Genomic DNA, 144,179 nt, shown 5'->3' on the forward strand with positions numbered 1-144,179 from the left:
TGTCTGAGAACACTTTCGGAATCATAACTTGGCTTATGTTTAACTGTTTTTGGCATACTTAGAAAATCATTATTGTTGGAACTAAAAACTTCCAAAAAGATCGAATTGGCCATAGTTTATTTACATAATTTTCTACGAAAAAATGAGTCTAAACAGTTTATAATCTCAATGGAGCATTTGATGTGGATTGCTCAGTCACATATCGAACTGATTCAGGAGGAAGGCTCAACAATATTACTAGGGTTCCAAGAAACAGTGCAACCAATGCCCAATCAATTAGAAATTAATTGGCTGAGTATTTTATTTTAGAAAAGGGAATGATATCTTTTCAATGTGACTAAAGATTTAAACTAGTGTTTTTGGAAGTTGTTTTTTTAACATAGTATTTTGATTTAATGATTTTAGAAACTATTACATTATATAATTATAAAATAATATTTTAATATTAACATTCAAAGTCATACTGATATTATAACGGGTATATATTACCTATTTTATTAATTAGTATTATTATTATAACTGTACTGTAAGTAACAAATATATTATTATATATTATTCAAACTAAACGGAATACGCGTACTTATTGTGTTTTTATATAATATTATTTTAGTTAATATACTTATATATATTTGTATAACTATATAGCTGTAGACGCTATATTATTGGATTACTGGATGATTATCTGTCGAGGAGACCGATAGTAATTATAAACAGAAATAATATTAATAATAATAATATATAATATTTTTCATTTTTCATACAGAAACACAGAGTATACACAGAGTGTATTTCACCGTAGTATATTCGACGTGATAAATAATAATCCTAATTTATATAAATACTTTATTACCTGTGCATCTGTGATTTCTCTAGGTCGATTTCTGTCTTTCAGAAAAAGTATACTTTCATAAATAAACCATTTGCTCTTGTAAACTTCTTCGGTTCCATCACCAGATTTTACACTTTTTCTTTTTTTATTTCTGTGAAAGATGACATAACAAATTCTTCAATTTTCTTTCAATTTCGTTTTTTTTTACCACAAAACTAACAGAAATTTCAATAAAAGCATTGTGTCTTTTATTGTGATCGTTATAATCTTTTAATTTACAATCCCAAAGAATGGCACGACTGCAAAAAAGTTCTATCTATGTTAAAAGTTTTTCATTCGATCACTCCATATTTCACTACTCAATATTTAATAAATTACGAAAAGAAAAACAAAATAACATGCGCTTAAACAATCGTAGAGTATCAACTGATTATAGAAATTTAACGGCATTGCCAACATTGGCGTGTCCCTACTTAATTTTGCCAATTGGCTTTCTTTGATCCGGACCGACAATCGTTGGGTTAGTCTGGCAAGACAGTTGGCAAAACTTTGCCTAATGGCACGTGCCAACAAAAAGTCCACATCACTCTTGACAATGCCTTTTGGCAAAGCTAAATGGCATAGTGTGGACGCACCTTTAGAATATTTACGATAAGGAATCAGCGTTCGATGAGCGATTGTTGTTTTTATACACACGATTGATATACGTATCATATACTATATATAGACATTTTGTAGTGTATTATTATGGATAAGATATTAATTTATAATACTCCGTTGGCTGTCACCCGTGAATTATACTTTTAACCAATAATATACAATCGAATAACCTAAAATAGTTATTTTGTACTTTTGCAGTTTTTCTAGACGTCGTTATATTTGTCCCACTTATAATTCAAAACATTGTTTTCATATTTAGTTAAATTATGTCCGAGTCTATGAATAAAAAATGTTATTTTACATTTTAATCATTTCACATAGATGGTTTACTTAATTTTAGCTTCACTTTCATATTATGTTTTTTTTTCATTTTTGAGGCACTTTAATAATAATTGTAGTTTGTACGTAATGTTTTATAACATACGTAATAAAAACATGTATTTAAATATATACTACCTTCATCATTAGCTTGTCGCTCAGCCTACAAAACTATTATGCTGATGATGTACTAAAATTTGAAAAATTATTATAAATCATGGATAAAATTCTGTTGTGAACCCAAAATCAAAAAAAATAAAATAAATACCGATTACTAAAACCTAAATTGAAAAAAATTAACATCGATATTTGAAATCAAAAACGTAATAGCAAAAAATAAATATCAATATTTAAAACCAAAATCGAAATTAATAAAAACTATTATCAATAATCAAAATTAAAATTAAAATCGAAATTTTTTATTTCGATTTAAAGCTCTGCTTTGGCACAATAAAAATATTCAAATTTGAATTTTATATGATAGCGAATGAGATTATAAAATAATTTTTTATAAAAAGCTAAGATGAGGGCTGTAGCCCTCCCTGCTCGACCCTGAGAGCCTGAGATCTGAGAATCCTGCTTGCTAACTTGGTTGCCTATCGTACAATTTTTGCTCATTTTTCTGTTTACTATACATGTCTGGTTCCTGCTTGCAGGACCGGCGAAAGCTATGGGCCACCTGGGCGATTGCCCAGGGTGCCAGCTAGAAAGAGGCGTCAAACTGAAAATCATTTTTATCTAATACATTTTTTAATAAGGATTAATAATCTACAGAGAGTAAGAATATAACAGTTGTGCCTTTTACTTCAATACTGCATCGATACCGCTGGTTTTGATGTAAAAATAATGTATGAAAACATACTGCATACCACTGCATTCGTGTGTATAAATAAAATATAATATAGTTGGTCGTAATTATTATTTTCATAAAATATTTAATCATTTATAAATAAATTCATATAATTGGACGATTACGTAAAAAACGCGGTGGTAAAATGTTTGGACTTTACGGCGAAAATTCCGTAGTGTGTGGCAAAAATCGAAAAGCTATAGTTGCCTGACACATACGCACAATTTATTGTTTTCAACGAGCTCTCGCTATGTACGATCTACTGTGTAATGTCAAATGTGTAAACTAACAAGTTACAGTCAACAGACAATCAATAATCATATTTTTTTCTTTAGTTAATTTGTACATAATATTTTAGTTTCTTATTAGTTATTTACAATGATCGTTCTCGGGTTGTCTTAATAAATAAGTAGTTGGTGAAACATAGTATTCCTACATTTTAGGCAGTGATGGCGTGAAATAATATATTACCCAAAAAAACTTTCAAAAAATAAATTTCAAAATTAGAACTATTAAAAAAAAAAATCTGCCCAAAAAATGCACATTTATAATATTAAACATATACTAATTTTTCTAAAACTCACTAAAAAACTTAATTTTACTACTACTTAAACTAAATGGTGGGGGGGGGGGGGGGTTGAGGGCACCAAAACCTAGTTTCGCCCAAGGCGTCAATACTTCTAGCGCAGGCCCTGTCTAGTCGTAATTGTCAGTGGCAACGGAAAATTTTTACTCAAATTATCAATTTAATAGAATCACTCACCCATCCACCAAAATTATTCATACGAAATCACAGGGTGTAAAAATATTTGTCTTTATAACTTATAAGTTATATTTCATTATTTCACATTTCATAATTTTATTAAAACGTATTTAGTGTAAGGGTATTTTACCATAATAATTATTTTCTTGGCTTTATTTTTACAAAGACTACCAACCCCCATTTTTCATGAATCATGAGATTTAAATATAACCCTTTTGTGTCTCCACTGATAATCGTAATGGATATTTTCCAGGTATTTCATCTCACAAGATTACTTTTTGAAAGTGCACCTATGGCTTTGATCGTATCATATTTTTATAAGTCCATTCTTAAATCTCTCTATTAAAAATATTAAATATGCGTGAAAATTGGAACAGTGGCGTAGCCAGAAAATTATTTTAGAGGGGTTTTAAATTTTCGATTCTTTCTCCTAATTCATTACTAACTTTTTAATTTTAATAAGTCTATTAAACATAAGTTAAAATTTGAAATTTGTTGTCTTTTAGTTTGTTGAAATTGTAAAAATTGTTTGACGATGACATGATATAACATTATACCTATCTTAAAATGATTGTATATCTTACAAAATAAGAGAGACATTTCGGAAGGGGAGGGTTACAACCCTTTAACTATCCTTCTGGCTATACCACTGTAGGTAGGTACTTGTTATTTTGTTGGAAGTCATTATGTTTTGTTAGTAGGGTGATTTTAGCTCGTGTTACATTTATAATACTTAATGAGTACCATTCATATTGTTGTAATACACACAAATCGAATTTGAAAATTACCAAAACAATCATTGTTTCTGTTTGTGGTTGTACGGCTTGAATAGATATACCGTCATGTCCAACATTGATTACTAAAAGCATTGATTTAATAACTAGTACATAGATAGACCACATCTATAGAAGTAATGTAATAGCCGTAATTAATAGCGCGACCTCTGAATAGATGGTATTAAACTCTTTTCTATGGTCTTAGTGTAAATATCTAAGTGGTATTATCTCTGTAAGCGGCTGGTAAAACGTATGAAAACCTAATTCGGATCGAATCCCCTTATGGGGATTGCAGGACACGTATTTCTTAAAAGTTTTGGACCAACAAACGGTAGTGTATTACACATTTCATTTCGATTGATTTTTAAATATATTATTGTTGATTTTATTTATGATAAATTGTCAATTTAGTCGGCAATAATATAAAACGGTAAGGTCGTATTTCTGGAAAAACTTGCACTACTACCGCATACCCATGTGTTGGTGATTAGCAGCACGGAAATTAGTGCATAGAAAAAAAGATAAGTTGGACGGATTGGTTAATCAAAGCGGGTTAATTGCACACAATAGTGATAAGTTAATTCGTACACATTAGCGTTAACGCACATGTGTGACGAATTGCCTGTGTTCAACTCCTTAAAACCGACCAGGATCGAATCGAACAACTTTTTCACAATTTAAACAGGGAAAGGTCGGTATAGTTTTCATTGCTAGGGTAATTAGTAAAATATAGAGAAAATCACCGCTTCTTGTTCTATTTGAATGCTGTCCATAGACACAGGGACGATGCCAGGGTTTGCGAGGCTCAGGACAATACACTATATTACTAGGTCACTAAATTAAAACTATTTTAATCTTTATCATAGGAGTGATTGTAAAAAAAAAAAAATGAATACGAAGTTTTTAAATATTATTTTATTTATTTAATAATAATAATAAGAATAAGAATACTTGAGTATTATTTGTATACTGTAGTCTAGGCCTATCGGATATAATTAAAACATTTTTTTCTTGATTTTTTTAAAGCGAAACTTTCCAAGAGATTTTGATAGTCAATGTTATTAGATATTTCTTGTTCCATAGATAAAAGTGCAAGAATGTTTTTTTTTAGATTAATTTATCCAACAGGTACGTTTTGAGGAAAGTTTAGAGAAACTTCTTTCGGCACAAGCTGATGTTACTTGTATTTATTTAGTTATACATCGTTCATCAACTTATCGCTGTCGTAAATATTTAAGGACAGAACACACAAAAAAACTAAGTGAAAATTTCCGAAAAAAAGACGTCGTTACATTTGTATTTCATTTCGATGGAAAATTATTCCCATTTCTATTTGGGAAAGGAAACGTCGATAAACTTTCTATAGAAATCAGTTTTGATGAAAATGAACAGTTGTTAAATCTCCTTTTCATAAAATCAGAAACAGGTAAAGACCAACCTTTAGCAGTTTATAATATATTAGAAAAGAAGAATTTTATAAAAAATGTTTATGGTATTTGTTGGGATGCGATATCTTCAAATATGGGAAGATTACAAGGAGTGTGTGATCTTTTAAAATAAAAGCTTGAAAAAGATCTTCTCTATTTATCTTGTAGAAACCATATATTTGAAATCATTCTTAGAAATATATTTGATAAAAATATTGCTTAATCTACTGGTCCTAATATACCTTTACTTAAAAAATGTCAGCAAAATTGGTTTCAGATTAAGTCTAAGAATATAAAACCAAAAATTGAGAATAAATATGTGATATTGAAATTAAATTATGTAAATGAAGTTATTATTAAATATAATATATAGTAATGCAAGAATAGTCGAAAATCAATCAAGAGAAGATTTCAACGAATTATTAAATTACTAGATTTAGAATGCTTAAAAAGTCTTTACCATTATTTTATTACTTTCATAATATTATTAAGTAGATTTTAAAATTATACATTATATTAGATATATTATATTTTATCTACATAAATCAAAAATTAGGGGTTATATTTATTAAGATTGAATTAGATTTTTTCTCCTATAGTTTTTTACTTATATTTCTAAATGTTTATTTAAAAGTTGAGACTGAATTTGTTGCTTTGTACATAATATTCAAAAATTAAATAAGAAAAATTTTAATAATGGTATTTAGTTATAAATTGTTTGCCAAATCTATATTATAAAAAAACTATTTCGATTTTTCTTTATTTTTTGCTCCAGACATTCTCTCCTTGGCCAGAATAAAGGTAATTAATATGCGTATTTATAGTTATAACCACAGAGTATGTACATTATACATATTAATAGGTATATACATATAATATATATTATATATACGTCCATGATTCATTTTTACAAATTAAGTCAAAAATAACATGTATCAAAACTTAAATTTATATAAATATTTTAAAAATCGGGGGAAGGGGCATGCACAAGCGTAGCCAAGTGTTATAATTTTATATCTTCTTTCGTTGAGTATAATAGTATGTTAAAACAAATTTCAATTAGACCCAAGCACCATATAAAAAATCTAAAGAAAAAACCGTAGTAAACAATTTTGAATTAAGTAACAATTTGAAATTAAAACATTTTTACTGCATGTGGTTTATAATATCGTTGTTCATTATTATTATTATTATGAGATAACTATCATAATTCGTTGATATAATACATAACTATATAGATGTACCTTTACAAATAAAGTAATACGAGAAATAATTACCAAAAAATATGCTTGACATGCATTTATGCATCAATGTTTGTTTCGTGCAAAATACAAATTGCGATACAAAAACATACCATGTTATATTTCTATATATGTTTAAAAACATTTAAAATGTACTAATTATAATGGATGATGCACATGTCACAAGGCCAAACTGGGAGCCAAAACCTTACCGGAGTGAAGAACTTTATCGTTAAGTAGCAATACTCGTACAATGAATGTACCTACATGCGGAAATACCAAAAACGAAAAAATGTTATTTGACACTAAAATAAATAGCATGTTTACAAATGTTCATAAAAAACAATAATTTTATATTCATATAACATATGCGATAGTATAAAAACTAAGTTATAGTAAAAATGAAAGAAAAAATAAACATTTAAGAATATTTTAATTGTTAGTGACAACTTATAAGAAAAAATGTAAATAATTAAAATTATTAATAAACTTCATTATAGATGAAATATACTATTTATTATTTTTAATACTAATCAAAACATTTATTCAGGTTTTCCTGCTGTAAAATTAATATACATTTATAATTTACCATTGGAATATAATATTGGCAGTGGTGGATTTATGGAAGGGTAAGGTTAATAGTGAACTGAAGCACCCATTGTTCGGTGAATTGAACTTTTTTGTAGTATTATAAATTATTTAGCTAATAGATATCACTATGTATACTGTATAGAGTATAGTGTAATAATAAATTAAATAATAAATAAACAAACAAAATTCTCTTACAAATATTTGTTACGCTTCCAGTTTCTACTGCGACCGCTAAAAGGTCATTTTCGACTTTAAGAAGGTTAAAAACGATGCATACTAGTTTCCTCTCAAAATATACAAATTGCCTCCAATTCTTATCGTAAATTAAAAGGTTTATACAAATACAACTATAATTTAACTACAATTTAAAGCTTCCGATGACCAGATAGTTCATAATTATATACGAGTTTCCACCCAAGATTTTTCATTATACTTGCCTCTCGTGTAGAATTAAGTAGTGGTTCATAAATTTAATAATTAAAAAACATATTTATACAATTATAGTTATTTAGAATTATACATTAATACAAATAATAGGTATAAAATTATATTAAAAACATATGAAAAAATATGATAATATAATGGTAAAAAAATGACTTATAATATTGCTTAGATTTATATTTTTTAGCTAATATTTGTTAGTACTCAAAATTTGATTTTTTTTTTTCATTCAGTATTTTTATATGAGTGTCAATGAAAATTATTTTATTTATAGTTTGTAATCGTGCTTGTAGTTACAGCTTATTAGAACTTTGGATTAAAATTACAGTCTAGGTCTGAATTAATGTTAAGATTTCAATAAATGTATATTAATTAGGGTGTGGAGACTCAAAATTGATATTAAATTTGTTGTGGGAAGATTCGCATGCATTGGTTGTGCGCTAAATGCTTGAACTTTTTTCTGCCTAAAAATGAGAAGGAAAAATTGACTCCTCTGCAGAGGATATATACTCGTATGTAATACTTACATATTATGTATCTACTAAATAGCCTGAAAATTGGGTTTCAAAATGATATTATTTAAAGGCTATATGACTGCTAGTTCCAATAAAAAAATACTTCCGACTTCCCCTGGGTTCAAAAATGATAGGCCAAATACTCGTATATACGTTAAATATTGTCTAATCGAATCGTCTTTAAAGTATTGCGAAGCTAATCCAAGTAATTGAATTTGACGCCTCTAAGCTTGGTCAAGGTGAAATCGACATATTTTTATAGAAATATTTGGCCATATGCATGTTATAGAATTGTAAATGGCTTTTTTAAAGTTAATATAAATTGTGTTTAGCTTAAAACTACTATATATTTTTAAACACAATGTATTTAATACATGATATGTACTAATCTATGTTTGTTCACTTTTATATTTTAACAAAAAAAAAAGCAAGAGGTATATAATAATTATTTATTAATCCATAAATAGCAAATAATTGATTAAAATATTTGGTACAATATTGAAATGTTACATCTACATATAAAGTATCGATTTTCACGAGGAATTTCAAATTATCTTTAGTAGAAAATAAAACAATTCCATTTTTTAAATCGTTGTATAATAAAAATTTTGGGAGGAAACTCGTATATAGTCGGGAGGCAATTTGTATACAAATTATTGACCTTTTTGACTTCGGGAGGCAACTCTTAAAAAATTATATGTACTCTGCAATAATTGAGTCTAGACTAAACGGCTTAGCAATATAAAATGTTCATAAAGATAGACTTGTAGATATTGGCGTAGTTGTCAATAAAGTTGCTATAAAAAAAAAAAAAAAATGAAGAAATGTAATTATAGGACTGATCAATCTAAATTCTAATTGTGTAAATTACAGTTCTATGACGTATCAAGAAATAATATTAAAAGTATCTATTATATTTAGAAACAATTATATATGTAAACTATAGATATATTTGTGTTGTTTATAATTTTAAAATTGTTTAATGAAATATGTGCATTTATGTACATATTATATTTTAATAAAAAACGAATCTATTAAAAAAGTAGCATTCATTTTTTTTTTGCTAAGGGCCTTGCCCCTTCTTCTCCCCATTGGTATAAGACTTCGCATAGCTATATCATAGTTACAATGTAAAAATGATAAATAACAAACCTTAATAAAATTATTTTGGAAACGAATTTATAAAGTTTTTAGATTATCTTATCGTCGGTATGATATAAATAATAAACCGACTGAATAATGTAATGACATCACTTATGTCAAACAATCTTATCTCTAATGTGTAATTATGACTTAAATTCGTATATTTTATCCATTTATGTGTTTTGTTTTTTAAAAATTTTTTTTAAAAAAATTTGTATTCCTAAAATCAAATCCTAGATACACCACTATCACGCAAATTTATTTAAAATGTAATTAATAAATGGATATTATTTGAACAAATGTCTACCGAATAATATAATAAAAATGACAGTATTTATCGAACACACAACAATGAAATGAGACCGCCAAAAGTGATATACACTATGAGACATAATAATTATTCTTGAAATAAATTTTACTACGAAAAAGTACAACCTCATTAAATTATTACCAATATACATTTAAATAGTGGTTTAGTCAGTCAATTTATATGTGCTGTAGGTATAATTTATTTTTGCAATGGCGTTTTTTTTATACACACATTTTTTCGATGACAGTAATATAAAATGGATCCTTTTGTTTTATTCTTTGTTTTCGAATAGAAATTGAAAACTTTATTTTAGATGACAATTGTTTAAATTAATATGAAAATCGAAAACAAAACTTCATTTACAAAAGTATTATAATATTGATACGATTCGTAGTAATGAATATTCAAGTATAACTGATTTGAATTCAAATAAAATAGTATATATATATATATATTTATATTTACTATTTATTTGCCATTTGTTTTTATTTTACAACAAACTATATATCGTTTTTCCGCTATAAAATCGATACTATATTATTAAAAAGTTGGTAAAAAGCAAACAATTTGATATGCGGTCTAATAATAGAAAAGTATAGACTATACAGCAACCAAAATGTAGTAATACCGTAGTGGCAATGAATTAATGTTTGTTTCATTTATAGGTATGACATTCAGTCCTTGAATTAATTTTTAATATTCTCAAGTCTTTGTGTATTATTATTAAATGATCCAAGAGACCATTGAGTTAAAATTAATAAAAATAATTATCATTACTAATTTGGGATGGAGTAAAAGTAATGTAAAATAAACATAATTTTAATGTTTTTATTTACTTCTAAACAACTTTATATCTATTGTTAAACAATTTTGTGGCATATCTAGGCACCTGTTAATTATTACTTCATCAATTTTAAACATGTTCGAATACGGTTGTTATTTACATATACACATATCTAGGTTAAATCTTAAAATCTTTCTATCTTAAAACTTATGGTATCCAAACGTATATTATTATATCGAGTTTCAAATGTAATAAGAAATGTTTGAAATGGAAAGGTCTGTTAACAATTCAATAGAAATACGAAATGAACAGAACAAACAACGCTGTACCTACCTGAGTAAAATAATGAATGTATGGGAAAACATTTTAACTTCAGCGCAAGAGCTCAAGGATAAAAGTAATTCATTTAATATGAATTTGTTGGTAAAATTAAATTGCATTACTTTTTTTATAAAGAAATACTAATATAAGTACTGAAAATACTGATACTAACAACGGATAATGATATTATTAAAGACAATTTGTGTTTTTAAAATAACATACGGCGTATACTTACACTGTATTCTCGTATTATACATAAATTGATTAATGTCGCCCGATTTCAGTTTACTGATATAATACGATATTTCTAATTTTATTTATTTGAATAAAATGGGTTTGATAACCCAATTAAATTTATATAGTGAATCGATAGTATTTCAAGTAGTATTTAATAACATATTGAATATAGGATAGAATAAAAAATAGAAGATTAACCTACTAAATGAAAAATTATTATTTACAAGAAAAGGTAACAATAAGTATTATAATGAGTATTATTAATTATTAAAATTTTTTTAATTAATTATTAATTATTATTAAAATGAAATGGTGATATATAATAGCCATATTTTACTATTAGCCAAATATATTAAATCTGACCATATAATTTACGTTTAGATTTCTCATAAATAGATTGGTAGGAAGGCAGTTCTACTTTGATTGGGAGTGGCTTGATTACAGATTTACTCAAACAAGACAGTATGCATTTAAATTAAAAACATTCAATAGGTCAATAACTACAATAGTATCGGAAGAGTCATAGGTATTTTCCTGCTCAGGAGGATCGAATAATAGTACCTACATTATTAGCACATTCGAGAATAAACTCTAGCGATAGAGTAGATATATTAGTTTTAAATAAGTCAAACCATGTATTCAATATATTTACATCGTCAATAAGAGAAGTAATTTTGGTAAAAAATCAGTCAGTCTTAATATTTAAATCGGAAAATTAAGTATTATAACTCTTCATCTTGATCTAGTTATTGTCTATTAAAGAATTACAATTTAGTTTGATTATTTATCATTGACTTGAGTTGATTAATTTGTTTTGAGTATATTTTTGATCATTGATTGATTTAAAATTTAAGGTAATGATATTATAATGAATAATAACCTGTGATAAACTACTAGCATTGAATCGCTACAATTCGCAATGTATCTACCGTGATAATAACTGGGTACACTATAGCAGAGACGGAAACGAATACTATACACTGAAATAAAGAGGAAATACTTTGTGCTTCTTAAGTTGATTAATTATTTAAAAAATGTATTTTAAATTAAAATTATAAATGAGTGTAATTTTTAACTACTATATTAAGTGTATTCGTATTGAACTCATACAAGTATATTATCATTATCTCAGTTTATGAATTTTTGTGGGTTAGGCCACTAAGCTCTTATATGATCATGCACGTATTAACTCGTATTTATTTAAATCATTTAATATTCTAATTTATTTTCAGTTATTTACGAAATACTTATCTAGAATTATTAAACGTAATAATCGTACTTCATGTAATTTATAACGATTTTTAACGTAAAATATGCGATTTTTATCTACAGAAGTTAGGTATTTAGAGAATGCAATCTAAACATTCAATTAATCCACTTACTGTATATGTGAATTAATATTTTTCGAAAACGAGTAATATCAAGTAATGGTGTTATTTTCTTTGGTGAAAATGTGATTTTCAATATTGTTGATATATTATATTTTCCTGTCGAACGATGTCGTCGATTAAATAAAAAAAAATAATAATTATATAAATATATTATACAACAATATAATTGTATATACCTAATTATATATACAATCAGAAATTCCTATTATAGGTACTCATCACGCTATTCTTTCATCTCCAATAGTAGCTTCTATTGTTACATATTTAAACTTAACTCTTATCGTATTTGAAAGACGTTCAATATAATTAGTCTAGGTTTTGATGAAAACATGAAATAGGCATTTTTTTTCGAAAATGACTGAAAGATTAAGAAAAAAAATGATTTTTAACAGCTTGAACTATTTCTTCCATAATGTGTAATATTTAAGTCCATAGAAAATATATTAGATTCATTTTTCTAGGTACATGATTTCAAGTGTAATATTATTTTTTTTTAGTTATGTGTAAGCAAGATATTACTAAACCATTTGCAAATTCATAACATTGACGTATACCATTATACATTAAATGTATGATTGTACACATCAATATTATGTTCAAATTTTGGACCGAGTTCAGTTTAAATGGGTCGTAATTTTACAATTACATATTGTGGGGTAGTCTTTATTTTTTGTATGGGACTTTTTTGGTTAATCCCTCCCACTATTAAGCGTTCAATTATTAAAAAAAATCATACAAAAAAAGTTTCAGGCAAATTCTTTAATTTTAACTCGTGTCATAAAACCTCAAAAGTTATAAAAACAGAACGCTTCTATATTATTATTATTTTTTTTTTTTTATATTTTTAAACATAGCTCTAGAAAAATATGCAGTGGATTCTCAGTGATCCGATCTTTTGATTATCCGGTACGTCCAGTAATCCGGCTGTATTAACCTATATTTATTCGGCGAGTAACCTTAAAATTACTATCGTAAACGATATTTAGAATTTCGAGAGAAAAAGTAGCTGTTAAAACAATAATTCACTACATCACAATAGATTCCTTTACCACGTTCATTACATGAACAGAAGAGAACGGAGTATATGCAAATGATATTTTGGTGTTTATATCGATTACAAGAAAAATCTTAAAAGCATAATTTCAAACAAAAACTGAGTGATAATTTTTTTTAAATCTCTCCTATAAAAAGATCAATTAAACAGAGTAGGTATGTATGTACTATTTATATACCATAATAAAACACAATAAGGCTATTCATTATTAATATAAGTAAAAAAATAAAATTCAATAAGTAGAAATGAGTTTTTATTTGGGCTCTCATTAATCTGCCGCTTTCGTTAATCCAACAGTAGCGTGGTGTAATATCTGTCGAATTGCCGATATTCTACTGTATGTACTATTAAAATAAGTATACTCAATTATTAAAATCATTATTTTTGTTTCAAAATAATAGATGTATCAATGATAGAATTATCTTTTGATTTCTTTAGTTAAAGTAAAAAAAAAAAATTCTCATTATAAATCAGATAAAAAATTATATTTTATAATTTAGTGTTGTAATTCCAAAATAATTTTCTAAGAAGATAATTAATAAAATACTCATCGTTTCAATCAAAACACATATTTTAAAGAATAATACATTTTTATCAACAGTAAAATTACTTATAAAAAGCAATATTTTTACTGATGAGTTTTTAACCACAATAGAGCGATATATTCTTGGTTGCATCCAAAAACCGAACACTTTATGGATTGCCAGGTAAGTATATCGTACAGCCAAATATAGCACACTTATAGTGCGTAAAAACTTCATTATATAATGTATTAATAATAATGTATTTTTTATAGACGAATGTTGTATATATAATTTTAAAGTTAATTGTTATATTCAAAAGATTATAAGATATATCTTGTTGCACGTTGATGTGCTCGAAAAATAACCAGTACATTTGTCGACCGAAACGCAATATATATATATATATATATATATGTTACGGGCAAATTATACAATTTGGGCATTTTATATATTGTCCGGACAGTATATAAAATGCACTTCGTATATTGGTCAATATAGATAACGGATGATATGATTTAATGAAATATGATAAATCGTAAAACATAGTTAAAATAATGTCTAATTATTATCTGTAACTAGTTTGTTTGTTCTTATCGTATTTTTACAATGGGGATGTCCACTTGTACACATATTATACGCGTGTACGTGACATAATATATTATTACTATATTTACTAATTTATAAATTATATGTAGTTGTAGTGCTTATCATGCAGTCGGTCTTTTACCTATTCTCAAAAATGAACTATTTAGTAACCGCGAATCGTTTGTATAGTGCAAGTTAATTAATTCAGTGCGTACCTATATAAAAATATCACCAGGGATATGATTATGCTATACTTAAATAGTTGCGAATCGTGTAAAAAAAAAAGGAAGCACAGCCAAGAAAGGATTGGTGGTGCAACCAATTATATCTACTTATATCTAATATAAATACATGTCATTATTCATTGATTTATCATATTTCATTAAATCATATCATCCGTTTTCTATATTGACCAATATACGAAGGGCATTTTATATACTGTCCGGACAATATATAAAATGGCCAAATTGTATAATTTGCCCGTAACATATATATATATATATATATATATATATATATATATATATATATATATATCTATATTATAAAAAAAAAATGTTTTTATAAATGGATTTTAAAACTATTGATAGGAATAAAGGTTGTGAGACGGGATGGTCTAAAAGTCTAAAAGGCCCAAATAATCCTAAGAAAAAGAAGAAGATAGTAATAATAAAGGGGGCAATTTTTATTTTTTTATTTATATTTTAATTTTTTGAAAAAAACGTAGGCAAAACATTTTAGCCACAAACATTTTTATACATTTTTTTAAATTTTATATTTTTAATTTTTCAATGCCTATATACATTGTACCTCAATAAATTGTTTTTGAATAAATATATAGTATAAATTATAAATAATAAATTATATATCATTATGAAATGTGCAGTTTTTGGTTACGATAATTTAAAAAAGTGTATGGTTTTTGGAGTCATCGATATTTTTATACTTGGATTTAAATTGTTTATTTATTTTTTTAAATGTAACTATACCATTTAAAAAGTTTTTATAGTACTGCTTCTGGTTTCATTATAAAAAATGGTTTTTTATATAATTTCTGAGTACTACGAAAAAAAGATATGAAAAAATAATATTAGAAACTAGTTACTTATACTTCAATAATATTCATAATTTCACGATAAAGATACAATAAATAAATTAGATGGTATCTGAATATAATGGAAAAAAAAATGATAGAGCAAACATTTCTATTAATTTAAGTGTTGAAAATTTATAAGATTTGGAATCAATAAAACTAGTTTACTAGGACATTAAAGTCATGCATAAAAGAAATTATATTTATTGAAACAGTTAATTTGAAATAAAAGTTGAACTTTTTTAATTTTTAGACTCTAGTAAAATAGATCACAGTACAACTAATATTCATTCTTTTTGTGATCTTGTAATAATGGCCGTTGACATAAAAAATATATATACTGAAAATTAATTTGATATTTAAGAATTATACATAAAATCTTTTTCATAGAATTCAATAAACTTTTTTTCTTTTTCTCGTTTTAATTGACTTCTCAAGCTACATGCATTTTGTACTAGTTTATGCATTTTTATTAGATATTAATTTGAAATATTTGCTAAATTATCTGCGAATTAAAAACTAATTAATAGGAAAGATAAAATTTAAAACTTTTTAATGTTTTGTAATATAACACAGTAAATAGATTATTTATATTTTTATGAATTTTTGTAGTTTTTTAAGCATACTTTTTAGAGTTTTTTTTTTTTTTTGGTTTACAAAAATATTAAATTTTTAGCATTATGTAAATTAAAATGGCGATTAATAGGTATAGGATATAAGTTATACAAATCAAAATATTCATTAATATTTATGTTATATTTATTTATAACAATATTAGTATTTTATTTTATATAGTATTTTTTTTTAATTTTATGTAAAGATAATTTGAATTTTTGTTATATATTCTAAATACTCTTGTAAAAATGTATTGTAAGTGGTGTAATTATAATCTTATATATTACTTGCTGATATTATGCTTTTCATGCATTCTAAGTATTCCAATGTTAATATTGGTTAACATTTATTATTTGGAATTAGTCCAGAAAGTACGATAGGTTGGAAAAATAATTATTATTTTTTGGCCGCAAAACTATCAAAGTAGACAGACGGTAACGATTGCTTTGGATATTTTTAACGAGAATTCTTTACCTCTTTAAAGACAACTAGAGTGATTTTTTTTTTACACAATACATGTTTCAATGATATACGTGTACCATGACGCCAAATACATTTAATTAAAAATGGCAAAGCTTTAAACTATTGCAGTGTTCATGTTCATATGAAGAACATATATCGTATAAACTTAAACTTTCTTAATAAGTTTAATTTGTGAATCCAATTATACATATAATTGATTAATCATACTTATTAGGAGAATTTCAAAGATAAATTTTACAATGCAAGCTAGTTCACACTTATAAATTTGTAAAAAATTAAAAACCAATGTTGATATATAAATTTTTTATAAACTGCCAAATATTTTTTCTCATTCTTTTAAATCTATTTAATTATAATTTTAATAATAAAAAAATATGGATTTAGATTATTGAACTCCTTTTATGTTTTATATTATTTAATATTTATTTTTACGAAGAAATATTTTCAAATATTTTAGGAATTACTGCATTAATATACGGAAAAGATTTTTTTTTTAACTTTTACAGTATTAAATGCATAATTACACACACAAAAAAAAAAAAAAAAAAATCATCCAAAATAAATTTAAAAACAGGCTATTATTATAAAAAAAATGCGCACATATTATATATCATAGATATATTTTTCGATTTTTGAATATAACTTTATGAAACTTTTTTTTATTGAAGTAGTATTCATAGTTCACAATACTATTTGAAACTTATAGGCAATGTTAGATCAAATCTTTTAAATGATATACTTATTTGTTACTTAATATATATATAGGTAAACTAATATGATATGGTGGTAATATCGACTCTTCATTATTCAAACCTTCGATAACTTGAAACTTTGGGTAAAATATAATATACATAAAATGTATACCATACATTAAATAAGTATTTCTTTTACATTATTTTATGTGTAATATGGAATGTATTTTTTATATGCACCTTACTTATCTACATTAATTTATGCATCAAATAGTGCACTTTTTAGTTATGACCTACTTAAGGAATTTAAAATAAATTGACATAGACTCCAATACCTTGTATAATATGATAAATATTTTACGAATGAAAAATGGTGTAGAAAATATTTTCCCGAGTGGTGAGTACAAAATTATAAAAACTATACAAAGTTGATCCAACAAATAAATAATAAAGGGTGTTTAGGTTTACAATTGTAGTAATATAGTCATAAGTTATTGTAATAATGAATAAAATAAATCACATGGCAATTTTGTGACTCAAAAATATATTTTAGTTAGAACTATAACAAGTACAAAAAGTCAAAAAAAATCAGTTAAAAATCGTAAATTTTACAAAATTATTTAATTTTTTGTGTTATAAAAGTATTACCTTTCAAATGTTTAAAAAATTTATATTATATGAATCAAATTTTATGAAAACAATAAATTAATCTAAAGCAATTGAAAATTCATAGAATATCTATAGAAAATTCAAAAGATTCTGGAAATAATGTAATTTCGTGTCTTAATCATATACGAAATTTAATAATATTTACTCAGATGGATAGCCAACATAACTTCGTAATAGATCAAATATCAATGAATTATTGTCATGTGATCATGTTTTTTTTATAATTATTTTTGTATTAATATTAATTATAAAAGACTGTAGCTGTAGGTATATACTTCGCACGAAGGATAAAAAATTCTAGGGACACTTAAGTTAAAGTATTATAAAATTGTCCACAAAAAATAATCATATACATCTAAGCATTAACTGCCAAATCCTATAGATTCTGTAAGTTCTATTATAGCTGTTCTACAGGCTATGTATTCAACTTATTATCAGCTATATGAGTCGATAAAAATCCGAACCCATATTATTGGTATAATTTTAGTCACCTGAAGTAATGCTTAACGGTGATTCCAGGTTCTGAGTTCATGTGTATTGAAATGTATAATGTCAGAATAAAAAAAAATATTGAATAAATTAAAATAATAAAGTATTATTATTTTATAAATAAATAGTTTGCATATATTCTATGAGTCGCGATTTTTTTGATTTTGATGATTAATATGGTTGAGGACTTTTAGTACTTAAAAATCTAAAAATATGCATGCATTTAAAATCAAGACATGTGCTCTTAAAATACACATATTTTCATCGTTTTATTGATTTTTTATTTTCTTTTTCCTTTTTCGTTTCTTTCATCTTGAAATAAAAAATAAAAAAAGGTATTTTGTAAAATTTATTTTTATTTACGAATTTGTTTTAAGTTAACTAAATTTTGACTACCTACCTACCTTTACAATTGTATTGAACGATAAGATATTTCCTTACATTTTCAATGAATTTCTGTTATCTGCTAACAATGTTATATATGTTAAGAAATATCGTTCTAAAACTTATACGGAAGTTAGCGATGCATATTTAAAAAATAACAGTTAATTTGCTTTTAAGTCTTCGGATAAGTCATCAATTGAAATAATTTTATTAAAAATTAAACTTAAATTTTAAACTTTAAAATTTTTAAACGAAAAGCCAATGGTTGTTTTTCTTTTGGCATATTTGGTAAAAATAAATAAATATTACTAAAAAAGTTTGAAAAATACGAAATAATTACGTGACGAAAATATTTCACGCATAATACGAGTGCGCAACAAATTACGACGAACAAATTGAAGTTTAATATATACACGCATTTCGATTTTATCGGTCAGATAGTAAATTACCTGACCGATTGTAAAAATATTATTTTAAAATAGAAATTTTTTTTTTTTGTCTATGCTCAATTAAGAACTTAAGAACTTATTTCGTAAATTGTCAATTTTATAATATATATAAATATGCGTTTAATCACAATACAATAAAAAAAATATTCATATTATATGATTTCTTTTATATATTTTAAATAGTTCACTTCTAAATTAAGAGGAATTTGGGAAGTTTTTCAAAGAGGAAAGGTTAGATCAAAGTAAATTTGCAATTCGACATTCGCCAACACTATTGGCCACTACAAAATGTCTATAGAAACGTATTTTATTTTGAGTGTCAAACTGTCAAAAAGCAAGTGAATAATGGTCACAAATATAAGAATTAAGAATAGAAAAAGGGGTCATTTTGTTAGAATGTGTTTTATACGTGGCCGTTTTGTTAAACAGATTTCGAGGGAAAATATATTTATATTTATTACATCAAATAATACGTTTTTTGTGATAATACATCCATTGTATTCTCTTGAAAGTACACGAGTCAATAATTATTTAACATAAAATAAAACATTGAACTCCATAATTTAATTTTTAGTACCATTAAAGCTCATGGTTATTATTAAAAACAATAAATAGGTAAAATAATGAAAATAAGAGAATAAAAAATTTCTCATAATACACATTTTTGCTATTTATAATCACTTCATACTGTTGATCCTATTCAAACTTTTAACATTTCAAATTTTAATTCAAGACTTTTCATAAATTGATTTTACTTCATTTTTGAAATATAGAAAATATATAAGCACACATTTTTATGCAAGTAGTTCAATATTATAATTTAAATAAAACTTAAGATATAATAAATATATACTTATAAATTATATATATATATGTAATATTATAAAATATACTTATAAATTTTGTCAACTTACATAAAACTTGACAAAATTTATTAAAGTGTATACAATTTTAGTGATTAAAATTGTTAAAATTTTCAATTTTAATATTTAAAAAACTTGAAAATTGATGAATACAAAGTTCCTCATAAGTTTTATTTTGTATTATAAGTTTTTCAACAAAAAAAAAAGAGTTTATCGGAATTTCGCAAAGACAAATGATAAAAATGTTAATGTTGATGAATCATTATTACAGACTATTTTAACAAAAACTATTAAATTATCGGCAAATTTAAATAGATTTCTATTAAAAGATGTCGGTTTTTTGTTATTTCAACATTAGTACTATTAAACTAATAATAAAAAATAATAATTTTTTTTATTCGTTCATGGTTTTATATATATGATCATATCAAACTTTAAATATCATAAGCGTGCATCCGGTTTGTACAGGGCAAGAGGGTATCCAAGGGGGGTTTCGGATGCAGACCCCCATTGAAATTTCTACATACTCAACGATTTAATAGTAAATAGTATAAAAAATAGTTTATAGTGTATTTTAATTTCCCATTATCAGATAAAATAAAAATTTTGAACCCTCCCTCCATAAAAAATCTCTGGGTACGCCCTGATACAGGGTATGCACATGCACGATCTACAGCTTCAAGTTTATTTCGGAAAATAGCGCAACTTTTGTCCCACATCAAAATGAATAGACCTTAAGTAAAAATGCAGATTGATAAATATATATTAATAGTAGTTGGTTTAAGAGTGTAGCTGGCACTCAGTAGATTTGAAATATAATACATATACACAGTCGAATAACTGAAACAAGTTTTGCAAGTGACAAGTGTAGAAGTGTGAAGACTGAATAAATCAATATAAAGTTAGGACTCTTAAATAAAAAAAATACCGAATTTTTTCTGTTTTCGAAAAAGTAAAAGATGAATATAAAAATAAGAAGTGCACCATCTGCCAACAATGCGTTCGCACGCCTATGCTGAATGTCAAAGTTTTTATCATTGTACAACATATATTTATAGAGCACCACTATACACGTGATCACCAACTGATTTATATAGGTACCCAAATATTTCGATGTTTTTATTCGCCAATAATCAAACTCTATTTACCATTATTTGATAATATTTAATTTAGAATCCATATTTGTTTAAAAAATCACAATATAAGAAATAATTACACTTCAAACTACAACTGCAATTACACCTTTGTAATTCGTGATTATGTTGAACTGATGAAACAGATAGTATATTATCATAGTTAATTTACAAACCTAACCTAAACCGATGTTCGACACTTCCTAAAAGTATGTTCTTTTCAATTAACATAAAAAAAAAATATGGTATTGAAGTTATCGGAGGTATGACTCTTGTTCATATTGGATTATTTTCTATAATCTATGTTTTTGTGGATAGCAAGTTGACTTATATACACCGAAGAACTTCGTATTGTCTTAATGGTTGAGATTCTGAGCGAAGTGAAGCGATGTACTGGTCTAATACGAGTTATATTAGTGTGTGTTTTTTGTATCTGTCAACAAGATTTTTTTTTTTTATTATTGTTTTGTTTTTTTTATCCACAGTACCCATGAAAATAAAATATTGTTTACGCAAACGTTTATAATCGCGCGCCCGCTTCAGGCCCATCGCGCATTCCACCATGTGAACAATATTTGGTTCATGCACGCGTTCGCCGCGCGAACTGCACACTGCACGCGCCGGCATTTAATAATAATAAATAAATAATAATCGAATAATGCGCCTCCTAGACACATAATAGCCGTACGACATCAACACCGCGCGCGACACGACGACACCGCCCGTGATGGCGATCGGCAAGGGCAGGCGGAGGAGCGTTTCATTTCGTTTTAATGCGGCGGCTAGTTGACGGAAAACGTGTACATGATGCGTATTACGATGAAAACGCGAACGCAGGTTTAGCTACCACCACCACCACCCACCGAGCACCACTACCGCGGAGGGTTTTCGCAGCTACACGGGACTCCGGAGGTTTATTGCGTTTTGCACACACTCGCATACGATCGGTGTGATGGCCTTCGTCCACATCGGTGTTGCATCCGGTGTATATATTCATAAAAATAATAGAAACGATTTATAGAACTCCGTTCTTGAAACGAGTAATGGATGATGTCGGAATAAGAACGTGCCGAGAGTCAAAGAGAAATATAAGCGACAGATAATAACGGGAAAAAGACATCAATAACCATTTAACCAGTCTTCGGATTGTTAAAAAAAGAAAAAATGATATATATATATTCGTATACATAGAGAGTTATCACGTGCGTACACAAATCGCCAACTTCTGCATTAGTGCGTAGTGGTATAGAAGTCTGTGACACAAACGCACTCTACGTGCCACATAGATTGACACGAGATACGTATACCGTACGCGTGTGCGTATACTCTTTGTGTACAATATGCATAAGCGTGCGCAGGGTATGCAACTGCATACCCTAAACATAGAGTCTTCTTTCTAAAATTACAAAAAATAAATAAAAATTATGGCATATTTGGTCTTATGTAGATTATGTGATTTTGTATTACATTATGATTTTTATTATATTTTTATATTCAGTGCCAGACAGTTTAATTTATTTTTGAAACAAAAATCATATGCTATAATAACGATTTAATGTGTTAATGAAATTAAGAAGTACAATAATTCAAGATTAAATAGCTGCCAACTACAGAACAAGAAATGGCTATAAATTAAAATCCCGAAAACATTATTGGTGATTTAATAACTCAACTGTACGCAGAACCGTTTTATGATTAATTTTGATTATTTATCAAATTTATTTTTTTTTTCATTTAAGTATATAATTACGGTTTTATTTATTTACTCTATTTAAACGTAATACTCAAACCATTTCAAGTGTTATGTATTTAATTTTTTTTTTTTCGTAATTTATTTTAAATTTTAATTGTGAAGACAGTTATAGCGATTAAGAAATGGCTATTCAGTCACTTTTTTCGGGGAAAAAAAATTAAAATTTTAAATTAAATAGTTATTAAGACCAGAATTTTGAACGCTCAAATTAACTTTCATTTTTAGGGAGGGGGGAGGTAGTTGCAGTCTTTTGCATACCCTGAAAAAAAGGTCTGTGCACGCCTATGACAATATGCATGGAGCAGTAGTATTAGTGTCATATTAGTAGTGGTAGTAGTATTGGTAAAAACAAATAAAAAAAATACGTAGTAAGTTATCGTAGTCGGTTGTTTTTGTTCAACACTATCTGATAAGTCCGTCAACGTGACCGTCACGCGCGCGCATTAGCCGTGTACTAATCTCTGCGATGTATGTGTCTTTTCTGCGTTCGTCAATCGCGATTTTTTTGGTAAAAAAATAAAATTAAAATAAAAACCCTCCGCGCCCTGTGCGCCGCGCCGTCTAACAATAATATATCAACTACGTTTCGCCAGTCGGTCGGCGATGTCAACGGCACCGTGTTCGAACGACACCACTTTTTAGTCGGCAACCGTGTTCATCGACATCATCGCACACGCTTAAATCACCAGGTAAGACCGTTAACTGTTTACAATCCATACCCGACGAAACCGTACAACGTCCGCACACTTATTGAGTTCACTGTTATTAGTTTTATTTTAATAATTATTATTATTTTTTTTTTAATACCTATTCTTCTCGTTGCCCGCAGGTGCGCACAGATGGTTTCGTAGTTATTTTTCCACCGAACCTTCCGAATATTCGCATTTTAATTTGTCTATTTATATTTAGTACAGTGGTCTTTGCTTGATTAATGTTTTCTTTAATCTGGATCATTATCCATTATATTACCAACGTTGAAATTTTAAATTCTCAATGTACTATTTTTCATCGTACACAACAATTTACATTTTATGATAATACTTAAAACGATTTTGTTTGAATTGTATGCATATTAATACGTAGGTATTTTTATAACTGCATAAACTATTTTGTTTGTTATTAATTATAAAATTAATTAATAAAAAAAAATATTAATAAAATAAACTAATTATATTTTTGATAATATTGAATCGAAAATTTGTGCCTACTATGGGTAGGTATATGTTTAATAATAGGGTGAATAGATTTACGATTTATTCGATTAAAATTCTTTAAATAACCAAGTATTTATACATTATACTATTATCTGTATATTATGTTTAAGCAATATGAATTATATACGACATACTTTCAAGTTATTTTTTTTTTTTTTTTATAAATATGAAATCTTATTTTAATTACGTATAATTTGTTCCTTAGAATAAGTTAAAATATGTATTGATAATAATAATAATAATAATACAATTCTTATAAATCCAAACATAAAATTTTTATTTTCGGTACTACTTTCATAAGTATAGAATAAAAAATTTACTATACATTCTAATTGAATAATAAACTAATACCTAATATTTTATTTATGTAAACATTTTAAGTTAAAAACTGGTTAAATGTTATATATTTATAAAATAAAAGTAACTTTGTAAGATCTAAATCAGGGTACTTTACCTTTAATGTAGCCTATAGGTAATGTATATTATGATGATTACTTATGATTGTATTTGTATATATAATAATTATTTAATTAAATGAATTGGCAATAAATATGTTAACATTAGGTTTAATTTTTCCCGAAAAAATTTGAATAAGGCTATCATGGTAAAAACGTGAGATGAACCGAGGAGATATAGGAAATTGTTGGAAAATTTGTTATTATGCAATCAGAGCTAAAATTATTACATAATTAATTCTTTTCTATGTACAATATTACATCGATTTTATTCTTTGATAAAGAATAGAAAAATGATTTGATAGTAAAAAAAAAAAAAAATCGCTCAAGAATGTTTAATGTTAGCATTGTAATAAAATACTTGTACCTATCCTGGTATTACTAAGTATTTTAAAATTTGGCAAGCTGATAAAGTAAATGAAAAATTCTGATTATTTTGCGTTATTTTTCACGATAACTTTTGCAACAATTATTAATACAACGTATTTTTATTCTTATGTTAGCTTGTTAAAGAATGAATAGATTTAGCTATATATGTTAGTAGGTCAAAATTAAATTAATAAAATTAAATAGGATAAGATTTTTTTTTTTTTTTATGATTAAACATTTCTAATCAAGTACAAAGTTCGTACTATATACAAAAGAATATTAACGCAAATTTTTAATTTCCTATATTTTGATTTTTATCGAATGTTTTGGTATCATAATTTCGGGAAAATATAAAATACATTTTTTCTACTTTTGCTTGTGTCAGTATAACCAAAACGTAGTAATTTATATTATATTATTACATTTTATGACATCTTTTAAACATTTTGTTACAAAACAAATTGCGTAACTAAAAGATTTTAACTTATTAATTCTAGGAAATAATTTCTAATGATATAGATTTTATGCATACAATTCAAAACAGTATACAATTGAACTACCAAACTAATAGAATGCAAAATCAGACAATAGAATACATTTGAACGAACAGTTTTTAGTGAATGTTTTTTTGAACATTTCGGAAATTTATATTTTTATTTCTTTGATTATTGCATTTCTAACCCTGATTTTAGGGTGATCAAGCTTTTGTTGAATTTTTATTGAGTTACATGTTTGTCGCTTAGTCCATAAAATTTTCAACAGTGTCGCTATACCCTTAAAAAAGCGCTTGTTCCCTACTTCTATAAAAATTATGTCGCTTGTACCAAAAAATCTAATTTCTTGTACTTACTATATCTCATTACTAAATGGTCACAGCAACCCTAGCGTTAATGCGATCGAAAGATCTAACTTTCGGTTATCCCGCAGTAATCACCATGTTGCTTAGCCTCTTTTGCCATTTACCAGCCGATATTATAATGTAAATATAAAATCATTTTTTTTTGTAATATATTTTTTTGACAATAAGTATTCTTTTCTACAGTTAAAAATAAATTAAATTAAATTTTTTTTTTAATTTTCTTTAAAGTTAGTCAATCTGGTCAACAAAATGAATATCTAAAATATTAATTCTATCGTTTCGTTTTTAATTTCAATAATTACTAATTTAAAACATTTTTAAATTAAAACTGAAAATGTTCAACTAAATTGTTTTTTTAAACAACACGCAAATAAATAAACAATTTACTATTTAAATTATATTGGAAAATATCCTTTAATTTTAAACAAGTTTTAGTAGTTTTAATATTTTTAATAGTTTAATACCCTAATTATTTAGTTGAATGAACATACTTTAATACCGTTTTAGTCCAAATTTCAGCAATGCTTCCATATTATTTATGTTCGATTTCATAATAATTACGTACCCTGGTCGAGTAATAGTAAACACTTTAAAATGGTAACATGTATGGCTTCTTTATAAGCTTATAAAAAGCTAAGAATAAAACAAATTGACCCATTTGTAGGGTAGAAGTATTCTTTGACACGAAACAATGGAGCAAAATTCTTTGTGGCTTTCTGTAGCGGTATTTTTTTCAAATAATAGTTCACTGAAACATACAAACATATACAAACATAAAATTTAAAATGTATCATTCAAATTATTACAATATGTGAAATTATCAATAAATTAATAAATTATTAAAGTCACATAGTAATTAAAATATCAAAATACTAAATATTAGCTGTTTATAACAGTTTAATATTTTATGAGATTTCATTTTTACATTTGGTTAATATTTATTATATTGAATTATTTATGTAATTACATACACATACACATATATAACAACAGAATGTAATGAAAATTAATGCATAAATACAAACACGCAGACTAATAGTATGTATGACACTCATAATTAACTATCCAATATTTCCGGTAAATAAATGTATCTTATAATTTGCTATTATATATTGTAATTTAAGAAAAATGAAGTATAAAAAGATGATAAAAATAATTTTTTTTATTTTTCAAAAGTCTTAAATAGTAAAATTTCTATATATTACTAAATTATAATTTTAATAAATGCAATATTTTTGCATTATAATTGAACAAACATTGCTAAAAAAATAACCTCACATATTAAGACTCCTATTTAACTTATAGTATTAACATTAACGTCTTATCACAAAAATTGTGTTGAACAAAAAAAAAAAAAAAACGATTTAAGGTGCTTCGAATACCATGCAACCCTCTTGAATACAATCTGTGTCTGATTAATTTGACCTGACCGACCAACACAATCTCATTAAAAATGTTCAGTCATCGACTAGCACAAATTTAATATTAGTTGTTGATATTTTTACTATGTAATTCCTCTTTTAAACCAACAAAATCTCGTTTTGAAATTTAAATATTATTCACAAAGCTGATTATCAAGTGTTAAATGTATTGTTGATTCCAATTACGCATGATCACCAATACACATTATATTTAACCTATGTATAAACCTCAAATCATCGAATGAATTAAACATTTATATCAGTGTTTTTGAAGAATTTTTAAAATTGCTTTTAACCCCCAGTTTTAAAAATAATGAGCTTAATTTTTAATTTAATATTTTTCCATAGACAAAAATGATATTTCTTGAATTTTAAATTTAACTTTATCATACGTGGATTTCTGATGAAAACGTATATTTAAATTAACAGAAATTGATTATAATATAGAAAAAAATTAATTTAGGTTTAATTTAAAGCATAGCTTATACAATTATTGAATTGAACGTGGAACATGAGTTGTAAGTGAACCGAATAAGCTCTTTTTATTTTATAAATAAAAATATGAAGCATACCTCAAATATGATTCTCGTGTCATTTTGGATTTTTTTAGTTTTCTAAATACTTTATGACTGATTAAGAAAATAAAATGAAATTTCTTATCCTTTTTAGAGAATGACTTGAAGTCATAGACACTCAGCTTATTATTAGCTAATATCTAGCCTATATTGAGTACCTACATATAAGTATACTTAATATTATGTGTAATTATCATAAATACGTTTAATTTAACCAAAGTAATGTAAAAATTTTTTATTTATTTTTTTGTTCACAATAATCATATTACTATTTTTAAGATTATAAAAATAATCACTTTAAATTAAATTAGTAAATATGGCTATAATATATTTTACTCTTACTTCGATTAGACATTATACACTAATTGAAAAATAGTGATTATCAAAAAGATTGAACTTAGGGCTCCCATATAATAATACTGACGTAGAACATATTATTTATTTAATAATTCATTTTGTAATATCTTCTTTAAGTAAGTTGTTTAAATATACTTTTCAAACTTCAGTATATAGTTTTCTTGTTTGCTTAACCAAAATTCTTTAATATATAATCTGTTGAACTTTGATTCAATATTTGTGTTCATATTTTCAAATGTCAATATTTAAATATTTTCTGGTTTCCTTTTTTTTATGAAACATTTGGTAACTAAATACCTACTTATTCTTATTTTTATGACATAACCCATATGAATTTTGTACGATTATTATCAATCATAATTGAATACCTCAGTTTTAAATTTCAGAAAATTATTTTAATTTTATGAATAGTATTTTTGAATTTAGTATACGTCTACATGTAGTTAATTAAAATTAAGAACATTTTTTATTTCACAAAATATAAGAATTATTTTTTTACATAATATATGTTCTATTGGATTACTCACTTATAATTCTATTGTTTGTACATTTAAATTCTCAAGTCTCATTTTTTAAAGTATAATTAGCAAAATTAATTTATATTTTTACTTCTATTTCTTCACTGTAATATTATGGTTAAAATTACTATCGTTTGATCAATATATAGGTAAAAATAATATTTGGGCAAACATTTATTGAAATCGGTAAAAAAGATAGCATAGTTATTAAGCATTGTTAGAGATGCCCATAATAAGCAATGGTCATCTGAATCACTATTTATAATTTAAAAATAACCACTAGAAAACCATTATCGTATACTTTTTATACATTAATATATTTATTTTTTATGATATCGTTATAAATGAATAAATTGCAGTTGAATACCGTGATTTTCCAAAACGACATGATAGAAGTCGGTAAAAATGTTCCGTGGTAACTATGATTGATTCAGTTGTTCATTTACTATGAAAAAAAAAATGAAAGAAAAAAAAGAGTGCGGTTATTTTATTAAATTAATGGATATCTGTAATATCCAAAATAAGAATTAGGAAAATTTTTAAAAATGTATTATTTTATGTAAATCAGTTTTTAAAAGTACGTCTAATGTTGTGTAACAGTACGTTTATAATTCATGATTATTTGTATTTTTTAAATTAAATTATTAATATTCTGAAAAAATAAATAATTATTTCTACCATAATTAAATTTCGTTCTAATTACAATGACTTATGATGGCTTATTTATTATCAATTAATATATAATTATTGATATCTTTTTAGTAGCCTGTAATTTACCAACAGTTAAAACAAGATATCAATCATTGGTAAATTAATTTTAAATATTTACCTTAGAAAAAGATATATTCGTGAGACTGTGGATAGCATACATTTAAAAACTAAAAAAAATAATGCACATTAAGGGAATACTTTAAGCAAATTAAATATAAATTCACAATAATTTATCATTTTTAAATAAATAGAATTTAAATAAAGACTTATGGTATTGCATGGTTGTTTTTTCTATGTTAAGCCACATGGAAAAGAGCTATCAACATACAATTTAAAATATGTCGTTTATTTTTTCTCAGATTGTTAATATTTCACCAACAAATATAATTAAATGATATAATATTTAAATATTTATGGGATGATACTTTTAATTATATTATTATTGTTGGTTTAAAAGTTAAAAATTAAAATTAATATATATCTAATGCAGTATTGCATGAGAAAACATATTTTTAGTTAGAACTTCAGATGTTTTGTTACATTATCCACAGCTTACCAATACAGCAATGCTAAGTTAAATTTATCTATAACGTGTACCTAATATGCCCATAATAAATGTATGTAAGAATCTAATTTTATGATAAAACCTCAGATTTTAAAAGCAGTTTGGGTTGCTTAACTATAAACTAAAGTTAGTCCCATCAAAGTTGTCATTAGTCTTATAACATTTAATCTAACAATTTTATTTTTTTTCAATCGTTTCAACTTATACATAATACAAGTATGTAGTATAATTTGTAAACTATTACGACTGAGTTTTAAAAAAGAATTCGCAGAAAAGATAAAAAGATTTTTGTTTTAAAATGTATATCTGATATTATCAATTTATTAATTCAAAATTAATTAATTAAAAAAAAAAAAAAATTCCTAACGATTATCAATTAGTTCTCACTGAAACTTATAAAACGTATAATTAATGTTATTAAAATAATTAAAAAAAAAAAAAAAATCATCGCTTCTAAATACTTTATTTTTTATGTAGTTAGGCTATATAAATATCACAAACCTTTACTTGCTTTAAGCTTTTTTTTAAATCAATTATTAAATCGCCTAATTAATATTGATTTGGATATAATTTATCATTTTATATGTCAAAAATATATCAATGCACTTAGGTATTACATATATTATAAAGTATTTATAATTTTCTCTAATTATTAACGGTATTGATTTTTACAAAACTATCATCATTTGGAAATTAGGTAGTTATTCATTCATTGTTATTGATTAGACCAGGATGTATTATTTTCTTTCTATACGTCTTAACTCTTGTACATTGTATTAAATAATTCAAATAATAATAAAAAATATACAAAAAATAATAATAAATAAACATAATATTGTGATCATTTTTTGTACTATTTAATTATGCAAGAAAAGACAAAAATGCATACAAAAATGGTAATTATATTTTTATAATAAATTATTTCATACATAATATGATATAACTACTTATTTAAAAAATTAATTAAAACTATAATTTAATAAAGGATATAGATCTGAAGTATTTAAATACTGTTTTTGATAATTTCGAATATGTAAGTTATATTACAGAAAAACTAATTTTAACTACCTATATTATATCATTTTTATCATCAATATTTATTTTTTAGAATTTAAAAAAATATTAAATATTTTGATTTTGGTTACGATTCTCATTTTTCATTATACTTAAAATAATGTACTTAATAAAATTAATATATTATGATTTTTGGTGTAATCTAACAAGATTATATGTATTTATTTAATTCTTCTATATTTTCTTACATACTATGGAATATTTCTATTAAAATAAGTGGTTATCAGCAATGGTGAAATCTTGTGCTCGTATTCCAAAAAAAAGGCAATTCGTTCAATAATGGCCTCTGTTGAGGAAGGTTTCCTAAAAATTCAATTGAAAATCAATTTTCAAAAAAACATTCTGTCTTAGTTTTCTAGAAAGTCTTAAAATGCAGGAACCGGCCACCGTAGTCATAAAGAAAGGTCTTCACTCACTATAACGCTTAATTTAACAAAATAATTTGATTATATTAATACAGGAAAATAAAAAATGTTGAAAAAAAAATAATAAAATGGAGATTATATTTTTGAGAGTAGAGAACTTATGAATGTTTAACATAAAGTTGTTTTATATTATCAATCTGTATAATTGAATCAATCGTTTCACTTATTATCATATTAGTATTTATATATCTAACTCAAACATAGCAAACTATTTATAATAATCATTACATTAGGTATTTTTTAAAAAATTATTTTTTGGTTGATTAAAAAAGAAATATACATTTTTTCTTAGTTAACAGATTTTTATATTTACATTTAATTTATTGAACTAGTCAATGATGAACAAGTATGTTCCGTTCGTGAGAGTCGATTTTACATGTTGTATTTAATAATGAATAAGTATGAAAAATGTTTTCGCCAACAATGAAAGAATGTTAAGCGTTTTAACACACGTTATCTAGGTCGCGTGCGATCAGCGATTCCGACTGTCATTTCGCAATGGATCGGTCTACATGGACACTATGCCAAATCAAATTTTTGACGACAAAGCAATTTTGATACAAATACAACATGAAAGTGAATCACGGAAAATCTTGGTTCCGTTATTTAACTGAACAATCAACAGTTACAGTGTCAATTATTGGTAAACGTTCAAATTAGTAATATCAAAAATATTGATAGAAATAATGAAATAAACATCTACATAACACAGTAGTACATGAGAAAATGAGTTTAGCTCTGAAACTAGTTGAAGCTCACAAAAGAAATTTGTGACATAAAAAATATGTCGAAACAGTGCCCAATGCATATTAACTACTAAAATGTATGCATATAGTATAATGTACTGTACCTAATTTCTATACACAATCTATTTAGTAGATTAAATCGCAAAGAAGCTGATTATCACGAAAACCACACTACTAATGACAAGATCTATTGTGTTTATGTACTACATGCCAGAAAATACAACTTTGGTATGTAGCGAACTAGATAAAGCCGAAATATGTTATATATCTTGTTCGTGTATTTACCGCCGAACGATATCATTTCTGAATTTTATATGACTGAATGTCAGCTACTTTATGGCTACACTAAAGTCTAGAAAACTCACAAAACTTTGTACACGAAAGATATAAAGTAGAGATATTTCCTAGGGAATTTTAAAATATAAGATTGATTAATTGGTCTTATTAGGTGTATTGATCGCATGTCCGTAGATTAGTGTTGGATTGTAGTTGAAATGTTTAAATGTTTGTCGTGATACTTAAATCAAAATTAAAAATACTCTGCTTTAAAATTATGATTAAAAGGATACTAAAAATAAAAAAAATATCTAGAGTCTAGGGCACTATAAATCCGGTACGGCCCAAAATAAATTATATAATTTTAATTATTATGTATAATATAATTTTTTAGATAAATATTGAGTTAGTTTTTGTTGTTTTTGATATACAGTGGCGTATTTATATGCAGGCACTATCTATAGGTTCGTACTTACAGCGACAAATTCGAAGAATGTATTCTGTTATTAACTATTAATTAAAAATGGTTTAGAAGTTAAGAAATTATATATTAGTATATTTGTTTTCCATAAATTAAATTATAATTCAAATAATGCAGTATATTATTTTAGTCATTTAGAGCGGCAATTTTCCACAGGTTTATAAGCAGGAAACAGTTAAATACGCGTCTGTTGATATAGCAAAAAACTAGTGAAATAATAAAATACAATTACACACAATTAATAAATATTTTTTTGTTCAAATTTTTATTTATAAAAAAAAACAGAATTTTGACAGCATGAATTAAAATATAATAACGTAAAATTGGTATTAATACTTTCTTATCGTTTTCTGATGGTTTATATTTTATTTTACACTAAATTTTTCACAAAAAACAGTCAATACTACAAAATACCTATAGATAATAAACGTATTATGCATTTACTAACGACTAAATAGATCAAGTTAACCATACATATTATTATAATTACCTTTCTATAACATTATTTTATTTTAATGAACCTAATAATTAAACTATCGAAAATTCTAATTATCAATTCGCTTTTTAAAATATATTTGAGTATAATAATAATTGTAGGTTTTTTTCTTTGTTTTGTGATATAACAATTAAAAAATTATAAGCACTCATTATCAATATAAAATTAAATTGAGAATACAATGCTTATGAAAAATAACGAATGTCATAATATTAATTATTAATTTATTAATATAATAAGATACATTAAATTTTTTTTACGTTAACCTACTGTTACAATAAAACAGTCAATCCAATGAAATTTATGCTAATTAAATTTTTTTTAGGAAATCAAATTCTTTATCAATTGTATATAAGATATTTTGTCGTAACATCAACCATTATTTTAATATATTTAAATAACTGTAAAAATTATTTATTTTTAAATAAATAAAATATTCGATATTTTATCATTTTTCTTAGGAAATAATAGATTTATGAGAAATTGTATAAATATGCTTTTTATTAAAAATATATATATCTATAATATATGTTTTATACATTTTTAAGATAAATGCAATATTTTTTTGAATATAGTCAAAAAATGAAAAAACCACCCTTTTTCGCTCTTGGGGCACGTGAAAGGGTTGAGTAATCATGACCAAATTAAATTGAATTACTTTCTTATAGTAATGAACAAAACGAGGAGGTAAGAAAACAAAAACTCGTAAGTTCAAAAATAATGATCACCCTAATATATATATATTACCTATTGAATAGACAAAATTATTAATTATTTATATATTATAGCTTATTAAATTGCTCGATAACTAATTAAATAAAACATAAAATGTAAATTTAATACAAAAAATGCATTGAAAGTAATAATAAATTCATATTTTCGTGAGAATAATTGACTTAATTTCTTTAATTTAATTGAACAATTTCTTTAATTATGTAACCTATCATGGCTATAGGTAAGTATCGTACAATTTAGGAAGGTAATTTAGATTTTAATGATTTCATAGTAAATTATAAAAGCGTTAATAAAATTGTACAGCTTCTTCTATATTGTTTTAAGAAAAATATCGTTATAGAACATTCTGTTAGCAATAAAAGGTTGAGAAATTGTTATTTTTCTGAGTGTAATGTTCGGATATTGTTAAATATTATTTACATTTATTTTAATTATTTTCACATTATTCTACGGTTAGTTTTCTATAGTCAAATTTAAATATTTTATTTTTGTTTTCAGATAAATTTATTGTCAGCCTTAGACAGGCTTCTAATATTATTCTAATATTCAAAAAAGTTTCTAAAGAATTTTTTAACAAATAACCATTTCAAAGTACTACGTCTGTGCCTTAAACAATAATAGAGTTATGTACTGTTTACTATAAATTCTCATAATATTAATACAAATGCGTTATTCTGAAAATGTAATAATTTATTTCATCAAGAACATTTAGCTTAGATCATTTATATGCTGTTTAGAATTTGTCTACATATGTTTATATTTTTGACTTTGTGTTTTTTTTTTTTTTTGTATTTAAATAAATACATAATCACGATAGTAATGGGTAAAAATCTATGGTCTGAGTAGAATTATAGCTATTTAGCTTACCACTGAAAGTTTTTTTTTATAATACTGATTTTTCAAATTTTCCTGTAAAATTTTTTTTAGGAATACAGAAATCAATTCTAAGATTAACATTTGGCAATATATTTTGAAAGAAGAATTTTTTTACTAGCCCCTAATTTCGAGCTCTAATACGTGGACTTTTTCTAAAATTTAAACCAATAATACATGAGTTTAATAATAAATTCATCCATTTTTCAAGGTAAATGTATTTAAATTATATATAAATTTTTGTTATCGGATACAGAAATTAAATGCTTTCAACGTATACCTAAGACTTTTTTCAATTTCAAGGGAAATAGAATAATAAGAAAAAGTGAATTTATGTATATATTTGTATGCGTTTGAAAAAAAAACTTAAATACAATTTGCATACAATTAGAGGTAGATCCATCACTCCTTTGTTAATATAAATATTATGTATAAAAGGATCCTGGAAAGTGAGGTACTATAATAAGTGGCAAACACGTTAATACGATGAGTATAAAACCGATATAGTTGATAGTTTTATAATATTCTACCTTTATGCAAAGTTTCAATTATATACATCAACACAAGAATATTGATTAAAAAGCCCAACGACATGCAAAACCTTATTTGAAAATAAATTTATTTTCAATTTATGTTTATTTCAAATTGTTAGTAATGCGATGTCCTTATATTTGTTATAAGTAAACACGATTTCAACTAGTACTGTATCCGATCATGACAATCAATAGGAATTTTCGATAAGAATTATTTTCTAGTCGGTAGAATGAATAATATTCATTTTACGAATTTTCAAACAATTTTTTAAATAACTGCAAAAAACTGTTAGAAATCTTAAAATACAACAGCATTAATAACTTACTAGTTTTCGTAAAAATCAAATAATAATAATCTTAGAAACGTGATTTTTTCAATGAATGTTTATATAACTATTTTTCATTGATAGTGTAATTTTCAAAAGTATTTTTGAAGCTAATTATAGAAAAATTAAATTTCCATATTTTCTTTGTTTTCTTCCGTAAATTTTTATAGAATAATTTTGGTTCGACAAAACGTCATGAATATTATATAAGTTCAATATTTCTCATATATATATATATTAATAATTAAAAAAAAAAATCAAACATAATGCCTAAAAAGAAAAATTACGAACGTTTAAATATAAGATTTTGACAACATTAAAAAAAATTATGAAAATCTACTACATTTCTGTATTCAAAAATTTATAACATTTTTTAATTTTTATAGATTTTTCAAATAATTTTCTTTATAGCTAGAAAAAATAATAATACTGGAAATCCGCAAAAAAGATCTGAAATGTCAAATGCTTATCTATCACTGGTAATGTATTAAAATAAATGAAATTCAGTTGTTGGTAAAAAGATTTAAACGTTTCCGTATCGAACAGGATATTATGTTTTCGATAAAACACGCTGTAATTCTCCACGATTGTAAATAATAATTTTATTGTTTTCGTAGTTATTTAGGATTACAATACTAAAGTATAAATATAAGTATAGTATACTACGTACGTAGGAAATTCAAAAACATTTATTTAATACTTTTGCCGTCAACGGTTAACACGTTCAATAAAAAAAAAAAAAAACCATTCATTGAGAGAGTGTACATTTTAGTAGAAGTGATTACTCGTTACAAGCACTGTAATTGAATTGCTTTTCCTTTCCTCGGATACGGTATACCTATATATAATTGCATTAAAACGTATTCACTTATTTTCAAATAAAATTACGAAGTCACTTTTACCGAAACAGATTAATGTTTCCAGTATGACGATGGTAACTGGTGCGTTATAAGAGACATATACAAGTACTATCATAGGCGTGAACAGACCAGTATTTCAGGGGTTGTCAACAATACTTTTGGGCCCAATCTCAATAAAATCTGTGGGTATATTTAATAAATTATAATGTATAAATAATAAAATAAACATAACTTAAATTTTTTAGTATTGTAGTATATTAGTCCCAATGAATATGTTTTACTTGAATCCCCTAAATTTTTCCAGATAGCTTTAATTATTTATGTTTTGTACTTTTGTACAAATTTATATACATTATAAATATATAAATATAATGTAACGATTTGTCGATTGTAGTTGTTGCATTATTATGATAAGTTTTTGCATGAAGATATAGTTCTTAAGTCATTTTTTTAAAATACGAGCCCCTTACTCTTAGACTTAAACTGTAGGGCCCCGTTAACAACATTTCGGCGCACGCCTATAGATACCGAATACCAGTTTCTGAAACGAAACATATTGTTTTCATCCGTCATATTTTGTACTTTTATCGCTTTATTCTACTACTGATTTTTATTTACATGTTTAAATAACGTAAAACTTTCATACTTATTCTATTGTATTTTGATTATTTTGGTGTATAATGTTTGACACAGAAAAATATTATGTACAATGCATTGCAAAATAGCAATGCCAAGACTGGATTTAAGAATTGTAGAAAAAAAAAACCATTGCCGAAAACAATATTTGGAATGGGATTATTAGTACGTACTGGAATTGGACCAAAATAAAAAAAGATTATTCGAGACACTGCAATTAATTGTAAAACGAATCGTGTGGCAATCGATCGTCTGATGATTTCACTGTTTTCACAGAGTCGAATATAGTGTGCGCGTGTGCGTGTTTGGGACTCGGCACTTAATTGAAACAAAACGATTCGGACGGGAAATAGTTCTACATGGTCGCGTTGCACTCGTACGTGCGCGTACATCTCGCACCCAGTGCTCAGCAAAAAGTTACGACGTACGCGCCCGGCGACGGTTCGTTACGCGGTACTCGTTACACGGCGGTGGTAAACGTATCGGTGACGCGGATCCGGCAGGGCAGCGGTCGCGACGACCGGCTCCGTGGACCACCGGGCAGTGGGTGGTCGATTTCGCGAACCGCTACGCGCACAAAGTTATTTCGTTTACTTTTGAACCCTCCTGCCGCCCGCGGTCGAAGACGCGATACCCGTACGGCCGAGTCGGCGGTGGATGCACGCGCGCGCGCACGACGTCTAGTACAGCGCCGAGTACTCGGCAGTCCGGTTACGTCCCGGGTCCGTTTGACCGGGCGCGAGACCCGTACCGCCGACGAACCGGTGCCGGTTGACGTCGCCCACATGCGGGGCGGCGGTACACCGAGGGACGTTCGCACCGACAACCGGACCGCGTTAGGTTTGGTTAGCAGGACAGCCGTCACTGTAAGTGTCCTCGTACGTACAAGGCTACGTACGGTACACGTATCCGTTCGTTATACGTAGACCTTTTTATCCGGCCGCCCGCAGATTTATCGACACGCCGCCACCAACACCGCCTCCTCAACGTCGCATGATCACCGCGCACCCCTCCGCCATCCCCCGGGGGATGTTTACCCGCACGCCGACGTGTGTACGTGTACGCGCGGCGGTTACGGCAGGGTTGCTGCCCCACTCCTTGCCGTTTCGCACAAGCCCGCCCCTTTATCGAATTACCATTGCCGCCGCCGCGATGGGGTCGTGAGCGCGCACACTAACATACGTGGCGCGGCGCGCGCGCATCGACACGCACTTGCATACGCGCAGCGCGGCCACGGCGGCGGCGACTACCACTCTCAGCTGTACACGCGCGCGCACGCACACACACACACACACACACACACACACACACACACACACATACCCACACCCACACACACACAAACACATGCACACACACACACACGCGCTCAGCACGTTCACACACTCGCAAGCACACGTTATAATATATCGTACTTCGAGTGCCGCCGCATCGTGTCCCGTCGCCGGCGCTCTGCTGTAACGTACGCCGTTGCGGTAGTTTCTCCGTCTTCTCCCGTCGCGTTTTCCCGTTCGCACACGACACATTTTCCGTCTTCGGTAGCCGGTTGTTAATCTTTCTCGTTCTCTCGCACCGTCCCCTCGGAAATCTCCAAATTTTTTTTTCTCCCCTTATTTTTAATTTTTTTTTCCTTCTCTCCCTCATCACCGTTGTTGACCACACACATACACACACTCACACGCCGTGATCGACCTAACCACCTAACCACCTACGTTATAACATTATCATCACTCTCCGCACCTGTCGTCGGTTGTCCTGCTGAAACCGGTCGTCGCCGTCGTCGTTGTCATCAGCATTCCGTCGCTGCCGTCACCGTTGACGAGTACTGCTGCCTGCGGTCGACTCTCCTCCGGAGGGCGTAAGTTTCGCGTCGCAGGCGCCACGTGCACTTCGCGCGCTTACAATATTTGCCGCCACGTCCCGCGGACGTTAATAATATAGTTACATGCATCTCATTCATAACTTTTACTCTTCCTCCCCCTATTTTCCACCGCACCCTCCTCCGACCGACGGATACGTTGAATTAATACCTTCGATTTCTGTATCTGTTTTCCAGCCACAGCCAACGCATCGAAATGGCCAGCACGTCCAGTCCGATATCAGACTTTTTCCGGGGCCGTCACGTACTCATCACAGGCGCTACAGGGTTTATGGGCAAGGTGTTGGTGGAGAAACTGCTGCACTCATGTCCAAACATCGCGTGCATATACCTACTGATCAGGCCCAAACAGGGTCACGATGTCAAGTCCAGACTAGATCAACTACTGAACGCTACGGTAAAATGGAACAGTCAATGTTTTTGTTACGATCAATTATTATTGATAAATAAATAGTTTATTCGTGCAAATAAATAAATGCTTAGCCTGGAGTATTATTGTATCAGTAATGTACGACCGGTTTCAAATTAAAAACCGTCGTCGGATACATGCAGTCCATAAAAACGCGAAGCGTAAGCATTTATTTATTTATTTCTATGCGTAAACTTATTATATATATATTAATTTACGAGTATTTATTACCATTTACTAATTTTAATTTTATTATTCATAAATTATAATTGTATCGCGTTCATTAATATTACCGTATTACCGAATTACGTCTCTCTTGGCCAGCGGAATATAGGTAGTACATAATTTATATCATAGAGTAAAGAATGTATTTTATGTAATTTATATCGATAACGATATTCTGTTTGCAGACATCGTTTTGAATAATGTACCGTTCGTAAAAAGCTAACGACTTGAAATATATAATATTATGTTTACTCTAAACGCGTGCTAAATTTGAAAACAACACGTCAGTGTTTGGCAGCACTCGTTGGTTACATTTTTTTAATATTTTTTTTTTTTTTTAATTAACACTCTATTAACGGGCCTAATTTCATATGTTTAATAAGCTAAATAATGCGGTTATAAGTTTACTCGAAATGTATACATATTACGCGCTTATTAAGGGTAAGCATTGTTCAACCTGTGTGTCTACTTTATTTAATTTGCTTTCGCTGTTTGCAGTATTGTACGATGTATTGTTCGTACGTAAATCAAATAATACTACAATCCAATTAATAGTTAAGTCGAAGGAATGAATAATATTTAACACGGATTTGAATATTATGATTTCTAATATAATTTGAGAAGTTTAATATATATAATAAACTTATTGTAGTATCATCGCTATTCATACAATAAAAATAAAAAAACAAGCACGTCTATCTATTATCTTTGTCCCGCTACCGAATGGTTGTATAATTATACCTTCATTAAAATACCAAAAATAAGTTCAACGATAAAAACATTTATATTTGAAAAATATCTTCTACGATTTCAATGAAATATTTATTTAAAAATTTACCAATATTTTAAGTTTTCAGTAGTAATACAATGCCATATTAGTAATGCAATAATAACAAACATACACAAGAGTATATATATCTGTAAAAAATATCCATTTTATCAACCGATTTTTTTTTTTTATATTTAGATATTTGATTGGGTTAGGAAATATCAACCAGAGTCTTTAAAAAAATTAGTACCGATACAAGGAGATGTCACTCAGAGCGAACTGGGAATCAGTGCACTGGATCAAAAAACATTAATTGATAACGTATCCATTGTTTTTCATTCGGCAGCCACTGTTAAGTTCGATGAAGCACTTAAACTTTCAGTTGCCATGAATTTGCTTGGTACCAAGCGATTAGTTCAGCTGAGCTATCATATGACTAAATTAGAGGTAAGTGTTTCTAATGTTTTACATTATTAAATATTAACAACGTTTATGTATTTGTTAATATTATACTTTTTAATTCGGTATTTCGCATTTCAATCAGAAAGAGCACATTAATAGGTTGATATATGATATTAATAATATATTTATCAATTTATCATAAAATTATAAGCACGTGCGGTTATCCAATATTAACGTAAGAATTTCTGATTAAAAAACCAAATGGTTAGTCGAATTTGGTAAGATATTTAGTACCTACATTTTTTAAAAATATTCTATTATTATTCTACGACTATCAGTTATCTTATATTTGCTCATATTTCAGTTTCCGTTTTATGTGAGTTGGTTGAATGGGGATTATTATAAAACCGTGCGGGTAAATTATGCATTCCAATGCCACTATTATCATTTTTAAAGATCTCGATATGATTTGTTATTATTAAAATAAAAAATAAAATTTTTTCAATATTTCTTATTATAATGTTTCTATTATGTACACAATGCAGTAATACACAAATATGAAAGTAAAAATAAGTTGTTGATTTGAATTTGCAGCTGATATTATAAATGAGTTCATAGTAAATAACATATTTGTAAAATAAAAATCGTCGTAATTTAGAAATTTTAAACTTTAAATAATACTTTTATACAATTATTTTACAATTTCGAATACAGGTAAAAATATATTTAACTAAAAATCTACATTTTAATGTTAAACTTACTGAAAAAGTTTATTTTTATGTTGAAATTATTTTAAAACGTACTTATTAAATGGTCACATGTACCTACTTCAAATTTAATTATTTATTTATTTTATAGATTTTAAAAGTGGTTTCGCTATTCTGATCTTACAGTTTTAAATAGAAAATTGTATTAATTAATACAGGATTATTAATGATATGTGTTAATTTCAAGAAACAAAAAATTCATGATGTTAATTTTAAATAAAAATTTTTTGTAATAATTATTTGAAAAGCTTTATTTTAATTATTATAAAATTGTTTTATTCTTCTTCAAATAAATTTATTTAGATTAGAATAAATTAAATACTAAAAATATATAAAAATTTGAACACTTTTAAATTTAATATCGTAAAAAAATAACCACATTCTAATTGTATTCATGTATATATTTTGGTTATAGAGTTAGTTTAAACAAGGAACGAATACATAAATAAATATGTAGAAACATTTTTTAGATCTAATTGAGTTTTTATTTTTTATGTTATGGTTTTAAAAATGTTCAATTTACTCTCTATTACTCTTTATTTATGCTATGCTTTGATATTTGAGGTAACATAAATAGATAAAAAGCTTAATTTGGAATTAATATTAATATCTTGAAGTACTAACTTTTTTGTCATGTTTTTCTGTAAAAAAGTGAGTGTAATAATTAATTAATATCATTGTAATTGAATCTCTGAAATTTTTAAAAAAAAACTAACTGAACTAAGTATTACATTTTTAATAGTTATATAGAATGACATATATTTAATGTAGATTATATATAAATTATATTATTATTATTATGTATGGATTTTCGAATATTGGCAATAAACTTTTTAAATCTTGTTAATTATACAAAATGATTCATTAATACAATGTACATTAAACAAAAATTTCATTTAGTAACACAATTTATATTTTCTAACATTCTTTTACGTTGAAATTAAAATTAAATATTAACTAACAACAAATTGGACCTCTTATTTGTATGAGAGTTTTGTATAAAGTTACTAAAAACTTAAAAGCTAAAAAAATATATTGTTGCATTAGAAATATAATCTTAAGAAAATGCTAAATTTAATCATAATTTTTAAGTAATTAAAAAAAGACAGTATAGTGCTACAGACAAAAGATTTTTTTACAATATTTTAGTATCGTTTTTTCTATTATATGGACCAATATTATGATTCTTAACAAAAGTTTTTGTTAAAGGCGAATATTAAATTCATCAAGTTGATATAATAATATAGAATTATTTCAAAAACCGTATGTTTTGACGGAGTATAAATTCTCAATAAAAAAGACAAAAATATTGGGATCTATAAATTTATTTAAGAATAAGTTTACTTAATTTGAATATGGTTATGTAAATGTTATATAAGTTATATGTACAAATACTATTTAGTTAATGGATGCACAACGTAGAATGTCTTTAAATGGTTATGACAGTTAGATATGTATATTGTATAGGTATAAATGATTTATTAGAAAGAAGTCAGAATTGTTTGAATTGATATTACTCGAATAAACTTTAATTTGTTTTCATAAAAAAGACATTTTTAGCCGTCATCTCTTTTAAAAGTTGATTGAAATAATATATATTAAGTTACATTTGAAAAAATAAAAATTAATAATCGTCCATTAGATACCATATTATTATGTATTAAAAATAAAATATTATATTTTCAAAAATGATTTATAATATTTTTTATAAGCAAAAAAAATTCTTCCGATTTTTTACACGAATACATGTTATTATAAAATTATGTACATTTATAAGCACGCAGTAACTATATTATGTTCGTTGAACGTTAACTTTCAAATTAATAGCGAATTAACTTCAGTGTTTATGAGAAATTCAAATTTGTAATATCGATATAGTACAGTCTGAGAAAATTAACTACATAACTAAACTTCAATCTTAAAATACGATATTATCATGTTAAATCTATGTATAAATACCCCAAGCTTCAAATTAAGGAGTATAAATTATCAATAAGGTAGAAAAAGAAACATAGTTTTCAAAATTAAATTAAATGAATATACTAACTACATTTATAATAAGTTTGTGAATTTTTTATTTTTTAAATATTCTTTTTATTCATTTTTTTTATTTTATTTGAGAGTATGTTATATATTTTAGAGATGATAATTTACTTACTGGATTCAATAAAATAACTACCCTCAAACCATTCAGTCTATCTCAAAAAAAAAAAAAAAAAAAATGTTAAAAATAATCGTTTTATTTTAATTTGAAGTACCATCGCAGACTCCTTTATATTATAATCATATAATCACGTACAGAAACTGTCTCGGCTCTTACATATAATATATTCTATAAATTTAAATAAAAAGAAAAAAGTATGATAAATTAAATTTAATGATTTAACACAAACTCATTTAAATAAAAGATTTCAATTTTTAAGGAGAAAATAATATTAATATTATTATACTGTAATAAGTGTTACCTTATTTTGTGTTTATTGTCTGTTGTGTTATTATAATAACCAAACAGGCATATGTTTGAAAAATATATAAAATATATGTTAATATATTATGTATTATTAATACATGACAGAAATGATATTTAATTTATTATATTTTTATTGAAATTATTATTTTAAACATTACCGAAATATAGTATTCGAAATATTATACTTGTTAACATACGAATGAATAGTTTTAATTATTATTTAACTAAATGTGTTGTGTTCGTGGGAGATAATAATAGAGGTCTATTGCAAGCTATTAATAAAATACAGTTAGTTACTTATCTGAAGCATCATATCTTTTAATGTAGCTTGATTTTAATAGAAATATTAGATTATTAGATCAAAATCGATTCATGAAGTTGACAAACTTCCAGTAAGAATATATCATGTAAACTGATTGTAAATTTCTAACCTTTAGGGAGGCGTGAACATTTTTAAAAACCATAAAATACGAAAACGTTATTTCCGATTATTTATATTTTACCGGGTATTATTGAGTAATTACGTTATTTATGCATACAATTTTTATTACAATTGCCACCATGCACTAAAAAACTAAACAGTGGATCTTATTAGTTTATACTTAATAGCAATAAATTTAAAATTTTATATTTAAAAAAAGTTAATGTGTTATTTATAACTACACTTAATTTTAATAAGAATTTTTTCTTACAAATAAATAAATTTTTTTTAATTTCAATAACATTTAATGAAATGTTGATTAATTAATGATCAGTAAAATTATTATACATACTTAATATATTACTTATATACTTAATTATTACTTTAATATTATAATGACGAGGAGGTGTGAATTCATACAATAGTATGAAAGTGGTTATGGATATCGAAAGGTCTCGACCAATTAACTACGGATTATCCATCTACCATGGAAGTATTATAATTCATATTTTTAATAATACTTTATGTTATAAATTATTAAATTATTTTTTTACGATATAGTACTACGTAATCGGGTTTTTTCACCATTTATTACCTGTTTGTTGTATCATAAAAAATTAGTATGTTTAGTAATAGAATATTTAATAAGTATGTTTTTTTTTTCTTAAATAGTTTGATAAAATATTATTAAGGTACATTAGTTTTTTGGCAAAATACCGGAATCAAGTGAGTCATTAGAACGGACTATTTAACACAAAGTATTTCAAAAATAACTAAATGGTTATATAATAAATACTTTATTTTTAGTCTCTAGGATTTCTAAATTACAATTTTGAATTACATCACAAAAACTCATATCGAATCGATTCTTTATAACATTTGTCAATTAAAAAGTTTTCTTTCACTTTTTCTTACACTGAGATAAACAACCTAAATAGTCTATAATTAAATTTTTTCAAGTACAAAGTCTACAAAAAAAATTATTATACGAAACTTTGTGTGCATTTTTATATTTACTACATTAAAAAGTGTATATAGAAAAGAAAAAGAAAATTTTAAGACTTACATTGGTCAAAATCTAAAATATTAAGTTATATTTTAATATTTTATTTATACCCATAGCTCATGGTAAAATCAATTTTTTTATCTAGTAATACAGTTATTTTCCATCGCACTAAAGTAATAATAAATTATAAAAATAAAAATGAGGATCCCTATGTTTTCCTTCGCGTTTTATACCTTAAAACAAATATTTTTTAAATACATTTTTATTAATAATATTATTTTGAAAATATGATAATCTATTAAATTGTTAATTTAAAATTTAAATTACATATACCTTTTCATGAAATTTAACTTCTCTACTAGCTTTTGTAAACTTTTTGCTGTTATTACGTTTTACATTTCAAAGTATTTGATGCTCAGTGAATATGTGACAGCACTTTTCCAAAATAATCCGAAATGTAATAAAAACAAGTTAATAGAAAAATTTTGATAATTGCTGTACAAGCATAAAATATATAAGTATTATGTAGGAATTCCTACTTTTGAAGTACATATTAAGAATAGTACATAAAAATACATAATAAGGACAATTACAACTTCAGTACTAATCTCACAGAATTTATACTTTTAAGATACATTTTGAAGGTAAAAGTTACATTAATATATAATTTGATTTTCTTTTAAAAATATGCAATATTAGAATGAAGAAGTGAACGTTTTGGTAAAAGTAAAAAAATTGCTTCAGAAGCCCAAGAAAGTCAAATATTCGATTACTGTCAAAACTGTATTTTAAACTACATGAACTTTATTACTTATAAAAAAAAGGCAGCGGTTCTCGAACTATAGTCTACGCCCAGCGGTGCGCAACTTTTTTGATACACAACCCTCAAATTAATTTATTTTGATTATGTGACCCCCCCCCCCTTCTTACTAACATTATGTAAGTGTATAAAAGTATATAATATATACTTACTTAATATGTAAAAACATTTCATTCATATAAATAAAATCGTAAATTTTAGACAATTTTAATATTTCTTTAATTTCCATTAAAGTTATATTATATAATATATATTATTTCCATTATCCAAAACATAAATAAATTCAATATTGCAGTTTTATAGATGTAAAATACAAAAACATATACATTATATATAAATATATATTAAATAACTTTAATAACTTTTTCATTTGGTGTTGAATTAGGGCGCTCGGAAATTGGGCCACTACAGTTTAACATTTATAACAGGTAGACCCGATGATTGGGCCACTATTTAATAAATATTGCTACAATACCTAACAGTGCACACAAAACTTTAATTGAAGTGACCGTATGTTTTATCAAAATGTAATGAAATGATATAGAATTATCAGGGGCTGCCATAGTCTCATAAAATTAAATGGATAAAAATAGCTAAAAGTGTTATTTACAAGGATTATAGAACGTCGCCATCGTTTAGTTGACTGCACACTATACGATTTACATTTAAAATAATGCTGATTCGGTAATATACGAGTAAAATGGAATTATTTGAATTTATAACGATGGATACAGGAAAAAATTATTAATTTTTATAATTATAAATTGTCTTTTGCTCACGGAGTCAATGTGGCAAAATTCGTTGGCGATATTTTTTATATTATAAATTATTATATTATTATATTATATTATATTGTATTATATTAAATTTGTGAATTTTGCGTATGGCATTATTAAAAAAAATTATTGTATTTTATGCATTATAAAAATAATTATTAGTTAATAAACGTTGTATATTCGTATATTTTTATGCTGTTCATTTATGGCCCAATCTCCGAGTAGTAAAATGTAAACAAATATTTTATACGAAGCAGGTACATAAAATGTGGCCCAATTACCGATCGCCCTTAAATTATTGGGGACCTCTCCAGGTTGCGCACCGCTACTCTACGCTACTCTAAGTCCCTATTAGAACTTTTTAGAAGTTCCATGAATAATTTATACAAATTTATCAAATTACCATTACAATAAAAAAAAAAAAACCGTTTTGTTATTATCATATTTTCTTTGAATGCTTATGATGATCCGTAATAGTATTTATTTTGCCAAATAAAACAATGCGTTTTATACATGTTTACCTATTTTAAAGCTCATGGAATGAACTATTTATTTGATTAATAAAAATAATATTTATACTGATCGGAATTAAAAATAATATTATAACAAAATAGAAACCATACTTAATACAAAACACATTTAGTGAATAAACTATAATATTCTTAAAAATTACAAGTAAAATTGCACATATTTTTTATCGCTAACTTGGATAAAATAATAATAAATAATAAACATTTAAAATTTCTTGAAAAATATATTTTAATTAAAACTCTTATTACAGACGTCGTTTTATATTAAGCTATAAACTATCTCAATTCATAAATGTCATGGTTATCGTTTATTAAATATAAATGTCCAAAAGTAAACATTGTTGGGTAAGTCAAATACATAAAATGTAACATGTTTCATACAATGTCTATACTAATAATATAAAAACATAAAAATAAAGTAATTTTATATTATTTAATATTTATTTTATTACAAAAACATTTTTATTTGTAATTTTTTTTTTTTTAATATTTACGATGAAAAATAAATACATAAATAATAAAAGTTATAATTTAATTTTAGTAATTTAGTTCTAACATATTTCATTTTTCATATTTTTTTCAAATTTCAAATTGAATAATGTATAACTTGCATGTCATTGAATTTTATTATTGTATTACTAGTTACTATTACATTATTTATTGTTATAAATTAAAACACGCACACGCACACGCACACGCACACACGTAATACAAACATTGAATTGGTATTAGATCCATTTGAGATATTAAAATATTTACATTTTAAGTTTGAACTTTAAAATGTTAACATATTGGTTCTTAACTAAAATAAAAATATACAAATATAAAGATTCTTTTACTTATTAATCTCTTAAAAACTATGTTTCTTAACCAAATAAACATACAAAAAAAAACTTAAAAACTAAAAATGTATATATATATAGTCCATGTTATTTAAAAATATTCGTCAGTACGAATATAGTATTGGTTTGAATAAATGTTTCGTATTTTTCTTTTAAACTATCGTAACTAAATATTAAATAAATACTAAGTGTATGGTATTGTATTTGAAGAAATACTAATACATTTAGAAAACCTCTAAGATTGTGGAGATACGTATTGTAATTTCTGCGATACCCATACATATAAATTATATAGATCATGAAATAAGTAGATAAAGATTGATTAAGAATAATTGATTAAGAATAAATTTATTCCAAAAATAAAATTAATCGAATAAAATCATATTAAAATTGAAAAATAAAAATTATTAAAATAATTATAAAAATTGATAATATTATATATCGGTTTATTAAAATTGATAATGCAGTATGAACTTTTAAGTATAATTCTTACGTATTAAATAAGTATAGGACATGTATTGAAATTAATTTGTAAGTTATTATAAGATAATCTATTATTCATTTATAATATTTATGTCAAACACCAGCATACATTAATATTTATGAAAGTCCCCTTGGTAAAAATCGTGAACTACCCGTTTATTGTAATTTACATAATTATCATATTGATATATTATAAATTATAATTAATATTTCAGGCATTCGTACACGTTTCCACTGCCTACTGCAATTGTAATCGACAAGATGTCGAAGAACATTTATACCCAATCCCTGCGGACCCAGAAAAAATTATTCAATGCGTCGACAGTCTAGATGAAAATTTACTGGAATCTATTACACCACAGTAAGTCAGTCACTATTATTTACTATATAAACAAAATAAATATGTATGGTTCAACATGATTTATGTAGGTACACGACCATAAATATATATAATTAAACCAGAAATATGCATAGGTTTTTCTTTTAACCGATCAATAAATTTCATTGGAATTTAAACTATTTGAGTGCTGAATATTTAAAAGGGATATTCATGTAGTTTTTGATACATAATAATAAGTACATTTTAAATATAACAATGTTTATTACACATCCTTTTATTGTTTCTGGGGTTATTAGGTATTTAAGTAAATTAATTTCCGAATATTAATTATTAATATTATGATTTCTAGAATTAAGATCGAAAATTAGTGTCTTTTGTTAAAAAGATTATATTTAATGTATTCTATAAGCAATTTAATTATATTTTGATAAAATTTCTAATCTTATAATTATAAATGTTACACACATCACATACTACACCGATTATGTATATTCTCCACTAAGATAACTTAAATTGAAAAATCCCCGACGAATCGATTAATATTAAAATAATTTCATAGGTTTTTGTCCATTTACACTGAAAATCTGATTGTCTTCGGACAAAATTAAGTAAACTCATTCCCATTACAAGTTGTGAGTTACCATAATGGTGAATCACCATTGCCTTGCAGTTTTTATTCTCATTAACACATTTTCAGAATAGAAAGAGTGTATATCCCAAGGTTAACGGTCCACCTCCAATACATATATTGTATATTCAAAAGCACAATGTGAACTAATATCAAATTCAAAATAGTATTGCGATTAAAAAGAATACTTGAACATTTCACCGATTGTTATTTTTAGAACTTATATATTAAAAATGAAACACCAGTTGTTTAAATAAACAATACACTAATTATTATAGTTATTTCACATCTATACTGAACATCTAATTGAACATTTTGTTAGGGGATTGACAGCTCTACGCATTTTACCCGTATTATATGTCGATCGTTACTATATTGACATTTCTGTAAATTGGACCTTATTATTGTACCTATTTCAGATTGTTAAGCACTATAGTAAATTGAACATTCTTTTATTGAACTTTATGTATTCGACTCAGTTTCAATAATTTACCTACTAATCTTAAATAAAATAGAATTATTTTAAATCAAAGTTATTTCACAGTTTTTAACAGTTTTAAGTTGTTTTATAAAATAGTTTTATTTTTAAAAAACTCAATAATTTATGCACACATAATAATCAGTTTACATTCTAATAATACAGTTGATAATGTATAAGTCCTAAACAAATATTTAACGATTTTTTTTTTATGTGTAAATAAAACAAAATTACTATTATAAAAATAATTTGAATATTTTTATTTTTAGGATATTAGTTATAAAACAGTAAAAAGTGTATTATAATCAGTGACGTGACGAATATAGGCTCAAAACGGGCAAATGTCCGTGATAAATATAAAAAGGGTGACGGGTACCCCCTAGTATGAATATTTGTTACGCAACATTCCTGTATTTTTTTTGTACTACAAATTATTTTTAAGTATAGTAAACTAGGTCAGGTAGCAGTTGTCCAGTTATTACTTACTTGTAGAAATGAAGGCATTCTATGAAATATAAATAGAGAGACATTATCAGCTTTAAGGATAGGTGAGTACCAATAATACACGTTTGCTGCTTGCAAATAATCCCGCCACAACACCAATGTTGATAATGAATATTTATTTAATGAAATAGTCGCTAGCTATTTTATTAATCAATTGTTCGTGATAAAATAAATAAAATATATATTTAACCAAATAAACTATTTATAACTTTTATATCTTTCAATATATTTTAGTAAGAGTAATTTTTTTTTTCTATATTGTGTTTAAGTTGAACTTTCGGAAGTATAAATAAAATCAACTAATTTTTTTTTATCAATGTGCCTACCATAAATTACATGGAAATTTTGACGAATTTCTACTACTTACTTGAGTGTTTTCTGTAGAAAACCTCGATATTGTTAAATCAATGTTAAATCATCATCTTTGCTGGGAGTGATGAATGTAAATTTAATATAGAAGTTCAGTGACAACTAACCGAACATATAAACCTATTATACGTTTGATTCAATTAGTCATTAGTCAGCTGTATATCTTTTTGATTTAATTTGTAGGACGATTGGGCTTTTAAATCAATTAGTTACTACAAATACTAATAAAATATTACTATTACTTAGTTTAAATCAAATATATGATACTAAAATATATTGGTACATAATATTATACTATCAGAAATAGGCCACACAATACGTATATTCGTATCACTATTCATAACTATATATCAGTTAAATCAACTTCAACTAAAAATATAATATATACCTAATTAGCAGTGTTTCTCATCTGCTGTGTTGCGATATACAGACGTGTTACAGATAATTCCAAGTATATCACAAAGTACATTTAATTACATAAAATATAAACTCATATGTATAATGAGTTGTTTTATTTAAAATTTATGAATTTAAGAATTTCGGTTAAATTTTTCCTAAATTAAATAATATATTAATACACAGTATATTATACGATCTACTATGATATACGTGAAGACGATTTTTGTTTGATCTTTACTTTATTTTTTGGCAGTATGTCGTGAACTATGAAATATTATAATAGTATAATACAAATTTTGAGAAATCTTGTTATATTGTATAATACAATCATGATGAAACTTAACGTTCACCCCAATTCAGTGGCACGACAATTTTCTACACCTAACATCTAAGTATACAACTTTGAAACCGTTAAAAAGCTCTTACGATTTTATTTGATATATGAAATACGCGTAATTTATTAACTCAATATTCTAAATTATACACCCAAAATATTAAACTATCAAGTATCAGGATCAAGTAAAAATGATTGAATTACAATTAAACGTTTAAATGAATAGTTTTTTCAAGTAATTCAATCAATTTTTATGACAGTTAAAATTATATTTCTAAAATACTCTTGGTACCGATCATATTTAACAAACCGAGGTAAAATGAATTCTCTATATTTTAATGTGAACATTTATCGGTATATTTCTTAATTCTGGTTTATTAAGATAAATTATTAATAGGTAGTAGGCGGAAAAACATTTATTTTTTTTTAGAGAAACAACTATAATAACATTATACTCACGAAGCTCTATTTCAAATAACTTTCACACAAAAAAAAGTAATAAATAATCTTACGAATTAATAGTAGATGAGTTTCAAATAAAATTGTAATTTTTTAAAAATAAAAATGAATTTCTAATGATATTATTAATTTTAATGTACAGAATACGTGTGTATAAATTAAACGAAAATTATATATGAATAAAACTTATGTATGTACAATAATATTATAATACAGTTAATGTTAATAATAGCCATCGATTATAAATAAATATAAAATCATATTTTTTCGAAACGGAAGTTATTTGAATCATAAATAGATTGTGATTTTCATTATGTAGAAACTAGACCGGAAATATATTTTTAGTTTCAATTAAATCCGTTCAATCTGTGAATCTTCATTAATAATTTTTTTTATGTATAATATATTATAATATGAATGTAGATTTATTGCATACGCGTATGTATGGATGTATTAAGGCATGTATCAGTTGCACATGACTGTATATAGGTTTGTTTCCCTTTAAAAATCCAGGCAAAGCTCGTTTAAACCATTGGATAAAGCCCCATGGGACTGTTTTTGATGGGGTTAATAATTATATTTAAGTACATTTGTTGGTTCCTGGTCATATTAAATCAATTCATATATCATAAATTAATTTAATGATTTGATTTGAATTTCTGAATAAAAATCCGTTTCAAAAATAAATTACATGGTTATTCGATTAACATTTTCGTCACGATTAATGGCTTCGAAGTACTAACTTATTTTTCAACGCTTATGTATAAACTTCATAATAATTGTAACTAATGATTATCATATAAATCAAATTAAAAACTATAACTCGATATATTCTAGAGTGTGTAATCAGTTGAGCTTTCTCATAAGGTATATTATAATAGTATAATGTACTCTGTGTACTCTCAGGTTTTTTTTTGAAAAATCATAGGTATAGTGTGTACACTCCCGAGCGGTATGTGAAAACATATTCGTAAATTTGATAGAGTTTTGGTGGGTATTTTAATCAAACCTTTATCTCTAATGGTTAGTAATGTAATTAACAGTATAAAATAAATATGTGATGGAAACATGTTTTGAAAGAAAAAATGTATTTGAAATGTTATAAAAATACCATTGTAAAGTCATGTTTTGACTCTTATGTACGTGGTTACATCACTATAATGACCAATGTTTTTTCTAATTGGTGATAATTACCTTGATTTACCACTCAATTTATTTAAACAATTAAGCAAAGAAAATAAATGAAATTTATTAATGCACTCAATGTAGAAATTTATTTTCGAAATCGATAAAATTATATTAATGATTTTAAAGTATACTTACATTATAAAAAAAAAAAAAAAAAAAAAAATAGTAAAATGTGTAAATAAGATTATTTCTGAAATTTCAAAATTATTGTGAGAACGTAGAATGGTTCAATGATTATTATAATCCGAGTGTAAAACATCTACAATATGCAGTATACAAATTAAGTGAAATATTGATTTGTTTTTCTAGACTTATAAAAGGATGGCCAAACACATATACGTTTACAAAAGCGTTAGCAGAAAAAATGTTGCTACAGCAAGGAGACGGTTTGCCCATAGTTATAGTCAGACCTTCAATAGGTAAGTTTTAACTTGTTTTTTGACTTATGTATAATTGTGTTACATACGACTATACTAAAATATTCACACGAGAGAATGTATTATTAATTAATATATCACTTACTTTAAATCACGTGTCTCACTTAATTACTTATTATTGTTTTTTATTTCTCTTATCTACTTATCGCTTGTTTTGTTTTTGTTTTTATACGAACACAGTTACAGCATCGTGGAGAGAACCAATATTAGGCTGGGTAGACAATTTAAATGGACCGACGGGTCTGTTGGCCGGCGCAGGCAAAGGGGTTCTAAGGACACTGCTGTGTCACAAGAACTTGATCGCTGACCTGGTCCCAGTAGATATTTGTATCAACCTATTAATATCGGCTGCATGGTACACGGCCATCAATAGGTAACATTTTTTACTATAACATCAACCTTTTTAGTTTTCTAAAATATGAAATTCAAAATATACTTCATTTAAAGTAAATACCCACGACGTTTGCATGATTTTGAGCTAGATAATGGATTTTCAGAACAGCGTTTGTACTCGTAACAATCTTCCGTCGTCTAATCCTGAAGTATACAGATTTCATAGCATTACCAATTTACTATAAACGCAATATCAATTTAGATAAGTATTAATGCGATCCTACTGTAACGTACGATTTACAGTTGTATTGTGGTAGATTTCTTTTGAGCCTCGGAAAGAAATACAATTTATTTTATGATGTAAATTCCGTTCGCGTAATAATATGTACTTATTTGCTGCACCAATAATAAAGCAGTTTAAATCTATTGATACGACTTCTGGGCGTATTTTTTAAACAATAAATGCGCTATGACCGTAATCGCGACGATATTTAATTTGTATAATGTTATTCGTATTCGAATATAATGATTTTAATACGTCAAATGTGAAGGAAACTCGTAACACTCCAATATTTAAGTTTGTACTTATAATCACTTTTTTTAAATACGTTTTTAAGACCAAGATATTATCCAACTGATTTTTTACAGATTTAAACTTGATTGTTCAAGTCTTGATTAGAACATAAAATAACAAATCATTGATAAAGATACATTCGCTGTGTACTCAATGATACTGTATTTGTGACTGTCCTCTACTACGAATTAGTATTGTCACTATCTGAGAACCTGCGACAATTGTTAAATTATTAGCTAAGCAATATAAAATATCTTCGTGAATTAATATTTTATGTAAACTTTGATTTTAGATAAAAAAAATACTAGTTTTCTATATTATATATCAACCGGACAAATTTCAGAAAAAATCTGCATAATATCAAATAAATACTACAATAAATTATTATTGATATGTTTTCTATTCATAATATTTGACCTGAAACGACTAGTTAGTAGACCAACTAAATTACTCTCGACATCTCAATTTTTATAATTATATGCTATATGATATTTTTTTTAGTACGGTACTTTGATACAGATATAAAAAAATTAAATGGAAAATGTTTAAATTTTTTCGCTCTGCGTTGTATCATTGTATAAGTTTTGCTATTTTAAAATTATTTCAAAACATTGTTTTTAAACACCACTCACGTGTATAAATACAATTTTATTAAATTATTGGTACAATAGAAAACAATACATTTTTATTAATTCGAATTTTTTCTGTTTCTTGTTAATATGACGATTTTACAAATATCACTACTAATACACTATATAAATTAGGTATTTTATATATTTTTTTTTTTAATAAAATATATCACTTATGTAAAAGGTACTATTAGATAAATATCACGATAGAAATTAACTTCTTAATATCACGGAATGGCCAAATTTTTTTGTGTTCATCATTACTCTTCTTCTAGCACACCAACTATTGGATAATGTTTACTAATAATCTACATAAAATAAAATATTTTTATCTATAATATTTGTTTTTAGTTTTTAGTAAACGTATTCTTCCCTTGATCATTTATGTCTACATTGTTAAATAAAATAGTTTTTATAGCGTACAAACAACGGCGTTAGAATGAATAAAGGCAGACATATTTTTTTAATGACATTACGATAATAATTTACAATACAATATTTGTAACCAAAAATAAAAATATGTCTAGTATAATCACATAAACGATTATACATATTTCTAAAATATTTGAAAATATTGAAGTACATAGATATTTTTATTTTATTTTCATTATTTCTTTTCCAAAGTAAGATTTTAATCATTTATAATGCGAAATATTGATGATTATGTTCGTATCATAGTTTATTTCCATGCATTCGAACAACTTAATTTATTAAGCTCTTAGCTCGATTGCTTAATATGACTATTTCGAAGATCGCAGCCGCGCTCCTGTTGTCCCGTTGTAGTTCTGACGCCTCTGAAGAATCGTATGAATTTTTTCGTCCAAAATATCTGAACCGGACAATATATAATGTAGCAATGTGTAAATAATGCGAATATTTTCATGCATAAACATGTACATAAACCGTGTTTTGCTATCGCTAGGCCAACGGGTATAAACATCTACCACTGCACATCAGGCACGACGAACCCGATCTACTGGAAAGATATCGAACGGTTGGGCCACGAGTTCATATTGGAGAACCCATTCAGTGACATATTGTGGTATCCCGGTGGCAGCTTCAAAAGTAATCGTCTCGTCAACTATTTGTGCATGACTGCCTTTCAAATGGTACCCGCCTATTTCATCGACACGCTTGTCAAAATTTCCGGCAGACAACCCAGGTAAGAATTAACAATCGTAACATTGCGAGAAACTGACGGAGGGGACTATGTTTATTTATTTAAGTCGATATCCGTTTATTGCCTTCGGTGGTATACACATCCGGATTTTATTGAAAAAAATAAAAAAAGTTATCAGGTTCAACATTATATGTAATGTCGTAAACGATGAATGCTTGTATATCCTACAAAAATGAAATATTTATTCACTTAATATGAACGCCAAACGGTTAACGGACGAATCCGTGTACAAGAGTGTGTTGATCATTAATACATGTCAAAAACACGTATTTCTAAACCACCAAGAACGATTCACCTTAACGGACTTTTATACAATTTTTTTTTTTTTTAGTTATAAGTTAATAATAAACAATTGTATAAAACTGTGTAAACATTTTGTAAGGAGAATGAAGATTAATTATTTATTTATTTATTTAAATGTTTGATTAAGTACAAGACTGTAAATTCAAACTTCTACTACAATTCAAAAAAATTTAAAAAAAATGTTTATGTCTTATATTTATAAATTAATATAATGCATTGTACAGTACACTTCTAAAAAATGTTATCAAGGTTTATCTCTAAAATCCGTTATAATGTTTCATTATTCTGATATGCGATTAACTCGCTTTTGTGCAAGAATATACTTATACTTGAGTATGAATTGTTTATTTTTGTAATTGATTACAGTATTTGCAATGTTTTATTTTTATTTTATCAAACAGCTTATATTTGATAAGTATCGATTGGTTTTTGACTTATATTTTTAAATTCACCTACGCTAATTCGTCCTACTGTATGATCTGAAAGAATTATAAAAACCTTATTTATGTATACTTGCTTAGATTATAGTGATAAGCTGGTGGCATTAATATTTATAAGTTGTTTTATTTTTTTCCCCGTACAGTGTTTTTGCAATCTTTTTAACTTAGTCGCTTAATATTTTTTAATTGCATTTTTTTTGGTATGATGAGGAGGGTAGAAATAATGTATATTAACGTATTTTAATAATAGATATAAAATTATATGCAGACCTCATTTACAAGACTATAAGCAACGATTGTTCCCTAAACATTTTAAGATAAATAATTAAGTAGATTTTTGAGGTCACAGGTTTCAATTCAAAAATTGATAATCTTTTTAATTTATTGAGAAAAATCAAAATCATAAATATCCTACATTTTTAAAAAAAAAAATAAAATAGTAATTCTATGTTTTAATAAGCAATCCTTTATAGCAACTAATTTATAATATTTAATATAATTCGGGATGGAGTAGTATTTATTACATTGAACTGTCGATTAATTATAATAAAATTTCCTTTTGCTATTTATTAAACATTAACTTATAATTTTTATAGTTATCATACAATTCGTTTTAAAATAATACTAATTGGAAAATGTAAGACAATGGAAAATATACTACGACAGTGAGTAGAGTAGCACTTGTCTTACTGGCTTATCTCAACGCAGAAAATTGATGTATTAATCTTTTACAATAAAACGTGACAAGTATGGTATTTAAATACAAAAATAATCCATATAATTTGATGTTGAATATCAGTGGCGGTCAAATTATTTTGTCATGGGGAGGGGGGATATAGCTGATTTTTTAACAAACACTATATATAAAAATCTTTTTTTTTAAACATGGAAATTATATTATATTAATGATAATGATAATTTAACTATAAAGGAAATTAAAAAAATCTAAAAAGTTTGTTTCAATTAATATTTTAATGTTTTATGTTTGAACTGTTAATTTTATTCGAGCCTAGAAACTGAATAATAACTAATAAGTACAGTATATTTATTTTTTTAAATAGAAAATAGATGAATACCTATATTATATTATGTATAATATGGATGAATTATAAATATTTAAAAAAAGGTCATGAGGGGGGACTATCCCCCTCATCCTCTCCGTTTGACCGCCAATGTTGTTGATATATTTAAGATTATTATAAAAAAGAATAAGTTATTCATGAGTAAATGTATTAAAAATTGGTTGAAAGTAGTGACGAATAGAATATGACATAAACATGTGTTAGTACTGAAAAAATACTTTCTATATTGTTATGAACCCCTGATTATAATAATTTAAACATAGTGGTATTAGTATACATATACATTACTATGTTATTATGTATTGTATTTCTTACGAACCATCGTCGATTAAAAGGAATGTGCTGACAAACTCCTTTGACCGGACGCAGAGACGCTTCTTGTTGGACACGATCGTCGACGAGTCAGTCCTCCGATACACGCAGAACATTACAGAACCTTGTAACTTGTAAAATTTAAATAAGTATTGTGAATTGATTTTAATTATTTAATATTCGTACAACTAAGTGTATACGAAACAATATTATAAATATCATATGATGTTAGAAAAAAAATCGTGGTAAATATTTCGTAATAGAATAGAACTATAATAAAATAACAGATTTCCAATGCAAGATAAATAAATTAGTTGGATAAAAATAAAACCAAAAGAATAAAAAAAATTCTATATTTATTTCATGTAAAAATATATGAAGGTTTAACATGTATATAATAAAAATAAAATTATATCTAAAAAATACGAGTAATAACAATTTTAAATGTCTATATCTATCTGTATAAAAAGCTAATCTAATTTTGTTCTTCAATTTTTCGTAATTTCTTTGAAAATTCCAAAAATTACCTGTTGAGTGTATCATTTATAAAAAATTACCCATTTATAAGAATTAAAAGCTTCCAAAGTACAATTTTTACTCGAAATTAGGATAGCATAAAAATATACTTTAAAAAGTAAATAAGTTACTGATTCCCGTTTCCAAATATAGATAACCTTGGTTCTTTTGCGATATTATCTTGAATTTATTTTAATAAAATATTTTTAACTGAAATTAAAATTGCGTATTCTCCGTTATACTTTTATAATTTATACAACACGGTAACAGTAAAATCACGTTATAAAATGTTGTTTAACCCTTTCCTCTTTTTGATTATTAATAAAAGATCGTCATATATGCAATGTTTAAGATGTCTAAGTTTCCACGTAAAAATGTACGGTACTTTGCTCGGATTCAACGAAAAACTCACCTCTATCGTTTCGTTAAAAATTTCATAAAAATGTTTAATATCAATAATAGGCCTTGTTCTCAAGTCAAGTACATTTACAGCGAGTGTTGATCTTGTTTTATTCCACGCACAGAAGACGCTTAAGATAATACACGCGTTTTCGTCAAATTGTTAGTGGCAAAAGCGAGGGAGTAATATTCTCGATATATGTATAAAGCCACGCTTCACGTACAATAGTACGAGATATCAACGCCCGGGCAGAGGTCAAACGTTTTAATTATAACGTCACGACTTTAGGCGAACTGAGATTTCGAGGGGAACGGTCTTCGTCGTATCACCAGAGTAGTTCATAGAATGGGAAAACAATAATAGAGAGACGCGTGATATAAGATGTTCTCGTATTATCTAGCAAAACGATTTGGTTGTTGTAGAATCATTCGAAAATCGGGACGAATATGGACATTAATAACTTATCTTAATGAAATAAAATACAGCTTATTTACATAAAATCAGTAGATCATAATTTATAGCTTTATATAATTGAATAGTAAATAAGTAAAAGGCATTATTTTTTTTAAATTTATGGAACATTACCATGGGCGTAACTTAGTATATTTTTATGGGTGAAACAAACTTTATTTTATGTTGATATAGGTACCTTATACTTTAAAACTATATATAATTAATCTGCATCATGGTGTATTGTGATAGCAAATGCCATTGAACAATAACATTTTGATTAATCCATTAATTTTTTTTTTATAGTTAATAGTTCAAAAAATTATGTATATTTATTAATAAAATAATTCTTACAAATCTAAAATGTCTTTTCTAATTAATTTACAAAAGACCAAGGTGGGTATTGCCACGTTAAATTATTAGAGGGGGACACTTGCCCCTCTCCCTCCCATAGTTTACGCCTATAAACATTACCACCATGGGCGTTAAAATAGAGTGGAAGAGCTCAACAATGTCGAAGGGAAAAAATAATACAAACCATATAAAAAATTAAAACAACTCTAGGCTTCGGTTTTGCAATAGCGGAATAATGCACTTTATGTACTTTTATAGACTTTTACTATCCAAATTTGTTCTCGAATACATTACTCTCGTTTTTTATAATACGCTATTAAGTTAATTTTATAATTAATATCCACTTGGTTGGATGTAAGTAGGTACTCAAATATTGTTACGTAATTCATACTCACAAATTCGCACAGTCACGAGCATCGGTTTGCATACCGAGTTGTTCGAGTTTATCACAGTGCGGTAATGTAATTTTCATTAGTATGACTGAATTTCAAGTGTGAAATAATTTCAGATAATATTATAATTATTTAGCGTGTGGCAAAATTCTAGAAAACTTTAATAAACCGAACATGGATTGTAATAACCTGACTGAAAAATATTAATTAATGTCGTGTACGCAAAATAAATGATAAATTCAGTTTATTACTTGGTCATAGACTGCGTAAGTAAATAATAACGCTGACAAATCACTGTTTCCCGATAAAATAATATTATTTACAACGAAAAAAATTTAACTGAAAAATGTATAGGTATGGGTGATGCAGGATTTTTAAATTATATATGTGTAACAGAGCAGCGATGCGCAACCTTTTTTAATACACGACTCTCAAATTAATTTATTCCAATGAGACGCCCTTTCTACCAACATTTTGATTGTATTTGTAAATATTAAATCGTTAATTTTTGGCAATTTTAATATTTCTTTGATTTAATTAATAAAACGTAAAAAAAAAAAAAAACACAATATTAGACTTATATAAAATCTATGAGTTCATCAACACACTTGTGCATCGTGCATAATCCAATATAAACCGTGTATGCGAATAGGTACTATGGTATGCAGTTGAATATAGACCGTTAGATTTTTTCGGCAGATCCTATAATACTTTTTTATTAACTTTTATAATATTTGCGGCATTCAAATAGATCAATTATAAAATTTCCGATTTGGGTGACGTCAACCGACCACGGTTATTTCTCTTTCAGTCGACGGGTTCTGTTCACGTACAAGTGGGGCGTTTAATTGTTCTCTGATCAATTAATCTCTCTGGTTCCGACCACCCCCGTTAGTCGATTTTAGCATTTTTCGCGCGCCTCGTAATATCTGCGATAACCTTATTCGACATGTGCGGCAACATTAACGATTTATTTTTTCAACCTATACAGTACGTCAAAACTCTCCATCTTACCTCAAATATGTAAAGATTATCGTACGTTCACGTATCTGTAGAGTGTAATAAATCAAAAATACATCCTGGGGTAAGGAGGGTGAGTTGCGTGCACAGGCGCGTACTGGGTCCATTTTCCCATTTAACCGGGAAACTGAATATAATTAGGGCTCACTTACTATACATACTCATAGCAATGGGTCTCATCAAGGGTGGACGAAGGAAAAAATTTCGTGAAGGGTTTTGAAAAAAAAAGAATAATTACCGTTATTTTGAAATAATTATTTATTGTATTTTTATAAGTTATAACAATTATAAAATCAAATTCATCCGTTTCGATATTTTTTCCATAATATCAAAGATATCTTCACAAGATACCTCCACGTCTCTGTATATGTTTAATAATGCTAACCTATTCAATCAGTTCTCCGCCGTTTTGTTTCCTTAATAGGTTCTTAATCTACGAAGACAAGAGAACGATCTTTCACTCGAAGCAACTGAAACGAGAAGTATGTTTCTATTCGAAAAAATCGATGTATAGGCTAGACTGATATGTCTATACTGATATGTATTTGAACATTATCTGAAACAATAATATAAATAAGTTTTCATATGAAGGACAAAGAATATCTAAGATAATAAGAAACAAAGTTACCTGATCCACATTGTGATATCCGCTTCTAAATTTTTATCAGATCCCTTTATGTCATTTGGCCACTCTTTTTAAATAGTTTGACTGTTACGACTATTTCTTCTGTAGTCAATTCACTGCACTTTGTTGGTAAAATATTTTTTAATTTTTTAAGTAATTAAAGATTATTAAGAAACCTGGATTTAAGTTGATCTAATAAGTGATAAAAATGGAATATAAAATGGAATAGGTAAAGATGGTAGTGCGTTTCAGGAATTCCTTTATAGCTACCACAGTTTTGCTGACGTCCAACGTGCCGAGGAACCACTAAACGGACATCAGTTGTACTTGCTATTTCCAAAGTTTTTACAAATATACTATTCAATTTTTCTTCGGAATTTTGACGCATATCGTGGTTTTCTTCGAACACATTATAAGCGTAATTTACACAGTGGCTTAAATCACAATTTTATAGCTTTTATGACGGCGAATGGTCCGTTGGTGAAATGAACAGTGACGAAACGAACTAGACCCATTATTTTTACAAACTATTGTTATCATGCAATTTCAAACTTTTGAGCTGAAAGTACCAATACCTTTTAGAACTTTTGAAAAATTACAAGTTATTACAGATTCACTTTACATACCAAAAAAATTTGAAATTATTTTTTTTCTATTATATTTTAATCGTATTCTGATCAATTAATTATTTTAGAGATGCATAAGGTAGAATAACTACGTTTGATATTAATCATTCATTCATTTCTTACACAAAGACAAAACTACAAATTAACCATGAATCTAAATAATAAACCAAATCTACATTTTGATTTAAGTTCTATAAAAATAAATAAATTCACAACAATATTAAAATAATTATTTTTATTTAAACGATCTTGAATAAATTGTGAAACCTTGTATAAATTATAAAATATGAATAGTATGTTCTTATTAAAAGTTAAAATCAATTCAAGTTTAAATTACTATAAATAATAAAATCACTGAATTCAACTGGAACCACAGGTACCTACTTGATAGGGGGGCCCAGGTCTTATTATTGTTAAGTGGGCCTTCTTGGATGTTCCCGGTATCCCAGTGGGCCAGTACGCGCCTTTGCGTAAATTAGTTTCCGCGACATCGGCGCCGCCGGGCGCGCGCGTTATTTTTTGACGCACGTGGTTCGCGATCGACGGACCTTTATAATAAACACGTTTGCTTACATGAATTTTAGATTAGTTCGGATCCACAAACGTCTGCAGAAAGCGGTGTCGTGTCTGGAGTTCTTCACCACGCACGAATGGAACTTCAAGAACACGAACGTGCAAAAACTGTTCACCGAGCTCGACCCTAACGACCAGAAGACGTTTTACTTCGACGTGTCGCAATTGGAGTGGCGTAGCTACATCGAGTCGTACATCTGGGGCACCAGGCAATTCGTGCTCAAAGACGACCCGAGCACTGTGCCCAGTGCCAAAAAACGATTGAAAAAGTAATGACGATCATAATATTTGCTTCAGTTTTTTCTTCATCTTGCCCTTAATAGCATAGTTTTTACATTTCTTAATACATACCATAAACCATTGCATTCGCGTACGAATAAAATATAACATATTTTTTAGAACTCCAATCGAATGAACGAGAGTACATTTTTATTATTATTTATTGTTTCGCAAAATATTTAAACGAATAATCAATGTGTAGAATTACTTACCTGATGTAAAATTAAGATTTTTCTTTGTCAAATATTTATGTAAGATTTTATTCAAATTCTCGAGTAAAATAATATTTTTTACATAACGTGCATAATTATTATCAATTAGCCCAAACAGATTAGACATGTTTTTAAAAGACGTTAATCATGAATTATACTATACCTGTGGGAAAATTATTTTTACAATCAATTATGTTAAGCAACTATTAGCACATAATTTTATTTATTTTTTTTTTTTTTGCTTCAATTATTATATAATATTATTGATTGCCCTGAACTTCTTGAGCGCTTATTAGTACAACAGAATTTTATCCTTCATCCATTAATTTAAAATAGGTATATGTTACATATATCTATTTTGATACATTTTGATTACATATATTATATATTATACATCCCGGCATTTAATGATCTGAAGTAAACGTCCGCAATTAATGAAATTCAAAGATTAGATTTATTCAACGCTATTCGATTTACCAAAAACTTTATATTGTTAATATTATTTACCACTTATACTTTATTTTGTGCGATTATTTATTATTATATAAAATGAAAAATTTTCACCTTGTTACATTTAATATTAATTGATTCTAGTTTTTACATGAACTATACTGTCAATTGATTTTTGCATGATTAGAAATCCGTAAATACAATTATCATTATTATTATTATAGTTCTAGATGAAAGGAATAATCGTACAATATATCGTTGGTGGATAAAAATTCGACGCCTAACTAATTACATTTTTAACACATGGTTTTGTTTTATTTTATTATTTCAGAATGTATTACTTGCACCGATCCAGCCAAATGATCTGTGTCGCGCTGGCAGTTAGGTACATACTATTAGGTAACAAATCGATGCGGCGGTTTTGGTACTCGGCCTTGTGTTTCCTAATCAAACTCATCGGAAACACTGCTTCCTCTTTACGACTATTATAAACCGTAAACGAAAGCTAGGTACTTAACATACACTTATTACATACGTATAATACTGTGGCCATCGCGACGGCCATATAATTTTATACACTATACATTACTTATAATATTTTAACGATGTAGATACATTTTAGACGATCGCGTTGCTCGACGAACTTAATACAATCAATTTTATAGGTAATTATTCTATTGTATATTGACCGGCCCAGTCTTTCGACTTATGCCATTCGTTGGCCTTTCCCATGCCGATACAGTTCTCTCATGCGTAAACTTTTGTTTTATTACGTTCTTAAAACAATTACTTGTGTTTTCGACGTATACGTCTACGAGTAGGCAAAATACTCCACTATTTGCCAGGTATCTGTAAATCTTTTTGTTTATTTTTTTCACTTAAACCATACTTACCGCCGCCGGTCGAAAACAATTTTACATACAAGAATTAATTTTTATTCATATTACACACATAGGTGTGTTGATAAATATTGTTAACTCAATCGTATCGATGTGCGTCTACGTATTACACACATAGATTTCGTTTAGGAATAAATATGAACATCATGTGATAGATTATCGTTACGGTCAATAAATTATTCAAACGATTCGTTTTGAACGGCCAAATAGCTTAAAGTTAAAACTACGTATAATTTATATTATTATAGTTATTTGTCCATAAATTTTATATTATTTATTAGATAAACTAGTTATATTAGAATACGTGGTACATAATAAAATTTTGTATTCGTGCTTGAAATCGTATTGCGATATTAATTTTTAATCAATTGTTTGTATACTTTGTTAACTATATATTTGATTCCATTGTTAGACAATAATTTTAATTTTATACGAAGACCATATTATATTATATAGTTATTGTGTTATTTAGGGATAATTAATATTGATGACAATGTATAAACGAGTTACATTTACTTAAATAGATATCAAAAAATATTTTACTTTTTCCATAACACTTATGCTTACCTCGCACATAAGCATTTGAAGGTGTAATAATAAAATCATTGAAATACATCCATAAAGAAAATCCACCAAACACACACACACATTAGATACATAAATATTTTATAACATTTTTTTACGTTGTTAATATTCATGGACGAATAAAATAAAATAAAAGCAAAAATAGGTAATACTGTTTTATACTGCCATTTGAAGTAAAATTAAATGTTGGTTATAAAATTGATACACTAATAATAAAGTTTTTTTAAATGGTTAATACCTAAAATCTTAAATAATGGGAAAATAGCATGTAAATTACTGGAATACAACTGATAGATATTACTATCTAATACATATAAACCATTAACTTTCTAACTGACAAATTGATCAAATTAAACATTCATATGAGGCCTCGATCAAAAATGAATACACAAAATCTGTACATTATAAAGTTAAAAATAAAAAAATGTTGTAAAATGTTTTCATACTTTTTCATTTATGGTAATATAATTTATTTTTTCTACGACAAATATTATCATTTTGTTTCTTAGACTAAAGTTGTCTAGGTACCTACACACACACACACACACACACACACACACACACACACACACTTTCTCACACATATAATACATACACTAGATACTTCTGTTCCTTTGGCTATAATTTTTATTATGGTTTTATAGTAACATTCAATTATTAAAAATAAATAATATAATTAACAATTGCATAAGTGTCAAAATGTCGAAAGTACACCTACATAAGAATTCGTAGCATTAATATTTTATACGGATTTCTTTTTAATGCGATACAATCATTACTTATACTTATTAATATTATATATATATAATTGTTCAATTTTTTATCCTTTTTTTGTTTTGCACGCGATTATTTTAGATTTATGTACGTATACATTGTTATACTTTTTCCAATGCATTAATATTATATGATATTAAATATTATAAATTTTATAATGATAAATATTATGACATATACCTAAATCATACATATACATGTAAATACAATGGCGTATTAACAATTGAAATGTTTAAGTTTAAAAAATACGGTTCGACCGACTATATAAATTAAATTTTTATGTTTCATTAAAACGTGCATTTTTCGTAGAAAATGGATCTGTAAGAACTTTTTTTATTTTACGACTAAAATTTATTTAATTGAACATTCGATTTTTTAGGCAATACTGACGTTCATCAATTTAGGTTTTAATAGCCTCCTCAAAAAAAAAAAAAAAAACTGAAAATATGCCACTGTAATACAGCGTAAATTGTATATACATTTAAAGATCTTATCAGTTATAAAATGTTTTTTAGAAAAAAAACCATTGATTATAATAAGTGCTTTGTATATAAAATAACTATACAACAATTAATCCTCCAATTATTCCTAAAATAACTTTAAACCATACTTGATGGAAACTATATACATTTGAAAACATATTTGTTAAATGACAAACAATCTTTTTTTAAGACTTATAATTCGTTGTGTGAAATTTGCACACATTTTTTTGGATTTGTATTCCTTCTGAAAATATATAAATGTGCTCAATAATTACAGTATTTAATTAATATTTGTCCAAATCATTTGCACCCACCCATTTTACATAGATTAATAATTATAATAATACATCATTGAAATTTGCACCCTATGTTCTCTATGTACCTACTGTAATTGTATAATATAAATAGGAATATTATTATTTATTATCTAAGATTAACTATATACTGTATTGTATTGACGTCCAGATCCACCAGCGTTGTTGGTTGTTATTTTGATAATAATAAGTAATTATTAGAAATATTAGTATAATTAAATGATCTAAATCAATGTTTTATATTGTTGTTCTTTTGTTGAAAAATTTAAGACTGTTGTAAAATCAATGGAAACTGTTTGAAAATCAACAAAAAAAAAAAAAAAATATCGTGAATGTAGACCTATGCCTGGTTATCAAAAAAAGAACCGTATTCTACACACACTACTTCTATTTCTACACCACTACTATTGAAAAAAAACCAAGTCAACTTACTTGAAAACCTACATTAAATGAGCTGATCATCAGCTATACACTGACAGTATTTTTTCTGAATTGATTTCTTTTATTTTGTGTCCGAGTAAAAATTAATATATTTCAATGTACTATCATTGCATTCAGCATAAATTAACGCTTAAAACTTATAACCATTTATATTAAAACGTTTATTTTAGGAGATTTTAAGACACGAAACGTCTTCAATTATTTAGAGAAGCAAATTTATGTTTGCAAAAGAATTAATCCCATGTGCGCAATATGAAGTACTGCCGAAACTCACTAGTCCGTATCCTTTATTACAAGATAGTTCAGTTTTCAATCATAATGTTTCTCTGAAGCAAACCTGTAATAAAGAGTAACACATGTTGCAAGATTTGTCATTTTTAGAACTAAACATAGTGGTTGAACAACAGGGATCGATAGTTTTTCTAATTTTTTGTTCACGCCTATGGATTGACGCAAATAAAAACGATATGACTCCTCAAATGAAGTATCAAGTCAGTTTTAAGGAGTTATGAAAAAAATCACTATTTTTCTACAAAATATTAGTATGGGGGTAGGTATATGTTTTCCATGAAAACGGCAAGGCCATAGCTATGAAGAAGGGGGAGTTTGAGGTTCAGACCCCAATTATTTTCATAAAATAGAATCGTACGATTTTAACTGCTTATTGCATTTGAAATTTTAAAATTTTCCAGTCAAAAAACATTTATACTCTAAATCCACCTCCAAAATCTTTTGCTGGCTATGGCTATATTAACACTGAACATTGTTTTAAAAATGAGTAACGTTTAAAACCTTGATTGAATGTTGCTCACTACGTACATATGTAGATACGTATCGTGTTTTTATATCAGCCACAGTGAATCCGATTTCTCGTAGTGGGAAATCGTGGAAAATATTATTATTTTAGTCAATATTATACAGCGATTATTGACTGAAATAAATGACTACTAGAAAATAATATCATTTTTTTTTTTACGGCCCTTAGCATTTTCATGAAAATATAAATTGGCCCGTCAACTACAAAAGATTGAAACACCTTGATTTAAACGATCGTAATATTTTTTTTTTTTTAATTGAGCCCAATTTTTTCTATAATATATTTTTTCATAATACGAGTATATATGAATTAGAAACTTTGTATTCAATTTTCAAGACTTTTTGTCAAACCAAAATTATACAATCGACATTTTCGAAAAAAATCTAAGAAAATATGAAAATTGAAATTTTAGAAAAATAGCTTGAAAAAAATAATGCGATAATTAGAGTAATTTTTCAAATCAAAATTGTATACACATTCAAAAAAAAATTAAAACGCGACAAAATAATATATGATCATTGATGAGGGTTGGAATCTTGTATTAAAACAGATATGTTAGCTTTTTTTTTTCTGTTTTTCTCATTTATTCAGAAGACTTTTGTGAAATTAAATAAATGACCCATTAAATTATCATATTGAACCCATTTTCTATCTTTTTCTTTTATTTAATGGTGTGATTGAAAACTCCTTTTGATCGAATTCGTGTGCAAAGACACACAAAACACACATCACTCTATAGGTTATCCAAAATATGTATAGCTCGGTAGTTGGTCATCAGTTTAGTGTCTTTCTAAACCGATGGATCACTCAGTACTGCAATAATGAAAATGCAACAACCTGACAATACGATCGCAATCATCTCAAATTGCATTTATATATTCAAATGGATTCCTGTTTATGTTAACAGCTGTATGTTAATACTATAATCAATATTTAATAACTATAAAGTGATTTCCAAGTAGATAACGTCTGGGACTTAAAACAGTAACATTCACAAATATATAAACCCATTAAATAGTACCTTAGATACAGGGTGATTCACCAAGCGTAAAACACTCATTATCTCAAAAACTATTCACTTTTTTCAATTTTTTTTTTTCAACATCTTAGATCTATGCTGTTCTTGAATTATTAATTTGTATAATATTTTTCACCCTTATATTTATTAGGTAAGCCACTATTAACTTTTGTTTTTCAAATGGCAACCCATACTATAAATTTCATAATTTAGTAAGGTTTTTTTTCTTATGAATTATTACATTTAAATTTTCATTTTTCATTAATTCGTTGACAAGATAGAGCTCCTCAAAGTTGTGTGGTTTTGGAGATTTTTATGTGTTAATGTGTGATATCTAGTCGGTAAATACCAGAAGCTTTAAGTAATAAATTCGATATTGTTCCACTTCAAGATATATCGGTGATAATCGTTGTACCAATTCGCAGACTTGGGTAAAATACTTTTTAAAAGTATTTAGAATAAATACTCGAATACTTACAAAAAAAATATTCCAAATATGTATATCAAATATTTTATACAAATTGTATTTCGAATACATTATTTAGAATACTTCAAAAGTATTCCGAATACTTTTAAAATACTTCTAGTTTTCATACTATAAAAATAATAGATGTCCACTCAACAGAAATATTTGAAACTGTAGGCTAAATATATGTTATTTTATTGTATTTTTATATGATATAACTATTATAGTTTATGGTTTACAACAATAATAAATACCTGATATTAGCTTATACAAGATACGACGGAGAAGTAATAAAATCATTTAAAAAAAGAGATGATTTAATGGTATTCGAAATACAGTATTCAGAATACTCGTTATAAGTATTCAAAATACTTTCAAAAAAAGTATTTAAAAAGTATTCGAAATACTACCCAAGTCTGCCAACTCGCTACAATAACTTATTGTCGTAATATCATATTATAAGTAATTGGACCATTGGACCATCACTTGTCACATAACGCATACCTACATACGAGTAATCCTCTTGTCCTCACTACAAAATACCTGCGGGCACGGAACAATACGGTGATGCCTGATTAGACTGGTTCACGACGAGGTAAAAATCATAGATTACTCTTTGGGTAAAGTAAACTCATTTCGACCAGCTGTAACTTGTAATGTTCTGTGAACGATTACAGATATCATTTTTCCAGGTTACATGATATGTAAGTATACCTCATTTCAGGTTTAACCTGGCAGGTTATCGTGAAGTACATGACAATATATTGAGTAGATAAACTGTTAGGTTATAAACTTATAAGATTATAAGAAATAACTGAATCGTGCTTGTGGGTCGTTAATATAAATAAAGTTGTACTTTTTAATATTTCACATTTTTTAGTGTTTAAATTTTAATGATGCACTTATGATATAATTAAATTCAAGTATAATTTTCTTGTATATATATTTAACCTAAATTAGTTAATCACATGTCAATTGGCGAGTAGGTACATATTAAGTAAAATTTGTTGGTATATTTTACTAGTTGGTAGTTTCTACAATTAAAAAAATGATACAATATATCAATAAGTTTAAACATTTTGATTTCAGTTTAATCATTTATACATTTACATTGTTTAAATGTATAGTATATGGTTCCCTGGTATCTACTGGATAATAAATGCTTTGTTGTACAATCAAGTGACATAGTTCTAAGTTTCTGCTAGTTATTAAAGAGTTTTGTCTGTTTTGGTATTTCAATTTGGTACATAGATAGTCTAAGATTATCTATATTTACTACAAACATGATGGATGGATGGATGATTTGATCTCCACTTTTTAATTCATAAAAAAAGCGAATTCACAATATAATATATTGTGTACAATTTACACACAATATATTATGATTCCAAATAGGATTTTAAATTTGTCATACTGAAATCTACTATCACATACAATTTGGAAGATTAGATTATATGTTAAAATTATATTCATACTACTATTTCCAATTACATTAAAAAATACCAATATTTTGGTATCAGTGAAAAATAAAAATATTGCTTCACATATTGGATTTAAATATAACTACAAAATAAATTAAGTTTCCTTTTTTTAACTGTTATATATTATTTAACAATTATATTGACAAAAACATTTTTAGGTAATCAAGTTAATTGCAAGGAAGTGGAAAAAAATCTATTTGGACTAATTGTACATCACCAATGATATTTATTGAAAACTAAAAATTGTGCTAGTGTTAATATTTTGTAATTTGTATATTTTATAATTAATTTAAATGAGGTGACAACATCAATCATTACAACTTAAAAAATAAATTTATGTTGTGTTTTATACACATACCTACTCATGCTTAAATTATGTAAATCAAATAAAGAATTTAAAAAGATAGTAAGTAGATATGTGTTTAATTATTATACATATATAAATCATTACTATGGGATTGCTCAATATAAAGTATTTAAAAAATATATGTATTTTTTTTTTTATTTAAAATTATTAATAGTAAGTTAGTAATTAACTAACTAAATTATTTCTGTCAATGATTGGTGTTGTCATTAAATAATAATTTGTACTAAATACAAGTTAGAATATTCTTAACAGCATTTTAAAAATTTTACTTTAATTTTAAGTCTGAGGTTATTGGACAATTTATTTCAATTTTTTGAATACATGCTATATCTTTATTCATATTTTGCATAACAGCAAAACGATAATTTTGATATAACTGTATCATCATTTTGGAATAGAATTTTCATAGTCCTGGACTTATAAACATAGACCTTATACTCATAGACTGACTTTGCCTATATTACTAACATGACGTGTTGCGAATCGCAATAGAGGGCGCGATTAAGTGACTGAGTGACCAATTCACGCAATTTCTGTGCGCGCGTGACAACACACGCCTGTTAAAATATTAATAATTATTGTAACACAATTGTGTTCATTGCAACTTGTGATAATCATTAATCACTATTATCTTATCAATCACAATAACATGTTCATTAAAGTGATTGCTACAAATTCTATAAGAAATCAAAACATTTGAAATGAAACACTTTTCCATCCACAAATTTCTGACCTCTTCATCTGTTGAAAACCTATTTTATTGTTATTTTTTTTTAATTATATTACTTCAATGTCTGCTAATGTTTTATTATTTACTTGTGTAATTTTATTGGAGAATAGTTATCATTGTATCCTCGTTTACAAAATTTGGCATTTGTAAACCATATTGAAAAATTATTAAAATAATATTATACCTATTATAGAATTGAAATATCAATCGTTAAAAATTCAAAACCAGGAATAGTCGGAAAATCAAATAACAGCTGATGTCTAATAATCGTACACTCATATTATACATAGATCTTTTATGGTATGCACAATAATTTTTATTTCGTGCGTCAATTATCATAACGCTGCCAGCGCTCTCTATCACAGTTCAGATTTTAATTCACAGGGCCAGTCTATGAGTATAAGGTCTATACTTATAAATCAAAGTAACATTTCATAATGGTTCATCATATTAACAGTGGCGCCGAAGTCCTTAAATTTAATTGACCGAAAAACATTTTAAAAGATCTAAATATTGGCCTTTTTTGTGTAGGTACTTGTTATAGGAGGGATTAATTTTCCCTCCTACTGCAAAAAAATGTATTGATGTTTAATTTAAAAAAAAAAAATTCAATTTTGAATCTTAACCACACATTTTATATATTTTTCATATAAACCAAGACAGCCAAAAAGACGAGAGTTTTTCTCAATCATTAACACAGAAATTTACTTTTTTGGAGGAAGGGTTAAGACCAATTATACACACAAAATATGAATCATTATATTTACACATTTACTAATTTATGGTTGAAATGTTTATATTATTTAATATAGATATTTGTATTCGTGACAATATAAAATACCTCATATTACATTTTTGAAAAATTTCGGACTAGAGCTCAACCTCAACATAGGTTTTGGTGTCACTGAATGTTAGTATAAAATGTTGAGGAATCCATCATGAATAAAATACCTAACTAAATATTTATCAACTAATTTGTATCTTGTTGTATTTCTTGTCAACTTTCTTTCATATCATTCACTTGAAACTACAACAAAGTTAAAAATTTTTCAACTAGAAATTAGATACATACATGTATCTATATATGTACACTAGTGTTTAAAAAAACTGATATGTGGCACTGTTTTATTAAATCTAGAAAAAACTCTAGAACTGCTGCAAGGTAAACTAATATATTTATTACATAAACATGTACCTATGTATACTTTTTTTTTATCAACTTGATTCATTAAGATATTCAATTATACATTATAATATATGTGCTTATAATAAAATATGGTACCTAATTCACAATATTTGATTATACTATGGAATTTAAGAAAAAAAAAAAAAAATCAGCCATGTTAAAATCAAATATTGCAACACAAATAACTAATCTAATTAACAAGTATATATAAAGACAACTTAATTATAGAAATATATATATATTTTTGTGACCATATACTTCTTATAAAATTGAATGATAAAAAATGTATAGGTTGTATCAACAACGTTATTCTACTTGCCAGTGTCTAAGTCATACAATATTTTACCGAATATACAAACAATTAAGTATGAATGGTATGTTTACTAAAACCAAAAAAATTGAAAACACAAAAATAAACAATAATAATTCACTAGAAGTTTTATGTAAATTGATTGAGAATCCACATAACTCCTTGCGTGACATATCAAGTAATGGTTTGCATATTCATAAGTTTAAGTTAACTATTTTAAGCAAGAAATTAGGAATTATTTTCTGTTCATGTACATAATCCATAATATTATTAATTATTATCAATCAGGTATCACGCTGACCATCAGAAAATTTAAAAAAAAAAATTATGAAATCCGTAGTAGGGTCTAACGGTAATATACCGTTACTTAGACCCACCCTACTTAGTAACCACTGATTTCTTCACAAGGTTGTTATCATCACAACCAACATAATAGAAGCGACAGTCAAACAGCTAATCAATTTGTTTCCATAAAAACTTGGCATGATGTTGACAACGAAAGCTCGGCATCATCATAGAACATATTTAATATGGATTTAAAATTACGTTACAGTTACAACATCATACAGAGTATCCAGCGCCTATATTCCAAATATACAGAAAATTTCAAAATTAACTTAAATATTTATCAGTGAATATGATAAAGGCATCTAGTGGGGATTAACATGCAACAAGACGTGACAGTCCAATAAAATAATAACATATAATATGTATAGCATTAAAAGTCATTGTTGGAAGTAGATACACTGATCATTTATGGCCATTATATCTTGGTGTCAAACGGTATCAAGTTTATTACTTATAACTTCTGGTTTTTATAAGCGATAAATATTACTGCGGCCTAAGTTACTGACTAAATATAACACATTTAAATACAAATACCTCTCAAAACCACACAATTTTAACGTAATAATTCATAAGAAAAAAAAACCTTACTAAATTATAAAATTTTTAGTATGGGTTGTCATTTGAAAAATAAAAGTTGATGGTGGTTTACCTAATAAATATAAGGGCGAAAAATATTAAACAAATATATAATTCAAAAACAGCATAAATCTATGTTAAAAAAAATCTGAAAATAGTGAATGGTTTTGAGATAATGAGTGTTTTGCGGTTGGTGAATCGCCCTGTATAGTGAGCTTATTGAAAACCGATATTTAGTAGAGTACTGGGCATTTTTTTATAATAAAATTTTTTATAAATTACATAAATGTCTCAATATGTAAAAAATAAAACTATAACTTCTTTCAACACAAATAAAACAATTCAAATATTTTAGTTCATAGTATTCATAGTATATTTTGTACATACAAATATAATAAATATCCGATTTTTTTATCAATAAAAACAATTAACTAACAATAAGTCTAATAGCTAAATTATAAAACGAGCCTAATCTCAATAAATATACTAATTATTTCATAAATTATTTTATAATTTATTAAAAATCTTCGATAAAATCATAAACCTGAACCACGACAAAATTTTAGGTAATACTACTTTGTACAATTCATTACATTTTTTTTAAAGACTAGAATTGTGAAAATGTAGAAATTAAAAATATTTAAACGAATATCAATTCATCTTATTATATATAAATAACATATACAATATTAATCAAAATGAAATATTTATTGTCAATGAGTTAGTGATTAATTAGAATAATTCTGATTATAGATAGATATTAATATTGTCAATAATTTAAGGTAGGTATATGCACACAAATACACACAAAAAAACTATCAAAATTACAGGCTTTCATATAATAAACACTTTAATTTTGATATAAAATCAATTCATCAACATTTATTTATTTATAAATACTTTTTCTAATATTATTCCTACATTTTAATGTCTACAAATAATACATCTAATTCAACAGAGATTTGTCCACGTTTCTCAAAATAAAAAAATATCTAGAAACTTAATTTGAGTATGAAGAGCACATTTTTAAGAATGCAACAAAATGTATAAATATGCATTATTTATGAAGATCATATAACTGAAACTGTATAGTATGTACAGATGTTATAATTATTGAAATAAAATAATATAGTAAATACACTGATAAATGTACTTGTATATATTAATATTATTTTAAATATTATAGAGGTCATTTTATAGCATAGATCCATAAATTATAAGCCCTATTTGGTTTTTAAATAATTAAATAGAATAGTAAATTCTTTTGTCACTATATGTCAAAAATATATTTAACAAAGTGTTAAAAGAAATGGAATCATATCATAGTAAAATAATCAGAATAAAAATGTAAGAAATTATTTATTATTATTTATATTGGAAAGTTGAGTCTTATTAATGTCTTACTAATTGCACTTGTTAACCTAATACGTTACAATTAATAAACGTGAACTTTTAGAATAATAACTATTAAATATGTAAAATAAAATCATTCAATTTCAAAAATACAATCTTCTAAATATTAAGTTGTTCTTAAGAACGCAATCACCTAGTCAGTGCCGATCCAATAGATTTAGGGACAGGTGCAGAATTTTGAGGGGCCCCATATATATAGGTATTTATTTAATTTGCTTTTTTTTTATATAATTTTATTAAATTTAAGGTCTTCGATACAGTCGCTGATAATAATAATGAATAACTCTTTTCCGTCTACATTATAACTATAAGATTTTTTAAAGATAAAGTGATATTCATGATACATAGTATGGAGCTGGCACTGCATCTAATACACAAAACATAAACATGGTCAGTTAAAAGTGTCTTTCTAAATTCTAATAAATAGTAATAAGTGTAAAGTATTTTGTTACAATATTTTTATTTTTTGTCATAAAATATTGTACATTTAAAATCTAGTTAGATTCTTTTAATAAATAAACAATTATAAATTAATATTGATCTATATTATGCTATATTATACATATTTAACCAAATAAATATACTTAAAAATAGTATACTTACTATAATCAGAATATAAAAAAATTCATTAACTTTAGTGGTTATCATTGAATACACATAAAAAAAATTACTACTTAAAATATTATTTGGAAGACACTAATATCTGACCAATCGGAATTCTTTTATAAATAACATATTTATTATTTGTACAAAAAAAAATCAATTCGTTTGTTCGTTTACTGAATTTTACACATAGTTAATATAATAAATAGTACTGAGCAAAATGTGAAAATATTCACAATAAATGGCAATTATTGCAATGACATGTGTTCAAGAGGGTCATTAGTAATACAAAATAAAGAATAGGCACTTATGAAATTTCATAATTAAATTATTCTTGTAAAATGTAAAGGGCAAAAAAAATAAATGGTAGAAATATTATAATCAAATAGATAAAATTTATCAACAGACAATAAAACTCATTTAAAACAGAGCCTGGTAAAAAAAAAATAAATATACTAACATTTTTAGATTGGAAATCGCTAAAAACCATTAAATTTATAGAATTAAAATTTCTTTTGAACTAAAACATGACAAAACGGAACACCTTTGTTGGTTCCAATAAATCCATTTAAAAGAAGTTTCATTTAATTAATGCAATTAATAAACTAAACATGAAAATGATAGTTAAAGTATATAGCTAATTAATATATTGAAGTATTATCATGATTTATTGCTAAGTAATATTGAACAAAATAATTTTAAGATCTAATTGCAATATATTGATAATAATAGAAAATAAATTATATAAAAATTAATTAATTAATTCATTTGATATTATTTTCACGTGAAATTAAAATATTTTACAATTAAATATAAATGCATTACTTCGCACACCAATGTTACGAATATTAGAGAATTTAAACACAAATGTTAGTAATTGATAATAAAAAAATATAATTCAAAATAATGTTTAGGAGTAACATACAGTATTGTATAAGCTGCAAGCTATATCAAAATTAAATTTAATGTAAATAACAACCATATACCATATGTATATGGTATTTCTTTAGAAATACTCATTACAACAGTATATTCAAAAAATATTTTGATCCCTATTAATTCATAAACATTTTAAACAAATAATCCTTTGAACACTAGTCATTTAAATATGTAATAACTCATCTGATTACAATCACATGTAAATAAAAATAAGCATACTACATATCATAAGAATGAATTTAAAACATAAAAGACTATTCAATATACATAATTAAACATATTGAATAGTCTTTTTACATATATAATATAAATATGTATATATTCAGGTGTAAACGACACATTAATAGACATAACTGCTATGGCAGTACTATATAATATTGATAAATTCATCATTATAGTTATTTAAATTATATAAAAATATTTGAAAATTGTCTAACAGTAACTTTTTTAACTAAATCAAATGAAAATTCATTGAAATTTAAAAAATTTTATTAGTTCTCGGAAATATACAAGTTTTTTAAAAATTAAATATTATTAGATAATACATATTTTATATTGCTTATAACAGTTTTTAATCTAAATGAGATAAACAAATAATTATTGTTCAGAATAAAATTACTAAAATTACTATGATGTTTATGTTGCTGTCAATAAATATAATCATTAAAAGATTTTAATTTCAGATATCTTACTGCTTATACATTAACAAGTACTGATATCAAAAGAATAGTATACATGAATAATCAAAAAGACTGATGCTCTGAAAATTTGAGAATGAGTACATGTATATGAAAATAATTTTTGCTTTAAAAAAATATGCAACTACAAATAAGCTAAGGAGAACAAGACTAGATTTAATATCAGCATCAAAAAACATAAAAAATAAATGCAAAAATATGAAATATAATTTTATGACCAGAAACGTTTAATAGTTATCAATAATATATTAATAGTAAAATGCCATTTAATTTATTATGAGAAAATTTAAAAATTCAAATTGAAAAAGTATTTATACATTCTCATTTGTACCTAAAATTATTTAATATTACCTAATTCGTAAAATAATACAAATAAAACAATTATTTTTATTATTGGTAAAAGACACGTTTGTTTAAAATTGTCATGTAATAACAAATAAATACATCATTTACGTATATAAATGCATGAATTTTTTATAAAATAGTTTTCAATAAATAATATGAAAATAAAAAATTGGTATTACTAAGGTATTAGTAACACCTTTAATTTAGAGTTTGTACAAAATTCATTAAAATCACATAGTTGTGAAATTTGAACTAAAAAACGAAAGAAAAAAAATGAGAGATTTTAAAATGTCACTAAATAATTTAGGAAAAGTTAATAAAATAAAAATGTTTATACTAAATTATTAATAGTTTCCAATATCTATTAAAAGTAATATTAAACAATGTTTAGTGTGTTAGTCATGTATAACACATTTAACCATAATAATAATCTTAACCAATTGATACGAAAAAAAAAATTATTTAAATATTTAACTATCATAACTAGATGATCCATGCTCACGATTTGGACTTGGTGGAGTGCTTGTATTACTACTGTTGTTTGATGCTACGGAATGTCTTGAACTTCCAATCTGATGATCCTAAAAACAATTTTAATAAAAATCGAGGAATAGTAACAAGTATATTATTTTCATAAGGTTACTAACTTTGTATTCATTTAAGGATGATATACTGCGATTTAACGAATGAGACATATTTGGTGGCAGATCTGTATCTGAATGATGATGAGGATAATTAGAGCCAAACGATTCTGGTGTTCTAGGTTGAAGTATTGTTTTCTTTTTTATATATGATCTTTTTGAGGTAGATCCTAAAAAAAATAACATATTATTGTTATAAGATATTTTTGTGAGCTTTGGACTGTTTTACACATGCATTTAATTTTACCATCAATTTATCTGTTCAATGAATTATGAATTATTAAAATATTTGATTACTTATTGAATATACATATGAAGTTACCAATTTTATATTATTACAAATACTATACTAAACACAAATAGTTGAATAATTGAATAACCAAACGAAATTAATATAATACATAAAATTATAATTATAGACAATCGTATAATATTTAATCATTATTTATACGGTTATAATCAGATTTTTAAAATAATTTTATCTTTAATAGTAATTAACCATAAAATATTACTTGAAAAAATATCTATTTCATTAATTTTTACTTTAATTTTATATATTACCCTAAAATTTAAGCAACTGAAAAAATAAAATGTAAATTTAAAAATGGATTAAGTGTTGGTTAGTAAAAAGTCTAAAATTAACAATGCTACATATAATTTTTTTACAGTCAATATACATAGTAAATCATGCCAAGCTTACCAACAATTGGATGGTAAATAGTTTTATTAATATCTGACCGTAATATTAAATTTTTACTTTCTTCAGGTGATTGACGAGTCATGTCAATCCCATATTTTGCTCTCGCCATTTTGAATTTGTCTAAATGACAATGTTTAAATTGTTATAATAACCATTATTTGGTTTAAAATATCCACTTAATACTTATGGATAATGGTAAATACAATATTCAGCCCAGTTTTATTTTAAATAAATATTTAAAACAAAGGTTGTTTAATTACATTATATTTCAATGTATAATATATATAACTTTATTTTTATATATATAAAAAAAAAAATTAACACAATTTAGGAATTTATTTTATTAAAATATTGTTTAAATTAATTCATCATACTATTTTAATTTTAAAATAAACTTGTTCTAAAATTTATGTTTTTAAATGGAAATTCTTTATTAAATCAAAAAATAATAATAATTTATATAACTTTTCAAAATTGTTTATGATTATTCATAATATTTTAAAAAATTTTAATGAAAATTCAACATGTATACCTATTGATTTATTATTATAATTTTAATATATCATAATATTATTCTGTTTATTAGGTACTTAATTGTATTTATTTTTTTTGTTGGTAATAAAAAAAAAAAATTTACCACTTAAAGTCGAATGTTGTTGTGATGGACTTCTTGAAATTTGAAATGAATGTTTACTAGTAGTAGAAGTAAATGGTGGAAGAGGCTGGAAAATATATATTGATAAAATTATAAAATTAATTTACTTTTTATTAAAATAAAAAATTCTTACTTTAGTTGGTGGCATTGAATCAGCAGTCTCAACTGTTGTAGGTAAATCAAGTAATCTTTGAATTTGTATACCATCTCCAGGGCCCATATGACTAATATGGTTAAAATTAGTTGGAGCCGATATTATTTTAGACCTGCGATCAGGTCCTCGGATAGCCTTTTGTCCTTCGCGTATAGAAAACCTTCTTCTAGTACGTGGGATTGGCATACTTCCAGTCATATCTCTCCATCTGATATTAATAAGTTCTCCTGATAAAAATAGTGAAAATGTATACAGAAAATTAAATAAATACATATTTATATTATTATCAGCATACTTTGGTGTACATTGGATAAGTATACAATACATGGCAAATCATCAATAAAACAAACAGTCAAAGAGCCTGTATTATTAATAGGATGTGAATTTCGTAAATTTAAAGTCTGAATCCAATCACCACTATCAGCATTGAATATATTTATATGTGTGTCGCTATATATTAATAAATGACCATCACAATAACCTACATAAATTAAAAAATATTATTAGTATAAAATAAATCAAAAATAAATAAATAATTATTTGAAAATAATAATACTTACTAGCATCAATAAGGTCACTAGGATACATGATTTCTCTGTCTCTAGATTTTCGACCTTGAGAATCTACATAAATACCTAACGATTGAAAAATAAGTAAAAACTCTCCTCTGGGTAGTTCAATTGCTTTTATAGCATCCATTGCAGAATATGATAAAAAACCCATCATATGATTATCGGGGTGCACCAAAGCTACAAAATTAATTACCATATATAAGCAAACACATTTAGTAATATAACATAAATTAAAATTTTACAAATCGGATGATGATCTCCAGTTATATGGTATACACTAAAACCAGAGTGATAGCCAACACACAGTCGTCCATCAGTAAATATTGTCAAACTTTGAGCTTGAGAGGGAAGCATTATTTCCCTTAGTCGTCTATGCCTTAGTTTAGTCCTGGTTACTTCATAAATTATGACCTGAGAAGTATTCTACAATGTCAATTAATACATTTTATTATAATTTAAATTATGTTAAATAGCAAATCATTTTACCTGTCTTTTTACAGCTATACATAAACAATATTGAAGATTAGTCATTCCAGGATATTTTTTCATCAAACCAGTGCAAAATGTAATACAGCCTTTACTTTCAACAACTTTAACCCATTCAACTTCATCACCATCTAAAGCCCGTACAGGAATTAAACGAACTTGTCTTTGTTTACCAGACAACACAATAATAAGCTGCTCTTCTGTTATGTAGTCTATTTGATAAATTTTTTTTGCTTCTCCAATTCTGGCAATTTCTAAGTCAATAATAAATTACAAATATTATTATAGATAAATGTATTATTAAAAATATATACATTTTAGCTATATTCAGTATAATATCTATCAAATTATTTTATTTATGGCATCTTCCCAAAAATAATTTTTATAAAATAAGAACCCATGTGGTGCCTATGAGTTTCCTTAAAAGAAAATTTATTAAGAACTGGTGTAGATCAGTTTTATATTTCATTATTTGAGCAGTTTTAAGAAAATCAATTTATTAACTTTAGGTAAGAGTATATTTATATTGTAAATTAATTTGTGTAATTAGTTAATAGCATGTTAAACTCCAGAGTGTAGATACACCTAACGAAAACCCAGATTTTTTTTAATACATACCTAATTGATCTAAATCTATACAATATAAACCATCTTCTGTACCAATTACTAAACGATCAGGATCAATAACAGCACTTGCCATAGCATTTTTAGTAATGGTAATTGTATTATCTAGAAGTTCTTTTGCTTTAAATATCTGAATAAAAAAAAAAAAAAAAATTTGAATAATAACTAAAATTTAAGTAATATTTTTAAATAAATAAAACAAAAAAAAATTATTTTAAACAATAACTAAAATTGATATAGTGTTTTTTGAACTCTTACTACCGTCATATTTGGTAAATTATTCCGTTTCAATATTCTATGCAATTCGCTTAAAGCAACAATCCATTTATTTTTTTCACTTTCTGTATCAGCTAACATTAGTGTTTGATTTTTTACTCCAGGTGGGTCCAAAAGTGATGTGGTAATCTACAAAGTATTTAATAAAGTAATAAAATAAAAGAAAAGTTAATTAATTTTAATAGTTGTAAATGAATTTATAAATAAATGGTTTATAAATAAAAATAAATAAATTAATGCTTAGCCTTGAGTATTATTATATTTATAATGTATAACCAGTTTCGAATTAAAAATTTATCATCAGGTATATACAGCCAATAAGAGTCGCAATTTTATTAACTTTGCATAGCCGAAATAATACTCCATTTTAAGCATTTATTTGTTTATCTATTTATTTTTTAATATAAACTATTTATTTATATATTCTATAAAATATAATCAAATCAATTAATTTGTACAATATTCAATAATCAATTTAAAACGTACACGAAATATACAAGGTATATCTTTTTTTCCAGCATGAATGACATCAGACTCTCTAACAGAAGAAACTGCAAACTCTGGATCACGCATATCTAACACTTGTGATACTGTTACCGCAGGTAATGCATTACGATCTTGCGAAATATCATATAGAAATAATTTGAAATCGCATACTACCACAAATTGCCTCACCCATCCTTTTTTAACACCACCAGATCTTGGCACTTTCACATAGCCTTCATAAGCAGTACCTATACCACGAGTAGGGTCAATTCCTAAAGGTCGTTTCGCTAAAATAATAATTTCATATTTAATTAAACACATTTCTATTTTATTTAAAAACAAATGACAATTAATAAATACTTTGATCTGCTGGCACTGGACAAAGCAAAGGAACTTTATCAGAACAAATTGTGTGACACACGAATCCACACACTTCGCATATTACACCTTGACGTACAAGACCAACCATTAATGATGTACAGTGATTACATTTGGTTGGAGATGAAAAAGTTCTAACAATAAACTGATGACATTTTCCTTTTTCGTTTATTAAACTGTTAGGATTCTAGAATAAAAAAAATATTAAATATTAAAAATATAATAAAAACAATAAAATATAATAACAAACATTAACTGAATTATTGAAATCTGAAAAGCTGGACTTTCTAATTGACAATGACAATGCTTTATTATCATCAAAACTTCTATCATAACTATCAACACTGTCATTTAAATTTGATTTATTACTATTTCCAGTTGCAGATTCATTTAAAAAGTGATCAAAATAGGATAGTGGAGAGCATGAAGTTTGACCTAAAACTGAAAATAATAAAATTATAATTACAAAAATAAACAAAACAAATATTTTATTTAAATGCTAGATTTAGTCAAAATAAAAACTGGTAATTTAATAACACAATCATTAAAAAAAGATAAATATATAATTATAATTTAAATCATGTAATGTCAATTCAATTTTTATTGTAAATTTATTGCGTTAATTTAGAATAAAGGTTTATACAAATTATTTATTCATTAAATATTAATATGTTTTATACTATATTATTAATTATTAAGTATCTAAAATAGTTTAAATAAAATTTCTGAAAATGTATTTATACTTTATAATCTATCAAACATTTTAATTGTTAATACATTTAAATTATCAAAGAAATCTAAAAAAGTATTTAGAAAAAATAATACTATATAATATTAATAAATGAAGACAAAAATATAAAATTATATTTATAGAACTCATAAATAAATAATTGAATAGTTCCCTAATATGTATATATATTAAAGTAATTTATCTCTTTATTTACATATTTTGTTTATTATTTGAAAAGATTGAATAAATTACTATTTTTACATTAGTTGAAATTATCAATTTTAATATATTTTGTTTTATTAAAATTACTAAAGTACTAAAAAAATTGTTAGGTACATAAACTCTATGACACACATTGAATCTAAATACACTGTAACTTAACAGTTAACACATAATATGTTAATATAAAATATATATTTAATAAACATATTACACACAAGACTAGCAATAACTCAAATTTAACAACTATAGATATCATTAACATAACAATATAAAGGACACAATAAAATATTAGGAAACCACCTTCAAACTTCTTTAATGTTAATAAAACACTAATGTTAAGGTTAAGAGCAAGATTTGTTCACACATTTATCTTATTATTACGAACCTATTGACAAAAGAAGTTCTAGTCAGAAATAGTATTGAAACAAAATAATGACGAGCCCCCAAACACAACTTGATAATCCAATATACAAAGGCAACTTGCCTAATTAAATAAAACAAATTATAATAATGATTATAATGGTTATAAAAAAGACAACTAATTACAATTATAACATTTTACAGATTATTAACAAAAAATTGTTTTCAATAACTGTAATAAATCTGCAGACAACATTAAATTTAACAAAATGTAACTATTCATTTTAAATTACAATTAAATACTAAGAGTAGTATTCAACATTTGAAAATGTTCCCAAAATATATTAAATTTTAATAATTTAAAATTATTCTAATAGTTTTTAAATTGTATTGCTACAGATAAAGCAATGAATACAATGAACTTAATTTTTATACATAAAAAATAAATATTAGTCTGATATATTAGGCTGTGGATCTTGAATCAAATAATATGGTATCAATGTAAGTATAATATAATTCTTAATTCATTTATAATCATATACAGAGTACTACAAAAAATAAATAATAGTAAATAATAAAATAATAACAAAAAATGAATAAATAGTTAATACTTGTAAATTAATATATAATAAAAAAATAGTTTGCATATAGAAATAAATAATTAATAGCTTAGCATAGAGTATAAATTTATTTGTAAAGAAGGACCAGATTCAAATTAAAAATTCATCAACAGGTAACAAAGTTCATAAAATTGCAACTTAATATAAAAAAATAAAAGTTGTGTTAATTAAATATGATTACAATTTTATTTTTTCATATTATGTCGCAATATTATTAACTTTGTGTATCTGGTAATGAATTTTTAATTCAAAGCCAGTCATATTTTAGAAATATAATAATACTTTATTTATTTCTATGTATAAATCATTTGTTTATTTATTTATATAATACATAATAATAATTATTATATTTTAATTTATGTAAAATATATTTGAAATTAATGTAAATATTTAAATACATATATATAATATATTTAAATATTTAAATTATATTTATAATATATTTATTTGAAAAAATTTTAGAAATAAGTTTATAAAATATTAATTAATATTAAATCAATTAATGTTTAACCCCTGCAAAAATGTTCTTATTATGCATTAATGTATTTAGATATAATACTTAAAAACATTATTTTGTATTCTATTATTGATTTATCTAATATATTATTAAATCTATTTAATTATATATCTACTAATAATTATTAAACCTACCAATATTTCAAACTTCCTACTTAAAACGATAAAACCTAAAACCAAAACTTATTGCTGAGGAAAGTATGATGGTTGAGAAAATCATAATAATTAACGTATACTAATAAAAATAATTTAAAAAATGGTCTTGTAGTATATAATAAGTAGATAAGACAATTCTTAATAATTTTTTAACAATTTTTATAATATACAAAAATATACTTGAACTATGCAAAGTTTTAATGATAAATAAAATATAACAAATTAAATAATTAGGTAAGTTTTATCCTTTTAAATTTTATTAAAGCACATAGATTACTTATTTTCTTATATATTCACTAATTTAACATTTTTTCAATTATATAAAGAATACATTCATTTAAATATATAATTTCAAGATAATAAAAAGTTACATACAATTTTTGATAATTTTTTAAAAACTTTTAGGCTAGCTCAATATGAAAAAATACAAAAAATGTACATTATTCTAAAAAATATTTTGTCGTTCAATATCTATGATCATAAAAATGCTAAATTTTAAATTTTTATAAATTCATAAATCTTAAGTTACTATCGCATAAACTACACTACTAATCTAAATAGATAGTTATTATTTTATGAATGTAACAATTATTTCACAACATTTATAAATGTTATTATGACAATTACATTCATTGTAAAACTGTATTATTTAAGTTCTTGCAAATATTTATTCTTAAAACTTAAAAAAACAATTAAAGGAAAGCTAAATAAATGACAAAACTAACTTTTATCTTTATAAACGTCCTAAATAATAATTTATATGTTTAGAACTAAGTATATTTAATGATCGTTAAAAAATTTAATATGATTAAATTTACATACCTAAAATATTTACCAAAAATGCAATACTATATTATATTACATTGTATAGTATAAAAACTAGTGACAGCACATAAATAATTTACTTGGAAGGCTTAAAATATACTAAATGATTAAAATTTAAATGTAACAATTATTAGTAAACAGCATAATAAACAAAAAAAGCACTGCATAAACTTTTAAAATAATGAGTTAAGAACAATTATTAAAGGTTGATTATTTTACCCAATTTCACAATAAACATTTTTTATATAAAAAAATTAATCTTAAACAACAATCTCATTGAATTGATTTTTAAGAGATATAAGAGTATTTGACTTAAATAAAAATAATAAAATTACAAAATTATGTTTTCAATAGAAAAAAAAAAGAGATAATTTATAAATAAAAAAAAACTAAAAAAATCTACACTTACTTATTTTTATGTGTGGGGAATATAAGCCAAAATATTAACTAGACTACACTACACCGACATATAACACTATAAAGGTAATAAAATTTAAATATTTTTACTTACAAGACTGCCTAGCATCCAATTGATTCTGTAATTCTTTTATCACATCATCTTTATCTTTCATATTATAAACTAATGTTTCATATCGTTGATGAAATTCTCTCAATTCCCTAAAAATAAATAAATTAAAATAAAATCAATAAAATTAATTTTTAATATTTATTAATTTATTATAAATTAAAATAAATTAAATTATGAATGATTTTATAATGTTTTAATAATTATAATATAATATAACACAATTATAATATTAAATTTGGTACTCACTTTCAGTAAGTACTTTGGCACAAAATTAAATCAAGCTCGCTCATTCAGAATTTACAATACACGAATTGTAATACTTTCCGATATTTTAAATAATCAAATAACGTAAGAAATTTTTTTTTTTTTTAAAAAAAAACAATTTTTATAGAAGTTCACTAGTAACTCAAAAGAAGTAAAAAAATAGTTTATACTTTTATTATTTATAATTTCATTAAAAAATGTTCATTTCACGTGATTTAACGAAACCTTTAACACCATGAGGGGGGGGGACTCATACATTTACACAGCCCAGAGTTCAGTTATTCCAAAGTCGGCTCATCATCAAAATATAAATACCTCTTTTATAAAGCTACTGACATGTTAGAAATTAGAAAATAAGACGTGCACTATATGGGTATCTACTAATGTACATAAGATTAAAAGAACAAATCATTATATTTTTTTACTGGTTGGACATCTCCCTTTTCCTACGTTAATCAGCACTTTGGTAAAATTAGCTGCCGAGTCAGTAATTTAATAAGAACAAGCTTGAATACCATACTTTAGAAAACACTGAAATTACGCCACTGTACAAAATCATTTCCTTTTTTTATTTATATATTATAATCATACTTTTGCATTGCAATTAATTCTGATCGTGTTTTGCTCAACTCTTCACCAATTGATTGTTTAGCTTGAATTTCCGATTGCAAAGAACTTTGAAGATTTAAAAGTTCCATTTTATCAAGTTTTTGACTTCTTCTATTTCTCCAACTATTGTCCTAAAAACACCGTTAAAATATTTTATTCTATTACTCAAGGGAATAAATTCATTATAAATATAAATATATAAACCCAAATACAAATATAAATATGATAATAAGAAAAATATTAAGTATTTAAATTTGTGACTTATTTCATTTATAAATATAAAAATATTGCATTGAAAAAATCAATAAAATTAAAATAATTCATAAAATAACATATTATATCTCTAATAAAAACAGTTTCAAGGAAAAAAAATTAAACAACTTAAAACTACTCGATAAAATTGAATTAATAATTAATTAATAATTGAACAAATTTTTTTTTTTTAATTAAAAATATTATTAACTTCATATTTTATAATTTATCTATGGTAAAAAATTAAAAATTGTATTACAAACACAATATTATTTACTACATAGATGATTTTATATTTAGCACCAGCTCATTTGAGATAATTATTAGAATAAAAATATCAAGTTATTTAATTTTTATTTTAAAGCATTAATTTACAGATCAATATCTAAAATGTAAATGAATGCCCAGTGTATAAATAGCTCAATTTAAAATGGTTTATTAGCAATAATGATAATTTAACAATAAATAAACATATTATAAAATTGTGAAATACGTAACAATTAAACATTATACTAGTTTTATTCTTACCAATGCTGATTGCCCATTATTAGTTGGACATTGTTTCAAATATTCTAATTCTTCTTTCATTTTTGCTGCTAGCACTTGCAAATAACCTCGAGCATCTTTTTCATCACTTATCCTAAAGATATAATATTCATAAAATATATGAAAATGTAATAAAAATAAACTTTAATTACCATTGAATTATGTCAGAAATTTGAGATTCCAATTGATTTATTGTCTGCTTTTTTAAGTGTAATTCATCTTTCAATCTTTTATGTTCAAATTCGATAGATCGCAAAATATCATTACTCTCTTTTTTCTAAAAAAATTAGTATTTATAATACATATTAATTAAAAGAGTCTGATTTAAAAATATGGCTTAAAATACTTTTAATATTCAAATATATTACATAAATGATACTTTATTTAAATTTATATATAATTTGAAGATAAGACAGGTTTTTAAATAAATAATTTGTGCATTAACATATCAAAGTAAACATGTTGGAATCCAAACAATTATTGAATAATACCTCAAAATTGATGAAAATATGTAAATAAGATAACTTACTTCTTTTTCTAATGTTTTTTGATTGACCTCATTTTCAAAAATTTGATCTTTCAATTTATTTGTTTCCATATTGTATTTTGCTTGTTCCTTGCTGATGTTTTCATTATATTCTAATTCTAATCTTTCTATTTCTGCCTTCAATCTAGTTGATTAATATTTTTAAGAATTACAAAAAATTAGATAGTTTGTTAAGAAGAATTTTTATGAGTTTTTATGATAATATAATCCCATTGTTAATCATCATTGATATTGTATAGGAATTTTAGATATATTTATTTTAAAAAAGATTGATGATACAATTTATATGATCCTATAGCTTATGTATGCATAAAATACTAAACCAATATCCACTTTCTTCTTAGTTAATGAATTTTATTCAAATATATGACACTTTAATGAATAATAAAACAGTATATCAAATTAAATGGAATTAAAAATTGTCTACTTTAGATAATCTTCTTGCTTTACCAGAACAATATTCATAACATAACTTATGATACATTTTAATATGATTTTCTTTCAAGATAAGTTTTTTTTATTAATCAAGATCTTTTTTAAAATATAATTTAAAGTATTAATTTATATAATTATCCCAAATAAATTTATTCAGGAAAATAGATTTTCCTTAATTCATAAAAAAATTTGAATTGATGTAGTTTTTTTAATTTTGTTTTAAAATATTAAATTTAGATTCAAGCTTTAATACCATTAAAAATTATAAATGAAATACTTTATAAAATGTAATATTTTTAAAACATGAAACATACCGAATTATTTCTTGCATTGCTCTTTGGTTAGAATTTTCATTAGTTTCAAAAGCATTTTCAGAATATGATGGATTTGATCTTTCAATTTCAATTTTATACTAGAAAAATAATTTGATTTTTAAATAACAAATTGTAATTATTATATTAATTTATGTACTTGATGACACATTTCTTCATTTTTTTCTCGTAATTTACGTTCATTTATAACTTCAGCTTTAGATTCTTCTAATCTACTCTCTAGTTCTCTTCGAACTTTTTCTGAACGACGAACTTCTTGACGTAATACGTCTATTTTAGACATGGCTTCTTCTAACTCTTCTTCTTTATCTCTAACCAGTCTAGAGAGTTTTTGTTTATGCTGTCTAAGCTCAGATAATCTACCAATAACAAGAGTAATTTTATAGTTACAAATAGCATGATTTTACAATCTTTAAAAAGTAGGTCTTTTTTTTTTATTCTAAGTAATTAAATGAAAATTGTATGATGTATGATTCTTAAGTTAATCAAATATAGAAATTGTTTATTCTTTTTCTTAATTTAATTTGATTAATGATTAAAATGTTTTCATTTTAAATGTTTACATTTGTACACAAATATACAAGCATACAAGTACAAAAACTATTATTTTATTTTTTTAATTTAATAAATCTTTTTATTTATTTTATTAACATATTAAACTGTTACCGAATTTACTTATGGTACAAATATGAAATAAAAATTAAGGAAATTGAAGAATTAAATCACACAATATATTTCTATTTCAAATTATACATAAAAATTGGATTATTTTTTATATAATTATTAATATAAATATAAAAAATCCCTACAACATTACTGTTTCAATGTAATAGAGTACAATGTACTTCTAAAAAAAAATGTTAGACCAATTAAATATATTTAATCTCATAATGACTTTAAATATTGAAATCATTAAAAAACAGCTAAGTCAGTTGGTAAATCAAACTGACAAGGCTCCTGAGCGGTTGGGTAAATAAAATAATATAATTCCTTCCGTAAATTAAGGCAAAAACTGATTACAAATTCAACTGTTTTTTTATCCATAATCATATAACAAAAAAAAAAAAATAAAAAAAAAACATTAAAACGAAGCAAGTAAAAAGGTAACTCAACAGGAATTAAGTCAATGCAGGTCGACTATAATTGACGAGCTGTTGTTGAGATGTTATCAGCACATTCCATAGATGGTCACTTATTTAAACTTTAAGTTATAAGTAATAAGATATGCTTGGCAACAAGTATAATATCTGTTTCCATCAGTAAAGAATAAAGGAAATTTTACTTTTTTTCCTTATCTGCAAGTCTGATAAAATTTATCAGCAGGCTACCATTTGATGACCACTAGAGTACATTATTAGAAGTTATATGAGACAAAACATTTTTAATCAATGCATTTGACACTTAAATATAGATTGACAATATTATGAAAATATTTATAAAATAATTTAACTCCATCGTGTACAGTTTTTATTTTTATGTTTGTATATTATGTGAAATTTTAAATTAAAAAAAACATAAGTCAAACATGACTATGATTTTTGAGTCATTTAAAATCAAATAAAGATAAATGATAAAATTAAGTGGAATAAAATACTGATAAGAAATAAATAAATTAGAATCGATAAATTATAAAATATTTACCAGAAAAATTTTTAATTAATATCATAACAATTTATAAAAAATATTATTTAATAATTTTATCAATAATATAGGTAAAAAGAATAAAAATAACTACAGAATCTTTGGTCATACCAGAATCTCATTTAACAAGCTATAATAGGCTGTTAGCAAATTAAATTAAATTAAAAATTATTCTAAAACTAAAGAATTATAAATTACTTACTTATTAGTAACATGCCCATATTCAGTCATAGCACTATTTTTTTGTCCCAAAGCATCCATTAATTCAATTTCTTGAGCTTTAAGTTTTTCTTGTGTTTCTTGTTTTTCCTAAAAAAAAAAAAACAATGACCATGTTATTATAATACTCGTTTATATATTTTTTTATGAAAACAATTTAAAATATGTAATCTATAAAACAAAAACGTGCACAATAACACAATAAAACAAATATGTATATTATGCATCTTTGTGTTTTTTAAATTTTTTAATATTTTTTATTTTTCAAATAAACTTGAAAAATAAACTTTAATATACATTATAAAGGTAATTCATATTTTAATAATAAATTTTAAAAAATAAATTTATATTCATTTTAAATACATCCACAATTTTTCATTTTTTTTTTTTCTATTTATGATAAAATAATTATTAATTCTAACAAATGTAAAAATACAATACAAAAGAAAAGAAAAAATTAATGTTTTATAGTACCTAATTAATATTAACAAGATATACCATTAAACACAATTTTAAGATTTTAAAATATTTGTTATAATTATACGAAACTAACCTTTTGTAGTTCTTCTTTTTCTTGTTGAAATTTTTTTATAATAATATCTAATTCTTTTTCGTCACCAATAGAAGTATTATGAGTGATTTTATTCTCTTTATATTTCTTCAGTTGATCTTCAGAGTCTTAATAAGTAAATTAAACAATTTAAATAAAAGTTATAGAAATTAAATTGTATTTACATCAAATCAAATAATTGTCACCTTCAACTTCAGTTTTTTCTTCTTGTGATCTCATTCGTTTAGTTGTTTTTCCTGAGGAAAGTGATTTTCCAATAGATCCAAGATCTGATACAAAACTATTTTGAGTAAATGAAAATCCAATAAAAGGTAAATGAAGGGCAGAAAATATAGGATTAGATGGAGTAGGAGGGAAAATATCAGTTTTAATATCAATTTCTTCAACATCAAAATGACTTGTATCAGTAGGACTAGACACTTCAGGAATATATGGTGCGACACTATCTCTGATAGTTTCCCAATCTACACCAATAAACCAATTATGTTCCTAGAAAATAGTTTTACATTTTTTAAAAAAAATTCAAATTGATATGAAAATAAAATATTTAGCTTACTTTGAAATCTTTAATACCAGTTTGACCAAGTCTTTGGTCAGCACTGCAAATAAGTTTTTTCATTAGATCTTTAGCTTCTTCAGAAACTTGTATTTCTGGATCATTTGGGAAGTCAAAACAATTCTAAAAAGTATGAATAGTCAAACAAACATATATTTTATAATTTTCACAATTGCTAAAATATTAGTAATATTAATTTTCTACTGCATGAAAAAAAACTATAATTTAATGTAATATTAAATTAAAAAAAAAAAAAAAAAAAAATTAGAGATTAAAAACAGTTAAGATTTATATATATGTATATGTTTTACAATTTTGAATTTAAATAAACTAAGAATTTAAAACCAATTTATATAATGAAATACCAAAATATATTTATGAATATTTTTAATTTACTCAAATTCCCAGAAACCTTATAGTGAGTATCATAGATAAACATATACATATAAATAATACAATTTTAAAATTTTATACATATTTAAATATATATTTGAACAATGGATGGATAACTAATAATTTTTTTAATTTTAATTTTTTACATAATTGTAAATACTTTTACCATTTACAAAAAATAATTATACTATGGTTTGTATAAAAAATGATTTCAAGCTTAAGATAAATGATAACAAAAAATGAGATAAGAACATATTGAAAGTTAATATTGATATATTATTAAGCAAATTATTAAAACACATAATATACCAACCTTGTGATTCATTATTTTAGCATAAGTATGAACGAGAGATTCAGCATAAAATGGAGTTTCTCCATATATCATTTCATACATACATACTCCCAATGACCACCAATCACATTCACGTCCATAACAACCTTGTCCATCTTCAATAGCTTGCAGTATTTCGGGAGATATATAATCTGGTGTACCAACAGCAACATTGCTCTCAACAAAGCCATTTGAACCCACTTTTAAACACGATCCAAAATCTGCTAATCGTATATGACCATTAGCATCCAATAGTACATTATCTGGTTTAATATCTCTGTAAATTAAATATATAATGTATACTAAAATTCAAATTTAACAATCATCTCATGCTAATAAAATTAAAATATATTAACTTAATATAATAAATTTAATATTTACTAAACATGAGATATTAAATACTGTTTACGACTATTACATATATCCTTAAAAATAATTATAACTAACATCAAATACAATATAAATTTTTCCTATGTATTCTACAATTTATAAAAAAAAACTTTATCTGATATAAAAAACAAGACCAGTTGCGTACACAAAAAAAATTTTTTTTTTTGGGGTAGGGGGAGATTTTAAGTTGTACATTTTCATACTTATATAATCTATAAACCATTTTTTCTTTATAAAAACATATTGATAATTTTTCTGAATTTCAGGAGGGGGGTTGAACCCTTAATCCCTCTGTGTAAGCGACTGGACAAGATACATACATTTTTCTAAAATTGATTGATTTCCAATGTTGAAGTTGTATAACTTTAAAATTCAACTTATTTCCAATTAATAATTATTAAAATAAATTATAAAAATGTATTATTGGCATCATTAAACTTGAAACAATTAAACCAATGTCAGCGTTATCATCTATTAGACGGTAACAATGCAAACTATATGCATAATATTGTAGTATGTCTTTAAGTCTATGTTTTGCCTTTAAAATATATATTAATGGTTTATTCAAGTCACTAAGTTGATTTTAATTGGGTTCATATGTGAGTTTAACAGTATTAATAATATTGACAAAGTGCATTATCTCTCCTCAGCTGAACAATGCAAATATCCTCCATCAACTACATAGGTCTAAAATTACAACAATTATCCGCAGTGATTGACTCAGTGATTGCACGACTTTCGAGCACAGGGCTGCAAGTTTAAAACCCAGAACGACCGCATATTTTATATTGGAGACTCTCATACTTTATGACACTCTCACTTCAACAAAGTTATATCGAACTGTGTCATTATTTAATGGTAAAGATTTGTTGTGATATTTTTGTTATTTGTTATTTATTATTTGTTGTAATACATTATTAAAGAATCACATCATAATTTGTTTAGATATTTCGTAAATTGATACTATATTAAATTTATTTATTTAATAATTATTTTTAAGTTTATTTTATATATATTATTTTACTCGTATTAACATACCGATGCACATAATGTAAATCATGGATTGAATTTATAGCTAAAATCATTTCTGCTATATAGAATCTGGCCATATCTTCAGGAAGACGATCAAAAAATTTGCTCAATAATGTTAATAAATCTCCTCCACAATAATAATCCATAACTAGATACTGAAAAGTTTTAATTAAAACTAATGTAATCCAACACATATAATTTAAAATAAGTAAGTTGAAATGTTATGTTAATAAAAAGATACATAAAAGATTATTATTAATTGATAATTTTAATACAAAAAAATTAAAATAAAAATGGATCAGATACAAGTATTTTGATTCCTTATTAAAAGCAAAATAATTCATAATATCATTATTTTAATATCATAATTTTAGAGATAGGAAAATTTAAAAATATTAAATAGTTAAGTTCTTGGATATAAAGTCACACTATAATATTTTCTTTATATTATAAAATAAACATAAAATATAAGATATTTTACCAGATTTGTTTCGTCTTGAAAAGCATAATGCAAATTAGTTATCCATCTACGGTCACCATATACTAAAACATCTCTTTCTTCCTAAATATACAACATAATATAAATATTTATTTATATATGATAAACATTTTTAAAGTTGTATCGATACAAAAAGTATGAATTTACTTGAAAACATGCTGTTTCTGCTCTTTTGAGCATCTCCCATTTATTAAGAATTTTCATCGCATAAACTTTATCTGTTCCTTTCATGTGCACAACACATACTTCTCCAAAAGCACCACGACCAATTACCTTAATAGTCTCAAAGTCATCTCTAGTCAAACGCAAGGACTTAACACATGTTGCCACAGGTTTTACTAAAGTTGTAAATGAAACACATAATTAAAATATTATTCATGAAATACTTTACATTTTATAATACAACATTTGAAAGAATACAACAATTCTGTCCATAAAAATAAAAACAATTTTTATACTTATAAAATTAAGAAATAGTATTTATTTTTTTTTTTTTACCAATAACATTCAATATGTTAAATAACTTTTTTAATATTAGAGTGCATACCAAATTCTATAAAATCTGAAACGGTCTTTTCTCTGCGTAAAGATGAATTATTGCATTCATCGTACAGTACGAGTAAAACATCCAAAAGGGTTTCAATGCTGAAACATTTTCCTTGTCCTTGAATTGGACCTCCTAAGAATAATGCTTCCAACTGTCTCAGTCGATTATCGCCTAAAATAAAAGATAGTAATAAAGATTAAAGTTAAAAAATTTATTAATATTCTATGTTACCTGATTTAAAAATTACATCAGTCACAGTTTCCGACATGGCATTCCGTTACTTAAGCAGTTCAAAAATCTGAAACAAGTTTTAAATTAGTTATATTTTACACATCAAATTGAAATACCTAATTTTTTTAAGTTAATAGAAAATGCAGTGATTTATTAATCATTACAATTGGCAATTATACCCAAATTACATAACTTTAGTACATATAACTGATTAATTTGCCAATTCTGTAAAGATATATTCCCAAATTATAATCCTTTTTACAGAAAATATTATATATTACATATACATATACCAATTCATCAACAATATACTGTTTGAAAATAAAATATAAAATTATTACATAACTCTAATAATTATTATTACATATTATCATAACATATAACTTACGGTATATTGAACTTATAATCAAATTTTTTGTATTCAACTTAATAAATTAATTTTTTCAAAATATAAGTTATTTTCATTCATAATTTATAATATTAAATTATAATTATTTAATTAACTTACTTTCATTATTTGTCTTTACCTAAATTATGCTATTTATTTTGACAAATTTGAAATTTTTATGTACTAATATCTATATTTTATATTTTCAGTTAAATAACATTTTAATAAAATAGTTTTTTTAAATAATAGACAAGTATAAATAACACAAATTACAAAAATATACATTGTTTTCATATTAATTATTTAAATACATGTTACACCCTATTTGTGTTTCACAAAACAAGAAATTGTTATCTTTTTTTTTTTTTTTTGTTCAATTCATGAATTTTACACATAAAGTTTATTACTAGTTTATGAACAAAGCATTAAATATTAATATATTATGTATAAGAGAAATAATTATTCTTAAAAATAAAATATTGCATGGTTCATTAATACAATTAAAGTAATAAAAATAATAAGATTTGTATTAGACAAGTATTATTTAAAAAATAAATTAAAAGATAAAACAGATGAAAGCCACTAGCAAGTGTTATTGTTACTTTTATAGCATTATCAATATAATTATTGTTGTTAATCATATTGTTCTGAACTTATTAATTCAGTTTCATCTACATATAATTATTGTAATAAACAAGTGACCATGTATAATTATTGATTTCCCTGCGAAATGTTTTCATATCTTATACATATTTTTCATGTCTAATAACTATCACATATTAATCAAAAGTAAATAAAACAATAATAATAACAATTGTCATGACAAAATACCAAAAACTATATTGAGTTATAACAAAACTTTAAATTACCAAAATAATAATCATCCAACAACTACTACTAATTTCAAAAAAACCACTGCAAATTAAAAAAACAGGCTATATATATAATCAGTTATCAGTTATATGTAATCAAATTTAAAATGATAATTGTGTAAATCTGTACCTCAGAATCAAACCAACATAAACTTCATTATACTAACTTTTCATAAGAGAAAAAAAAATAACTATAAAAGTCTATAAATCTATATTTAATACCTATTCAAAAAAAATATTTATTTTAATCTGAATAAAAAACAAATGTGAAAAATAATATTAAGTTATTACTTTGTTTTTATATTTTTTTAAAAGTTAAATATTAATGAATATAAGTACTTTCTTTATAGTTTGATGAAGATGAATCATTTTTTTAAAACAGATTTGACTATTCAAAAAATGTATTTCCAATTTCTAAAAAAAGTTTGCAATTGTATTGTTAGTTTATTTATAAAATATTCTAGAAATAATCTCAAAAGTCAATACTTAAATTATATTTTAATAATACAAATTACATTATTATTTATTCTTCAAGAAAAAAATAATTATTGATTTAATAGTTTAACATTATATTTATTTTATTTTTATTAATGTTATACAATTAAAAATTAAACTATGATAAATTTATTAATTTTGCTATATATTAAAAGTTTTTTTCAAAAATGATTAAATTTTGTTTTATAATTATCTATTAAAAATGTTAGTACTTCGAAAGCCTTAAATAATGATTTGTCATATCTAGGATATTTAACAATATTAATTTAATAAGATGTTGATAAATTAATTTATTAAATAATTGTAAACTTGAAATCGCTCAAAAATTAAGTAATAAATTTTATTAAAAATTATACACTGCCAAAAGTCAATAATATTATAAAGTATATTGCAATATTTAACGATGTTAGAATGCTGTAAGAATGGCCGGCTTTAGCTCTATCAGCGCTCAGTGCAAGAATTATTTTGGCAATCCTCCATCTTACACGACTTAGACATATAACTTAAACAGGCAGAATTTTGGGAGCTGAGGGGCCTCATAATACATATTGTAACCTAAGCCTCATTCATAGTAAAAAAATGCTCAAATAATTTTTTAAACGTGAAAATTTGTAAATCATTCGTAGAACAAACATAAGTATATAAGTATAATATTGTGATAATATAGTGATAGTTTATAAAACTGTAATTGTATCTACAAGAGCGGCCAATCCTCGCATGTCAATAGAATAATAAATGATGTTGGTTATAAATAAAATAATCAAATTTCTATTGAATCATTTCATGAATTTTTTTTTTTTTTTATCTACAGTAGATAATTTGGGTGGCCAACAATTGATCAAATTCAATTCTAATTTTGACGTCTCTCACGCACCCTTCCAATTTTGGTGCCCTGTGCCGTCGCACGCGTCAATCGTATCTAAAAGCCAGCCTTGGCTGTAAGTATACTTGTTCATACATACACTTTTATGGAATAAATTAATTTTTTTAAACTATATTTACTAAACATATACTTAACATGTAATTAAGTATTACATTGAGCATACATAGAAATACAATTTTACGATTTGGATATATGTAAAACAATCAGCAAACCAAAGGCAAAATGTTATAACTAGGTAAACTAAATTGTATTTTATTTTTTTTAAATATTGTAAATATTTTAAATGTACAGCAAATCGAGATTTTAAGTTATAAAATATATGCCCAGAATATTAATGAAAAAAAAATAGTAGATAGGTACTACTTATTTAAATTATTCAAAGTATATTTTTTTAAATACTTCTACAAAAAATTTATATTATAAAGTTCCATACAGTTTAAAATGTCACATTTAAAAATATTGGAAAACAATCTTTGCTATTTAATAACTTTTTTTTTCTTATCATTTATTATAAAAAGTAATTTAGTCCCAAGAAAAATTTTAAATTTTTATATTATATGCATACCTACATACAACAAATGAAGTAACATCATGACACATTTTCTAACAGACTTCTATTGTTATAAAAATAAATATAAGAAGCAATCAGAAATATAACTGAATTTTACTGTAACATTAACTAATCACTAACAATATAATTTTAAATATTATATATGGAGTGTATGGCAATCACTAACCACTGATTTTTTAAACATCGACAATATGGCATTATGGCTATATGTAATTGTACCAATTCAGGTAACAAAAATTTCTATTGATATTTGAGATAATATTCAATGAGGAAATGAGGAAAAAAAAATTATTAAGTCCAATATATTATCCTTTTGAGTGATTCAAGCAAGAATGATTTTAAGTGATTCAAGCGGAACTAAAAATATATCAAAATATTGAGAACCACTATTTTATATAATAGAAAAATAGGTATTACCCTGTTTAGGTACATCAAATCCACCCAGTACTTAATACTGAATCAAATTTTTTTCATTTTAAATATACATTATGTTCTAATAAAATATTGATATAATAGTAGCCTTAAGACCTAATATAAATATCAGATATAACGATCCATATAATACAAACAGATTGATCAAAAAACGATAATATTAAGTTACAAACATGTTATTCAGTTGTCTATAATGTTGGATGTCATTTACACATCACCCAGCAATGTAGACAAACACACAATATGAACCCATCTCTGATCGGTACCGATCAAAACCATTGGTGTATTACACTGCAAACAAGATTCAGCGGCCGTAGTACCTGTCGACGAAAGTGAATAACTCATAAACAAGATCCAGAAACTGCGAGAACTGGAAATACCTACTATATTATAGTGTCATCAAGGACTCACCGAAAAATTCACTGGAGCGACTTCGGATCTCCGGCGTCGACTGTTCCGAGTTGAAGCGTTCAAATGATCACCAATGTCCCGAGACCATCCAATTTGGTAACCGCGGATAGTATGCCCATAACGATCCGGACACGATTGCTGAAATGAAGCGGAATTGATGATGGAAAATTAAAAGAGCAACTCTTCGGTACGCTATGCGAAGACACCGAGGAGGATACTGAAACTGAATGTTATTTTCATTGCGGGTATCACGTTCGGATGTAATCATACGACGGTCGAAATGCCGAGGGTATTTCAACCGGACGCACCGGCTCGCAACGGTACGTAACGTTGCGCGACGGTCGTGTTATTCCGGGCGCGTTGACCTTTCGAAACGCATTCTGATACCGATGATACGACGCGCGTACCGGTCGTGTGGGCAGGCCGCACGCGGATAGGTAGGCAGGTAAATGCGCGTACGTTTTTTTTCACGAACCGCGTTTTTGAACGTTTTCGAACCGCTGGGAGGGGGCGTTTGACGTTCAGCATCAACTGATTATTGACTACTGTCGGCCATAGGTTCCTCGGACAAGACACTATCGGCCCGAGTCGAAATTTTTCCGAAACGTAACTGCATCCGTTCGTTCCCCGAAACGATTACATAAACAACAACGATACAATTACATCGTGATGTAAGTCCCTGTTAATCCCTATCCGATCGTCGGTATTCATTGGGCATACAATTTTTAATTTGTCCTACTATAGGCACTAGCTACAATTTTATTTTAATAGACGTTTTTTGGCTTTTGTGCGCGGATGGAAATGGGTTGACCTTCTGAAAATTTATTTTCTTTGTATAAATCAATTTTACGATATTTGTATAATACATGAGTGACAGTTTTTGTGGTTCCAATTAGTAATGCGTCTTATACATGTTTTATATTAATTTTTTAAATATTCCTTAAACATTTCATATAGGTAATATCTATTTAATTAATTCATTAACAATTTGAAATAAATATTCTAACCCGGGCAGTCCCAAAGATAAAAATCAACGGGAGGGGTGAATAATTTAAAAAATGTAGACTACAATTTTTTTACTCAATGTATGTAGTATAATTAACTATATGTAGTCGTATTTTTACTTTTTAACATGTATACCTATGTTCTATAAATTTTATTCGTGTATACACTGTATTACGAAATATGTAATATTTGTTTTCCGTAAGTAAAATTAGGTCCTAGGCTATAATGAAACAAGTCCAACCGTCGACTGGTGTTTTTGTTGGAGGGGGTGAGACACCCCACCGAGACCTTCCTTCGGGACGGCCCTGATTTTAACCAATAAAACGCTTTGCAACTTCGTGTTGTATTTGTCAATTACGTGTGGAAAATTTGAAAAATATTTGTCATACGCTTTTTTTTTCACATTTCGCTTTTTTTAGGTACTACTCAAGGTGTCGTAATTACCTAGTTTTAGGCCCCGAGCCCAAAAGTATGTTACATCTCACGTCGATCGCAGGCAACTGTGCCAAAGAAATAATTCACGGAATGCAACGGCTAGAAAATAGTATGTCGACCGTAACACGAGCGAAAATATAATGCTCAACACCAAAAAATTCACAGATAAAATATTACATTGACGTTGTGCGTATTTCGTACAAATAAAAATGTTTTTAAATCGCGTCCTGTTGCGTTTTCAAACATTCGCGATATTTGCAGAGGCTTGTACGGCTATTTATTACTTATAGCATTGATTATAAATAATAGTTATAATAGTAATTTTGTACATACATATTTCAGAATAACTGAGAAAAATAGTGTGAAATAATATTACGAGCTATGAAATTTACCACCACACTATTTCGAACAAAATCTATTTTAGCTCATAAAATGTACAAAAAAATACGACGGCATAGCTACGCCGCTGACAGATGACACTCTCAGCATCAAACTTAACTCTGAATCATAGGCGTATTTAAGGGAGGGGCCGGGTGGGCACTGGTCCCCTCGGCGGAATGTGGCTCCAACAAAATCATGCCAAGATAAAAATGTCATGCAATCTGTACTCATTACCTACCAACGGTTTCAGTAGAGTACAGAGCAATAGTACAATATACTTATTTGAGTCTTAAATGTATTTTTATTATTCATGTTTAAAAAAAAAAATAAAAATAATAAGTATCATGATTTAAAAATTGTTGTGCCCCCTCGGTCACCAGTCTGAGCACGCCTATACTCTGAATAATGAATATATAGTACTATGTATAGTGACGTGAATAAATCTTTCTATATTTATTCATGCCATGGCCAAAGCCCCTCCCAAGATACCAGATTCGATTTTTTTAACATGGTAACACTAATTCGTTTGTATGATTGACGTTATTTTACTAATTAACATTGATTTAAATTTTCTAAACATTTGCGCTTTTATTTTTAACATTTTAGAATAATAGTTCTTAAACATAAATCCATTTCACTTCAATCTGAATGTAATTAAACATTAATATTACTTAATCTTTATTTGCTTCTTTTATAAATAAATACCTACTTCATATCATAGCTTTAATGTTGTTAATGTGATTTTTTATGACGTATAACTCTTTAATCAAAAGCAATATGAAAAATAAATTCGTATAACTCAGGTTAGGCTGTATTACCCAGCACTAATATTTTTATTTACCTTCCTACATTTTAATAACTTTTTTAACGCTTTCAAGTTTGATCTTAACTAATATTTTATCAAAAAGCAAGTGGTAAATCATTAACATTATTAACATCGAAAAAACATCGTCATATCGATGTTCATTCCCCTATACATCGAAAATCGATATTCAAATAATTTTGTCCATCTCTAATATCAATATATCGAGCCATGTCTACTGCGGTATACGGTCGTCGCTCTGACAACTCGAAAATCACGATCATCGGCTTACCACGTCGTTCCCGTCGATTCGGTACAGCACATTTTGCTTATGGTTCGCGTATTATTTATAGCTACGCAATGGCAAAGGCTTTACAGTCCTGTTACAATGCGTTGAAAAACATTTTAAGGCATATGATATACTGACTATGTGGCACTGGATTAAATTATTTTTCATATTATATTCTAAACGGATACACTAATTAAATGTTAAAAATCCGTGTTACATAACTAAGTATTTTTTTATTATTTTTGCTCCACCGTCTACACGAAACACTTGTGTTCACACATTTTCAATACATTCATATTATCGGATTATATTTGTTCGTCTGTTCTTTGCTCTCTCCTATTTCTCATTTTTGTAGCTGCTTATAGGTCAGGCACTAAATAGATGGGTGTGTATAATTTTAATTACAGGTCCTCTCAAAAATCGTCTGTGCACCACAGCTCATTCGTATTTTAACTCACCTTATCGTAAAGGAGAAAGAACAATTTACCGAATTTACTGGAAAATTTTATTTTCCATTTATTTTTATTTTTTGTGTTATGTTAACAAATAATGAATCGACCGACTAAAATGAATTATTTACGTCAAAAAAATAGATATAGAAAAATATAATTATTAATAGAATCAAGGCACACATTTAGTAATATTTGGTGAATGCTATAACAATGTATTATCGTCGTGGTAAGTACATCAGGCGCGGAACCAGGGGGGGCGGTAGGGGCGCCCCCCCCCCCCGTCAGCCGTATCAAAATATGTTGTATCTAATTTGTTATACTATTAAATTACATTATTTTGTGTTATACCATTCTAATGTATTGTTAATTGTTATTGTCACAAATTTTCGTCTTTTATTTTTATAACATAAATATATGAAGTGTCGATAACAACAATATTATTGCGACCGTATGAGCGACGACAACCACCAGCCGGCCAGCCCAACCGACTCATAGTTTTGTTCTAAAAATAGTTTGAGATTCCATGTTTATTTTGTTTACAAATATTAAAATCTTCCTTATTCCTGACTGCCTGAAATATACATATTTATAATACAGATATCAGTTTATTTCTAGCAGTACCTATAATAGTAATAATTGTTGTGTTGACTGTTGACATAAGATTAGACACTCTTTAGTCTTTAGTTTGACAACCGTAGATATACACATGTATTTGTATTACGTATAATTTCCTTAGTAATCGAAATTATATTTCTCGTAATACGCCGTTAAAAGTGACCGCGTTTTATTCTTTTAATTTAATTGGTAACGTTTGTATTATAGTTGTTATACTGTAATTATTTCATTTTATTCGTTTATTGAACAAAAACATAATGTCTAAGAAGAAAAATGTCGATATTACACATTTTTTTTAAAAAAAAAGTGCAACTTGTGCAAGTACTGTGGAAAATGATGATCGAACAACTGAGGAAAATAAAAATCGAATTGCAGTGGATTCAAGTGAGTCGTCTTCACCATCCAAAAAAAGTATTCATTATAAATTTATAAATAATCAGGAATTGCATTATGTACTATTGCATTTATAACTATTTATATATATATATATATATATATAATAATAATATAATATACTCGTATTTAGCAGTAGGTATCTAAATATGTATAATTATTTATAATCCCCCCCCCCTGTTAAGGTAGGCTGGATCCGCGCCTGAAGTACATTATGCATGAGCCGAAAGGAACTCGACTGCTCGGTGGACACAAATAATTGAAAACCAGAAACCAAGTATTACAATAATTTTGTATTTATAGAAAATATTGGTCATTGAAAAATATTAAATTATTTTTATTCAAATTGCAATGAGCTTATCGCAATGTTTATCGCCTGCGGCCCGAGTCCTCCAAGATCCGGTGATTGTAGCAAGTGAACGGTTACGGAGGTGTTCAGCGGATTATACTCCGTCGGGACAGCTGCTACGCGTCTTCCGTTCCGTCGTCGTAAACCTACAACAGTTATTTTTGTTTCAAACGCCATCTGGTGATATTTACTATGTGCGTGTGATGCTTGTTTTATAAATTATTCAACTCATTTGATATCAAATTTTAATTTTTTTTTCTTTTTTTTTCTAAAATAGCTACTGTTAAATGTATAATATTTTTTCCGATTAAAATAAGAAAATATTTCGTTCACACTCGCATTTCACGTACACGTAGACGATAAATAAGCAGTGTGGACCATATACCTGACAGTATATACGTTCATGGTACGGACCATAGGTATAAACATGTTATAAAGATATCGACGTGCTGATAAGGTCGACATTTCTTTCACGTTTTTGTGTGCGTGTGCGTGTTTGCCTGTGCGTGTGCGTTTTTGTTCGTGACTGCTATACTGTAGCTTGTACTTCGAATGTTTTGTAGTTACTCCAAATGTTTGTATTTCACTAAAACCAAGTAAATCGAATTCGTTTGAAGTGGTTCTAAAAGACGACGGGGAGAAAATATTTTTCAGCAATGGACTTTATCAATGACAGTCCAAACAATGACGAATTAGATTCAAAATGTCGATTTTTATGGGTGGGCAATCTGCATCCAAAAGTGACTAGCAGAAATTTAACGGAATTGTTTTATCAGGTAGTTAAAATTATTTTTTTTTCCATTAAAATAATTTCTTAAGTCACTTAATTAACATAACTTTGGTTTGGTTTTTTCTTTAGGCAGGACCCATTGAATATGTTGAGTTCCCTTTTGATGATCCTGATATATGTGAAAACTATGCTTGGGTAGTTTTTAAATATGCAAGTTCAGTGGACGATAGTATAAAGTTGTATCAGGGTACTACATTGTATGGGCTACCGATTATAACAAAAAGCTATTCACAGCATCTTGAAGACCCAGTTTTTGATGACCAACTTAACTATTTTAAACAATTAGTTAGTGTTGAACGTAGTCAATCAAGTGAAAATAATTCCAATAGGAATAGATGGAATGATCAAAGTTCAGAAAGTAAAATCAATATTCCAGAGAGTTTACCAGAACCACCAATACATCATTTTATTAACTTTGATGACGATGAAAGTTATAGCCGTAGATCAGACGCCAAGTCTAGATACGGCTATAATGATAAATCCTCAAAACATAATGACACTTATACAATAAATCATGACCAAAGCTATGAAAGTGAACATGGATCAACTGATAGATCTTTCCGTAGTTGTGGACGTTATCGAAAATCAGAACATAACAGCAGTGCTAGTTCTATGAAAATGTCTAATTTTAATGAAGATTCATTTGATAATCAAATTTATAACCGCAAACACCGAAATTATAATGGTCATTCATCATCTAATTGGAGAGAAAATTCAAATTATAATCAAGAACCTTCGTACACAGATGATGATAATTTTGCTAATGTTGTGCCAGTGCGTAATCTAAGAGATACTATGTTTAAAAAACGAAAACATATGGATTCAGAATATTATCATGATACAAATGCCAATGAAAAAGGTTCATCTTCATTAGATCTTAGAGACACTATGCATCATAATAAAAATAGGCGGTATGAAAATCAAGGACAACATGAATCAGATTTTAATAACCGTTGGTCAGAAAGGAATAAGAACAAACGTGGTAATAACAATTTTTCAAGCAATAAAAATAATAGAAATCAAAATAATTATACTAATCAAGAATATAATGATCAAAGTTTCAAACAAGATAATTTTCAAGAATATAACAATGAATATCAAAATAATTATAATGATGGTTATAGACGTGATAAAAATAAATCTAACAACTATAAATACAATCAAATGCGTTCACAGAATATGGAATCTAATGGCCGTCAACAAAGTTCCTACAGCCCATACAAAAGGAACAATGATGGTTATGATAAAAAGCCGTATACGAATTCATATACTCAACGAGGTGGCCGTAGTCGTGGTAAAAATTTTAATAGAGGTAATGACCGATCAAGACAAAATTATTATTGATAAAATTAATAAATAATTATTTATTAGAATAAGATAAATCAATATAAATTATAAAAAAAAAAACTATTCGATTAATTGAAAAGAAAAAAAATGTCTTTAAAGTTCCTCTCTAATTCATTTTTTTTTTTTTTTTTAAACATTCATGTAATATAAATATTTTTAATATTAATTTAAAATGATAATATTCTTAGTAAACATTATTTGATTTAAAAATTAAAAAACATAAACAAGTAGTAATTACTTTAAATTCCAAATAATAAAATATTTAAAGTTCAATTGATAATTTAAAATTAAAAAAAAATGTTAATTTAAAATACTATGATATCTATATGAAAATATTTTATAATTGTATTTATTTACTTATTAATTATGACTATTGGTTGTATAATTATACATTAAATATTTGTATTTAGATGTACATTTCTTGCTTTAAAATTGAATAAAAATCTTGATGTTGGTGAAAAATAATTATAGTACACATTTTATACAATTTTTTAGTGTCAGAATTTTTTGTAAATATGTTTCAATCTGTTAATATGTTATTAATTTATAATATATTATTGATTGTAATTAGCTTTTAGAAGCTTTTAGTTGTTAAGTTATACCTAATAGTTTTTATTTTTATGTTCTTTAATATTAATTTTTGTTTCTTGGTTATAAAATGACTCAATGAAGCTGTTCTATTAGTTTAGTTAAATATTATGTTTTTTTTCATCTTCATAAATTATAATCTTAAAATGCATATTCCCGGTTATAAATTATAATAAGTTAATCTATTGTAGTGTTTATAAAACATAATTTATAGTTAATTATAAATGTGTTAAATTAAATCAATAAAATATATCTTTCATTGTTTGATAAAATTATATTTTATCTTGTTATTTCCATAAATAATAATATATAAATTAAACTAATAGCTTAATTGCTATCATAGAATTGAAATTTCACTAATTAAGAGGGTTTTTTTTTTTAGGTTTTTAAATTGTTCATGTTGTTTACCCTTATTCATGAAAAATTAAATAACACATATTTTTGTAAATTCTTAATAGAACATGTCTATATCACAGAAGAAGTAGCTAGTGCTTATTGCCTTTTTAAATTTACGTGCTTATGTTCCATTGCATAAGAACTATTTTACTTATTATGACTTACTTTTAGATAAATTGGTGAATTAGTTATGTATTACTTAGGTATGTAAAATGCTATTAATTTAATATATAAATATAAATACGCAAGCACATTTTTATTGTTATCTATTATTCCGCCTGTATACATATTAGAAAGAAGATACATATATTGTTAGAACAGTATTGTTGAGTAGATTTGTTGAAAATAATTGTTTACGCAAGTGTTGTTACTGCGGATCGAGGAAGTTAAATTTGTTTTTGTGTGTTGCTTTAAATCTATAATTTTTCATTTTCAGCACATTGTATTGTATCGCATTGGTAGTTTATTTAACACCAGGTGCATTATCAGATTAACGCACGTGTATATCGTTGCAACTTTAATTTTATATTTTGTCTAGTAAGTTAATGTTTGATCAATTAAACACGTATTTATTTTCAAAAAAATTATTAGAAAAATGTTCACTATTAAACTCTTCAACACGTTGACATAAGAGACAAAGGGTAAGAGAAGGTGGTTATAACATAAAATAATTGAAAATGGAAATATTAGTGTTTTAAGAAATGCATTAAATATAATTTCGATTAATTTTTGTACATATTGGTACAATTTGGGAATGATGTTACTGAAGGACCCGGGTACATCTCGGGGTGCATTCCATTCTTTTACTTATATTCTTTAATTTGATTTTTATTATAAACGTGCTGTATGCCGACCGGTATAGTATATGATTCTAAACACGCTACATAAATGATATTAAATATCAAATATATCAATATCAAATTTTGTGTAAATCATATTATGCGATACGGCATCGGTCAACAATAATAATGATAATAATTATTCCTCTATATATCTAACCTAATATAAATGAAATTAAAATAAACTAATGACAACTAATATTATGAGCTATCCCCCTTAAAAAACTAATGATATCAAGATCGTTATAATTTTTTACAAGTTTTTTATTCTTTTATCTGCATCAATATACTTCTTTCTTTTCTGTGGAGGACTTTTTCTAGCTTCTAATTGATTATAAAATGTATCACGACCAGATTGTACTTTTCTCAAACAAGAAATTAATGTCCATAAGGTTGGATGCTGCATATCCATTTGTAAATTAAGTCATCTGTTAGCTGCCTCGGCATAGTTGTTAATTCTGACTTAAAAATCAAATTAAAAAATATAAGTCTAAAAGAATTGAATCCACGTCAAAATGGGTTATGCCGAAATGGCTACGCCTAGACGACCACGCTGAGATCTCCTAGACCGTGTTACTGATGATCGGCCAAATCATTGATGTTGGTACTCATTATTGTTATTACTATCCATTTTATATTTTTATTATTATTAATTATGCTCAATTTAATTGTATACTTAAATAAATCAAAAAATTAAATAATGTGTTAAAAATAGATAAGAAAAAATAGCATTGCACCTTGTAATATTATATGTATAGAAAGTATTAAACATTATCTATAGGAATATAATGGTATTCAAGAAAAAAATTTGAATATTCTATTTATTTCCATCTGACTACATATCAAAATACATTTAATTGAAATATTATAATGGAAATTTATTCTAAGTATAACATTTTATATCATAATTAAGTATTGATGTTTCCACATAATATGCTATATGTATACCTTAACATATCCTAAAAGTAAAAACTACAAATAAAACTAATGAAAAATGAAGTAAAAATTGAATGGAAGCTATTGATTTGTAAAATAATCAGTAATATTAATTGTTATTGTTATCAAGTTATAAATTAAAGACTTAATGACCAATATATCTTTAATACACCTACTGACTTAGGCAAATGAAAAAAATAACTAACACCCACCTTTCCCATTTTGTTTAAAAAAAAATAAGTAAATGATAATTATTAACAGTCATAATGATTGATTTTTAATATTTAAAATAAAGTTGTTAACATATTAATGTATAGGGAGCACTTTTAAAAAATTCAATGTAATCATTGAATATATGCATTTAAGATATCCAATTACCATTTGATATCTATTTTTTTCAAAATTGTATGAAGTATTTAAAATGAAAAAAATAAATATTACAAGGATTTTCAAGCCTATATGTTAGTACTTTGTTACATACAACCCAGGGAGCATTTGAAGTTATATGAATATTTTGTTTTGAAATATAAATTTTATTTAAATAGCTATTAGCACAATTATCCCAAATAGAGTTTTAGGTCTTAGAACTTGTTTAGTAATCATAAAAAAAGCATTTTTTAATTAAAGTTTATTTATTTATTATTAGGAAGATAACACCTAAACTTTGATATGCTTGCTGGAGTTTAACAGATAGGTGAGATTAGTGATAGAAATATTTGAATGATTAGTAGGTTATCAAAATAAAAGTAATCGAGTATTAGAATGATTCATGATTTACATTGCTGGAATTGGTGATATAAATAATCAAATGATCCTATGTATCATAGTGTGACTAGATAGTTCAATTCTATATGTGAGCAATAATGATCAAACTGTTTTCCTACTATTGTCCAACTGAAAATTGCATATCAGCAACTAGCCTTAGTGTGATGATTACCAATACCGAGTATTATACTAATAATGAAAATAAATAACAATACAATACATGGAAAGTTGCATTTTTATTTTAGTACCCATTGACTTTAATCTAAGTAAAACAACTAAAGAAAGTAAACATTATAATTCATTATAAACCTAAAAAGAAATGTATCCATACACTAGACTAATAGTTCCCGACCAATAGACCATGAGCAGAGCGGTACTGGGCCATGAAACATATAATATTAACATTATTAATGTATAAATATAAAATATTAAATATCAGAAAGTGAAAAGGATTAAATTAATTTAATTAAATTAAATTGTTTGATAAATTTATAACACGCAATTTTTTCCAATTATTTGATTAATTTTCTCTAGATAAATATATCCGATACCATTATTTCAATTACTTCAAATAATCTAATCATTCGATTATTCCCATCACTAGGTAAGACCACCAATTGAGCTTTTTATTTAGAATAACACCTCAGTATTTTAACAATAATATCAATGCTGTTGGCTTATTGTTAAATTTGACTAGTTGAGATGTTTTTTGTCTATGTAGAGAAAAAAGTACTGCTTGGCTTTATAATGGATTTCTTTTTTATTAAAGTTTATAGAGTTATTCTTCATTTTTGGCCCCACAGAGAAATTTGTTGAAGATGTTATTGAAGTGTTGCTGTGATTGTATGAGTGTCCCAAGCTTTATGATAGATGGCAGATCCTCTGCAATATATGTAAAAATATTGAGTAATGTAAATAAGGTTAATTTGAATGTATTTACACACTTGATATCTAGTCTAGATCTGCCAGTAAATATTTATTAGAATATAAATCAAAACTAAATATCCATAAAAAATGAATAAATTGTTATCTAAGGTAATTTGGGTTTACATTTTTGTATTTTAAGCTTATTTTTATGACATGTCACTTTGGTAGAAGACATGGTTTCAGAACCAGATTTTGATGCTTCTAGAAGATTAGCGCTTATAAGGGGTGCAGGTATTATAAAATCCTCTTTAGGTTTCCCTAAAATAATATAATTAATTAGTTTACAGACAACATTAAATGAAAGAAAAAGATAATGTTTTTAATAATAACCTGTTTGAGATTTTTCTAATTCAATTATTTTTTTTTTAAGTGCCATGATTTCTTGTTTCATTTTCATAGCAGATATGACATTATGTTCTTCTGACAATACTCCAAAAAGCATATTTAATTTATCTTGATAATACTTTTTTAATCCCGCAAATTTCTTCTCTATTGACAAATGAAAATCTTGGAAATTTTTATTCAAACTTACGATATTATGCCTCTGTCTATCATTAATTGCCTAATCATAAAACAAATGTATATTTTTTACTTAAGAAAAATAATGTAATTTGATTGATTTACATACATCAAGTTTAGATATTATTTCATCATTCTCTCGTCCAGATTCTTTTAAATCCACAACTTTAATGAAATAATGCGCAGACAACTTTTTAATTTCATCATTACTCAAAGTTGAAAGGAATTTCATGAAATGTACTTGTTCATCAGAACACTAAACAAAAATAAATACAATCATATTTGTTGAAAATGTTTGTATAATGTTAATACAATATTATTGAATTACCGATTCATTATTTTTTAATAAATTTTTATTATTGTTGCCCACTTCACTATTTCTTAATTCAATTAAATAGTCTATGGAATCAATAGCTTCATCATTTTCTAAATATTTTCGAATCTCTTCTTTGGTTAAACAATGTTCCTTAATTAAAAAATATAGAAATATAAAAAAATTAGAATTATTATTTTTTTTAGTTAAATTAATCAATTTTAATATTTGTATACAAAGTATACATAAGACTAATACATGCATATATGAAACATAATTTCCATTTTTCATACTTAAGTGTGTATATTATTAATTTTACATTTCAATTAACTCTCAATTTTAATAAGTTCATTATAATTTATTATATTTTAATATACTGCTTATGCAAACGAAATATACTTTTCATAGAAGTAGTAACAATTAATATAATAATAAGCATGCATGAATGTTTGGGCATTATATTTTATTTATTATTTTTCATAATTACAAATTAAAGTTTAAATAAATACCTTTTGATATTTTGGATTGAACATGCCTTTAGGTCGTAAATTTAAAATATCATTTCTCATTTTTTGCAACTCTAAAAATTCTTTTTTTAAATTATTATCCTTAATGAAATTTGAAGACGAATTTACTCTACTTTTTTCAATGCTTGACAAGACCTATTTTTAATAATTTGAAAGTAAAATATGTTATTCATAATGAACAATTTGTTTTATATACCCCTAAACTAGGAACATGTATTTCCAATTGCATAATTCGTTTTTCTTTTTCTTCTATTAATGATATTATTTGTTGTTTATTTTTTAATAGATTGTGTAATTGATCATAAAACACTTTTAAACGGCTTTTGGAAACTTTCAGTGCAGCTCGATTTTGTTGTAATCTAAAAATAAAATATCATAAGTATTTAATAAGAAATACATGCTATATATGTAAATACATTTCTTTGCTATCCCCAGCAATTTTTATTATTTCATCCATTTGCTTTAGTTTAATTTCATATTTCTCAATTTTTTCTGCTGTGGTTTTGGCTCCAGAGTCAGAATTATTATTTTTATTAGATCCATTACTAGAATTTGTTTTTAATGTTTTTTCTTGTTTTATCTTCTTCTTAAGATTTAAAATTTTACTATATTTTTTTGTGGTTTTATGATATTCTTTTTTTATTTTATCTTTTGCACTGGCTCTAATTTCTGCATAGCACAAATTTTCACGAATCAAATTTTCCTAAAATATTTAAATTACAGTAAATTATGAAATAATCTGATAATACATAATATATTTTATAATATACCAAAAATAATAATAATTTTAATTTTTTACCTTTATAACTATAATTTCTTCTAATTGATGAATATTCATTTTCAATGCTTCTTCATTTACATCTAATATATTAATTTCATTTTTTTTATGATACACTTCATTTTTTAATGTTTGTAATTCTTTTCGTAATTTATCAACATCATTTTCTCTATTACTACTTTCAATACATGCTAATAAAATTTCTTGATTTTCATCAAACACAGAATCTAAAAAAATAATTAACAAATTAACGATTATGAACACTACAAATAGAAGAATTACTCAAACTTATTAAATGTAATTGGAATTTCAAAAAGTAAAATTACTAAAAAGTTATAAAATGTAACTCAATAAACATTACCTATTATAAAAAGAATAATATTTGATATAATTATATACAATATAATTAATAAAATACTCTTAAAGTATATCACATATGAGGTAGGTACCTACTTTTATATCTATATACATTTAAAATTATATATTTCATTTCATTTTCAGGAATGAAAAATATTTAATGATTGTACTAATAGTATAAGAAAACGTAATAAATAAATGAAACATATATTTTATGTATACATTATATATATATATATATATATATATATATATATATATATATATATATAAAATATAAACATATATATAATATTATATATTGAAAAATACTCACAATCAATACTTGTAAGTTCTGTAGGTAACTGATTCATTGTTGCTCTAATGACATAATCAAATCGATAATTGATGTACTTATCATACGTGTTAAATGCACTGATTAACTTCTGATCAAATATTATTTCGTTCATAACACTTTCTATGTCCAAACCCATCTTGGCAGTTGACTAATAATTGCGATCAATAGGATTGAACAAAACACTAAACTAATCACTATGAATATTTACATTTAATGTGAACAAAAGCCATCGAGCAATTACCATAGTTTTTAACTTTTCGACAGAAATATAATACTAATTGAACTCGATTGAAATGATTTTTTTAGCACAAACATTGTTCAACAGATAATTACGACTGCGGATTTCAGTATTGTTGAAAATTCGGATAGAATTGTTTGTAATAATATATTATGAACCCGCACAAATGTTTGTCTGTTGTATCACTACTGTTATCACTTGGGGTGTGATCCCACGAGCACGCGGCACAGCGCGGTACAACAAACTCGTCGTGGAAATGGTGCGGTGCGATACGACCGTTCCCGACGATTGTCGGTCTTTGTGTACATTACAAAGGGAAACTGGCGCTACGCGTGTTTATCGAATAGGGAAACGCACGCCGCGGGATCGCACCTTTTACACGGCCTCCACAGCGATCCCGCGTAATGCTTAGGCCGCGGTCACACAGGCGCCAGGAACTCGATCGTCATGAAAACGCCCCATTAAAAGAACACTGATCGCACTCGTGACGTTCATTTCGTGTGACTCCAGCCTTAACGGTCCTGCAGAATAACACGGGACTTTCAACCGATAGCCATCGGTTTTTTTAGCACCACCAAGGCCGTAGGCTATGCAAGGGCCCATGGGCACCTGGAACTTAGGGGTCTTTCAGTAAACGAAAAATAGGTGAGTAAAAACATCAAAAGCTAATTTTGTATGTATGATGATTTTTGTGTAGCCGAAAGATATGAGTTATTAATTTTAAAGAAAAATCTTTTTAAATAATTGAATGAAAAATAAAATATACCTAATGCAACTACACACAATTAAGCGTTCATTAATTATTTGACATTAACATTTTAACATTACTGTTTATCTAAAATTTTTTTTCTACAATTAAGAATAATTTTTTTATAGGCAGTCGTATTAATACGTTATAGATTAAAATTCAAAGTTGTAATTTCTAACCCAGCCAGATGGGAGGCATGGGCACGTGTCCCAAGTGCCCATAGGGTAAAGATGGAGCTGAGCACCACATGTTTCTCATCGTTCGTTCCGTGGTCACGAAAGATATTTCGGGAAAATAATGTAAGACCTCGCTTTCAGATAATTACGTTTCCCCTTTTTCCCCCGATAGCTCGTGTTCAACAATCAATAAATAATGTTATGCGTGCCAATACTGGTGGTGTTTATAATGGTTACGCGCTCAAAATATACAGCGGCACCATTCACGAGTGCTAAGAGGTCAACACTAAGATTAAATTACATGTATTTAAATCGAAAATTCCTAAGACCATAGACGGTGACCGTCGTGCGTTATCGACGCCTCGTTTCGGCGAAAATTGAAGAAATTGGCCTCGGGTATGCGTGAGAGCGGTATGTTCTCTTCTGAAACGGAGTATGGGTACCGGACAATAAAAATGTTCGCTTATCTATATAATTTTATTATATTAATATTATATTCACTGGTGCTTGCTAATAAATATTTTGTCATTCTAACATTATACATTGTTCATAATTGAAAATATTGCCAGTACGTGTTCTGTAGTTGATCCTAAATCGCGTGTGATTAAAACCTTGACGTGTTAGCAGTCGAATAGTATGTGATTATTTTTTCTGAAAAAAAAAAACGTGTTCTGAATTTTTACAAAAGAATAAACTACTACCTACCACAAAATAACGAAACTAATTCATGCCATAAATATCATAGTGAAAAAAGATGTATATGAGAAAAAAAGATTGACTACCTACTGATGAATTTAGAGAAATCAGCGCTATAAGATACGTCTCAAAAGTATATCTGACATATTAATCAATACGATTAATAAATGGATTTTTTTTATATACCTATACTGATCTTAATTCACGATGCAATTCAAATTTCAGTTTGGGTCAAATACTAGAACTCACTTATTATTGGTAACAAGATTTACCCATTGAAACTGTTTCCGATTTAACTGGTCGTTCAAATGCAATCACCATTATTGACTGGTTTAATTTGTGTAAAGACGTGTGTGGTTCATTTTAATTGAAAATCGTCAAAGCATGGAAGGAAAAAATATAGTGATACCAATTCATGAATCATTATCGAGGCGGAGAGAAAGAAAGACTGCTATTAGGTGATCAGCGTCATTAACAGATACACAAAATTATTGGACCGACTCCAATTTTGATAGTGACTAAGACAATTAAATAAATCTAGTTAATTGTCCACATCAAACAAAAATTATGGTTACAGAGTAGATGAACCAGTGGTATTCAGATTAGGTTAAGCAATGAATGTAGCAAAATTAGAGATCATTTGATACAAAGATTTTTTATGGTAAAAAACCGTGTTAAGGAAACTTTAATTCCTATTTTAATATTAAGTGAATTGAGTGCATATTCTTGTTTAAAAAATAAAAACTATGATCATAGAACAGTAAACCATTCAAAAAATATTGTTGATCCAATGACTCGACCTCACACACAAGCGATTTAATATTAATGGAGAATATTAAAAATTACAATCCTACGAAAAATGCATGGAATATCAGCTGAAATGTTTCCACGTCATTTAATTAAGAAGATCAATTAACAAGCAAGCAGTGGCGGCTCGTGGCTTGGACAACGGGACGATTGCACTCCTACTAAATTTAATGAAAAGAAGAAAATTAATTATAAATTTTGTATATTTTTAAAAACTATTTTTTATTAAATTGCACTTTTCGAATAACTATAATAAAGTCAACTCGCGATATAACGAATTTCAAGGGACCGAGCAAAAAGTTCGGTATACTAAAAGTTCTTTACACCGAAATTCGTCTTAACAATATCATAAATCAACAAAATTCGTTTAAACGAGATTTAAAAGAAAATTTAGATTTTTATAATTACATACATACATATTAGATGTTATTACATATTTTATTAGATACATAAATACATTGTACATAGGTACATAAGTTATTATTTAATTAAAATGTATATATTTTTTATTATGTACCTACATTAGAGTGGCCCTTAGTTATGGTGAAGAAAAAAAATATTTTTCATTTCTAACCATCTCATTTTATTAGTTAAATTTGGTTATGATTACTAACCCCTTTCATTTGCCCACAAAAGGATTGAAAAATTACAAAATAACGTTGGTTTGACGTTTTTTTAATATAATCAATAAACTATTGAACTTATTGTAAAAATGTACATAACTTATATTATATATATTTATATTTTGAATAAAAAACATATCTATAATATTTTTCGTTCACATATTATTTTATATAAACAATTATAGAATACTGAATATTTCACTTATTTAAAAAAATTAACTTTTTTACGGTATATCGGAATAACGGTTGATGATATGACAAAATATTCCATGTAAGAATGATAAAAAATTAAATTTTCTAAAAAAAGTTATTAAGCAATAAGCTCCGTAATAACAAGTTTTATTTAACAAATGTGTATCTTATACGCATATCTTATATGTATATCTTATGTGTATAAATAATGAGATGAATATTATCTTATCACATATTAATAGCCGAAAAAAACTGGTAAAATTCGTAATATCAAGCTAAAAAATTGTAAAAATTCGTTACATTCCTAGAACATTGACCAAAAAAACTTTGTTATATAGAGGGGACCAAAATATATTTAATTTTTCTTTACATCAAGAGGTTATTAAGGGAACGACAGTTTTATTCGTTATATCGAACTCGTTATACCGTGAGTTGATTGTATATAATATAATTTATTATATACATTTTGTCGTGTGTGAACATTATATTTGTTTTCTCAGATATCAGGAGTGTACGAGTATGTATAGTGTGTACTTACGACCAGCAGCGTCGTCAAAACTATTTTGAACACGTATGTGTATATTATAACTCATATGAGACTGCGCAGCAATCGTGTGTGTGCGGGTACGTTTAAACTGCGTTCTTTATATATATGTTTTGGACGACTGGTAGCATCGTCCATACGGTAAAATATTAGTATATTACTATTTACTATATTAGTTAATGATTTTTTTTTAATTAACTACCTAAACACTAATCATTCGTTATCCGTTGCTATTGCCGTTAATTATTTTTAAACATATTGGTGTATTATTATTATATATATATATATATATATATTATTATATATTATATATATATATATATATAATAAGCGAAATCTCATAATCGTGTGCATACAAGTACCTGTAAGTTTAAACTATATTCTTATGTACGCGTTTTGGACGACTAACAGCGTGGTCCGCGATATTATAAATTTTATATTTATTTTCTACTGCGGCTTGCGACTAGACACTAGTAGGACCATTTTTCATCGGCGAAAAATAGGCGCATGCATTTTATTCTTAACTCTATAAGTTAGTTATTTTGAAATTATGTAGTAATATATATATTTATATAGGTACCTTATATAAGTGGATCGGACCAACGGTGGATTGGCCCACCGGGATACCTGGAAAGTTCCCGGTAGTCGTATTATAAGTTATAATTTATAACACTGGGTCTATGCACTTGGATTAAAAATTATTTTATAAAAATAATGTATTTAAGTATATTGTATTTAATTGTAAAATTGTGATAAAAACCTAGTGTAAACGTCACGTAAACAGTTTTACGAGCATTTAATTCATGAATAAAGGAGACTTTTATGGAAAAATTATTATTATTGGATGGTGGGCCGGTCATACGGTAATTTCATGGGCCGAAATTTTTAGCCAATCCGTCGCTGGATCAGACCCTACCTAGTCCGTTCCTGTATTATAACATAAATGTTTAATAGTGTAATAGATTAAATAATAGTTTTCGGAATACTTGAAAAAATTCCCGGGCTGCACTGAAGTCAGTCCCTAACTAAACGAATACTAAAATACTTATTTTCGTTGATGTATTAAATGCGGCTATCAACATCAAAAATAGCTGTAGACATAAACAAGATCGTCATAAAAGAAACAAAAAGGTTCCGTTCATTTACATCGAAATAACATCAAATCAAATAAATAAAGATAAAACGATAAATATACCATACTAATTTTTGTCGGTCGTTTGTACAATTATAATATTATGATACACTTTATTAATTGATTATTATCATTATTAATGATTCATTAAACATCTAAGCGGCCCGATAATATTTTTAAAATTAATATTTAGCATTTTCTTAAGCCTAATCGAGCATCGCTGCTCTAAATGAACAAAAACAATCGTACGTGTACAGATGTAGATAGATAAATAAGAAACATTGTTTTCGTCAGGTAAAAACAATTCATTTATAAAAATAATTACACGCCAATAAATGTTTTATATAATATTTTATAAAACCTTTTGTGTTGATAAATGATAAATGATATTAGTAATTCGGTGCAGTCCAATGTTTTCGTGCACTTATCACCTGAACTCGGTGTACAAAACTAGAACGGTGCATGAAAAAGACAGCTTAGTGTGTTTGTACGGCTGAAAACGCTATAAATGTCAACGTGTTATTTTGTCATTAGTAATATCATAATACTAATATGTAGGACAGATGACTTGTAGCTCTAAAAAAACACTAAGTATGCAAGCACTTATGTATTTAAAAACCCTAAAATATGCATTACAATTTTTTTAGTATTTTTAAATATATTTAACATACTCTTATATTTTTTTTAAAAACGATCAATTTATAAAAAACATAAATCATTTTTCACATCTTACTTTAATATCACAATACTTACAGTATAGGACTTAACTGTTTGTCAAAAACACATCGACACCAAATTCAAATAAATAACTCTTTGACCGATTGTTAAAAAACTACTTATCTTTTAACATTTTAATGTAAAAAACAGTATACAACGAATATTTGACACAAATTACGTATACAGACACATATGCGCAGACTACAGAACTAATTACTATAGTATTAAATTATTTACGAACACTGACAAAAGGCAATGCATTGACATTTTTTCGGTATCATCAATGGAATCGTTAACGTCCTATCCGAAAATGTATGATGTAAGCTACGTGTTTACTGTTTATAAATAAAATTGCCGATCCTGGAAGACATATTATCTACTAGGAAAAACGTGCGTCTACAAACAGTCAACAACCATATTATATGATCAAAATTTAAAATTATTTGAAATATACATATTAAAATATAAAATGGAAGAAATATGCATTTATTTTCAAAATAAAATGTCAAGACTAGCTTTGTGAAAGTATGAAACATATTTGTTTTGTATTCTGTTATTTTTATGATTGTACAAAACAAATATGCTATACAAGTCCTCTGTCCTATTGATATGTAATTTTAATATGTATTATGCCAGCTCCTTGAAGTTAAATGAATTTATTGATTTGGTTTCGTTTATTACTTCATATTAGTATAAACCATTTAAATCCATTGTTTATTAGTCATCACTAATAACAATATAATCCAAAGTTGATTTTGATGTGATGATAATTTTCTGATTTTTAATCCGTATAATTAATAAAAACACTTAATAGTTTCCTTTGGACTTTGCGTCTATTTACAATGAACTTTGGATTTTAAAAATACATATTAACAATTTATATTAAACAATATTTTGATATCAATCAACTTTAATTGTTATTTTCAATAAATAAATTTGAATGTATGTGTTTTATTTTATATTTATAAACTTTATAATTTATATATAATTTTAATTTATGAAATTAACGTAAGTACACTAGTGAGCAGGTACTCGTCGATTTTAAATTTGATTACTATTATTGATATCAGTGTATGATAACACGTCAGTGATTGATGATAAAATCAGTTAGCATACGATTCGAGTACTATGTTTCAATTCTATCCAGTTTAGTGACTAGTAAACGTAATTTTGAATATTATACAACGTGACATTTGCCCACAGTTTAAATGTCTTTTTTTATAGTGTGACCACCTACTTAGGTGTTAACTATGATATTTGTCTCGTATTCAATGCACAAGAGTGTATTTAGTATCAAAACTTAAAAGAAAAAAAAAGTTTCTAAGTGTTTGGTCTAAATAGAAAAGTGAGTAGGTATATTTAAAAAGTTGAATTATTTATTTTTATTTAAATATAGCCAACCACCGAAACAGTCATTTAGTCGATCAAAATAATGATTTGAAGGGTTTCTCCTGTTTTTATTTTAAGTGCTTTTTTTAATTCATTAAATTATCAGGAATTTAACTGATTTTTAACTTATTAAATGATAGTTATTAATGTGTTTCTACACCATAAATATTTCAAATATTAAATTTTTCTTTTTAAAACGATTTTTATAGTTTAAAAGGAAACTTTAACCAGAAAAAAAAATTTAAAAAGCAATTTGTACATATTATTAACAATTATAATTAAAAGTAAATTTAATTTAATGTTGTGAATATTATGTATAAAAGTACATTATTTTATGTATAAAAATACCCTTATCATGTGTAGTAATATTAGTATTAATAACTGTAGGTACATCTATTTTACTTATTGTTTATTCTATTGCATTTAACGTCATTTTATTTATTTATAATATATTTTAACAGAAATTAAGTATAAACTTTAACCATAAGTAATTAAAATTAATTTTGAGTTAAGAAAAATAATTTCAATATTAATCCATAATAACATAAGAAACATTAATGACACATTTAAAAAAAGTTATTTTAAGTGCCTATCTATTTACAAAATAAGCAAAAAAGTTTAGTATTTATATTTTTAAACACTTTTACATATTTTATGTTGAATTCAGATATTCAATTTAAATATTTGTTCTGTGTTATAAATAATAGTTTTATATCATTATTGTTAAGGTTTTTTGTGGTAGTTGTAAATAATTGTTGAATTTTTTTTTAATGTTTATGTCTTACTAAATATTAACAAACTTTAATAACTTGAATCTGAAAAGGAGATAAAATATAGAGAATAATTGAAAATGTATATAAATATATTGCTTCAGTAGGTTTATTATTCAATTTATTAAGATAATTGAATTATTGAACTTTAAAATACCTATAATTACTACATATTATACACGAAAATATACAGTTTTTAATAAAAAAAAAACAAACCATACATGAGTAAATAAAAATTTGTTTGCTTTTACTAAACCTATTGCATTTAATCTATAAAAATATTTCCAAATAATAGTCAGTTATTTTTATTTCTAATAAGAATAATAATAAAAGTAATTTTAAATTACTTTTCTTTTTTAGAATATAGCAATGTTAAGATATAGAGGGAAAAAATCAGCTTTAAATATAGTAAAAGAATTTGATTCATTTCCAAAGGTCCAAGAAGAAATTTATGAACCATCTACTTATAGTAATGTTATATGTAAGAGAGCACAATATTATATTTAAATGTGTTAACTGGAACAATGTATTTTATTAATATAATTATTAGTTATATTAATACTATTTTGTCGTGGTCAGTTACATTTTTAATTTAAACTTAAATAAAAGTTTTACTATGACATTTTTTTAGCTACTGCTTTAGTTTCCATATTTGGATTATGGATAATTATTTCTGAAATACGATATGTTTTACAAGATCATAGCATATATAGATTTGTACCAGATACAGAGTATGAATCAAAACTTCCAATTAACATTGATATTACAGTTGCATCAACTTGTGATAGTATGTATTGAGTTTTTCTACAGTTTATTATAAACTTAATTTTTTTTAAATTTTATCTTGCATCATTTTCAGGTATTGGTGCTGATATTGTTGATACAACAGGACAAAATATGATGTTATTTGGAGAATTAAAAACTGATGATACGTGGTGGGAAATGACGAAAGAGCAGCAACTGCATTTCGACCAAATGCGTGATATAAACGAATATTTAAGGGAAGAATACCATTCAATGAAAGATATTCTATGGATGTTTGATGATTATAATAGATTAAAAAACAAATTTCCTGTTAGGTATAATTACTATTTTCAATACAGTATCATATAGTTGTTTTTAATTCTTCACAAGTGTATTTAGTGATTTTAGCAATGAAATTGCTATTTCATTGCTAAAATTATTTTTTAATTCTTCATCAAATATATTTAAAATAGTATTTTTTAAATTCATGAGTGTAGTTTAAATTATTACTTAATAATATATAATATCTTCTATATAATTATTATCTGATAAATAGTAATTTAAAACATTATTTACTAACTACTTTTAAGTTCTTTTTATAAATACTAATATAATACATAAAAAAAAGCAAGAAAACACAATTTTGTTTTATTTATTGACAATTTAATAATATTAACTATTACAATTTTTTAAATTTTTTTATATATTTTAATCTATTTTATTCCTAAAAGTATTTATCTTCCATGATTTAATAATACAGATATTAGTATAATTTATATAAATGAAGTGAATTTTTTTTTTAATTTTAAACGTTTTTTTTACGTTAATTCATATTATTTAATATGTTATTAAAATAAATTATTATTTAGTTATTATAATATTTTCATATTTTGTTTAAAACGAATTACGTTTTTAAAAAAGCTATAACCCATACTTGTCAAAATTATTAAAAATTGATATGGAATTCTTTTAGATGCTGTGAAAAATCTATGAAAACATTTATACAATTTAAAAAATATGTCATTAAACTATTTACAAATCTTATGTGCTTCTCATATATCATAATTTCCAAGGTGAATTTAAGTAATATCAACAATAATTTTTCGAAAGTATACAGTATTCATTATTTATATTCCAGTTATATATATTAGTTATATTTATATATCAGTTAATATATTCATGTCTCAGTTAAATAACTAAATTTGTTTTATTGTACGTATGTATGGATTTATATTTTGTTAATATTTGAACTTCCGTGAAACTTTTTTATTATCTTTTATTTATAAATGCAAAATAATTCAAATTATTTACTTAAAAATGTATTCAATTATTCTTTTTTAATATTACAGAACAGAGAAGCCTGACACTTTACCTAATGCATGTCGTATTCATGGATCATTAATTCTAAATAAAGTTATAGGAAATTTCCATATAACTCCAGGAAAATCTTTAATAGTTCCAGGTGGTCATGTTCATCTTACTGGTCCATTTTTTGGATCAATGGCTACTAATTTTTCTCACCGAATTCATCAATTTTCATTCGGAATTCCAACAAAGGGACTTGTATATTCCTTAGAAGGAGAGCTTCACATAGCCAATGAAAGTAAGAAATATTAATTATATTTTCAAATAATTTAAATTAATATAACTTATCAATTGTAAACATATTTTAACTAACTAATATGACTGTTATAGGTAATATATCGTATAAGTATTTCATTGATGTAGTAGCTACAGATGTTAAATCACATTCAAATGAAATTAAAACCTATCAGTATTCAGCTAAAGATATACAAAGAATAATAGACCATAATTCTGGTAGGTTAAAGGGTTATTGATGATCTATAGCTTTTTATTATACAATTATAAAGATGTATTAATTAATATATTATTATAACGAAAAAATATTAACACTAAACATTCCATCATTTTTAGATTATTTTATATTATATATATATTTAACTTGATAACTTATTTTTTTATTTTAAACAACTATAAAGTTATTAAAGATAAATCTTTAATTATTATATAATTGAGCACTTGCTTCACTACTTGAATATTATACTTGCCATCACTACTTTTTAATTTGTTAAATATTTCTATTTTAATGGTAATTTGGTTATATTCACATAAATTTATGTTTGTTTTAGGGAGTCATGGTATGCCTGGAATATTTTTTCAATATGATATAAATGCTCTAAAAGTTATTATCACTGAAGATAAAATAACCATATTTCAACTAACTATTAAAATAGCATCAACTATTGGTGGTTTATTTTTATTATTTAGTAAGTATGAATAAAAATAAAATGTATATATTATACCTACATTTTAACAATTTTATTTATTTCAGACTTTATGAAGATCTTATTAGACAAACTTACAAAAAAAATATGTTCTAATTATAACATTAATGATTCCAATTCAATGGAAAAGTCCTAATATTATAAGAAATCTGTTAGCTAAATAAAATTAAATACAGTTGAATAAAGAGCTTCCAAATTTTGATTAATAAATCAATATATATTATGAAACAATTTTTTTATAGTTTTAAACCCCATTATTTTATCACATTTCGTTTACATGTATAAATTAATAATAATTTTATTACTGATGTTGGTGGCTGAGTGAGATAAAAATGTTGCATTTAAACGCATAGTTGCTATTTTGAACTTTATTACTAGAGATCTGCAGGGCCAGGTTAGGTCGACGTGGCCCGTACTGGGCTTGTCATACAGGCCGTGTCATAATAAAGCGGTTCGGTTATGGGTGGGATCGTGGTATTTTTCTTTGGACCAAGCCGGTCAAAAATAAAATTACCTATTGCTAGCTCATTGAGAACTCGAAGTTATCAACAATCTATGTACCATATAACCTAACTTAACCACACCATTCTTTATTTTTGGGTTATAATTTTTTATGTCTTTGTTCTTGAAGACTTATAATTGTCAACTGGTTTACTAGTTGTAATAATGATGAAATATTAATGATAACTAATATACATTTCATTAAATATATGTGTAAAAGATTGCATTTTACAGTGACAACAAAGAAACTTAATTATCAACTAGAAAACTGATAAAGACTATCAATACAACAATATAATATTTTACAAAACCAAATAAAATGTTAAAAAAAATTTGACTTAATTTGTCAGTAAATTTCTTACTTTTTAAATTTCACAACTTTCTTATGATACTCACTGTGCAGTTCTATGTCATCATATATATTGAAAATGAATTCAATCAGTTTTCATAAATTAATCTATTTGTCAATTTATATTTTTGTTGATCATAAATAACCTGCAATCAATCAAATAGTTTTATAGTAACATTTGTATTTATCATAAATGATAAATTACAGTTTACTTTCGTAGACATAATTATTATTGTTATTTTAGTGTCTGTGTCATACATAAAAAGTTGAAATATTTAAGATAAAGCTATATTTATAACTTATGAAATTAAATGCCTATTACTACTACTACTAAGTTCCTAGTACTATTTTATGTTACATAAAATAAGATTATTTAAAAAAATAAAAAATAAATTTATTAAAGGGTTCTTTTAGGACACCATGTATTATAAAGTTATGTATTTGTACGTACATTACGTTTTTACGTTTTTAATGCATATAAATCCGTGCTATACTCATACGTAGTATTCCATATCAAACAACTATGGGTCATAACCATAGCTTTCAAATGTATTCCTACCTACGTACTTAATTATTTTTCATTTTTGATTGAGACTTTTTCTGTCCTTTTTTATTTTTTTTGATATCACGAGTCTTAATATAGTTTAAGTATCTTCTAAAATTTAATTGTATTTTTCGAGCGGCTATTTTACGTTGTATTTGGTACAATTTTTCGTGCCATATTCTATCGTTTTCTTCTTCTTTTTCGCGAATCACATCATTATAAAATGGTACTTGATCTGAAATCGATACCTAGGAGTATAATAAAAATCAGATATCACAATATTAATATCTTGTTTTCTTATTACACTCAAACATTTTGTAATAAATTACGGTAACGACGGAATTAAATGTATTAAACGTTACAACCCCAAATATATCAAAACTTAAATAGATATATTTGAAAAAGTATCTAAAACTTGATATTTGTTTATCATTATCATATAATCATGCAAATTATAATACAATATGATTGACATTCTACGTTCGTAGAAGAAGAAAAATATTTTTTTATTTTATACAATTAATAATATTTAATATCAAGTACATTTTTGTAGCAATAAATAATTTAGCTGTCCTATGAATGTTATAAAATTAATATTGTAGATACGATTGTTCAGTATTTTGATTGCACACACTTATTAAGATTGCGAATCATTATACTTACCAAATTAATTTTGAAACTTTAATGTATTTTTGTACATTTTAGAGAACATAGAGACCACATAACGAAATTATGATATTCACTACATTTTAAATTCGTATGATTATTATAATATATACATTAATACACAAAAAATATCCAACTTACTTGTAATTGACATATATTTTCTTCAATATTTTTTATTTTTGAATTTAATTCGTTCACTTTTCTGTATTTTTCCATCATTTCAGAATCGTACGTTCGTATTAATTGTGTTTTTTTTGTTTTGAAATAATTTCTATAACAAAGATTCTTTTACAAATTCCAGTGGACAATAATTAGACAATGTAAAAAATTTTATTCATTTTTAAGTTTGTTATTTTTTTATTTTCAATTAATTTAGTCACACTTGTTGAAAACAAAATATGTATAATACATAGTTTTCCAAAAATTAATATTGATGCCGCATATATTTATTTTATTTCAATTATATACAGAAATATTAAAGTTAATTATTTTACGATTTAGCGATATTTTTGAAAATTTAATAATTCTACTTGAAATTTAAGTGATATAATGGAAAACATTTTTTTTTTAATATGTATCAATAAAAATATATAACATCTTTAAATTTTAATCTAATTCTTAACAAATTTACACGAGTTTTATTTCGTTAATTAGGTTTTGACAGTTATTGTATTTATTAATTACAAATTAATAATATGAATACAATTTTGTGTATGGACAATGGGCCTGAAACACCTGTAAAACGCCAAATAAGAAGAATACTTTTTGTTTTTAAAATATGAGTTTGTAAAAAATGTATGCATTAAAAAACGGTACTATTTTATTTTTATTTTATTTACTTTAAATACGTTTAAAAATAATCAAACTTATTTAATGTAACTATGTATTTACCACCTAAATTGCATGCAATATAATGTTATATGTTTACCTTAGCTGAATAAGTTTATTCTTTTCCATCTCGTTGTTTTTTTTGATGGATTCAATTTTTGATGAACAACTTTTTGTATCCAACTGCAAGTTTAATATTTTATGTTCATGTTCTTTCATTGCCGCCAAAATAATAGCTTCCGATTTCATTCTAAATAAAATTGTTCATGAATAATATTGAGTTCGTAATTTATATTATAAATTATGATTTTATTATAATAATGACAAACATTTTTTTTTTAATTGCAAATTGTAACTTTCGATCTACAATTTCGAAATAACGTTCTACTTGATTTTTTCTGTTAATCATTGTCTGAATGCCTTGTTTAATTTGTTCGCACGTTTGTCGATCCTTGTTCAATATTTGTCGTTTATGATAGTTGGTGACACTACATAAATTATTTTCTGAATTCATTTTTATTGTTGCATTGTCGTCCGCTTCTAATTCTTCGATAATTTGAGTTATGAATTGCACAGCCACATTTACATTGTACTTGAAGTCAGCGGAATTCTTTAACAGAAAAGAAAATATAAAAAATGTAAGTTTATAGTTTATTTGCTTATTAAATATTTTCTATTATAGTATATAAAAAAAAAGTTGCAGTTAACTTTTGGAATTTTTTAAACGAATACGGGTTACCTCTCGAACGATTTTTCTGGAATTTTTTTCTTCAAATAGCGTGTTTTCATTCTAAATATTTTGATAGGTATTTAAAATAATCAAAATTTAGCAACCGTACTTACATAAATTATTATCAACAAACTATGAAAATGATAAAAATTTAAATTATTAAAATTGTATGACAATTTATACCTTTAGAGTATGTTTATTATAACGAGATAAATTTATATCGAATTATTTTTATTTTTTGAAGTTTTATTTTATCATAAGACCTTTTTATGATGATTTAAACTGATACATACAAGTATACGTTACCAAATACTAAAATTCCACTAGAAGACTTAAGTTTTAATAATTACGTTATTACGCGATTTTTATTCTCCCTTTTACATTTTGATTTTGAAGGATCAGGGTCTTGAAACAAAACAAAAAAAAAAACTCTTAAAGGAAGGTGAAAGTAAATGGTGTAAAGAATATTCATAATTAGGATTAGGAAATAAAATACTAAAAATATGTAAACTTGTATACATTTGAAATTACTGAAATATACAATTAAAAATTGTATTTTTATTCTAAATTAAAATGTTATTTTACAAAATTGTCGATTGTAAATTAATAAATTAATAAAATAAAATATTTAACTATGGTCATCGTGATTTATTTAAATTTCTGAAAAAATATGTTTAAAAGCAGCTGGTAATTACTTTAACAATATTTTTTTATTATTAACTCACGAGAACGGATTACAGAATAACGGCACAGAAAATACCTTACGCGTATATTTTCGACGACTTAAAAGTAGAGCAAGTATATAAAATAGTCATGTGATCATAGTTAATAAAATATTAATCCATTAGAGAGGGAGTTTCCCGTTTCCGCCAAAAACAAAAAAGGTACGATTCTCGTTTCCGCCAAAAGCCATTTCCACCAAAAAAAGTTTGGAAATCATTGGTTTTAATTTTTAAGCATTATTATTGAATATATGTTGTGGTATGTGTAAAAGACATTAGTAATGTATATATCGTAGGCATATGGTAAAATCAAATAAAATTAAATGCCTAGTAATTTAATTAAATGACTAGGAATATGATTAAATGTCTATTTTATGTCAAGCAAATAATAAAAAAACATTTTGTATTATTTTAAAAATTTAAATATATTTTCTATCAGTTATTTATTGTTATTTTATACGTAAAAAAGCAATGTATTATTTATTAATATGTAAAACACGTTGGTATATGAAATAATATGTTTAATTTCATGTTCACTATTGCTATTGCTTTAAAAATGAAATTATAAATATATACAGATAATAGCTAATTAGATGATAATACAAGTATATTGTATACCCTATAGTCAGTATGATTTGACTATACAAGTATGTCTACGATATATACACTATAATCGTCGATAATAACGGTACAATATTTGATGTACTATATTATACTGTATTATAGTTTATTTATAATTCGCACACAATAATTGTTTGACAAAATGTTAAATTGTTATATTTCCATTCAGTATCTGTTCTTTTTGTCACCAGAACACTTAAACGTTCTTACTTACTTACCATTCTTAAAATGGAATTTGTTGTAAATAAAAGAGGTAAAACAATGTTGATTTTTGATGGTTTAAATATGTTTTTGGTTATACGTTACATACAAATGTAACTCGGTGAACAGGAGCAGATTGACAATTATTTTCGGCCCAGGAAATATGAAACGAACCAGCCCATGAACCGCAAATTAAACTATTTTACCCCCCCCCCCCTACCAAAAAAATGCTTTATTTTGCATCAATTTCAAAATTTGTTTAGTTTCACCCCTAAATTAGTAAAATTTACAATAACTTTACTATAATTATAGCTATAATAGTTTTGGGTAAGTTACGTGATTAATCAATTCCAACTTGAAATTGAAGTTTAATCTTAATGCATCTTTAAATATATATTTATTTTACAAAATAAAACTTTTTTTTGGGAATTATATAATAATATAGAGCGGCCCAAACAAGGACCGGCCCATCGGGAAGATTCCCGATTTTCCTATAGGCAAATCCGCTCCTGTCGGTGGAGATATTTTATGAAAAATTGTCCGGCCAATATTTTTGAAAAAGAAAAAATAATACTTGTAACGAAAGGTACGTTTTTTATCTACGAGTAAAAGAAATATATTTATTTAATTATTTACTTATTTATGACAATATGTGTTTTTTCAAAACTCCATTGAGATAATATTTGATCTATCCTTATTTTTTACTTTATAAATTATTAAATAGAATGGACATATAATAATATGAAATTATGTAATACTTTAAAAACTCTAATATAATTGTACCTATATTTGACTAACATATTACTATTATCTACGTGTATTAAAATTTATAATGAAAGAACATATAACAATTGTACATGGTTCCCAAACGTCTTATCACAAAAATAAATTTTGGCGGAAACGGGAATCATACTTTTTTCGTTTCTGGTGACATAGGGCTGTGCGTAAATCAAGGAACCGGATTTTTGGCAGAAAAGGTACATGCCCATTAGAGACAGGCGCGGATTCAGAGTAATTATTGGAGGAAGGGGACATTTCATATTGTGGACATAATATAATATATAATATATAATATTCAATAATTCTATAATATTATAAGTATTTACCGTTTACCATAAATATTTTTTAACACTGTAAAGGAATAATCCTTCGACTAAAATTTAAAAAAAAATTAGGTAAGTACATTGAAAAAAAACTTTTTATTTAAGAACAATAAAAAACATATTAAATATGAAATTAAATTAAAAATTATAGAGCGAAATCTAATTTTCTTTTGGTTTTAAAAAACATGTTAATATTAATAATAACTAGGGAACGGATTTATATGTAATAAAAATACAGAAATATATACATATCTATGTAAGTATAATTTATAAAATATGTGCTAAAAACATCCAAATATGTAGGAAAAAATTGAATTAAAAAAAAAAAAAAAATTATAATAATTAAATTGTCAAAATGATTTGTTGCATTGAATTATTACAATATCTTTTAAATTATCAAATATTAAATGTCGCCTATTGGATCTGAAAATATTTTTAAAACGGCTAAATGATCGTTCCACATCAACCTACATGGGTTGATTAAAGCATATTTGAAGCGCATAATATCAGAAGGTGATAATTTCAAATTTTTAGAAGGTTATCTGCCACTCATTATGTCATTGATTGATTGAAAATCAATATAACTTGGAATTTTTTTCTGTAACAACATGAGTTTTCTTTTTTACAACATTTCCTATTGGTCCGTTTACAAGTTTTCATTTTGTTATCCTTGATTCGACAATTTACATATTTTCATTTAAGGACATATTTTTATTTCTAATTTTGTAAATGTATGTGCAATAAAACTAAAATTCACCGAGATGAAAATTAAATTAGTTTTTATGTTTCATTTTGCATAATATTTTGAGCTTTTCTAATAGCGATAGAAGTTACTGGATCCAAATTTGAAATAATTTCTTGTACTTTTGTACGAAGAAGACGTATGAATGATGAAATTATGAAATATGTAAAAATATGTAATTATATCAAAATATGTAAAAATATGTAAAATAAAAGTAGCATTATATTGATAGAAATGATTTAAATCATGAACATTTCTTATCGAATCTTAAATATCTCTTTTTAATAAAAATATGTATTTACATAGAAATCCTTTCCCTAATAATAACTATTTATATAGTTGCTTTTGAAAAAATATAATTTTTATCTTTGTTTGACATACAGTGCTCGACTTGAAGCGGGGCGGAGTACCTCAACTAATTTTCAACAATTTTAGCGTCTCCCTACTATTATTACGTTATAATTATAATGTTTAACAATTTTTGGGGACGCTCTTTTTTTAAAAAGTAAATAGAGTCCCCCTTCTTTAATTTGGCCTTGGCCAAGTCGAGCACTGTTGACATATAATATTAAGGTGCGTTTAGACGGCGCGAGTTTGATTCGCGAGTATGACTCGTGAGTCATACTCGCGCATCACTACCGTGAGCGAGTCCCGCGAATCTGATTCATGGTGAGTCGTGACTCACCTAGATAAAGGGTGAGACGTCAGTATCCACGAGGCAGCCATGGCAAATGTTCCTACTGTGAGTCCTATGATACCACCTCGTGCGGCTGCAGCATTTGCCTTTATTGTAGCCCATATTTAAAAAAAAAGAATTGCAAGTTGGCAAAAACGTCAACGCCGTTGGTGGATGAAAGAAATATTTCGCCAGCGATTCCAATACGGGAACAGGCTAATGAGGGATATGCAAGTCGAATTAGTTGATGACCTCATCATGAATTTCACGCGCATGACATCTTCGCCTTTAATACTGAAACTGGGAGTTGTAAACATGCTCCAATTTCTCGCCAGGCATCCTCTCGCTTGTTTTTATTGTGATACGCCTTTTCTCGCGAATTCCACAAAATAGGATTTTTTTATATTTTTCAATTAATTGAATACATTTAATTTGATCCATTTTGATGATGCACACAGACAAATAATTAAAACGTTTACACGGCGCGAAACAAAAGTACGAATCGCCTTTGACGCGCACCTCGAGACCGACTAACTGACGGCTCGCCGCGCATTCGTCTCGCGAGTCGTGATTCGCGTTCTACAGCCGTCTACACGTCACGAGGATTGATGCGCGAGTCAAACTCGCGCCGTCTAAACGCACCTTTATAACTTTTTTTTTTGTTTCGAAACATTTGGGGGGGGGGGCATCGCTACCATGCCACCGTTGTATCCGCGTCTGATTAGAGAGTATGCATTTTATACTTAGCATTATTCGATCAAACATACATAATAATCATACACAGTTAAATCAAATATATAGCTCACTTAAATTCATATACTATGATTTATCAGCAAAATGCGAAATGCAATATGGAAAAAACAAAACAAATAATTTTCAAGCCATGCTTATAGACTTAAAAAAAATTGCTTATAAAATTACTAGGTACCTACCTATTTTTGACATTTTCGAATTTTTTTTTTTGTTATCATTCAATGCGTTATGAATTTTCTAAAATTGCGCGATTTAACGTATTAACTCGGTGACAATAAAATTATTGTAACTTACTTCGGACAAATATTTTATGCTTTCGATAAAACTATTCAAACTAGGAAGAATCATTGCTCTGGTATCTCCGAAATAGATATTCATTTATAAAAGGAGTAAACGTGTTATGGTACAATTAATGAACTTAAAATACTCAAATTAACATTAAACATTTATAACCCAATAATTGGTGAACAATACTGAACATTCACATTCCGATTAGTTGTAATTATCCGATAAAACCACTATAAATAAAACTACTAACAATAGTTATGCTTTTGCTTTGTGCTGCATTGATTTATTACTCTGCGATAGTGTATCAGATTGACACCGTTACATATCACTATGGATACAAACAGAGAAAGTACCAAAGAACGTATAATAATTTTAAAACATTTAATTCGCTTAATTTCGTGACGATAAGCAATAATAAATTATTGTAGGCATCAAAATTGTACTTCAGATGATATTGAATTTTGTGAAAAGTATTACTATAATCATTACAATCTCAGAGTGTATTCGATTTGTCAATTTGAATAGGTATTGTTTTTACGTTTAGTACTTTTCTCACGAGCAGAACCCGATTGCATACGATTTATCTTTGTGAGATTGCATATATTTGCTGTTAAAGAATGGAAACCCGTAAAATGACACGATTGCGTATTCTAAACTTATAATTATATATTTATACTGTTTTAGACTTAATATCTGAATTATATTTGATTATATTGAGATTTTATATCTAAATGTGGCACTTCAAAATCTATTTCCATTTGCTCGGGTCTGATTATTTTTGATGGCCTAATTAAAATTGAGTCACTTGTTATGCATTTACAATTTTCTCGTAAAATTTGGTGTTCGATTTTCTCTATTGTATTTAAAACATGATTGTGCTCATCTAACATTGATAGTAGGTACTTATGAACGCCCACTGTATGTTAAATACTGGCGTAACATATCCTTTGTATGTGCACAAACATTCAACACCAAGTCTTTTCTGCGTCCCAATATACTTTTTTTCATTCTTTTATTTTCCAAGGTTTTCTATTCATTTTACCCGTTATTAAACTACACTGAACGGTCTTCAGTCAACTAATAATCTACAGCGGTTATACTCGTAAGTAGTGTGAACTTCTATTTCACAATAATCATCGATTAGGATCTTGTCACTCTGAAAATAATATAATTTAGTCATAATATAAAATTAAGTCTATAGACTGTTAGTTACGGTACTTACTACTTATACAGTCCCTAAAAAGTCATTTGTAATCATTAATAATTTATCAATAATATTCTATCTTTCAGTAATATTTATATATTATTGTAAACATGTAGCACCTTTTTACATTATTTATACAATTTCATATTAAATAGTATGCAATTTTATAGATAGGTACTCGTCTTAGATATTTCTGGATAAAAGGAAAATTAGGTAAAACTTATCTAAAATAAAACCCCTAATTTTTCTTATTATCATAAATTTTTATGATGTCCCCTAAATTTATAACACTTTGGACGCTTTAGAGCCGTGTTTCTCAACTGTTATGTCGCGACATACTAGTGTGTCACGTATTACCATGGTGCGTGACGCCAATATATTATTAATTCAAACTAAGTTTTCAAAGTATAAACATATGATATTAATACGGCATTATAGTAAAATAATAAAAATCATTCATATGAAAAAAAATATAAAGATATTCTTATTGATTCTTTTCTCATTGGAAATATAATCAAATACAACGTTAAAATCTAAATTTTATGTGTCTCAAAATGATTCATTTCGGATTTCTCTGTAAAACGAATATACCGGAATGAGCAAGCAAGAATTGAAAATTTTATTTTTTTTCAGCATCATACATATGTGAATCAGCATTTTTTACATTGGAAATAACAAAAAGCAAAAAAAGATATCAAGAAAAAATTACGTGTAAGTTTGTCAATCATTCGCCCACGAATCGAAGACATACCTATTTAGACCCGGATCTTTATGCACTAACATTGTTTTTTATAATACTTTTTTTGAATTGTTTAAATTTTAACTAAAGTAAATTAAAATATTTTTTTTAAAATTCCAACATATAAATGTAATAATTTACAAAGGTTTAAATTTCAAAAATTCATTAATTTTTTCAAATATGTCGCCATTTTTATGGATACAAATTAAGGTATCGTCACACAAAAAAGATTGAGAAACACTGATTTAGAGCACTAGCCCCATTTGCCCTCCACTATAAACAGTATTAACGAATTTTGACCTTTTATTTTTCTACAAAAATCAAAAATACTAAACATATTTCGTAATGTAGTTATAATACATTCTATGTACTTACTACTGACCATCAGATAAAAGATATTGACAGTATTAGTAAATATCAAAAATGATCATTATCCTTTTCCATTGTTGCCAATTCTTGTCGTAATTTTTATTTTTTTATCAACATTTTAGCATAGCTTAGTAATTATCCAATATTTTTAGATTCAATCATTAGTAAAGACAAGTAACCAAGACTGATGATCCATTCAAGAATGGGTATTTGGAGAAATTATTAAACTACAACTCCATTTAAAATATTTAATACACATATTTCTAATTTAATAACTTAAAAATACAACATTAACCATTATTGAGCTTAAAAAATATATAAATACTTATAAAATGAAATAAATAAAAATAAAAACAAAAAGTTATAATAATTGGTATAATTAATTTTTTATTCAAGTTCAAGTGAATCAATATTATTAAAAATTGCTGGTTGAGGAACTCTATTTCTCAATATTGTAATGGCACTGGATATTTTAAGTGCAATACCAAGAGGTAGATGAAAAAAGTCTATAAGGTCATCCTCTGTTAATTTTAAGAATTTCTCACCATCAATTCCCTGCACACAAGAATATTACTTATAAATAATTTTAAAAAATTATGATAAATATTTGTTTATACTTTATCTATGAAAATTGGAGATGCAAAAATGTGTTCTTTTCCACTTCGGTATATAGAATTACTCATCACAACACGGTCAACCAACTCGGCTATCTGTGATACAGACCATGATTTTACATCACTTGAATTTACCATTGGTATGCCTGAAATAGCATTGCGTCTAGTATTTAATTTGTTACGCTTTGCTTTTGATGTTATAAAATCATCATTGTGCAAATATGTCCATGGATCATCAATGCGCAATTCCATTTCATCCATAATTGTTGCAATGCGTGAGCCATTATAATTTGACCAATGATCCTTTGATTTGACATGTTTAACACCAAACATTGTACGTGACGCAACATAACTATAAATAATTAAAAACATAAAATATTAAATAAAAATAAATGTGTTTGTGAACATTGTGTATATTACCTTAAATATTTCTTTTTCTTAACTTCGAACATTTTTTTTTTAGCTTTTCTCATTGCTATTAATTTTGCTTTACTTATTACTTTTTTTTCCCTTAACATTTCTTGTTTCTTTGATTTTCGTTTGGTTTTTTTTGGAAGTTCCTTAGGAAGTTCCTTAGGAAGTTCCTTAGGAAGCTTCTTAGGAAGCTTCTTAGGAAGCTTTTTAGGAAGGTTCTTTGGAAGTTCTTTAACAAGTTTCTTTGGAATTTTTTTAGGAGGTTCTTTTAAAAGTTCCTTTGAAAATTCATTATGAGGTTTCTTAGAAAGTTTTCTAGGAATTTCAGTCTGGGGCAGTGGTCTAATAAAATGAATAAATTGCTTTATATTTAACTCATAAAATTGTTTTAAATATCAATTAAATGTTATTTTAATTACTTCATAGTAGGGTTTACAAATGTTTTCACTCTATCCGGTATTAATGAATACCCAGTAACTGTATTTCTCCAATTATCAATAACATATGGACAACTTTTAACATCATTATGACTACTTATCATACAATTTATGTTGCCTTTTCCATTACAACCAGAAACTCCACAACAATGACGCTTTTGACTGTCTAATAATTATTTCAAAATTAATTAAAAAATTATAACACTTTTAACTTGAACAATTTAAGTTATTAGGGGCTTAAAAAATTCTAATATTTTATAAATTAAAAATATATTTTAATTATTTTAATCATTATGTTAGGTGATTATCATATCTTATATATCATATTTATTTCTTTATTTATACATAATTAGATATTAAAAATATAAATAAAATAATGTATATCAATTTTAAACTCCTATCAAATATGTACTAAAAAGTGATTAATAATATGTAATAAAATAAAAATTAGCAAATGGTTAATATTCGTAAATTAAGGTGTAAATAAAGTCGAGATTTTCCTGACTTAATATACACCTGAGAATTAATTTTTAATTTAAAATTGGTTGTAATTTACAAGTATAATTATATTCCAGAGTAAGCATTTATATATATATATATATATACTATATAAACCATTTGTTTATTTCTTTATGCACTAAAAATATGTGTTTTATTTAATGTATTTAAATTTATTTAAATATTTTATTTTTTTCTACTAATAGATAACTTAACTAACATTAAAATTGGAGTTATCAATAATTTATGAAATTCATATTCAAAATAAAGAGATTAAAATAAAATTATAGAACATAAATAAAATTAGAATACTAGTTGGAATTTAAGTTAACTATACTATACTAGTTGGAGCGTTTATCACAGTTTTTGGTTGACCAAGTAGAATAATAAAAATATTACACAAATTATTTAAAAATTGTGATAAAGTAATGCATTTTGTAAGGTTTATAAAAAAATTATACATACTTTACTATATAATTCAGGGAATATTATTAAAATACGTGTTATCAGGAAGTTCTAATTACTACATTTTAAAAAAATTCAACAAAAAAAGTAAATTATCTATGTTATAATAATATCATATTTACCTGCAGGTATTTCTAAAGGATGATTAGTTTTTAAAGACCATCCAACAGGATGAATATCTGGACTATCGTTTGCAACCCAATATTCATACATTGGATTAAACCCATTATAAAGTATTTTTATTTCATTGCCTTTAACATCAATCACTTTAGCAATTCTCAATAATGATGGAACCACAATATCAACAGTTTCAATTGCCATGTTAACAGTAAATTCCAGTGGTGGTTCATGAATAAATGCTTCTTCTGGCACTGGTTTACTATTAGTTTCTTTTAAGTAGGAAGACCAAGAAAAAGGTTTTCTACCTCGATAATCTGCAAAACAGTTTTATAAATTAAGTGTTTATTAATTGAATGGTAAAAAAAAAAAAAGCGTTAAGGATATAAATAGTTAAAATACCATTATAACACTTAGGTCGAGCTAAAGTTCGACCGTTTTTACTACACCATCCAACTGGATGTAAATTACTTGATGTGACATCAACCCAATAATCAAAATCTATAGACCAGCCATCAAAATGAATACATATACGATCACCCAAAACATCAGCAACAGTTGCAACACATATAACTGGTTTTGATGATGTACGAGTCGATTTGTCCAATGCCTCTAATTTATATCCAATTTCAAATTTATGCGTAGGACATGTCTGAAATACAAAATATCAAATCACTGATATTATTAAAATATTATAAGAACAAACATAATCCTTATAATTTAGCAATATGATTGAATAAATTTGTATTAAAAATATAATAGAAATAGTATACAACTTACAGCAAGATGTTTAGTAGAACTAAAATTCCATTTTGGAGCTGGAAAAGCAAGCTTTTGTCTAAAGTAGTCAGTCCAATTAAATTTATTTTTATAATTTTTTGGTGGTTGTAAAATACGTGAATTTTGTTCACACCATTTTGGATAAAATATATCTGGGTAATCAGCATTTACCCAAAAATCATAAACATTAGAGTAACCATCAAAATGCAATTTAATGCGATAACCTAATAAAATTAAAATACAAGTCAAAACTTTATTTAATAAAAATGAGTTAACATGAAAAATAATTACCAATAACTTCTATGACAGTCATTACACAAAACAATGTTTCATGTCCAGGGTCAATACCTTCTAATTTGTGTCCTACTCTGAACAAATTTGGTTCAGTTGGAAAAGGCTTATTAAATAGTTTTAAAGGAGCAGTTGTGAATTGCAAACATTGTATATAGTTGTTTATTCTGTTATAGTCAATTTGAGGCTAGAAAAGAAACCAAAATTGTAAACTAATTGATTATTTAATTAAGTTCAAGTTTATAAATTTAAAAATTAGAAGTAAAAGTTATATACTCTAAAATGTAAAATTTCATCATCATCTGACTTTGAACCATTTTTTGATTTACGAAAAGATTTACGAACTGATTTACAAAAGGGTTTTTCACAAATTGCTTTTATAATAATGGATTTTTTTTCATGTTCAATAAAATCAATTCGTGGTGATTTTTCAGGCTGACAAGATTGTTTTAACTGTTTCCTTTTATTTATTCTATTTCTCAATTTCAATAAGAGCATTTTTCGATCAATCACAGGCTTCTTTTGATCATTCTCTTCTAAATTGAATCTAACTACAGGTTTTTTTTGTGTAGCTAACATAAGTTTTGTATTAAACTTTTTACATGTTAAACTACAATACATATTATCAATCAATTTTAGCCCCTCAGTTAAAGTATCACAATATTCATATTCGCAAGTAGGAGGTCGACCCATGTTATGTTCACCTAAATTTTAAACATAAATTAATAAAAATGATTTACTATAACAAAGAATATTCTTACTAAAACCAGAACTTTTCTTAAGTATTGATTTTCTAGGTTTTTTAGGCAAAGATACTTTATTTTTTTCTGAAAACTTTTTTAATGAGATGCTACAGACATTTGAAATCTGAAAAATGGTTAATTTTATAAAAAAGTTTAAGTATATTTAAAACACCAACTTAGATAAAACCATACTTCAGGATAATTTGATACTTCATCTGAAACCGGTAATGTTTCTTTTGTAGCCGCAACAGTAGTAACTAATGGAAGTTCATTGGTTGTTTTTAAAACCTTTATTAATAACTGAGGATTTCCTTGCTCGTTTAAACTTAATTTTACAGTTGGTTTATCCTGCAAGTCTAAAGGTAAAATAGAAGATTTTCAAGATTATTATTTGTTGTTTTACTAGTATTAAAATAAATAAAATATTATTTAATATACAAAAATTTCAATGAAAATAAAAAAATAAGATATCAATTTAAAATTTCTTGCTAAAAAGTATTAATGTAAGTGCAAATATTTAAAACCCGTTTTGATTAAGTCATTGTCGAGCATGTAAACAGGTTCTTTTAATAATTTTTATATTTATTAATACTTTGTCGTTATTTTAAAAATATTAACCACTAAACAATTTATTTTTTAATTTTGAAATAAAAAAGTTTAAAACAGGATATATCTTAAAATAATAATATTTTATACTAACCACTATTAGCAGAATTCATTTGTTGTATTTTCAATTGATTTAAAGATTCAGGATTCGGTTTAAGTTTAATAAATTCAGATGGAGCACACATTTTTGGATTACGAACTTTTCCTTGATTAG

The 144,179-nt window shown here is 25.7% G+C and overlaps 8 protein-coding genes across 17 annotated transcripts in view; 3 read left to right on the top strand and 5 right to left on the bottom strand.

Annotated features, from left to right (window-relative positions):
• Positions 1-23,846: 23,846 nt before the first annotated feature.
• LOC112691732 (putative fatty acyl-CoA reductase CG5065) lies at positions 23,847-68,279 on the top strand. Of its 2 annotated transcripts, none has more exons than XM_025566104.1 (9): positions 23,847-24,072; positions 39,945-40,164; positions 41,369-41,617; positions 49,903-50,048; positions 54,696-54,805; positions 55,004-55,196; positions 57,282-57,521; positions 64,644-64,901; positions 65,905-66,064. In XM_025566104.1, exons 2-9 carry the CDS (start codon positions 39,964-39,966, stop codon positions 66,062-66,064), a joined length of 1,557 nt encoding a protein of 518 aa, XP_025421889.1. In that variant the 5' UTR covers positions 23,847-24,072; positions 39,945-39,963. The 2 variants fall into 2 exon arrangements, with proteins under 2 accessions (XP_025421889.1, XP_025421890.1); XM_025566105.1 differs by lacking the exon at positions 23,847-24,072 and adding an exon at positions 39,660-39,746 and having other exon boundaries at positions 65,905-68,279.
• LOC112691733 lies at positions 26,788-39,545 on the bottom strand. The gene is made up of 2 exons (XM_025566106.1): positions 39,304-39,545; positions 26,788-27,028 (listed from the first exon to the last, which is right to left on the bottom strand). The coding sequence occupies exons 1-2, from the start codon at positions 39,530-39,532 to the stop codon at positions 26,904-26,906; spliced, it is 354 nt and encodes a 117-aa protein (XP_025421891.1). The 5' UTR covers positions 39,533-39,545; the 3' UTR covers positions 26,788-26,903.
• A 12,412-nt stretch (positions 68,280-80,691) lies between the features above and the next one.
• Positions 80,692-103,101, bottom strand: LOC112691743 (serine/threonine-protein kinase Genghis Khan). 6 transcript variants are annotated; one of them, XM_025566124.1, is made up of 33 exons: positions 102,743-103,101; positions 102,505-102,651; positions 98,691-98,757; positions 98,460-98,630; positions 98,060-98,250; positions 97,895-97,975; positions 97,420-97,568; positions 95,974-96,268; positions 95,268-95,390; positions 94,897-95,200; positions 94,694-94,818; positions 94,124-94,230; positions 92,420-92,639; positions 92,263-92,360; positions 91,496-91,637; positions 91,119-91,243; positions 90,949-91,060; positions 90,151-90,299; positions 89,278-89,384; positions 85,588-85,778; positions 85,320-85,524; positions 84,960-85,246; positions 84,456-84,602; positions 84,192-84,327; positions 83,574-83,827; positions 83,330-83,510; positions 83,076-83,264; positions 82,811-82,996; positions 82,495-82,742; positions 82,344-82,428; positions 81,707-81,826; positions 81,013-81,176; positions 80,692-80,946 (listed from the first exon to the last, which is right to left on the bottom strand). In XM_025566124.1, the coding sequence occupies exons 3-33, from the start codon at positions 98,725-98,727 to the stop codon at positions 80,836-80,838; spliced, it is 5,040 nt and encodes a 1,679-aa protein (XP_025421909.1). In that variant the 5' UTR covers positions 98,728-98,757; positions 102,505-102,651; positions 102,743-103,101; the 3' UTR covers positions 80,692-80,835. The 6 variants fall into 6 exon arrangements, with proteins under 6 accessions (XP_025421909.1, XP_025421912.1, XP_025421907.1 ...); XM_025566127.1 differs by lacking the exon at positions 102,505-102,651 and having other exon boundaries at positions 83,330-83,498; XM_025566122.1 differs by lacking the exon at positions 102,505-102,651.
• A 4,834-nt stretch (positions 103,102-107,935) lies between these two features.
• LOC112691788 (GATA zinc finger domain-containing protein 14) lies at positions 107,936-109,621 on the top strand. Its single transcript, XM_025566190.1, has 2 exons — positions 107,936-108,239; positions 108,323-109,621. The coding sequence occupies exons 1-2, from the start codon at positions 108,120-108,122 to the stop codon at positions 109,595-109,597; spliced, it is 1,395 nt and encodes a 464-aa protein (XP_025421975.1). The 5' UTR covers positions 107,936-108,119; the 3' UTR covers positions 109,598-109,621.
• Positions 109,622-113,341: 3,720 nt separating this feature from the next.
• LOC112691745 (putative leucine-rich repeat-containing protein DDB_G0290503) lies at positions 113,342-117,413 on the bottom strand. The gene is made up of 10 exons (XM_025566130.1): positions 116,862-117,413; positions 116,210-116,415; positions 115,827-116,113; positions 115,607-115,769; positions 115,393-115,545; positions 114,899-115,036; positions 114,680-114,826; positions 114,382-114,613; positions 114,069-114,309; positions 113,342-114,006 (listed from the first exon to the last, which is right to left on the bottom strand). The coding sequence occupies exons 1-9, from the start codon at positions 117,016-117,018 to the stop codon at positions 114,155-114,157; spliced, it is 1,638 nt and encodes a 545-aa protein (XP_025421915.1). The 5' UTR covers positions 117,019-117,413; the 3' UTR covers positions 113,342-114,006; positions 114,069-114,154.
• Positions 117,414-120,950: 3,537 nt separating this feature from the next.
• Positions 120,951-128,128, top strand: LOC112691746 (endoplasmic reticulum-Golgi intermediate compartment protein 2). Of its 4 annotated transcripts, none has more exons than XM_025566131.1 (8): positions 120,951-121,047; positions 125,275-125,395; positions 125,546-125,701; positions 125,774-125,993; positions 127,008-127,261; positions 127,354-127,476; positions 127,809-127,946; positions 128,012-128,128. In XM_025566131.1, the coding sequence occupies exons 1-8, from the start codon at positions 121,015-121,017 to the stop codon at positions 128,098-128,100; spliced, it is 1,134 nt and encodes a 377-aa protein (XP_025421916.1). In that variant the 5' UTR covers positions 120,951-121,014; the 3' UTR covers positions 128,101-128,128. The 4 variants fall into 4 exon arrangements, with proteins under 4 accessions (XP_025421916.1, XP_025421920.1, XP_025421919.1 ...); XM_025566135.1 differs by lacking the exon at positions 120,951-121,047 and adding an exon at positions 123,820-124,108 and having other exon boundaries at positions 128,012-128,126; XM_025566134.1 differs by lacking the exon at positions 120,951-121,047 and adding an exon at positions 123,820-124,104 and having other exon boundaries at positions 128,012-128,126.
• A 1,096-nt stretch (positions 128,129-129,224) lies between these two features.
• LOC112691776 (putative leucine-rich repeat-containing protein DDB_G0290503) lies at positions 129,225-136,910 on the bottom strand. The gene is made up of 5 exons (XM_025566172.1): positions 136,695-136,910; positions 131,182-131,462; positions 130,953-131,102; positions 130,166-130,295; positions 129,225-129,606 (listed from the first exon to the last, which is right to left on the bottom strand). Exons 1-5 carry the CDS (start codon positions 136,776-136,778, stop codon positions 129,382-129,384), a joined length of 870 nt encoding a protein of 289 aa, XP_025421957.1. The 5' UTR covers positions 136,779-136,910; the 3' UTR covers positions 129,225-129,381.
• Positions 136,911-139,364: 2,454 nt separating this feature from the next.
• LOC112691706 overlaps positions 139,365-144,179 on the bottom strand; it is an 11,591-nt gene continuing 6,776 nt past the window's right edge. The window contains exons 5-16 of the mRNA XM_025566074.1: positions 144,060-144,179; positions 143,552-143,715; positions 143,378-143,483; positions 142,893-143,320; positions 142,617-142,803; positions 142,326-142,549; positions 141,948-142,197; positions 141,551-141,862; positions 140,448-140,631; positions 140,035-140,370; positions 139,618-139,966; positions 139,365-139,555 (exon numbers count right to left, since the gene is read on the bottom strand). The exon at positions 144,060-144,179 is cut by the window's right edge and continues 1,816 nt beyond it. Coding sequence (XP_025421859.1) covers positions 139,388-139,555; positions 139,618-139,966; positions 140,035-140,370; positions 140,448-140,631; positions 141,551-141,862; positions 141,948-142,197; positions 142,326-142,549; positions 142,617-142,803; positions 142,893-143,320; positions 143,378-143,483; positions 143,552-143,715; positions 144,060-144,179 — 2,828 coding nt within the window. The 3' untranslated portion in view covers positions 139,365-139,387. The remainder of the gene's footprint in view (positions 139,556-139,617; positions 139,967-140,034; positions 140,371-140,447; positions 140,632-141,550; positions 141,863-141,947; positions 142,198-142,325; positions 142,550-142,616; positions 142,804-142,892; positions 143,321-143,377; positions 143,484-143,551; positions 143,716-144,059) is intronic.

This window comes from Sipha flava, unplaced genomic scaffold, assembly GCF_003268045.1.
Source record: "Sipha flava isolate LNK unplaced genomic scaffold, YSA_version1 66_pilon_pilon, whole genome shotgun sequence".
NCBI lineage: Eukaryota > Metazoa > Arthropoda > Insecta > Hemiptera > Aphididae > Sipha > Sipha flava.

Coding starts and splice junctions, on each gene's coding strand:
- LOC112691733 (XM_025566106.1), bottom strand. CDS start 39,532: ATGAGGGAGAGAAGGAAAAAAAAATTAAAAATAAGGGGAGAAAAAAAA. Junction 27,029..39,303: donor ACGATGCGGCGGCACTCGAA/GTACGATATATT, acceptor TGTATGTTTCAG/TGAACTATTATTTGAAAAAA.
- LOC112691732 (XM_025566104.1), top strand. CDS start 39,964: ATGGCCAGCACGTCCAGTCCGATATCAGACTTTTTCCGGGGCCGTCAC. Junction 55,197..57,281: donor TGGTACACGGCCATCAATAG/GTAACATTTTTT, acceptor TGCTATCGCTAG/GCCAACGGGTATAAACATCT. Junction 64,902..65,904: donor GCCAAAAAACGATTGAAAAA/GTAATGACGATC, acceptor TTATTATTTCAG/AATGTATTACTTGCACCGAT.
- LOC112691743 (XM_025566122.1), bottom strand. CDS start 98,727: ATGTCGGAAACTGTGACTGATGTAATTTTTAAATCAG. Junction 91,638..92,262: donor GCAATGCAAGAAATAATTCG/GTATGTTTCATG, acceptor TTAATCAACTAG/ATTGAAGGCAGAAATAGAAA. Junction 91,061..91,118: donor ATTTCTGACATAATTCAATG/GTAATTAAAGTT, acceptor TTATATCTTTAG/GATAAGTGATGAAAAAGATG.
- LOC112691788 (XM_025566190.1), top strand. CDS start 108,120: ATGGACTTTATCAATGACAGTCCAAACAATGACGAATTAGATTCAAAA. Junction 108,240..108,322: donor TAACGGAATTGTTTTATCAG/GTAGTTAAAATT, acceptor TTTTTTCTTTAG/GCAGGACCCATTGAATATGT.
- LOC112691745 (XM_025566130.1), bottom strand. CDS start 117,018: ATGGGTTTGGACATAGAAAGTGTTATGAACGAAATAATATTTGATCAG. Junction 116,416..116,861: donor AGAACTTACAAGTATTGATT/GTGAGTATTTTT, acceptor TTATTTTTTTAG/ATTCTGTGTTTGATGAAAAT. Junction 115,546..115,606: donor TACATGTTCCTAGTTTAGGG/GTATATAAAACA, acceptor TATTAAAAATAG/GTCTTGTCAAGCATTGAAAA.
- LOC112691746 (XM_025566131.1), top strand. CDS start 121,015: ATGTTTTGGACGACTGGTAGCATCGTCCATACG. Junction 125,396..125,545: donor TACTTATAGTAATGTTATAT/GTAAGAGAGCAC, acceptor ACATTTTTTTAG/CTACTGCTTTAGTTTCCATA. Junction 125,994..127,007: donor AAAAACAAATTTCCTGTTAG/GTATAATTACTA, acceptor TTAATATTACAG/AACAGAGAAGCCTGACACTT.
- LOC112691776 (XM_025566172.1), bottom strand. CDS start 136,778: ATGAATATCTATTTCGGAGATACCAGAGCAATGATTCTTCCTAGTTTG. Junction 131,103..131,181: donor TTTGCAATTAAAAAAAAAAT/GTTTGTCATTAT, acceptor AATTTTATTTAG/AATGAAATCGGAAGCTATTA. Junction 130,296..130,952: donor AATAAACTTATTCAGCTAAG/GTAAACATATAA, acceptor TCTTTGTTATAG/AAATTATTTCAAAACAAAAA.